The following is a 121896-nucleotide window of genomic DNA, read 5'->3' on the forward strand; positions in this document are numbered from 1 at the left end:
TAAAAGAGTTGGGTAAAAGTTTGTTCCTAACCTGGGATTACCACGCTCCATGCAGACCAGAATCTAGCAGCCAAGTGGAGCGGGTGAACTACGCCCTTCAGCAACAACTAGGAAAAAATTGTCAGGAAACACCTATGACTTGGGTTCAGGCACTACCTCCGGCGTCACTGAGAATCAGGTTCCGGCCTCGAGGGAAGGGCGATTTGAGCCCATACAAGCTGTCGCATGGATCGCCCCATCAGGCTGCACATATACCCTCTGATACCCATCTAACGGGGCAATGAAATGGGAAAACTCAGCTAGTTTCTTTAGGGAATATTTATTTTTAGGGAGTATTTTGCAGGAATTTCAGAAGTACACGACGGCGCGTAGATCCTTGGAACTCGACACACCGGCTCATCCTTTCCAGCCCGGAGACTGGCTGCGTATCGAGTGGTGGAATGCGGAACCTCTAAGGGGGAAGGGGAAAGGACCATATCGCATTGTTTGTAACAACCTCTACAGCCGTCGAGAGTTGGGGCAAAGGACCCTGGACACATTATTCAAGCATGAAACGAGCCCCTTCATCATGGACAGCAGAACAGCTGGCCCCTCTCAAACTTAAAGAAACAGCATTAGTGAATAAAGTTTGATGGGACAGCAGAAAAGGCCAGATAAATAGTTAAATCAATAGCTATAGGCATTTGTAGCGTGGTACAGTGTTTCCCACTGAAGCAGTTAGGAGTAAGTTGCTGTTCATCCTCCTACTGAGCAGCATAAGCCTAAGCGAAACACAGGAGAGTGTGATCGTAAAACTGGTGCGAGAGTTGGGAAGAATGAGAAACCCAAGCAGCATCAGAGCTTGCGTTCCTGTACCTCCGGCTGTGGGAGACCCAGCACCTCGGGGCCTTCTCCCAGTTGATGACAGTTATTTAGAATGGGTAGGTCATGTCACCGGCGAGGCCCACAAAGCTGGGGCGTCCCATTTTCTTGGCAAAAAGGGCCGGTGTCGACAGCGAGGAGGCGAGGGACTTCACGCTCCATTGACCAGAGGGCATAAAACTCTGTTTTCACCAGGAACTGGTGAGTGCCCCCTCAATTCACCAGCCCTAGATTTAGGATTTGCTTACGGAAGCATGGATGCAGTGCCACTTAACATTCCGTATAGGAAAGGCTACCCAGTGAAGTACAAGTAGCCTGCCAGAATGTGAAGACTTGAAGAGGTCCCCAAAACCATGGTTCTAAACGAGTTGAAGGGCAATGGAACTGCACCTTGCGTGTCTGAAGGCGTCCTTGACGGGGACATCAAAAGGCGTGGAATCTGACCCTGTCGAAACGGAACTGCACGAAGGTTGTTGATGGAAGGAAAATGCGGATTTTTAAAGAGGGATTCTGGATAATGAATACCTGTAAGCAAAATCAAAATCAGGGAAAACCTTGTTCCCTAGGCCTCTCTGCTCGGGGCCTCTTAGTATGGGCAAGTGGAGATGGATACTGGACAGTGAAACCAGAGCTTGCAAAAATAACTTGACCAGTCACCCTACTTATGCCCCACATGGAGACAGAAACCAATCGAATGTAAATATTGGGGAAAAATTAGAAGAGTTCAAAATGCAGAAGAGCCCTGGCATGGACCCCCCACTCTGGAACTGGCAAACTGGGGACTTGGCAGCTTTATTCTAGCTGGCCTATTGGCACTAGAGGATGGATAGTTGCTAGAAAGTGTAACACGGCAAAGGGAAACACTAGCCAAAGCAGCGGGAAAGGGATTCAAACTGATGGGTGAACAAGTACAAGCAAATAGCAAGTGTGCTTTACAGAATCGGCTGGTGTTAGCTTTATTACCAGCTGAAGCACATGGAGTATGCGGGTACGTAAAACTAGATGCCGGGCACCGTTGCTTACATGTCCCAAATGCTACCGAGGATCTCCAGAAACAGCTGGATGAGATGCAAAGGGCTGCCTCAAGAGTTAGGCGGGCGGTCAATAACCGGACGGCTAGCGAATCCCTTACAAACTATCCTTGTTATAGGTATCGCTGTCGTAGTTTTGTTGACAACATGTAGCTGTATCAGATGGAACCTCCCTGGAAATCTATGTTGCAACATGAGCAAATATTATAGTTATCTGATCTAAATGAGGCTTTTGATTTTGAAGATTCAAAGCCTCCAGAAAAAAAAAAAAAGTGTGTGCGTGTGTTTGAATGATGCCACAGTATAGAACCCTCTGTATATACATTTATGGCAAACTGGCCCAGGAACTGGATGGGCACCACTGTGAAGAGCCTGGGCATGGGCTGAGGGTCAGGGGCAAGATCTGGGGGTCTCCCCTGCACTCACTGCATCTCCAGCTCAGTGTGGGCTTCTCCACTCAGAAGCAGGCCTGGGGCGAAATGGGCCCTGGATGTTCCCCACATGCTTGCACCCCTCTTACCCACTCGGGTGCAGCCCGAGGGGTTTGAATGTGGATAACTGGCTAGCTGAAATAAGGTCTCATAGACATAGTCCAGCTGGCTGGACAAAGATGCACATGGCTCTCAGCTTATCTGAAGTAAAGCAAAATACACTGTCTTTGGCTGTCCTTGTTACACAATAACAGGAAGATCGCGGTGGGAAAAGAATGTTGCAGGTGGGAACAGATAACTACAGAAGAGAAACTAGGGGCGGGCTTGGTATTTAGGCAACTAACCAATAATGAGCTTAACTTTTGCAATATGTATGAGCTAATTATAACAAGGCATAAAAGGTGACTGTAAGAGACAATAAACGAAGTCTGCTGATCTCTCATATTGAGTGACTCTGTCTTCCCTCCGTCGCGACAAATGGCGCCCAAACAGGGACCCTAGAGAGGGCTGAACCTGCGAGCCACGGTTCGATGGAGATTCGGGTACCGGTCCTGAAAGCAGCACAGGAGGCGGAAGGGCACAGTCCCTACGCCCGGGAGCACCTACAGAGGGTCCCGCCGGCCACGCGTCGCCGAAGTCTCGCAAAGGCTGCAACAGCGCTGACGAAGGTGTGGAGAGACAAGCGACGCACGATTCGCTCATATGCTTTTTAGAAAAGCGGAGCGTTTGGGACATAGATTGTAAAAAGGCATTACCCGGGTTATTAGCGTATGGGACAGCATCCGGGTCCCCCGTGGCAGCGGCGAGCGGCGGCGCGCAGCCCGGCAGGCCCCTTCCCGGCCGCGGTTTCTCTCCAAGGCGGCACCCCCCCCCCCTCCGATCGGCGCCATGGCGATGCAAGCGGCCAAGCGAGCTAACATCTGGCTGCCCCCAGAGGTCAATCGGATCCTCTATATTCGGAACCTGCCGTATAAAATCACAGCGGAGGAAATGTATGATATATTTGGGAAATACGGACCTATTCGACAACTCAGAGTTGGAAACACTCCTGAAACAAGTGGAACAGCTTAAGCTTCTCAAGGAAAAATATGGACTTGATTACAAGCCCCCCCCCCCCCCCCCCAAAAAAAAAAAAAAAAAAAAAATGCTTCAGATGTCCCCTACAAGAAATGGGTTTCTGCCTTGAACTAGCAAACATCTCTGTGCTTAAAGAGAAGCCTTTTTGCCTTGATGGAGATAATTTATTCTGTATTCTGTATTTATGCTGTATTCTGAATGTGGAAATTGGGTGGGACTAGGAGGCTGGCTTAAAGGCATTTTGCAAACGGGATTATTATTTTTGATCATTATTGTAATAATAGTTTTTTGATCAAAACCAGCCAAAATTATTTGTAAGCATTAGGCATATCTGAAGAGAATGCCTTTATTTGAATCAGCAGTTAAGGTGTAGTTTAATCTGATGCTGTGGTTTTATCTGCTCCTGGTGAATTTTTGAAGTGATGAAATCAGAGATACAAGGTATACTAAGAGTTATGAGGTAATAAGGTAATAATCTAAGTAAGGGTGCTGTCTTTTATATCTACAAGTGCAATATGCTTTTATGTAGCAGAGAGAATAACAATAATGTTGCTTGAGCGAGATGTGCATGTGACAACGTGGGAAAAGGGATATCACAACTGGAGTGCAACAGTGTTTCTATGTCTGGCAGAGTGAAATCTTTCAAGACCTGAGTTTAGACAGTCTAAAATAAATGGTTAGTATTCAGAAAACCCATCTTAAGCCTCTTTTGCTTACATAGTGTTATGGAAGTCAACTGCTATTGTAGAGAATTAATGATTTTTTAATACATATTAACAAATACTACTATTTTAACTTGAGGCAGTTGAGTGAGAAATACTCACGTGTAGCATTTGAGGGAATGTCAATTGGCTACAAAATAATATAATTAGGTTGGGGACTAGATCTTGGGAATTTGTCTATTATACTTCTGTTTGTTAAGGAACGTGCATAACATACAGCACCCATGTAGGCTTGGCTTGTGGCATAGTTGTCAAATTTAGCACAGACATTCAGACAGATAAGCAATGTACTCTTCTTGTGTGTATCACCTACAAGCCATTATGGCTTAGTGTGTAAATCTGTATGTAACTATTGAAAAACCCACTTATGAATGTATTATAGCTTAGAACTAATTTTTTCCCTTTGTTAATTCTTTGATATCAATGAGGTATTCTTCAGAAAATGTATGGACTGGTTGGTTGCATAAGGGCAGTTGTTATTTGGACAGAAAATTGTTAATGGTCAGGGATTTTCCACTAAAATATTTGCAAATATTCCTAGTCAAACATCAGTTTGGTTTCTTTTTGGGTTTTGAGCTTGCATTAGTCCATGTTCAGAACTTTAAAATTACCTTTGAATTTTTAAAACTTTTTATATCACTGGAACAGAAAGAGCATCTAAATTAAAGCTTCAAGCTAACTTTATTTTTCAAGTATTTCTGGAATTATACTTCTGAACTGAGATTTTATAAGTTGGCTGTGTATTTTCCTGTGTTAAAACGCTGTTATTGAAAATGGTCAACCAAGCCTATGTCGCCCAAAATAAAAACGGGGGAATTGTGGATAACTGGCTAGCTGAAAAAAGGTCTCATAGACATAGTCCAGCTGGCTGGACAAAAATGCACATGGCTCTCAGCTTATCTGAAGTAAAGCAAAATACACTGTCTTTGGCTGTTTTTGTTACACAATAACAGGAAGATCGTGGTGGGAAAAGAATGTTGCAGGTGGGAACAGATAACTACAGAAGAGAAACTAGGGGCGGGCTTGGTATTTAGGCAACTAACCAATAATGAGCTTAACTTTTGCAATATGTATGAGCTAATTATAACAAGGCATAAAAGGTGACTGTAAGGCACAATAAACGAAGTCTGCTGATCACTCATATTGAGTGACTGTGTATTCCCTCCATCGCGACATTTGAACATCCCGTTTCCCTCGGCTGTCTTTGGGGTCAGCAGAGGCCAATGTTCTAGAGGGGCACGTGGTCGGGGTATCGATAGCACCGCGTAAACACGCTGTTCCATGCACACGCAGGTGCGAGTACATCTCCAGAAAGGACCCGAGGGGCTGGATATTGAAGGGTGGAGGGTGGCGACGGGTCGTAGGTTTTTCCTTTTCCTTCCCACACAAAATTCCACTGTGCTTCGTGGGTAGGCAATACTCTACACTTCAACGCTGTTTCTCGATGGACAGGTTTTCCAAAACATGTGGGATCTCCAGGTTTAAACCCTGATGCCGGAAAACCCCAACAAGTACGTATATGCCAAATAAAGGCTCGCAGCTCTGGGGCACACCAGGTTTCCATCCCTTGGGTCCCACGACCATGTGTCACAGCTCATCGTTTGTGAACAATTCCTTAGGGAAGTGTTCTCATGGGCTCGGGGATTTATTTTCCATGTATCAACTCTGTTACGTGCATTGGACAAAACAATATGGAAGGGACCAAGCCCATACCCCATTCGTTACGAATCTGAACAGGCCAACCCAGGGGTAACAGGACGTTACATTTGTGGTATATGGGCTCACCGTGGGGTCTCGATACATACCGGATCCCACCTTTCCAAGGGGTCCAGACCCCCTGCTCAATGGGCAGCTGGTTGAGGTGCCCACCAGGCCCCTCTCTGCCAAGCTGCTTTCCAGCCGGGCGTCCGCAGCCTGTGCTGGTGCCGGGGCTTGTTCCTCCCCAGGGGCAGGACTCGGCACTTGTTGCACCCGATGAGGTTCCTGGCATCCCCTTTCTCCAGCCCAGCCTGGTCCTCCGAAGGCAGCGCAACCACTGGGGTGCCAGACACGACCACCCCCCATTTTGTGGGTGCCAGCAGTGCCCAGTGCCAGCCCGTCCCCACTGGGGTTGGGCACCAAGGGTGTCACACTCCCACCTGCGGAGATAGATGGATGGAAAAGTCACAGCACCGGGGCAGAGGAAATATTTAACATTCCAGATGGGGGGGCACTGCGGGAGGCTCCCAGCCCTGCCCCCCCAGCCACTCACTGGCAGGGGAACCCATTGCTCTTCTTCACTAACACTGCCACCACGGGGGCTTGTAGAAGCAGATGCGGCGTGGCCAGCAGTGGCATCTTCACCAAACCTTTGGGCAGGCCCCAGCCGGGTACAGCCCTCCCGCAGTCACCATGCTGCCCATGCCACGCACCCTCTCTCCATACACCACAGCCCCGGGCCTCTCCCTGGGTACCAGATGCCGGCAAGGAGATGAGTGGGCGTGGGGACGCTTAGAAACCAGTTAAGCATATGCGGAACCCCGTTTGTGACTGCACACACATGCGGTGCCATGTCATAAAGACCTCGACCTATAAATAGTCACACCCAAAGGCCCCCAGCTCAGTGGTGTGTTTGCCAGGGGTGCTGGCAGATCAGGGTGGTCACTGACTGTCCCGACGTCCCCACGGCCAGCCATCCCCTTTGCTCCAGCTGCACTGATGGAGCTCAGGTCAGGGCGCCGCAAGAGACCCCGGTCCTCAGAGGCCCAGTTTCCCGCAGCGTGGCTAGAGGAAGGGGCCGGAACCTCCTCTGCCCCCCCCCAGCCCAAAAGGTGCTGTCAGGTCCCCAGGATGGACGGTGAGTGCAGAGCATCCCCCGAGGTCCTGCCAGAGGGGCTTCTGGCCAATGCCCACCTCTGGAAGCAGAGGCCACAATGTCCTCCGGCCTCTCCCCCATCCCACTCACGGCCTTAGTGGGGTGCAGCACAGGGGGTGACGCTACGGTGCCGTTGTCCCCTGGCAGTGTGCGGGCTGTGCCAGCGGGCAGACTGCGACCCGGACATCGTTGGGGAGCTGCGCCAAAAGCGTGAACTCTGTGTCCACGAGAACTGCGTGGTGAGTCCCCGGGGCTCGAAATCCCCCGCTCCCCGACAGCCTTGAGTTCCCAGCCCCACACCACCGGCAGCCCCTGGCACATGCCCTCTGTTCCCCTCTTGCAGTACCACGCCAGCAGGCTCAGACAGAGAGGAGCTGATCAACATGGCTTCTATGGTTTTCTCCTCCGCGACGTCAGGCGGGTGATGAAGCAAACAGCACAGCAGGTGAGGCTAGGGGACCACGTGCCCCCACCGCTGTGCCCATGCCTCACGTCCCACACTGCACAGGCCAGCAACCTCTAGGGATGCTCTGGCAGCCGGCTGCAAGCAACCGCCAGGTCCTCCGTGATTCAAAACGACCCATTTCTGTGGGAGTTGGGCACTTGGAGAGGAGCGGTTGCTTTATCAGTGGCCCGGTGTCCTTGGCCTGGTGGCCCCGAAAATGTGGCACGGGTCTTCATGGTGAGGGCAAAGCGGGATCCCCAGGGGCATATTGGTGCTGACGCCATCCACCTCCGTGCCGTTCCCAGAGGTGCTGCATCTGCCGGCTTCCGGGCGCCTCCATCTCCTGCTGCGGCCGGCGCTGCCGCCGGATGTTCCACTTCCCCTGCGGCAGCGAGCGGGGCTGCGTCTCTCAGTTCTTCGGGGAGTACAGGTGAGTGTGGCTGCCCAGCTGGGCCCGCTGTGTGGCTGTGGAAGAGGAGGAGAAGGAGGGGGAGGAAGAGGAGGAAGAGGGCTGGCGCTGAACTGCCACCTCCATCCCGCAGGTCCTTCTGCTGGAGACACCGGCCGGTGCAGCGAGTGAGGGCGATGCAGCGGGACCAGACCCTCTGCCTAATCTGCCGGGACGAGGTGGCGGGGCGGCCCTGTTATACCACCATGGTCTGCCCCAGCTGCGCCAGCGCTTGGTTCCACCGCCGCTGCATCCAGGTAGGCGCCATCGCCCCGGTCCCTGACATGGTCAGCCCGGTGGTCACCCCATCACCCAGCTCTGTGGAGCGAACGGGTCCCTCCCGCCACTGCTGATGCTGATGCCACCTCTGCCCTAGGGCCAGGCGCTGCGCTCGGGCCTGCACCACTTTCGGTGCCCTCTGTGCCGGGACATGACAGCCTTCCAGGCAGAGATGTTCCGCTTGGGCATCAAAATCCCCGACAGGTCGGTCCCCTCCCGGCTGCCTCCCTTGCCCTCCGCAATCCTCCAGCTGATCCCCTCCGGCCCTCCTGGGTGCCGACGGGGTGTCCCCCATGTCCCCGGTGCTGAGTGCTCCCCTCTTCCCACAGGGATCCTGCCTGGGAGGAGGAGGGCTCTTTGCTCGACTTGGTGCTCTGGCAGAGCTCCTGCGACGCCGACCAGTGCCTGTGCCCTCTGGGCCGCGACCAGGAAGAGGAGGCAGGGTGAGTGCCGGTGGTCCCGGTTCCTGCAGCCCCAGTGAGGACACGGTGCCTTCGTCTCCTCTGACGGGCAGGGGGGGAGGTTCCCTGGGATGCTGAGCCAGGCATGGCGCAGGCTGCGTTCTGGCAGCTCAGCCCCGGCTGCCAGGACGGGAGCAGGGTAGAGCAGGGCTCGGCACAGTGCCGGGGCTGTCAGCCCACAGCTCGGGGACCTTTGGTGGCAGTGGGTACCGTTGCTCTCCGCAGGCCGTGGAGACTCCTGGTCTGCAGCTCCTGTGGCTCCCGTGGGACCCACCAGTGCTGCTCTGCCCTGGAAGATGCCACCGAGTCCTGGGAGTGCAGGGACTGCAGCGGCACGTACAGCGGTGAGTGGTGCAGCGGGGGGACAGGGTGCCCAGGGCGTGGTGGCTTCCACAGCCACTGGGGACTTGGGGACAGGCGCTGTGACGCGTGGAGGGAGGGAGCGTGGCAGGGGCTTGTTGTGCTCAACATCTCCCTGCCCCTTGCAGTGCCCAACATTGCAGCTGGACCAGACTCTGGCCTCCCTGGTGCAGGGACCCTGGCACAGAGCTCCCAGTAAGATCACTGGCACAGGCTGCCCAGAGGCTGTGGAGCCTCCTCCTCTGCAGACGTGCCAGCACCACCTGGACACAATTCTGTGCAGCCTGCTCCAGGAGGGCCTGCTTTTGCCGCGGGTTGGACTAGACGATCTCCAGAGGTCCCCTCCAGCCCTGACCATGATGTGGTTCTGTGACCCCTGGCACTTGGGCTGAGGAAGTTGCGCAAGGCTTCTCAAGGGACAAGATGACATGCAACTGCCCTCCCAGCTGCTGTGCAAGAAACCTGCTGTTCCTCACTAACAGAAGCTGGAACTTTGCCCGTGGGCTTGCTGATGTGCATGAGCACCGCAGGGCAAGAGCCTTCGCTCTTCCCCATCCTCCAGTGCCGGGCAAGGGCAGATGCTCTGAGGAGGGAGCACCAGGCCCCACAGGCCCCGCTGCCATCCCTGTCATGCAGCGGCTCCTCTTCCCTGGGCTCCTCTGCTGTGTCCCGGTGCCCTGGCCTGGTGCGATGGCAGAGCCAGCTGCAGTAACGCGCATGGGACTTGCCCGGTCCCCCAGAGCCACCTGGGTGCTGGTGGGGAAGCCGGGGCTCACCCTTGGCCAGGCCATCCCACTGGAGCTGCCAGAGGGGCCAAAGCACAAGGAGTTCCCCACGGATGGCAGGGACGGGCCGCAGAGCCCCGTTGATGTGGAGCCACCCCCTGCAGCCCCTCGGCCACGGTCACGCATAACCTCGCTGAGGAGCTCATCCGCATCGTCCAGGACACCCTCGTGATGGCCATGGGGTACCAAACGTTTCTGCAAGTGCTGATGGCCAAGTGGCGAGGGGCGGCCTGTGCTGGGGCCCTCCCCAGGGTTCCTTCCCCCCTGCTCACCAGGGAAGAGGAGCAGCCCCAGCCAGGGGGTGCCAGGGCTGCTGGGGACCAGAGTGTGGCCCCAGGGCCTTAGAGCCGAGCTGCCGGGGGAAGGTGCGGACACGGACAAGGCTGCGGATGGGGACTAAGACCAACATGAGGACACGGGCCCGGGCAGAAGTAGCCCTGTGCAGCTTCTGTACCAGCATCTGGCAGAATGGCGGCATGGTGTCGGCTTCGGAGAGCCAATTACGGATTCGTTGTGAAGCCGCTGTATGAGCTACTGAAAGCTTCCTGCAGTGGCTGTATTGCCTGGACAGAAGGGGGTAACGCTGCTTTCACGCGCCTGGAGCGAGCTCTGACGGAGGCCCCCGTGCTGGCATTACCCGTGCTTTTAATAAAGACCTTTGATCTTTTCACCCATGAGAGAGAAAGTACTGCCTTAGGAGTTGTGGCACAAGTTTTTAGGGCCTCAGCGGCACGCTGTAACTCACTTCTCCCAACAGCTGGATGAGCTGAGCTCAGGATGGCCTGGATGGCTTCAAGCAGCAGCAGCAACTGGGCTACTGGTTCACGATTCCCCAAGTTCACCGTGGGGCAGAAGGTAACCGTCTAGGTACCACACTTGCTCATGACGGTACTGAAACAAAAAGGAGGACAGCGGCTGGCCACAGACCATCGAGGAAGTCTGCTCCAGCCCCCAGATCTCAAGAAGCAGGCTGGCAGCTGTATGCTGACGGCAGCAGCTGCCCCCGAGAGGGATAACGATTGCCTGGGTGCGCTGGAACTACCATCGACGAGGTTAACAGAATCACAAGCTTTGCCCACAAAGGTCTCTGCTCGGGAAGCCAAACGGAATGCCCTCGCGAGGGCACGGGCCCTGAGCAAAGGGAAATGAGCCCACACACGGGCAGGCTCCAAGTATGCCTTTGGATCGGTTCATGCGCATGGAGCTCTTTGGAAAGAGAGAGGACTATCATCTGCTCGAGGAACTGTGCTCAAACCTGCGCCTCAGATCCAGGAATTATTAAAGAGCATTCAAAAACCAGCGGTGGTCGCAGTTACGCATTGCAAGGCACGTCAAGCTGGTAAGAGCGCTCCGGGATTAGGAAATCAGTGGGCAGGTATGGCTGCAAAGGGGGGTGCAGAGAAAGGTATCCTGACTCTGACCCCTGCAGAGGAGAGTCCCGCCGGAAGCACCGCCAAAACATGATGAAAGAGGATAATAAGTGAATAACTAAGTTGCCGGCCAAAGAACGGCTAAAGGGATGGGCAGTTCCACTGGGGAATTGAAAATTTAGTGAAACTCCTCCGCAAGCCACTTGTAAGTAGGGCCACGCAGAGGTTATCAGATCCATTACAGGGAGGTGTGAAATACGCCTTAGAGACAATCCAAATGCTACTAAGAAGCTGATCATCGGGGTGACTAAGGTAGGAAATTCTCCTGGAGATTATTGGCAAACAGATTTCACCGGGTCACCCAGAAAAGAAGGGTATCGATACATTTTGGCCTTGGTCGGTACCTTCGCTGGATGGCCTGAAGCTGGAAAGCTTGTTGAACCAACAAGGTGGGGGAGGTAGCCCAAATCCTGTTACAAGAGATTACTGCCCGCCTTGGTATGCCTTCAGGAGTGCCATCAGACCATGGGTCCCATGTTACGCCGGAACCGTAAAAGAGTTGGGTAAAAGTTTGTTCCTAACCTGGGATTACCACGCTCCATGCAGACCAGAATCTAGCAGCCAAGTGGAGCGGGTGAACTACGCCCTTCAGCAACAACTAGGAAAAAATTGTCAGGAAACACCTATGACTTGGGTTCAGGCACTACCTCCGGCGTCACTGAGAATCAGGTTCCGGCCTCGAGGGAAGGGCGATTTGAGCCCATACAAGCTGTCGCATGGATCGCCCCATCAGGCTGCACATATACCCTCTGATACCCATCTAACGGGGCAATGAAATGGGAAAACTCAGCTAGTTTCTTTAGGGAATATTTATTTTTAGGGAGTATTTTGCAGGAATTTCAGAAGTACACGACGGCGCGTAGATCCTTGGAACTCGACACACCGGCTCATCCTTTCCAGCCCGGAGACTGGCTGCGTATCGAGTGGTGGAATGCGGAACCTCTAAGGGGGAAGGGGAAAGGACCATATCGCATTGTTTGTAACAACCTCTACAGCCGTCGAGAGTTGGGGCAAAGGACCCTGGACACATTATTCAAGCATGAAACGAGCCCCTTCATCATGGACAGCAGAACAGCTGGCCCCTCTCAAACTTAAAGAAACAGCATTAGTGAATAAAGTTTGATGGGACAGCAGAAAAGGCCAGATAAATAGTTAAATCAATAGCTATAGGCATTTGTAGCGTGGTACAGTGTTTCCCACTGAAGCAGTTAGGAGTAAGTTGCTGTTCATCCTCCTACTGAGCAGCATAAGCCTAAGCGAAACACAGGAGAGTGTGATCGTAAAACTGGTGCGAGAGTTGGGAAGAATGAGAAACCCAAGCGGCATCAGAGCTTGCGTTCCTGTACCTCCGGCTGTGGGAGACCCAGCACCTCGGGGCCTTCTCCCAGTTGATGACAGTTATTTAGAATGGGTAGGTCACGTCACCGGCGAGGCCCACAAAGCTGGGGCGTCCCATTTTCTTGGCAAAAAGGGCCGGTGTCGACAGCGAGGAGGCGAGGGACTTCACGCTCCATTGACCAGAGGGCATAAAACTCTGTTTTCACCAGGAACTGGTGAGTGCCCCCTCAATTCACCAGCCCTAGATTTAGGATTTGCTTACGGAAGCATGGATGCAGTGCCACTTAACATTCCGTATAGGAAAGGCTACCCAGTGAAGTACAAGTAGCCTGCCAGAATGTGAAGACTTGAAGAGGTCCCCAAAACCATGGTTCTAAACGAGTTGAAGGGCAATGGAACTGCACCTTGCGTGTCTGAAGGCGTCCTTGACGGGGACATCAAAAGGCGTGGAATCTGACCCTGTCGAAACGGAACTGCACGAAGGTTGTTGATGGAAGGAAAATGCGGATTTTTAAAGAGGGATTCTGGATAATGAATACCTGTAAGCAAAATCAAAATCAGGGAAAACCTTGTTCCCTAGGCCTCTCTGCTCGGGGCCTCTTAGTATGGGCAAGTGGAGATGGATACTGGACAGTGAAACCAGAGCTTGCAAAAATAACTTGACCAGTCACCCTACTTATGCCCCACATGGAGACAGAAACCAATCGAATGTAAATATTGGGGAAAAATTAGAAGAGTTCAAAATGCAGAAGAGCCCTGGCATGGACCCCCCACTCTGGAACTGGCAAACTGGGGACTTGGCAGCTTTATTCTAGCTGGCCTATTGGCACTAGAGGATGGATAGTTGCTAGAAAGTGTAACACGGCAAAGGGAAACACTAGCCAAAGCAGCGGGAAAGGGATTCAAACTGATGGGTGAACAAGTACAAGCAAATAGCAAGTGTGCTTTACAGAATCGGCTGGTGTTAGCTTTATTACCAGCTGAAGCACATGGAGTATGCGGGTACGTAAAACTAGATGCCGGGCACCGTTGCTTACATGTCCCAAATGCTACCGAGGATCTCCAGAAACAGCTGGATGAGATGCAAAGGGCTGCCTCAAGAGTTAGGCGGGCGGTCAATAACCGGACGGCTAGCGAATCCCTTACAAACTATCCTTGTTATAGGTATCGCTGTCGTAGTTTTGTTGACAACATGTAGCTGTATCAGATGGAACCTCCCTGGAAATCTATGTTGCAACATGAGCAAATATTATAGTTATCTGATCTAAATGAGGCTTTTGATTTTGAAGATTCAAAGCCTCCAGAAAAAAAAAAAAAGTGTGTGCGTGTGTTTGAATGATGCCACAGTATAGAACCCTCTGTATATACATTTATGGCAAACTGGCCCAGGAACTGGATGGGCACCACTGTGAAGAGCCTGGGCATGGGCTGAGGGTCAGGGGCAAGATCTGGGGGTCTCCCCTGCACTCACTGCATCTCCAGCTCAGTGTGGGCTTCTCCACTCAGAAGCAGGCCTGGGGCGAAATGGGCCCTGGATGTTCCCCACATGCTTGCACCCCTCTTACCCACTCGGGTGCAGCCCGAGGGGTTTGAATGTGGATAACTGGCTAGCTGAAATAAGGTCTCATAGACATAGTCCAGCTGGCTGGACAAAGATGCACATGGCTCTCAGCTTATCTGAAGTAAAGCAAAATACACTGTCTTTGGCTGTCCTTGTTACACAATAACAGGAAGATTTTGGTGGGAAAAGAATGTTGCAGGTGGGAACAGATAACTACAGAAGAGAAACTAGGGGCGGGCTTGGTATTTAGGCAACTAACCAATAATGAGCTTAACTTTTGCAATATGTATGAGCTAATTATAACAAGGCATAAAAGGTGACTGTAAGAGACAATAAACGAAGTCTGCTGATCTCTCATATTGAGTGACTCTGTCTTCCCTCCGTCGCGACAAATGGCGCCCAAACAGGGACCCTAGAGAGGGCTGAACCTGCGAGCCACGGTTCGATGGAGATTCGGGTACCGGTCCTGAAAGCAGCACAGGAGGCGGAAGGGCACAGTCCCTACGCCCGGGAGCACCTACAGAGGGTCCCGCCGGCCACGCGTCGCCGAAGTCTCGCAAAGGCTGCAACAGCGCTGACGAAGGTGTGGAGAGACAAGCGACGCACGATTCGCTCATATGCTTTTTAGAAAAGCGGAGCGTTTGGGACATAGATTGTAAAAAGGCATTACCCGGGTTATTAGCGTATGGGACAGCATCCGGGTCCCCCGTGGCAGCGGCGAGCGGCGGCGCGCAGCCCGGCAGGCCCCTTCCCGGCCGCGGTTTCTCTCCAAGGCGGCACCCCCCCCCCCTCCGATCGGCGCCATGGCGATGCAAGCGGCCAAGCGAGCTAACATCTGGCTGCCCCCAGAGGTCAATCGGATCCTCTATATTCGGAACCTGCCGTATAAAATCACAGCGGAGGAAATGTATGATATATTTGGGAAATACGGACCTATTCGACAACTCAGAGTTGGAAACACTCCTGAAACAAGTGGAACAGCTTAAGCTTCTCAAGGAAAAATATGGACTTGATTACAAGCCCCCCCCCCCCCCCAAAAAAAAAAAAAAAAAATAAATGCTTCAGATGTCCCCTACAAGAAATGGGTTTCTGCCTTGAACTAGCAAACATCTCTGTGCTTAAAGAGAAGCCTTTTTGCCTTGATGGAGATAATTTATTCTGTATTCTGTATTTATGCTGTATTCTGAATGTGGAAATTGGGTGGGACTAGGAGGCTGGCTTAAAGGCATTTTGCAAACGGGATTATTATTTTTGATCATTATTGTAATAATAGTTTTTTGATCAAAACCAGCCAAAATTATTTGTAAGCATTAGGCATATCTGAAGAGAATGCCTTTATTTGAATCAGCAGTTAAGGTGTAGTTTAATCTGATGCTGTGGTTTTATCTGCTCCTGGTGAATTTTTGAAGTGATGAAATCAGAGATACAAGGTATACTAAGAGTTATGAGGTAATAAGGTAATAATCTAAGTAAGGGTGCTGTCTTTTATATCTACAAGTGCAATATGCTTTTATGTAGCAGAGAGAATAACAATAATGTTGCTTGAGCGAGATGTGCATGTGACAACGTGGGAAAAGGGATATCACAACTGGAGTGCAACAGTGTTTCTATGTCTGGCAGAGTGAAATCTTTCAAGACCTGAGTTTAGACAGTCTAAAATAAATGGTTAGTATTCAGAAAACCCATCTTAAGCCTCTTTTGCTTACATAGTGTTATGGAAGTCAACTGCTATTGTAGAGAATTAATGATTTTTTAATACATATTAACAAATACTACTATTTTAACTTGAGGCAGTTGAGTGAGAAATACTCACGTGTAGCATTTGAGGGAATGTCAATTGGCTACAAAATAATATAATTAGGTTGGGGACTAGATCTTGGGAATTTGTCTATTATACTTCTGTTTGTTAAGGAACGTGCATAACATACAGCACCCATGTAGGCTTGGCTTGTGGCATAGTTGTCAAATTTAGCACAGACATTCAGACAGATAAGCAATGTACTCTTCTTGTGTGTATCACCTACAAGCCATTATGGCTTAGTGTGTAAATCTGTATGTAACTATTGAAAAACCCACTTATGAATGTATTATAGCTTAGAACTAATTTTTTCCCTTTGTTAATTCTTTGATATCAATGAGGTATTCTTCAGAAAATGTATGGACTGGTTGGTTGCATAAGGGCAGTTGTTATTTGGACAGAAAATTGTTAATGGTCAGGGATTTTCCACTAAAATATTTGCAAATATTCCTAGTCAAACATCAGTTTGGTTTCTTTTTGGGTTTTGAGCTTGCATTAGTCCATGTTCAGAACTTTAAAATTACCTTTGAATTTTTTAAACTTTTTATATCACTGGAACAGAAAGAGCATCTAAATTAAAGCTTCAAGCTAACTTTATTTTTCAAGTATTTCTGGAATTATACTTCTGAACTGAGATTTTATAAGTTGGCTGTGTATTTTCCTGTGTTAAAACGCTGTTATTGAAAATGGTCAACCAAGCCTATGTCGCCCAAAATAAAAACAGGGGAATTGTGGATAACTGGCTAGCTGAAAAAAGGTCTCATAGACATAGTCCAGCTGGCTGGACAAAAATGCACATGGCTCTCAGCTTATCTGAAGTAAAGCAAAATACACTGTCTTTGGCTGTTTTTGTTACACAATAACAGGAAGATCGCGGTGGGAAAAGAATGTTGCAGGTGGGAACAGATAACTACAGAAGAGAAACTAGGGGCGGGCTTGGTATTTAGGCAACTAACCAATAATGAGCTTAACTTTTGCAATATGTATGAGCTAATTATAACAAGGCATAAAAGGTGACTGTAAGGCACAATAAACGAAGTCTGCTGATCACTCATATTGAGTGACTGTGTATTCCCTCCATCGCGACATTTGAACATCCCGTTTCCCTCGGCTGTCTTTGGGGTTAGCAGAGGCCAATGTTCTAGAGGGGCACGTGGTCGGGGTATCGATAGCACCGCGTAAACACGCTGTTCCATGCACACGCAGGTGCGAGTACATCTCCAGAAAGGACCCGAGGGGCTGGATATTGAAGGGTGGAGGGTGGCGACGGGTCGTAGGTTTTTCCTTTTCCTTCCCACACAAAATTCCACTGTGCTTCGTGGGTAGGCAATACTCTACACTTCAACGCTGTTTCTCGATGGACAGGTTTTCCAAAACATGTGGGATCTCCAGGTTTAAACCCTGATGCCGGAAAACCCCAACAAGTACGTATATGCCAAATAAAGGCTCGCAGCTCTGGGGCACACCAGGTTTCCATCCCTTGGGTCCCACGACCATGTGTCACAGCTCATCGTTTGTGAACAATTCCTTAGGGAAGTGTTCTCATGGGCTCGGGGATTTATTTTCCATGTATCAACTCTGTTACGTGCATTGGACAAAACAATATGGAAGGGACCAAGCCCATACCCCATTCGTTACGAATCTGAACAGGCCAACCCAGGGGTAACAGGACGTTACATTTGTGGTATATGGGCTCACCGTGGGGTCTCGATACATACCGGATCCCACCTTTCCAAGGGGTCCAGACCCCCTGCTCAATGGGCAGCTGGTTGAGGTGCCCACCAGGCCCCTCTCTGCCAAGCTGCTTTCCAGTCGAGCGTCCACAGCCTGTGCTGGTGCCGGGGCTTGTTCCTCCCCAGGGGCAGGACTCGGCACTTGTTGCACTCGATGAGGTTCCTGGCATCCCCTTTCTCCAGCCCAGCCTGGTCCTCCGAAGGCAGCGCAACCACTGGGGTGCCAGACACGACCACCCCCCATTTTGTGGGTGCCAGCAGTGCCCAGTGCCAGCCCGTCCCCACTGGGGTTGGGCACCAAGGGTGTCACACTCCCACCTGCGGAGATAGATGGATGGAAAAGTCACAGCACCGGGGCAGAGGAAATATTTAACATTCCAGATGGGGGGGCACTGCGGGAGGCTCCCAGCCCTGCCCCCCCAGCCACTCACTGGCAGGGGAACCCATTGCTCTTCTTCACTAACACTGCCACCACGGGGGCTTGTAGAAGCAGATGCGGCGTGGCCAGCAGTGGCATCTTCACCAAACCTTTGGGCAGGCCCCAGCCGGGTACAGCCCTCCCGCAGTCACCATGCTGCCCATGCCACGCACCCTCTCTCCATACACCACAGCCCCGGGCCTCTCCCTGGGTACCAGATGCCGGCAAGGAGATGAGTGGGCGTGGGGACGCTTAGAAACCAGTTAAGCATATGCGGAACCCCGTTTGTGACTGCACACACATGCGGTGCCATGTCATAAAGACCTCGACCTATAAATAGTCACACCCAAAGGCCCCCAGCTCAGTGGTGTGTTTGCCAGGGGTGCTGGCAGATCAGGGTGGTCACTGACTGTCCCGACGTCCCCACGGCCAGCCATCCCCTTTGCTCCAGCTGCACTGATGGAGCTCAGGTCAGGGCGCCGCAAGAGACCCCGGTCCTCAGAGGCCCAGTTTCCCGCAGCGTGGCTAGAGGAAGGGGCCGGAACCTCCTCTGCCCCCCCCCAGCCCAAAAGGTGCTGTCAGGTCCCCAGGATGGACGGTGAGTGCAGAGCATCCCCCGAGGTCCTGCCAGAGGGGCTTCTGGCCAATGCCCACCTCTGGAAGCAGAGGCCACAATGTCCTCCGGCCTCTCCCCCATCCCACTCACGGCCTTAGTGGGGTGCAGCACAGGGGGTGACGCTACGGTGCCGTTGTCCCCTGGCAGTGTGCGGGCTGTGCCAGCGGGCAGACTGCGACCCGGACATCGTTGGGGAGCTGCGCCAAAAGCGTGAACTCTGTGTCCACGAGAACTGCGTGGTGAGTCCCCGGGGCTCGAAATCCCCCGCTCCCCGACAGCCTTGAGTTCCCAGCCCCACACCACCGGCAGCCCCTGGCACATGCCCTCTGTTCCCCTCTTGCAGTACCACGCCAGCAGGCTCAGACAGAGAGGAGCTGATCAACATGGCTTCTATGGTTTTCTCCTCCGCGACGTCAGGCGGGTGATGAAGCAAACAGCACAGCAGGTGAGGCTAGGGGACCACGTGCCCCCACCGCTGTGCCCATGCCTCACGTCCCACACTGCACAGGCCAGCAACCTCTAGGGATGCTCTGGCAGCCGGCTGCAAGCAACCGCCAGGTCCTCCGTGATTCAAAACGACCCATTTCTGTGGGAGTTGGGCACTTGGAGAGGAGCGGTTGCTTTATCAGTGGCCCGGTGTCCTTGGCCTGGTGGCCCCGAAAATGTGGCACGGGTCTTCATGGTGAGGGCAAAGCGGGATCCCCAGGGGCATATTGGTGCTGACGCCATCCACCTCCGTGCCGTTCCCAGAGGTGCTGCATCTGCCGGCTTCCGGGCGCCTCCATCTCCTGCTGCGGCCGGCGCTGCCGCCGGACGTTCCACTTCCCCTGCGGCAGCGAGCGGGGCTGCGTCTCTCAGTTCTTCGGGGAGTACAGGTGAGTGTGGCTGCCCAGCTGGGCCCGCTGTGTGGCTGTGGAAGAGGAGGAGAAGGAGGGGGAGGAAGAGGAGGAAGAGGGCTGGCGCTGAACTGCCACCTCCATCCCGCAGGTCCTTCTGCTGGAGACACCGGCCGGTGCAGCGAGTGAGGGCGATGCAGCGGGACCAGACCCTCTGCCTAATCTGCCGGGACGAGGTGGCGGGGCGGCCCTGTTATACCACCATGGTCTGCCCCAGCTGCGCCAGCGCTTGGTTCCACCGCCGCTGCATCCAGGTAGGCGCCATCGCCCCGGTCCCTGACATGGTCAGCCCGGTGGTCACCCCATCACCCAGCTCTGTGGAGCGAACGGGTCCCTCCCGCCACTGCTGATGCCGATGCCACCTCTGCCCTAGGGCCAGGCGCTGCGCTCGGGCCTGCACCACTTTCGGTGCCCTCTGTGCCGGGACATGACAGCCTTCCAGGCAGAGATGTTCCGCTTGGGCATCAAAATCCCCGACAGGTCGGTACCCTCCCGGCTGCCTCCCTTGCCCTCTGCAATCCTCCAGCTGATCCCCTCCGGCCCTCCTGGGTGCCGACGGGGTGTCCCCCATGTCCCTGGTGCTGAGTGCTCCCCTCTTCCCACAGGGATCCTGCCTGGGAGGAGGAGGGCTCTTTGCTCGACTTGGTGCTCTGGCAGAGCTCCTGTGACGCCGACCAGTGCCTGTGCCCTCTGGGCCGCGACCAGGAAGAGGAGGCAGGGTGAGTGCCGGTGGTCCCGGTTCCTGCAGCCCCAGTGAGGACACGGTGCCTTCATCTCCTCTGACGGGCAGGGGTGGAGGTTCCCTGGGATGCTGAGCCAGGCATGGCGCAGGCTGCGTTCTGGCAGCTCAGCCCCGGCTGCCAGGACGGGAGCAGGGTAGAGCTGGGCTCGGCACAGTGCCGGGGCTGTCAGCCCACAGCTCGGGGACCTTTGGTGGCAGTGGGTACCGTTGCTCTCCGCAGGCCGTGGAGACTCCTGGTCTGCAGCTCCTGTGGCTCCCGTGGGACCCACCAGTGCTGCTCTGCCCTGGAAGATGCCACCGAGTCCTGGGAGTGCAGGGACTGCAGCGGCACGTACAGCGGTGAGTGGTGCAGCGGGGGGACAGGATGCCCAGGGCGTGGTGGCTTCCACAGCCACTGGGGACTTGGGGACAGGCGCTGTGACGCGTGGAGGGAGGGAGCGTGGCAGGGGCTTGTTGTGCTCAACATCTCCCTGCCCCTTGCAGTGCCCAACATTGCAGCTGGACCAGACTCTGGCCTCCCTGGTGCAGGGACCCTGGCACAGAGCTCCCAGTAAGGTCACTGGCACAGGCTGCCCAGAGGCTGTGGAGCCTCCTCCTCTGCAGACGTGCCAGCACCACCTGGACACAATTCTGTGCAGCCTGCTCCAGGAGGGCCTGCTTTTGCCGCGGGTTGGACTAGACGATCTCCAGAGGTCCCCTCCAGCCCTGACCATGATGTGGTTCTGTGACCCCTGGCACTTGGGCTGAGGAAGTTGCGCAAGGCTTCTCAAGGGACAAGATGACATGCAACTGCCCTCCCAGCTGCTGTGCAAGAAACCTGCTGTTCCTCACTAACAGAAGCTGGAACTTTGCCCGTGGGCTTGCTGATGTGCATGAGCACCGCAGGGCAAGAGCCTTCGCTCTTCCCCATCCTCCAGTGCCGGGCAAGGGCAGATGCTCTGAGGAGGGAGCACCAGGCCCCACAGGCCCCGCTGCCATCCCTGTCATGCAGCGGCTCCTCTTCCCTGGGCTCCTCTGCTGTGTCCCGGTGCCCTGGCCTGGTGCGATGGCAGAGCCAGCTGCAGTAACGCGCATGGGACTTGCCCGGTCCCCCAGAGCCACCTGGGTGCTGGTGGGGAAGCCGGGGCTCACCCTTGGCCAGGCCATCCCACTGGAGCTGCCAGAGGGGCCAAAGCACAAGGAGTTCCCCACGGATGGCAGGGACGGGCCGCAGAGCCCCGTTGATGTGGAGCCACCCCCTGCAGCCCCTCGGCCACGGTCACGCATAACCTCGCTGAGGAGCTCATCCGCATCGTCCAGGACACCCTCGTGATGGCCATGGGGTACCAAACGTTTCTGCAAGTGCTGATGGCCAAGTGGCGAGGGGCGGCCTGTGCTGGGGCCCTCCCCAGGGTTCCTTCCCCCCTGCTCACCAGGGAAGAGGAGCAGCCCCAGCCAGGGGGTGCCAGGGCTGCTGGGGACCAGAGTGTGGCCCCAGGGCCTTAGAGCCGAGCTGCCGGGGGAAGGTGCGGACACGGACAAGGCTGCGGATGGGGACTAAGACCAACATGAGGACACGGGCCCGGGCAGAAGTAGCCCTGTGCAGCTTCCGTACCAGCATCTGGCAGAATGGCGGCATGGTGTCGGCTTCGGAGAGCCAATTACGGATTCGTTGTGAAGCCGCTGTATGAGCTACTGAAAGCTTCCTGCAGTGGCTGTATTGCCTGGACAGAAGGGGGTAACGCTGCTTTCACGCGCCTGGAGCGAGCTCTGACGGAGGCCCCCGTGCTGGCATTACCCGTGCTTTTAATAAAGACCTTTGATCTTTTCACCCATGAGAGAGAAAGTACTGCCTTAGGAGTTGTGGCACAAGTTTTTAGGGCCTCAGCGGCACGCTGTAACTCACTTCTCCCAACAGCTGGATGAGCTGAGCTCAGGATGGCCTGGATGGCTTCAAGCAGCAGCAGCAACTGGGCTACTGGTTCACGATTCCCCAAGTTCACCGTGGGGCAGAAGGTAACCGTCTAGGTACCACACTTGCTCATGACGGTACTGAAACAAAAAGGAGGACAGCGGCTGGCCACAGACCATCGAGGAAGTCTGCTCCAGCCCCCAGATCTCAAGAAGCAGGCTGGCAGCTGTATGCTGACGGCAGCAGCTGCCCCCGAGAGGGATAACGATTGCCTGGGTGCGCTGGAACTACCATCGACGAGGTTAACAGAATCACAAGCTTTGCCCACAAAGGTCTCTGCTCGGGAAGCCAAACGGAATGCCCTTGCGAGGGCACGGGCCCTGAGCAAAGGGAAATGAGCCCACACACGGGCAGGCTCCAAGTATGCCTTTGGATCGGTTCATGCGCATGGAGCTCTTTGGAAAGAGAGAGGACTATCATCTGCTCGAGGAACTGTGCTCAAACCTGCGCCTCAGATCCAGGAATTATTAAAGAGCATTCAAAAACCAGCGGTGGTCGCAGTTACGCATTGCAAGGCACGTCAAGCTGGTAAGAGCGCTCCGGGATTAGGAAATCAGTGGGCAGGTATGGCTGCAAAGGGGGGTGCAGAGAAAGGTATCCTGACTCTGACCCCTGCAGAGGAGAGTCCCGCCGGAAGCACCGCCAAAACATGATGAAAGAGGATAATAAGTGAATAACTAAGTTGCCGGCCAAAGAACGGCTAAAGGGATGGGCAGTTCCACTGGGGAATTGAAAATTTAGTGAAACTCCTCCGCAAGCCACTTGTAAGTAGGGCCACGCAGAGGTTATCAGATCCATTACAGGGAGGTGTGAAATACGCCTTAGAGACAATCCAAATGCTACTAAGAAGCTGATCATCGGGGTGACTAAGGTAGGAAATTCTCCTGGAGATTATTGGCAAACAGATTTCACCGGGTCACCCAGAAAAGAAGGGTATCGATACATTTTGGCCTTGGTCGGTACCTTCGCTGGATGGCCTGAAGCTGGAAAGCTTGTTGAACCAACAAGGTGGGGGAGGTAGCCCAAATCCTGTTACAAGAGATTACTGCCCGCCTTGGTATGCCTTCAGGAGTGCCATCAGACCATGGGTCCCATGTTACGCCGGAACCGTAAAAGAGTTGGGTAAAAGTTTGTTCCTAACCTGGGATTACCACGCTCCATGCAGACCAGAATCTAGCAGCCAAGTGGAGCGGGTGAACTACGCCCTTCAGCAACAACTAGGAAAAAATTGTCAGGAAACACCTATGACTTGGGTTCAGGCACTACCTCCGGCGTCACTGAGAATCAGGTTCCGGCCTCGAGGGAAGGGCGATTTGAGCCCATACAAGCTGTCGCATGGATCGCCCCATCAGGCTGCACATATACCCTCTGATACCCATCTAACGGGGCAATGAAATGGGAAAACTCAGCTAGTTTCTTTAGGGAATATTTATTTTTAGGGAGTATTTTGCAGGAATTTCAGAAGTACACGACGGCGCGTAGATCCTTGGAACTCGACACACCGGCTCATCCTTTCCAGCCCGGAGACTGGCTGCGTATCGAGTGGTGGAATGCGGAACCTCTAAGGGGGAAGGGGAAAGGACCATATCGCATTGTTTGTAACAACCTCTACAGCCGTCGAGAGTTGGGGCAAAGGACCCTGGACACATTATTCAAGCATGAAACGAGCCCCTTCATCATGGACAGCAGAACAGCTGGCCCCTCTCAAACTTAAAGAAACAGCATTAGTGAATAAAGTTTGATGGGACAGCAGAAAAGGCCAGATAAATAGTTAAATCAATAGCTATAGGCATTTGTAGCGTGGTACAGTGTTTCCCACTGAAGCAGTTAGGAGTAAGTTGCTGTTCATCCTCCTACTGAGCAGCATAAGCCTAAGCGAAACACAGGAGAGTGTGATCGTAAAACTGGTGCGAGAGTTGGGAAGAATGAGAAACCCAAGCGGCATCAGAGCTTGCGTTCCTGTACCTCCGGCTGTGGGAGACCCAGCACCTCGGGGCCTTCTCCCAGTTGATGACAGTTATTTAGAATGGGTAGGTCACGTCACCGGCGAGGCCCACAAAGCTGGGGCGTCCCATTTTCTTGGCAAAAAGGGCCGGTGTCGACAGCGAGGAGGCGAGGGACTTCACGCTCCATTGACCAGAGGGCATAAAACTCTGTTTTCACCAGGAACTGGTGAGTGCCCCCTCAATTCACCAGCCCTAGATTTAGGATTTGCTTACGGAAGCATGGATGCAGTGCCACTTAACATTCCGTATAGGAAAGGCTACCCAGTGAAGTACAAGTAGCCTGCCAGAATGTGAAGACTTGAAGAGGTCCCCAAAACCATGGTTCTAAACGAGTTGAAGGGCAATGGAACTGCACCTTGCGTGTCTGAAGGCGTCCTTGACGGGGACATCAAAAGGCGTGGAATCTGACCCTGTCGAAACGGAACTGCACGAAGGTTGTTGATGGAAGGAAAATGCGGATTTTTAAAGAGGGATTCTGGATAATGAATACCTGTAAGCAAAATCAAAATCAGGGAAAACCTTGTTCCCTAGGCCTCTCTGCTCGGGGCCTCTTAGTATGGGCAAGTGGAGATGGATACTGGACAGTGAAACCAGAGCTTGCAAAAATAACTTGACCAGTCACCCTACTTATGCCCCACATGGAGACAGAAACCAATCGAATGTAAATATTGGGGAAAAATTAGAAGAGTTCAAAATGCAGAAGAGCCCTGGCATGGACCCCCCACTCTGGAACTGGCAAACTGGGGACTTGGCAGCTTTATTCTAGCTGGCCTATTGGCACTAGAGGATGGATAGTTGCTAGAAAGTGTAACACGGCAAAGGGAAACACTAGCCAAAGCAGCGGGAAAGGGATTCAAACTGATGGGTGAACAAGTACAAGCAAATAGCAAGTGTGCTTTACAGAATCGGCTGGTGTTAGCTTTATTACCAGCTGAAGCACATGGAGTATGCGGGTACGTAAAACTAGATGCCGGGCACCGTTGCTTACATGTCCCAAATGCTACCGAGGATCTCCAGAAACAGCTGGATGAGATGCAAAGGGCTGCCTCAAGAGTTAGGCGGGCGGTCAATAACCGGACGGCTAGCGAATCCCTTACAAACTATCCTTGTTATAGGTATCGCTGTCGTAGTTTTGTTGACAACATGTAGCTGTATCAGATGGAACCTCCCTGGAAATCTATGTTGCAACATGAGCAAATATTATAGTTATCTGATCTAAATGAGGCTTTTGATTTTGAAGATTCAAAGCCTCCAGAAAAAAAAAAAAAGTGTGTGCGTGTGTTTGAATGATGCCACAGTATAGAACCCTCTGTATATACATTTATGGCAAACTGGCCCAGGAACTGGATGGGCACCACTGTGAAGAGCCTGGGCATGGGCTGAGGGTCAGGGGCAAGATCTGGGGGTCTCCCCTGCACTCACTGCATCTCCAGCTCAGTGTGGGCTTCTCCACTCAGAAGCAGGCCTGGGGCGAAATGGGCCCTGGATGTTCCCCACATGCTTGCACCCCTCTTACCCACTCGGGTGCAGCCCGAGGGGTTTGAATGTGGATAACTGGCTAGCTGAAATAAGGTCTCATAGACATAGTCCAGCTGGCTGGACAAAGATGCACATGGCTCTCAGCTTATCTGAAGTAAAGCAAAATACACTGTCTTTGGCTGTCCTTGTTACACAATAACAGGAAGATTTTGGTGGGAAAAGAATGTTGCAGGTGGGAACAGATAACTACAGAAGAGAAACTAGGGGCGGGCTTGGTATTTAGGCAACTAACCAATAATGAGCTTAACTTTTGCAATATGTATGAGCTAATTATAACAAGGCATAAAAGGTGACTGTAAGAGACAATAAACGAAGTCTGCTGATCTCTCATATTGAGTGACTCTGTCTTCCCTCCGTCGCGACAAATGGCGCCCAAACAGGGACCCTAGAGAGGGCTGAACCTGCGAGCCACGGTTCGATGGAGATTCGGGTACCGGTCCTGAAAGCAGCGCAGGAGGCGGAAGGGCACAGTCCCTACGCCCGGGAGCACCTACAGAGGGTCCCGCCGGCCACGCGTCGCCGAAGTCTCGCAAAGGCTGCAACAGCGCTGACGAAGGTGTGGAGAGACAAGCGACGCACGATTCGCTCATATGCTTTTTAGAAAAGCGGAGCGTTTGGGACATAGATTGTAAAAAGGCATTACCCGGGTTATTAGCGTATGGGACAGCATCCGGGTCCCCCGTGGCAGCGGCGAGCGGCGGCGCGCAGCCCGGCAGGCCCCTTCCCGGCCGCGGTTTCTCTCCAAGGCGGCACCCCCCCCCCCTCCGATCGGCGCCATGGCGATGCAAGCGGCCAAGCGAGCTAACATCTGGCTGCCCCCAGAGGTCAATCGGATCCTCTATATTCGGAACCTGCCGTATAAAATCACAGCGGAGGAAATGTATGATATATTTGGGAAATACGGACCTATTCGACAACTCAGAGTTGGAAACACTCCTGAAACAAGTGGAACAGCTTAAGCTTCTCAAGGAAAAATATGGACTTGATTACAAGCCCCCCCCCCCCCCCCCAAAAAAAAAAAAATGCTTCAGATGTCCCCTACAAGAAATGGGTTTCTGCCTTGAACTAGCAAACATCTCTGTGCTTAAAGAGAAGCCTTTTTGCCTTGATGGAGATAATTTATTCTGTATTCTGTATTTATGCTGTATTCTGAATGTGGAAATTGGGTGGGACTAGGAGGCTGGCTTAAAGGCATTTTGCAAACGGGATTATTATTTTTGATCATTATTGTAATAATAGTTTTTTGATCAAAACCAGCCAAAATTATTTGTAAGCATTAGGCATATCTGAAGAGAATGCCTTTATTTGAATCAGCAGTTAAGGTGTAGTTTAATCTGATGCTGTGGTTTTATCTGCTCCTGGTGAATTTTTGAAGTGATGAAATCAGAGATACAAGGTATACTAAGAGTTATGAGGTAATAAGGTAATAATCTAAGTAAGGGTGCTGTCTTTTATATCTACAAGTGCAATATGCTTTTATGTAGCAGAGAGAATAACAATAATGTTGCTTGAGCGAGATGTGCATGTGACAACGTGGGAAAAGGGATATCACAACTGGAGTGCAACAGTGTTTCTATGTCTGGCAGAGTGAAATCTTTCAAGACCTGAGTTTAGACAGTCTAAAATAAATTGTTAGTATTCAGAAAACCCATCTTAAGCCTCTTTTGCTTACATAGTGTTATGGAAGTCAACTGCTATTGTAGAGAATTAATGATTTTTTAATACATATTAACAAATACTACTATTTTAACTTGAGGCAGTTGAGTGAGAAATACTCACGTGTAGCATTTGAGGGAATGTCAATTGGCTACAAAATAATATAATTAGGTTGGGGACTAGATCTTGGGAATTTGTCTATTATACTTCTGTTTGTTAAGGAACGTGCATAACATACAGCACCCATGTAGGCTTGGCTTGTGGCATAGTTGTCAAATTTAGCACAGACATTCAGACAGATAAGCAATGTACTCTTCTTGTGTGTATCACCTACAAGCCATTATGGCTTAGTGTGTAAATCTGTATGTAACTATTGAAAAACCCACTTATGAATGTATTATAGCTTAGAACTAATTTTTTCCCTTTGTTAATTCTTTGATATCAATGAGGTATTCTTCAGAAAATGTATGGACTGGTTGGTTGCATAAGGGCAGTTGTTATTTGGACAGAAAATTGTTAATGGTCAGGGATTTTCCACTAAAATATTTGCAAATATTCCTAGTCAAACATCAGTTTGGTTTCTTTTTGGGTTTTGAGCTTGCATTAGTCCATGTTCAGAACTTTAAAATTACCTTTGAATTTTTTAAACTTTTTATATCACTGGAACAGAAAGAGCATCTAAATTAAAGCTTCAAGCTAACTTTATTTTTCAAGTATTTCTGGAATTATACTTCTGAACTGAGATTTTATAAGTTGGCTGTGTATTTTCCTGTGTTAAAACGCTGTTATTGAAAATGGTCAACCAAGCCTATGTCGCCCAAAATAAAAACGGGGGAATTGTGGATAACTGGCTAGCTGAAAAAAGGTCTCATAGACATAGTCCAGCTGGCTGGACAAAAATGCACATGGCTCTCAGCTTATCTGAAGTAAAGCAAAATACACTGTCTTTGGCTGTTTTTGTTACACAATAACAGGAAGATCGCGGTGGGAAAAGAATGTTGCAGGTGGGAACAGATAACTACAGAAGAGAAACTAGGGGCGGGCTTGGTATTTAGGCAACTAACCAATAATGAGCTTAACTTTTGCAATATGTATGAGCTAATTATAACAAGGCATAAAAGGTGACTGTAAGGCACAATAAACGAAGTCTGCTGATCACTCATATTGAGTGACTGTGTATTCCCTCCATCGCGACATTTGAACATCCCGTTTCCCTCGGCTGTCTTTGGGGTCAGCAGAGGCCAATGTTCTAGAGGGGCACGTGGTCGGGGTATCGATAGCACCGCGTAAACACGCTGTTCCATGCACACGCAGGTGCGAGTACATCTCCAGAAAGGACCCGAGGGGCTGGATATTGAAGGGTGGAGGGTGGCGACGGGTCGTAGGTTTTTCCTTTTCCTTCCCACACAAAATTCCACTGTGCTTCGTGGGTAGGCAATACTCTACACTTCAACGCTGTTTCTCGATGGACAGGTTTTCCAAAACATGTGGGATCTCCAGGTTTAAACCCTGATGCCGGAAAACCCCAACAAGTACGTATATGCCAAATAAAGGCTCGCAGCTCTGGGGCACACCAGGTTTCCATCCCTTGGGTCCCACGACCATGTGTCACAGCTCATCGTTTGTGAACAATTCCTTAGGGAAGTGTTCTCATGGGCTCGGGGATTTATTTCCCATGTATCAACTCTGTTACGTGCATTGGACAAAACAATATGGAAGGGACCAAGCCCATACCCCATTCGTTACGAATCCGAACAGGCCAACCCAGGGGTAACAGGACGTTACATTTGTGGTATATGGGCTCACCGTGGGGTCTCGATACATACCGGATCCCACCTTTCCAAGGGGTCCAGACCCCCTGCTCAATGGGCAGCTGGTTGAGGTGCCCACCAGGCCCCTCTCTGCCAAGCTGCTTTCCAGCCGAGGGTCCACAGCCTGTGCTGGTGCCGGGGCTTGTTCCTCCCCAGGGGCAGGACTCGGCACTTGTTGCACCCGATGAGGTTCCTGGCATCCCCTTTCTCCAGCCCAGCCTGGTCCTCCGAAGGCAGCGCAACCACTGGGGTGCCAGACACGACCACCCCCCATTTTGTGGGTGCCAGCAGTGCCCAGTGCCAGCCCGTCCCCACTGGGGTTGGGCACCAAGGGTGTCACACTCCCACCTGCGGAGATAGATGGATGGAAAAGTCACAGCACCGGGGCAGAGGAAATATTTAACATTCCAGATGGGGGGGCACTGCGGGAGGCTCCCAGCCCTGCCCCCCCAGCCACTCACTGGCAGGGGAACCCATTGCTCTTCTTCACTAACACTGCCACCACGGGGGCTTGTAGAAGCAGATGCGGCGTGGCCAGCAGTGGCATCTTCACCAAACCTTTGGGCAGGCCCCAGCCGGGTACAGCCCTCCCGCAGTCACCATGCTGCCCATGCCACGCACCCTCTCTCCATACACCACAGCCCCGGGCCTCTCCCTGGGTACCAGATGCCGGCAAGGAGATGAGTGGGCGTGGGGACGCTTAGAAACCAGTTAAGCATATGCGGAACCCCGTTTGTGACTGCACACACATGCGGTGCCGTGTCATAAAGACCTCGACCTATAAATAGTCACACCCAAAGGCCCCCAGCTCAGTGGTGTGTTTGCCAGGGGTGCTGGCAGATCAGGGTGGTCACTGACTGTCCCGACGTCCCCACGGCCAGCCATCCCCTTTGCTCCAGCTGCACTGATGGAGCTCAGGTCAGGGCGCCGCAAGAGACCCCGGTCCTCAGAGGCCCAGTTTCCCGCAGCGTGGCTAGAGGAAGGGGCCGGAACCTCCTCTGCCCCCCCCCAGCCCAAAAGGTGCTGTCAGGTCCCCAGGATGGACGGTGAGTGCAGAGCATCCCCCGAGGTCCTGCCAGAGGGGCTTCTGGCCAATGCCCACCTCTGGAAGCAGAGGCCACAATGTCCTCCGGCCTCTCCCCCATCCCACTCACGGCCTTAGTGGGGTGCAGCACAGGGGGTGACGCTACGGTGCCGTTGTCCCCTGGCAGTGTGCGGGCTGTGCCAGCGGGCAGACTGCGACCCGGACATCGTTGGGGAGCTGCGCCAAAAGCGTGAACTCTGTGTCCACGAGAACTGCGTGGTGAGTCCCCGGGGCTCGAAATCCCCCGCTCCCCGACAGCCTTGAGTTCCCAGCCCCACACCACCGGCAGCCCCTGGCACATGCCCTCTGTTCCCCTCTTGCAGTACCACGCCAGCAGGCTCAGACAGAGAGGAGCTGATCAACATGGCTTCTATGGTTTTCTCCTCCGCGACGTCAGGCGGGTGATGAAGCAAACAGCACAGCAGGTGAGGCTAGGGGACCACGTGCCCCCACCGCTGTGCCCATGCCTCACGTCCCACACTGCACGGGCCAGCAACCTCTAGGGATGCTCTGGCAGCCGGCTGCAAGCAACCGCCAGGTCCTCCGTGATTCAAAACGACCCATTTCTGTGGGAGTTGGGCACTTGGAGAGGAGCGGTTGCTTTATCAGTGGCCCGGTGTCCTTGGCCTGGTGGCCCCGAAAATGTGGCACGGGTCTTCATGGTGAGGGCAAAGCGGGATCCCCAGGGGCATATTGGTGCTGACGCCATCCACCTCCGTGCCGTTCCCAGAGGTGCTGCATCTGCCGGCTTCCGGGCGCCTCCATCTCCTGCTGCGGCCGGCGCTGCCGCCGGATGTTCCACTTCCCCTGCGGCAGCGAGCGGGGCTGCGTCTCTCAGTTCTTCGGGGAGTACAGGTGAGTGTGGCTGCCCAGCTGGGCCCGCTGTGTGGCTGTGGAAGAGGAGGAGAAGGAGGGGGAGGAAGAGGAGGAAGAGGGCTGGCGCTGAACTGCCACCTCCATCCCGCAGGTCCTTCTGCTGGAGACACCGGCCGGTGCAGCGAGTGAGGGCGATGCAGCGGGACCAGACCCTCTGCCTAATCTGCCGGGACGAGGTGGCGGGGCGGCCCTGTTATACCACCATGGTCTGCCCCAGCTGCGCCAGCGCTTGGTTCCACCGCCGCTGCATCCAGGTAGGCGCCATCGCCCCGGTCCCTGACATGGTCAGCCCGGTGGTCACCCCATCACCCAGCTCTGTGGAGCGAACGGGTCCCTCCCGCCACTGCTGATGCTGATGCCACCTCTGCCCTAGGGCCAGGCGCTGCGCTCGGGCCTGCACCACTTTCGGTGCCCTCTGTGCCGGGACATGACAGCCTTCCAGGCAGAGATGTTCCGCTTGGGCATCAAAATCCCCGACAGGTCGGTCCCCTCCCGGCTGCCTCCCTTGCCCTCCGCAATCCTCCAGCTGATCCCCTCCGGCCCTCCTGGGTGCCGACGGGGTGTCCCCCATGTCCCTGGTGCTGAGTGCTCCCCTCTTCCCACAGGGATCCTGCCTGGGAGGAGGAGGGCTCTTTGCTCGACTTGGTGCTCTGGCAGAGCTCCTGCGACGCCGACCAGTGCCTGTGCCCTCTGGGCCGCGACCAGGAAGAGGAGGCAGGGTGAGTGCCGGTGGTCCCGGTTCCTGCAGCCCCAGTGAGGACACGGTGCCTTCGTCTCCTCTGACGGGCAGGGGGGGAGGTTCCCTGGGATGCTGAGCCAGGCATGGCGCAGGCTGCGTTCTGGCAGCTCAGCCCCGGCTGCCAGGACGGGAGCAGGGTAGAGCTGGGCTCGGCACAGTGCCGGGGCTGTCAGCCCACAGCTCGGGGACCTTTGGTGGCAGTGGGTACCGTTGCTCTCCGCAGGCCGTGGAGACTCCTGGTCTGCAGCTCCTGTGGCTCCCGTGGGACCCACCAGTGCTGCTCCGCCCTGGAAGATGCCACCGAGTCCTGGGAGTGCAGGGACTGCAGCGGCACGTACAGCGGTGAGTGGTGCAGTGGGGGGACAGGATGCCCAGGGCGTGGTGGCTTCCACAGCCACTGGGGACTTGGGGACAGGCGCTGTGACGCGTGGAGGGAGGGAGCGTGGCAGGGGCTTGTTGTGCTCAACATCTCCCTGCCCCTTGCAGTGCCCAACATTGCAGCTGGACCAGACTCTGGCCTCCCTGGTGCAGGGACCCTGGCACAGAGCTCCCAGTAAGATCACTGGCACAGGCTGCCCAGAGGCTGTGGAGCCTCCTCCTCTGCAGACGTGCCAGCACCACCTGGACACAATTCTGTGCAGCCTGCTCCAGGAGGGCCTGCTTTTGCCGCGGGTTGGACTAGACGATCTCCAGAGGTCCCCTCCAGCCCTGACCATGATGTGGTTCTGTGACCCCTGGCACTTGGGCTGAGGAAGTTGCGCAAGGCTTCTCAAGGGACAAGATGACATGCAACTGCCCTCCCAGCTGCTGTGCAAGAAACCTGCTGTTCCTCACTAACAGAAGCTGGAACTTTGCCCGTGGGCTTGCTGATGTGCATGAGCACCGCAGGGCAAGAGCCTTCGCTCTTCCCCATCCTCCAGTGCCGGGCAAGGGCAGATGCTCTGAGGAGGGAGCACCAGGCCCCACAGGCCCCGCTGCCATCCCTGTCATGCAGCGGCTCCTCTTCCCTGGGCTCCTCTGCTGTGTCCCGGTGCCCTGGCCTGGTGCGATGGCAGAGCCAGCTGCAGTAACGCGCATGGGACTTGCCCGGTCCCCCAGAGCCACCTGGGTGCTGGTGGGGAAGCCGGGGCTCACCCTTGGCCAGGCCATCCCACTGGAGCTGCCAGAGGGGCCAAAGCACAAGGAGTTCCCCACGGATGGCAGGGACGGGCCGCAGAGCCCCGTTGATGTGGAGCCACCCCCTGCAGCCCCTCGGCCACGGTCACGCATAACCTCGCTGAGGAGCTCATCCGCATCGTCCAGGACACCCTCGTGATGGCCATGGGGTACCAAACGTTTCTGCAAGTGCTGATGGCCAAGTGGCGAGGGGCGGCCTGTGCTGGGGCCCTCCCCAGGGTTCCTTCCCCCCTGCTCACCAGGGAAGAGGAGCAGCCCCAGCCAGGGGGTGCCAGGGCTGCTGGGGACCAGAGTGTGGCCCCAGGGCCTTAGAGCCGAGCTGCCGGGGGAAGGTGCGGACACGGACAAGGCTGCGGATGGGGACTAAGACCAACATGAGGACACGGGCCCGGGCAGAAGTAGCCCTGTGCAGCTTCCGTACCAGCATCTGGCAGAATGGCGGCATGGTGTCGGCTTCGGAGAGCCAATTACGGATTCGTTGTGAAGCCGCTGTATGAGCTACTGAAAGCTTCCTGCAGTGGCTGTATTGCCTGGACAGAAGGGGGTAACGCTGCTTTCACGCGCCTGGAGCGAGCTCTGACGGAGGCCCCCGTGCTGGCATTACCCGTGCTTTTAATAAAGACCTTTGATCTTTTCACCCATGAGAGAGAAAGTACTGCCTTAGGAGTTGTGGCACAAGTTTTTAGGGCCTCAGCGGCACGCTGTAACTCACTTCTCCCAACAGCTGGATGAGCTGAGCTCAGGATGGCCTGGATGGCTTCAAGCAGCAGCAGCAACTGGGCTACTGGTTCACGATTCCCCAAGTTCACCGTGGGGCAGAAGGTAACCGTCTAGGTACCACACTTGCTCATGACGGTACTGAAACAAAAAGGAGGACAGCGGCTGGCCACAGACCATCGAGGAAGTCTGCTCCAGCCCCCAGATCTCAAGAAGCAGGCTGGCAGCTGTATGCTGACGGCAGCAGCTGCCCCCGAGAGGGATAACGATTGCCTGGGTGCGCTGGAACTACCATCGACGAGGTTAACAGAATCACAAGCTTTGCCCACAAAGGTCTCTGCTCGGGAAGCCAAACGGAATGCCCTCGCGAGGGCACGGGCCCTGAGCAAAGGGAAATGAGCCCACACACGGGCAGGCTCCAAGTATGCCTTTGGATCGGTTCATGCGCATGGAGCTCTTTGGAAAGAGAGAGGACTATCATCTGCTCGAGGAACTGTGCTCAAACCTGCGCCTCAGATCCAGGAATTATTAAAGAGCATTCAAAAACCAGCGGTGGTCGCAGTTACGCATTGCAAGGCACGTCAAGCTGGTAAGAGCGCTCCGGGATTAGGAAATCAGTGGGCAGGTATGGCTGCAAAGGGGGGTGCAGAGAAAGGTATCCTGACTCTGACCCCTGCAGAGGAGAGTCCCGCCGGAAGCACCGCCAAAACATGATGAAAGAGGATAATAAGTGAATAACTAAGTTGCCGGCCAAAGAACGGCTAAAGGGATGGGCAGTTCCACTGGGGAATTGAAAATTTAGTGAAACTCCTCCGCAAGCCACTTGTAAGTAGGGCCACGCAGAGGTTATCAGATCCATTACAGGGAGGTGTGAAATACGCCTTAGAGACAATCCAAATGCTACTAAGAAGCTGATCATCGGGGTGACTAAGGTAGGAAATTCTCCTGGAGATTATTGGCAAACAGATTTCACCGGGTCACCCAGAAAAGAAGGGTATCGATACATTTTGGCCTTGGTCGGTACCTTCGCTGGATGGCCTGAAGCTGGAAAGCTTGTTGAACCAACAAGGTGGGGGAGGTAGCCCAAATCCTGTTACAAGAGATTACTGCCCGCCTTGGTATGCCTTCAGGAGTGCCATCAGACCATGGGTCCCATGTTACGCCGGAACCGTAAAAGAGTTGGGTAAAAGTTTGTTCCTAACCTGGGATTACCACGCTCCATGCAGACCAGAATCTAGCAGCCAAGTGGAGCGGGTGAACTACGCCCTTCAGCAACAACTAGGAAAAAATTGTCAGGAAACACCTATGACTTGGGTTCAGGCACTACCTCCGGCGTCACTGAGAATCAGGTTCCGGCCTCGAGGGAAGGGCGATTTGAGCCCATACAAGCTGTCGCATGGATCGCCCCATCAGGCTGCACATATACCCTCTGATACCCATCTAACGGGGCAATGAAATGGGAAAACTCAGCTAGTTTCTTTAGGGAATATTTATTTTTAGGGAGTATTTTGCAGGAATTTCAGAAGTACACGACGGCGCGTAGATCCTTGGAACTCGACACACCGGCTCATCCTTTCCAGCCCGGAGACTGGCTGCGTATCGAGTGGTGGAATGCGGAACCTCTAAGGGGGAAGGGGAAAGGACCATATCGCATTGTTTGTAACAACCTCTACAGCCGTCGAGAGTTGGGGCAAAGGACCCTGGACACATTATTCAAGCATGAAACGAGCCCCTTCATCATGGACAGCAGAACAGCTGGCCCCTCTCAAACTTAAAGAAACAGCATTAGTGAATAAAGTTTGATGGGACAGCAGAAAAGGCCAGATAAATAGTTAAATCAATAGCTATAGGCATTTGTAGCGTGGTACAGTGTTTCCCACTGAAGCAGTTAGGAGTAAGTTGCTGTTCATCCTCCTACTGAGCAGCATAAGCCTAAGCGAAACACAGGAGAGTGTGATCGTAAAACTGGTGCGAGAGTTGGGAAGAATGAGAAACCCAAGCGGCATCAGAGCTTGCGTTCCTGTACCTCCGGCTGTGGGAGACCCAGCACCTCGGGGCCTTCTCCCAGTTGATGACAGTTATTTAGAATGGGTAGGTCACGTCACCGGCGAGGCCCACAAAGCTGGGGCGTCCCATTTTCTTGGCAAAAAGGGCCGGTGTCGACAGCGAGGAGGCGAGGGACTTCACGCTCCATTGACCAGAGGGCATAAAACTCTGTTTTCACCAGGAACTGGTGAGTGCCCCCTCAATTCACCAGCCCTAGATTTAGGATTTGCTTACGGAAGCATGGATGCAGTGCCACTTAACATTCCGTATAGGAAAGGCTACCCAGTGAAGTACAAGTAGCCTGCCAGAATGTGAAGACTTGAAGAGGTCCCCAAAACCATGGTTCTAAACGAGTTGAAGGGCAATGGAACTGCACCTTGCGTGTCTGAAGGCGTCCTTGACGGGGACATCAAAAGGCGTGGAATCTGACCCTGTCGAAACGGAACTGCACGAAGGTTGTTGATGGAAGGAAAATGCGGATTTTTAAAGAGGGATTCTGGATAATGAATACCTGTAAGCAAAATCAAAATCAGGGAAAACCTTGTTCCCTAGGCCTCTCTGCTCGGGGCCTCTTAGTATGGGCAAGTGGAGATGGATACTGGACAGTGAAACCAGAGCTTGCAAAAATAACTTGACCAGTCACCCTACTTATGCCCCACATGGAGACAGAAACCAATCGAATGTAAATATTGGGGAAAAATTAGAAGAGTTCAAAATGCAGAAGAGCCCTGGCATGGACCCCCCACTCTGGAACTGGCAAACTGGGGACTTGGCAGCTTTATTCTAGCTGGCCTATTGGCACTAGAGGATGGATAGTTGCTAGAAAGTGTAACACGGCAAAGGGAAACACTAGCCAAAGCAGCGGGAAAGGGATTCAAACTGATGGGTGAACAAGTACAAGCAAATAGCAAGTGTGCTTTACAGAATCGGCTGGTGTTAGCTTTATTACCAGCTGAAGCACATGGAGTATGCGGGTACGTAAAACTAGATGCCGGGCACCGTTGCTTACATGTCCCAAATGCTACCGAGGATCTCCAGAAACAGCTGGATGAGATGCAAAGGGCTGCCTCAAGAGTTAGGCGGGCGGTCAATAACCGGACGGCTAGCGAATCCCTTACAAACTATCCTTGTTATAGGTATCGCTGTCGTAGTTATGTTGACAACATGTAGCTGTATCAGATGGAACCTCCCTGGAAATCTATGTTGCAACATGAGCAAATATTATAGTTATCTGATCTAAATGAGGCTTTTGATTTTGAAGATTCAAAGCCTCCAGAAAAAAAAAAAAAGTGTGTGCGTGTGTTTGAATGATGCCACAGTATAGAACCCTCTGTATATACATTTATGGCAAACTGGCCCAGGAACTGGATGGGCACCACTGTGAAGAGCCTGGGCATGGGCTGAGGGTCAGGGGCAATATCTGGGGGTCTCCCCTGCACTCACTGCATCTCCAGCTCAGTGTGGGCTTCTCCACTCAGAAGCACGCCTGGGGCAAAATGGGCCCTGGATGTTCCCCACATGCTTGCACCCCTCTTACCCACTCGGGTGCAGCCCGAGGGGTTTGAACATCCCGTTTCCCTCGGCTGTCTTTGGGGTCAGCAGAGGCCAATGTTCTAGAGGGGCACGTGGTCGGGGTATCGATAGCACCGCGTAAACACGCTGTTCCATGCACACGCAGGTGCGAGTACATCTCCAGAAAGGACCCGAGGGGCTGGATATTGAAGGGTGGAGGGTGGCGACGGGTCGTAGGTTTTTCCTTTTCCTTCCCACACAAAATTCCACTGTGCTTCGTGGGTAGGCAATACTCTACACTTCAACGCTGTTTCTCGATGGACAGGTTTTCCAAAACATGTGGGATCTCCAGGTTTAAACCCTGATGCCGGAAAACCCCAACAAGTACGTATATGCCAAATAAAGGCTCGCAGCTCTGGGGCACACCAGGTTTCCATCCCTTGGGTCCCACGACCATGTGTCACAGCTCATCGTTTGTGAACAATTCCTTAGGGAAGTGTTCTCATGGGCTCGGGGATTTATTTCCCATGTATCAACTCTGTTACGTGCATTGGACAAAACAATATGGAAGGGACCAAGCCCATACCCCATTTGTTACGAATCTGAACAGGCCAACCCAGGGGTAACAGGACGTTACATTTGTGGTATATGGGCTCACCGTGGGGTCTCGATACATACCGGATCCCACCTTTCCAAGGGGTCCAGACCCCCTGCTCAATGGGCAGCTGGTTGAGGTGCCCACCAGGCCCCTCTCTGCCAAGCTGCTTTCCAGTCGAGCGTCCACAGCCTGTGCTGGTGCCGGGGCTTGTTCCTCCCCAGGGGCAGGACTCGGCACTTGTTGCACCCGATGAGGTTCCTGGCATCCCCTTTCTCCAGCCCAGCCTGGTCCTCCGTAGGCAGCGCAACCACTGGGGTGCCAGACACGACCACCCCCCATTTTGTGGGTGCCAGCAGTGCCCAGTGCCAGCCCGTCCCCACTGGGGTTGGGCACCAAGGGTGTCACACTCCCACCTGTGGAGATAGATGGATGGAAAAGTCACAGCACCGGGGCAGAGGAAATATTTAACATTCCAGATGGGGGGGCACTGCGGGAGGCTCCCAGCCCTGCACTCCTGCAGCCGCTCACTGGCAGGGGAACCTGTTCCTCTTCTGGCACCAGCGCTGCCACCACAGGGGCTTGTAGAAGCGGATGCGGTGGGGCCAGCAGTGGCGTCTCCACCAAACCTTTGGGCAGCCCCAAGATGGGTGCAGCCCTCCCTCATGCACCGTCCTGCCCATGCCACACTCCCTCTCTCCACGCACCACAGCCCCGGGCCTCTCCCCGGGTCCCAGATGCAGGCAGGGGGATCAGTGGGCATGGGAGGCTTAAGACCCGGTTAAGCAAATGCGAAACCCCATCGGTGACTATACACGCTTGCAGTGCTGTGTCATAAAGAGCCAGGGCTCTTGAATAGATGCACGCAACTGCCCTCAGCTCAGGGGTGTGTTTACCAGTGGTGCTGGAGAATAACTGATGTCCCCATGCCCTGCCACCCCCTATTCTACAGCTGTGCTGATGGACCTGAGGTCAAGGCACCGAGATACGCCCCGGTCCCACACGACCCAGTGCCCCACAGCATGGCCGGAGCAGGGGGCCCGACACTGCAGCCGGACCAGACTCTGGTCCCCCTGGCGCAGGGACCCTGGCACAGCGCTCCCAGTAAGGTCACTGGCACAGGCTGCCCAGAGGCTGTGGAGCCTCCTCCTCTGCAGACGTGCCAGCACCACCTGGACACAATTCTGTGCAGCCTGCTCCAGGAGGGCCTGCTTTTGCCGCGGGTTGGACTAGACGATCTCCAGAGGTCCCCTCCAGCCCTGACCATGGTGTGGTTCTGTGACCCCTGGCACTTGGGCTGAGGAAGAAGAGGGTGCCGCAATAGGCCCCGGTCCCTCACGGCCCAGTGTGCCACAGCATGGCGGGAGCAGGGGGCCAGACCCTCCTGTGCGTCCCCCCTGCTCAAAAGGCGGTGTCAGGTCCCCAGGGTGGACAGTGAGAGCAATGCATCCCCCGGGGACCTGCCAGAGGGGCTTCTGGCCAATGCCCACCTCTGGAAGCAGAGGCCACAATGTCCTCCGGCCTCTCCCCATCCACTCGCGGCCTTAGTGGGGTGCAGCACAGGGGGTGACGCTACGGTGCCGTTGTCCCCTGGCAGTGTGCGGGCTGTGCCAGCGGGCAGACTGCGGCCCGGACGTCGTTGGGGAGCTGCGCCAAAAGCGTGAGCTCTGTGTCCACGGGAAGTGCCTGGTGAGTCCCCGGGGCTCGAAATCCCCCGCTCCCCGACAGCCTTGAGTTCCCAGCCCCACACCGCCGGCAGCCCCTGGCACATGCCCTCTGTTCCCCTCTTGCAGCACCACGCCAGCAGGCTCAGACAGAGAGGGGCCGATCAACATGGCTTCTACGGCTTTCTCAAGTCTCCGCGGCGCAGGCGGGCGATGAAGCGGGCGGCACAGCAGGTGAGGCCAGGGGGCACGTGCCCCCAGCGCTGTGCCCATGCCTCACGTCCCACGCTGCACAGGCCAGCAACCTCTAGGGATGCTCTGGCAGCCGGCTGCAAGCAACCGCCAGGTCCTCCGTGATTCAAAACGACCCATTTCTGTGGGAGTTGGGCACTTGGAGAGGAGCGGTTGCTTTATCAGTGGCCCGGTGTCCTTGGCCTGGTGGCCCCCCAAAACGTGGCACGGGTCTTCATGGTGAGGGCAAACCGGGATCCCCAGGGACATGCGGTGCTGACGCCATCCACCTCCGTGCCGTTCCCAGAGGTGCTGCATCTGCCAGCTACTGGGAGCCTCCATCTCCTGCCGCGGCTGGCGCTGCCGCCGGACGTTCCACTTGCCCTGTGGCAGCGAGCGTGCCGGCGTCTCCCAGTTCTTTGAAGAGTAGAGGTGAGTGTGGCTGCCCCGCTGGGCCCGCTGTGTGGCAGTGGAGGAGGAAGAGGACGAGGATGAGGGCTGCGGATGAAGTGCCACCTCCATCCCGCAGGTCCTTCTGCTGGAGACACCGGCCGGTGCAGCGAGTGAGGGCGATGCAGCGGGACCAGACCCTCTGCCTAATCTGCTGGGATGAGGTGGCGGGGCGGCCCTGTTATACCACCATGGTCTGCCCCGGCTGCGCCAGCGCCTGGTTCCACCGCCGCTGCATCCAGGTAGGCGTCATCGCCCCGGTCCCTGACATGGTCAGCCCGGTGGTCACCCCATCACCCAGCTCTGGGGAGGGAACGGGTCCCTCCCGCCACTGCTGATGCCGATGCCACCTCTGCCCTAGGGCCAGGCGCTGTGCTCGCGCCTGCACAGCTTTCGGTGCCCTCTGTGCTGGGACATGACAAATATTATAGTTATCTGATCTAAATGAGGCTTTTCATTTTGAAGAGATTCAAAGCCTCTAGAAGAAAAATAAAAGGGAGGGGGGTGGTTTTGAGTGATGCTGTTGAAGATTATCTTAAAGATTTTAGTGAATCCTTCTATATTTCGTGTTTATGTAGCAGTTATAAGAGCATTTTGATTTGAACGAGTTAACCTCCACATTAGAATTATGTTAGCACTTATTAGCCAATGAAGTATAAATCGTTGTACTGATGTCGTCCGAGACTGTCACTTGAAGTCCCTATGCTATAGACCATAGTACTGTTAGTCTTCACTCTCTAGACCATAACCAGAGCACCTAGGTTCTATTGTTGTAGGATGAGTTTTTGGACAGATTGGCAAGGTCGATATCTAGCCTTCCAACCTGGCAACAAAACTAACTTTTAAGGTGTCCTGAAGTGAACTACCTTCATTATAACATTGAAAATCATGCCCACAGGTCATAAGACCCTTGCCCAGGTGAAGACCCTTCTCTTGCGCAAGCGTAGTAACAGAAAGGGATGACACAGCAAACATTGCAATTATATGCAAATGTCTAAGCGATCATTGTAATTGGGAGTGCACGACTTTCTAATTTTGTGTATAAATGTAACGGTAAAATCTACACAGGTGTGCTTGATTTGTGGAGATGCCACCGAGCACCCAGCGCTGCAATAAAGGAGTAGCCTGCTTCTTAATGCTACATTGGTGTTAAGAGGTTTGATTCCTGATTTTGGTGACAATGCCACCACATAGATACAGCTCTATACACATATATGGCACACGATTCTGTCATCGTTGTCGCAGTATTGTTGACAACATGTAGCTGTATCAAATGGAACCTCCCCGGAAATCTATGTTGCAACGCGAGCAAATATTATAACTATCCTATCTAAATGAGGCTTTTGATTTTGGAAAGATTCAAAGCCTCCAGAAAAAAAAAATAAAAGGGCGTGGGGGTGGTGTTGAACGATGCCAGTACATAGATAGGGCTCTATACACATTTGTGGCACACTGTTCTGTCAAGGGGGGGTTGCTGGCTGAGCAAAGGGACAAGACGACCACGCTCTGCTGCAGTGAGTGGCTGTAAGTTACAGAAACCGGGGCACAAAGCTGAGGCCGCGCAGGCTCAGGCCTTCAGCCGGCAAAGCGCCCACGCGGCTCGCAGCCGTGCCTGCTGCGGGGCTGGCACACGGCAGCCGCTACAGGGGCCCCGCCACGGAGCCCCCCCGGCAGCGGGAGGGCGGGCTAGACCCCGGCGGCCCGCACAGCCGAGCCCCCGCCGGCGCCGGGCCCCCGCCGGGCTGGGCAAGCACCGGGCCAGTCGGGGACGGACCCGCCGCCCGCCCGCGCTGCCCGGCGAGCCCCGCCCCGCCCTGTGCCCCGGCCAATGACGCTGCGGTAGGAACGCCAGGGCCCGCCCCCGCCGCCTCACCATTGGCTGTTGCCGGGGGGGAGCGCGCCGCGGGTGCGAGAGTGACGGGGGGGACTACAAATCCCAACGGCCGCTGTGCGCGGGCCGAGTCTCGCTTTAGCCGCTTGGAATGCCGGGAGCGCGTTGCATGGCAACGGCTGTGTGCGGGAGGGGGGGCGCTCCCGCGGCGGGTTCGGGGACACCCGCGGGGCTCCCTGGAGCACGACTGGGGCCGGCGTGAAGCCGCGGGGAGGGGGGGCCCTGTGAGGGTACGGGGACACGTGGGGGGGGCTCCAGGCCGATACGGGACCGGGCGTGAGGCGGAGGGGCCGGGGCTCCCATCGGGGTCAGGGGACACGCGTAGGAACGGGCTCCTGGCGGGGGCCCAGGGCTGGCAGGCCGCCAGGAGGGGGTTTCTTGGGGGCAGGGGGCTCCCGGGGGGCCGGCGGCTCCCGGAGCAGATGGCAGTCGGGGGAGCTCTGGCCTGGGAGCCACGCTCAGGGGGCTGGGACGCACAAGGGACCGGGGCAGGGCACACGCCGGCTCTCAACTCCAGATGCCCACGCTCTGCTGCAGCGTGTAGCTGTGCCTTACAGAGACCGGGGTACAAAGCTGAGGCCGAGCTGACTCTCTAAAGCTGTTGGAAGCGGCAAAAGAAGGGGCTTCTAATCGAGGGAGGCAGCCTTGGGAAGGGGGGAGCCAGGAAGGGACGGGGAAAGGAACTCGGTTGTCCCAAGTTACGCAGGAAGAAGCCTCCGAGTGAGGAAGCTCTGGCCCCGAGGGGAGAGCAGCCGATAAGGCCTTGCAACCCACAGAAAGTTGGTCGAAAGTAGGGCGAAGGTGACTGTGGCAGTGGGAGATCGCGACCTCGGACTCACATGGCCCCCCGAGAGAGGGCAGCCCCCGCTTGGGGAGATGCGCCCTCAATAAAAACCTTCAGTAGCGCTACCTGAGGGTGCGCGCTAGTTTGCACGACAAGTGAGAAACTTGTGAGCAGTCCTGTGCGTGAATGGAAAGGAATGTGTAATGCACGCTGAATGTGCAAGTGCTCTGCGTGTAGCATGTGTACCCTCGAGTAACCTGGTGAGCGTGTTAGAGGGAAACATTCCCCCGTGCTGCCAGCGCTGTAAGGAAGAATGCCTGCCTTCTAAAACTCCAAATCCAGTCTTAGAGCGATTTTCTCCGTGACCGACTTTACAGTATCACATAAAGTGGGCAACTGCTGCCAGGGCTCCCTGCTGCACGGGGAGCAGCCTTTCCTGATGGTCAGAGGGACCCTCCTGCGTTCCAGGGTGTGCCCATGGCCTCTGGGCCGGGCACTGGGCGGGCACCGCTGTGAAGAGCCTGGGCACGGCTGAGGGGCAGGGGCAGGATCTGGGGGTCTCCCCTGCCCTCCCCGCATCTCCAGCTCAGCGTGGGCTTCTCCACCCAGAAGCATGCTGGTGGCAAAACGGGCCCTGGATGCCAGGGCCACTTGTGTTCCCCAGGCATAATAATCGCGTGCTCGCATCGTTCTTACACATTTGAGTTCGGCCCCAGGGCTTTGAACATCCCATTTCCCCCGGCTCTCTTCGGGGTCAGCAGAGGCCAATGTTCTAGAGAGGCACGTGGTCGGGGTTTCGATGGCACCACGTAAACCTGCCGTTCTGTGCACATGCAGGTGCGAGTTCATCTCCAGAAAGGACCCGAGGGGCTGGATATTAAACGGTGGAGGGTGGCGACGGGTCGTAGGTTTTTCCTTTTCCTTCCCACACAAAATTCCACTGTGCTTCGTGGGTAGGCAATACTCTACACTTCAACGCTGTTTCTCGATGGACAGGTTTTCCAAAACATGTGGGATCTCCAGGTTTAAACCCTGATGCCGGAAAACCCCAACAAGTACGTATATGCCAAATAAAGGCTCGCAGCTCTGGGGCACACCAGGTTTCCGTCCCTTGGGTCCCACGACCATGTGTCACAGCTCATCGTTTGTGAACAATTCCTTAGGGAAGTGTTCTCATGGGCTCGGGGATTTATTTCCCATGTATCAACTCTGTTACGTGCATTGGACAAAACAATATGGAAGGGACCAAGCCCATACCCCATTCGTTACGAATCTGAACAGGCCAACCCAGGGGTAACAGGACGTTACATTTGTGGTATATGGGCTCACCGTGGGGTCTCGATACATACCGGATCCCACCTTTCCAAGGGGTCCAGACCCCCTGCTCAATGGGCAGCTGGTTGAGGTGCCCACCAGGCCCCTCTCTGCCAAGCTGCTTTCCAGCCGGGCGTCCGCAGCCTGTGCTGGTGCCGGGGCTTGTTCCTCCCCAGGGGCAGGACTCGGCACTTGTTGCACCCGATGAGGTTCCTGGCATCCCCTTTCTCCAGCCCAGCCTGGTCCTCCGAAGGCAGCGCAACCACTGGGGTGCCAGACACGACCACCCCCCATTTTGTGGGTGCCAGCAGTGCCCAGTGCCAGCCCGTCCCCACTGGGGTTGGGCACCAAGGGTGTCACACTCCCACCTGCGGAGATAGATGGATGGAAAAGTCACAGCACCGGGGCAGAGGAAATATTTAACATTCCAGATGGGGGGGCACTGCGGGAGGCTCCCAGCCCTGCACTCCTGCAGCCGCTCACTGGCAGGGGAACCTGTTCCTCTTCTGGCACCAGCGCTGCCACCACAGGGGCTTGTAGAAGCCGATGCGGTGGGGCCAGCAGTGGCGTCTCCACCAAACCTTTGGGCAGCCCCAAGATGGGTGCAGCCCTCCCTCATGCACCGTCCTGCCCATGCCACACTCCCTCTCTCCACGCACCACAGCCCCGGGCCTCTCCCCGGGTCCCAGATGCAGGCAGGGGGATCAGTGGGCATGGGAGGCTTAAGACCCGGTTAAGCAAATGCGAAACCCCATCGGTGACTATACACGCTTGCAGTGCTGTGTCATAAAGAGCCAGGGCTCTTGAATAGATGCACGCAACTGCCCCCAGCTCAGGGGTGTGTTTACCAGTGGTGCTGGAGAATAACCATCCTGATGTCCCCATGCCCTGCCACCCCCTATTCTGCAGCTGTGCTGATGGACCTGAGGTCAAGGCACTGAGATACGCCCCGGTCCCTCACGACCCAGTGCCCCACAGCATGGCCGGAGCAGGGGGCCCGACACTGCAGCCGGACCAGACTCTGGCCCCCCTGGCGCAGGGACCCTGGCACAGCGCTCCCAGTAAGATCACTGGCACAGGCTGCCCACTGGCATTGGCAGCCCCAGGTGAGATTCTAGTGTCACCCCATGGGGCTGTCTTGGGTGGCACTGGATCTGAACTTGGGCTGGGGAGGACGAAGTACCGTGGGACCTGCCTTGGGTCGAAGGACAACCCGCTCTGACGGAAGCAGTGATCCCATCGTGTTGGAAGGTCAAGGTGGTCCCTGTGGGTCCCTTCTTTCACATTGTGGCCCCAGCAGGGGCTTCAGAGACACCCAAGGTGATCGATAGCATTCTGTATTGCAGCACCAAAACTCCTGACTCTTCATTAACAGGCATATCGATATAGTTAAATTATTTCTGGGTTAGGTTATTAATTGGACATAGTTCAAAATATGTTTATATTTTACTTTTTTGCAGCAATTAATATTTAGTTTAACTGAAGTAAGTTGAAGAGATCCCACTGGCAGCAACCTGGGTGGGCCTGGCCATGTCCCTGTCCCACCACCTGGCAACCCTTGGGGCAGTACTCCAGTCGTTGCACCCCAAGCCGCCAACAACGGTGGGTACTCACATCACCCCCAGCTGGGTGCACCTGCTGCTGGTGATGTGGGCAGAGGATGAGGCCCCATGGGATAGGGTGTTGCTGGTAGCTGAGGCAGCAGGCGGTGGGGACGTCATCTGTGAGTGCAGGAAGAGAAACGGACAGCTCTGGTGAGACCCCAGGCTACAGTACAGGCCCTGGCCCCACCGGTGCTTGGGTTTGCCCAACGTTTTTGCCATCTCTCGTCTCGTCGCTTGTTTCATACTCCCTGGTGGTGGCCTCCCAGGAGACCCCTGGCCCCACGTTTGAGTCTCAGAGTTGTTGGCGGTCTCCTGCTCCCAGCACGTCGGCACTGCCCTGGTACTGGGATGCTGCACAGGGCACGGTCACACTTGTTACGGTGCTGCAGAGCAGAAGGTGCAGCCCCAACCATCTGGGGACATGTTTGTTGAGCCCTGTCCAAGGCAAAGAGGCTGGGATACTGCTGCCAGCTGCGGAGGAGCCATGTTTGTAGCGCAGCTCCTGCTCCCCTGGGGATGCCAGCTCGTCCCTGAGCCCAGAAGGCCCATGGTGATGAGTAACGGATGTCCGTGCCCTCCCCTGCAGATGCACATCCAGGCTGAGCCAGGATGGAGCCACCATGGGACTGGGCGGATGGCTGTCTTCTGCTGGGTCTAGAGGACGTGGGGTCACGGCAGCATGGCACGCCCCCAAAAGAGCCCCCAGCACTTGCCTATCCACACCCCGGTCCTGGGAGCCTAGAGGAGCATGCGAGTCCCTTTCTCAGCTAGGGCAGGGAGGGGGTGGCAGCCAACACGATTTTGGGTTGAGCTGTGAAAGATTTGAGGTTTCACCAAGAAGTTTTCTGAGAGTCGCTTTTTCTCCCTGGCAGGAGGAAACCCTCGCTCAATCACTGCAGATGGGGAATCACAGACGGAGACGTCTCCAGGGTCTGGTCATCACCTGAAGCACCAGGAAAGACCCAAAGAAGCAAACGGGGGATGCGTGCACGCATGTGTGTGTGTGTGCCATGGGCTCCCCAGTACTCCCACCAGTGGGAGATTTACTGGCCCAAGTTTGCCACAACTTCCAGGCAGTTTCCCGTCACTCTGATGGTGGCTAATGGCAAGTCTAGGAGATGCCTGGGCAGGACGGCTTCGGCTGTGATTTTGAGAGCCGACACGTTCCTGGGCAAAACAATTGCAATGTGTGTGAGTATGAATCTGTTCAGTGGATAAAGACCTAATGTGGATCTTTAATACTATTATTGCTAACAATAAATATCACAGTGCTATGGAGTGATGTTTGTACTTGTTAGCTGGCAGCATGCTAGCCATAGTTCATGATCTTTAGGGTTAAAAAGTTGTTTCACCATGGTGATGTCTTCACAATAACAGTTCTTGGCATTTATGGTTATTCTCTTCTTTTTTTTTTTCTTCTCCTCTTTTGGGCTTTCTTGCTTTAAAACCTGTCGAAGCTCCCCTTGTCCTGTAGCCCGACCCAGCGCTCTGCAGTACAAGGTGGGGCTCGGCTTGTGAGAGGACAGACACCTTTGGGGTTCTTCTCCCTGCCCCTGCAGAATTTGGGATGGCTGGCCTGTAGCAGGGGACAGACCACCAGAGGGAGGAAACAAACATGCTGGCCCAGTGTCCCTTTGGAGGGGCCCCTACAGGCTGTGCTGGCTGCTTTCAGCTCAGGAAAAGTTTTTCCTCCTGGCTCAGTAGACCTGGATCTCAGAAACCTGGCAGCTCCATCCGCGGTGGGGTGCATGGACCACGGGCGAGGCTGCCCGACATGGCCCGCAGCCAATGCCCAGCTGCAGCCAGCCGGTGCCAGTGGGCTCAGACATCAGGAGCAGCCGCTCAGGGACTGAAATACTGCAGAGAGACCCCCGGCTCAGCACAGCGGTGGCTGAGTAAGAAGATCTCCTGTTCCTACTGGTCTTAACTCTCATGGCATGAGGAGGGGCACGGGTCAGCATCTGCCACCCACAGCAATCCTGCAGGGTGACATTGACGCTGGATGGGCAGGGATCGTCACAGCACTCTCCAAACTATCAAGCTGCAGCAAGGTCTTTTACCATCCCATACCAACACACTCTTCATGCCAGTCCCTCTGCTGCCTTCTCCTTGTCGAGCCCGAGCCCGAGCCCGAGCCCGAGCCCTCTCTCTACTTCTTCCTCCTCTCTTCCTTGGCTGCTCTCTCTTCACTGGCTCTCAACCACTTAACAGAACCAGCCACAGCTGCACCTTATCTACATCAGCCAGCCTGCTGCCGCTGAAGCCAGCCCACAGCTGTATATTATCAATGCTAATTAACCCAGCTGCATTCCTCTACAGGGATCACTTGTGCTCAGGCAATTAAGGAAAGGATGGACTTTGGTGGGGCAGGTGGGTGGATAAAAAACACTGTAGTGCAGAGTGGGAACATGCTGAGATCAGAGGACACTTGTTCCAGGTGGGGCAGGGGAGTGGAGAGCTGGATACCCAGTGGTGAGGCATGACAGAGGTGGGAACGGGGAACGAGAACTGGGCAGCTCTGCCCAGCCTGGTCGTGCTGCACAGGAGAGCATGGTGAAAGGCCTTTGCTTTGCCCGTACTCCTTGGGATCCTCACAGCCATTGCCCCTCTGCACCCAGGGGACAGCAGGGACTGCCTTGGTGGGATGAGAGCTGGGGCAGCCTGGGGCATGCAGGCAGGAGGCTCCTCCTTGAGGTGTCTGCACAGAGACCCTGCAGCTCAGGGTGTGTGATGGGGGCTCTTTGCTAGGCTTCAGCTCAGCCACTCCGGTGGCCTGGCACGGGGACTGCTCTCCAGACCGGCATTCCCACCAGCAGCTTTGGTGCTGGGATGCTGCCTGGCTTCTGCTCCAGCAGTAAAATCTCTGTGGATGTCTTGATGGCGAGGGGCGGCTGTGTTCTCACCTTGGCTTTCAGCTGGGGACTTCCCAGTTCCTTCCTTGGAGCTATTTCAAGGAGGTGTGAGAGAGAATATTTGGGGGTGACAGCGTGTGAGGGCTGTGCAGGGCTTGTGGGTGCAGGAAAGGAGGAAAACTCTGGGTGGGAAGCGAGGACGTGCATGTGTTGGGGGGTGCAGCTGAGGAGACTATCTGCATGCTGGGGAAACCCATGCACGTGACCTTACAGATTACCATCCGCGTGCTGGGATGACTGCCATGCTTCTGCTGTGTCTTTTGGGTGGCCATGTAAGGTACGGCTGAAAAAATATATACATTTTTCTATGAATATAATTGCCTACAGATATTTAGTGAAGATTCTAAAAGAAGGTGAGACAAAAAAGTGTATTCTCCCAGCTATTCCTTGTCAATAATCTACATCTGCCAGAACTGGTGGCTGAACACCGAACACGCCATTTGCAAACCATCAGTTGGGCTTGCTACTCCCTTTTGTAATTATTTATGCTTTTGGCTTTCACAGGTGCCTGACACAATGCACCATTCATTATTGGCCTCCAAAAGAAGCTTCCAGATTTCAATATTCTGTTGCCTCTTGTGTCTTTATTCAGGAAACATGGTGGGCAGATGAGGATTTCCCTTCAGCCAGAGCTGCTGGCAATGGGCACTGTGCTCCGAGGGAGCTGTGGTGAGGTCCAGCCATGTTGGGAAGTGTTTGCTGCCTTCATCCTAGATGGGATCCTGGTGTGGAATTGGCTCAGCGTGGGCAGTTCTTCCCTCCTGCTCCAGGCCCTCGTGCCGTGGGAGTGTCCAGCTGCACCCACATCTCCTCCAGACCGAAGGCATGCCAGCTGGCACTGCTGGGAACCCCTTGGGAATGCCCTCCTGCACTGGCTGATGCTGCCTGCCCAGCCCAGATATTCACCACCCATGCAGCCACCGTGGTGGCCTCAGGTCCATCACCCTTGACCAGATCCTTGCAGCCTCCAGCCCCCCACCGTAGCTATAGACAGCAAAACGGGCTAAGCAGCACATCACTGCTTCTAGAGTTGGCTGCTGATTTCCCCCACTATTTTGGCAGGCTTTCTGTGATCCCACTGGGGCTTGGGTTATCCTCTGGTACCTGGGATGCTGAAATTGCAGGTAAAGTCCTGCCATTGCCCTCTGCAACAGCTCCAATGCTTGCCTTCAGCGAGTACAAGATCTTTTGCGCTAGGCACCCTGGAGAAACTGTTGCCCTCCTTTTGCAGCTGTATTGCACACCTCTAGCTCCTAGCAGACAAGATCCTGATATACCAAAAAGCCTCTTTTTTAAGTCTGCAGAGCATGGCCTTGTTCCACATACAGTTAAATTTAATCTCAGTTCAATTAATCCAGCCTCCAGCATCCCTTGGGTACTTCTGAGCAATACTCAGCCCTTTGTCTATGTTGGCGGCATCTCCTGTCTTCGCCTCTTCCCCCTCCAGAGCTTGCAAACGCGTTGCCAACCACACCTGCTCGACACGCAGCCGGCGGAGCCGGCACAGAAGCATTTATTTTCCTAATTCGTAAATAACAACTGCTAAATATAAAATGTTCTTCACTCCCCCTTTCCAAAATGCCACGGCAAAATGCTCTCGCAGCCCCCGATCAGGCTCACGCCGGCAGGCAGCAGATGTGCCTCCATTAAACGGGGAACCTTGGAATAAATTTTGCATGGTTTTATAAATCCCTGCCGGTCCTAGGTGGGGGCGTGTGGTTTTTTTCCCATGCCGTCTGCATGAGCTGTCAGGCTGAGCGCTGGCCTCCCTCCGGGCTGCAGGGAAACAGTTTATTATTTGCAAATATCTCAAAGCTGTTTCTGAAAAGATGGAAAGGATTAGGGACATGTCTGGTAACAAAGCAGAGCAGCAGAGAGCTCTGGCTCACAACGTTCCCCGTGTGCATGACAGGGAAGGGAACAAGTGTTTTGGGGACAGTGTTTGTGCCATTTACTCCCCACCTGAGCTGGCTGGATGCTCCTGCACGGCAGCTGCTTGACTTAGCAGAGGAGATGAGGTCAGGCTGGTGAGAGCGTCTCCATCGCACCCCTCTTGCAGGGATGCTAGGCAGGATGGTCATATCGGGAGGGCAGAGATGAGCCACCCCTGTCCCGTGCAGATCCAATTCCCCAGGTCTGGCAGGAACGAGGCAGCCGCAGGAACCGAGCCCTGGCCTTCTGTGTCATTGGGGTTTCTGAAGGCGTACCTGGAAGTCCTTGCAGTGTGCAGTGAGATGTGAGAAAGCTCCAAGACATTGTCTCTGGCTTTGTCTCCATGTGGGCAAAACACCTTGTCCTTATCTTTGTGGCTTCGACATCTGTTTTCCTGTCTGCTTGGTTTTATTAAGTACCAGTTCAGTCTCCCTGAGGGGATGCTGCCTTGAAGATGTGAGCCAGCAGGCTGAGTCCATGAGTTTGAAAACCACGAGTACCTTTGCTGTGATCATATCTGGGTGAAGGAAATGTTGTGATCCTCCAGCTGCTGGGGAAGGATCCCTCTGAGGCCATTTTCAGCCCGTCACACGCTGCTTCCAGGGAGTGTGTGTGTGTGGGGGGGTGTACACGGATGCCAGGCAGCCCCCAGGAGCAGCTCGTGGGTCTTGTGCCCGGGCTGAGCCAGAGGGAGTCTTGGCTTGCGGGCTGGAAGCAGAGTTAAAATAGTTTGTGTGACAAGAGGCTGCCCCTGAGGGAAACTTTTCCAACAGTCTTTTGATTTCCCCATCTTCAGTTTCTCACAATCCGCTTTTCCTTATTTTCCAGGTGAAGGCACGCGACTGCAGTGCCAGGTATGCTCTCCCCGTGTACAAACACGAAGAATCATCCTGTTTTCAGCTGCCTCATGTTTAAGCTAAGCAGTCTGGCTCCTCAGCTCCAACTCCAAGACGATTTCCATTCCAACCCACTTCTGCAGGTTTCCCCTGAACCCGCACCAGGTTTTCAAAGCACTTTGGGGCATTTCCACCTGTGATGCTCTCACCCTGCCATGCACGCTCTGTAGAGCCGCCCTGCTGCACCCAAAGACTGGGACGCCAAGAGCCCAGGGCTGCGACTTCCCCGGATCTCCTCACAAGGGTGCAACGCAGCAGTGGGTTTCAGGAGCTTGATCTTGGTGGAGGAGACAAGTTGTCTGCCTGGGGAAAATACACAACTTTTGTCGTGGGTGATTTCAGATTCCTGGTAACCTTCACCCAGCAGCATGGCTTCTGTTAGGATCTGGACAGACCCTTAGTTTGGAACTATTTAATACTTTAAATCAATTAACAGATATGTTTTGAAATCTATTCACTTTGTAGTGTACTTACTCTGTGATTTGCTGATACGCTCTCAATTGCAGTAACATTCTCATTAAAAATGTAATTGCAATATGGGACTGTTAGGCAATTGCTAAAGAAAACTCCTTCCAGAAGTTAATTGGCCATGATCTATTTTCCATTAAAACCAGGCTGATGCATTAATTTCTCTTACCAAGTTTTACAGCTTCGTTGACTGAGCTGTATATGAGAAGTTTTTTTGGTTTTTTTCTGTGTCCCTACGTGGGATCAGAACAAAATCAGCTCACCCCTAACAACCTGGGTCATCTCTCGGTGGCTTGAACGCAGGCTGTGGCTGGTCGCTGCCCCCCAGCTCTGCCCTGAGGTCCATCCCTGTGCCCTGACACAGGTGGGAAGGGCTCCTGGTCTGCTCCAGCCTCTTGCTGCCCGTACTGGGGGACCTGAACAGCAAGCACCCAGGGCCCTCACTAGCAGCACAGGGCTGCTTTTGAGGCACCACCAAAAATACTTGTGCCTGTCTGTGGAGTGGCGACAACGGAGGATTTCTGTCCTCACACCAGACCAACGCCACATGCCGTCGCTCCAGCTAATGACAACGTTTATTGGAGATGCCATTGGTGCAATTCTCAAATGTTCATGATTTCTGAAAGCAAAAGGAGCCACCTATTTTAAACTGCCAAAGACAACAAGGTTCCTCACGCAGAGTGCGGCTAAGCTAAGCTCTCATTTAAAGCCTTTAACCATGTTCCCTGTAGCTCTGGTGAAATTTTGCCAGTGAAAATGGGCAAATTTTCCAAAATTTTGCCAATTTTACAGTGAATGCAGTGAAACATCCTCCCTGTGAGCCTTTCTGCTAATTTGAAGACACCTCTGAGCAGACACCAGCCCCAGTGAAAACGTTCAATACTGGATGCCCTGCCCAGCTACTGGGGACTGATTAGAAGGTGTAATAGGATTTCCAGAAGAGGTTTGGGAATATTGAAAGTGTACTTTTATCTCTTCAAAGGTAAGTGCATGGTTCCCACTCAGCAGCTGAGACAAACGCCTTTGGCATGATGACCTACATGGAGAGCTGGATGAGCGGAGGCTCCTTGCAGCCACTGATGGGTGCACAAAATGAGGGTAAAGCAGGTTTCTGGATGGGGGAGCTGCCGGCTGAGTGGCCAAGCTGCATCCTTGTCAGAGACAGTGACACTAAGGAAGGTGGGGGGTGCAGATTTGACAGTGAGGCCACTTATCCCCCCTCCTCCCAGCTCGCCTCTCTGTGAGATTGTTCAGCTCACCAAACCAGCAGAAAATGACCTGGAGAGAAGAAAAGCTGGCTGTTTTCTGACTGGTTAATGAGCAAAACCTGCTGGGAGGGAGAAGGAGGAAGGACAGTGAGACCCCCTCCATTGGGCAGCAGCAAGCTACCAGATAAGCCTTACTGGGTCACACAGCCACCCTCAGATGCTGCAGTCTTGCTGCTCCTTCAGCTTCTGAGCAAGCTGGAAGTGGCCTGATCTCTCTTCTCTGAGAGTTTCTAAGGGACAGATGACATACTTCTGCAGCCACAGAAGCTGACATGCTTTTGCTAAGAGGCAGCAAGCAGAACCACACTGAATGCTGTATCCACAGGGAGTGCTTGCGCTGGGGAAGCTGCTACATCATAGCAGCGGGACACAGACCTTCCAGCAGTGGTCTTGCTGTATGTGGAAGTGGTAAATAATTAGTATTTTATCTGCTTGGTGTGAAGCCAGTGAGGCATCCCTAATCCCTCAGCCTACTGCTGCAACAGGCCCAGTGCCTTCTCAGCACAGCCACAGTGTGACAATGCCATCCCCAAGGAGATGCCCAGGCATGGCAAGCCCTCTGGAAACCATCACCTTTCCAGGTGCCTTCCCATATATGAGCTCCCATCTGACTCCTTGACACCCAGGGATGGACCTCCAGAGGTGCTCCTCCCACTTGCTCTATGGCCAACCTGTTTCAGCCCTGGTCTCAGCAACTTTCGGAAAGTGCCAGCCACCTCTTCAATGCTCTGGCCTGACCCGCTGCCTCCTACCCCCTCTGCTCCAGGCAGACGGCACATCCAAGCTCTGGGCAGCAGAGCAGAGGAGCTGATGCACGTGCTGGCTGCTCCAGCAGTAACATGCCATGGAGGCTGCAACATCCCCCAGCCTGGGTGGGAATGTCATTCTGGAGCTCTGCGTGGATCCCATACCACCAGCTGTGCCTCCACTCCTCCTCTCTCCCAGCTCTGACCTCAGTTTCCCTCAAGGCTCACAGATTTCAGCGGAGAAACCTCAGGGCACCACAAACCCACGCAGCTGGCTCCCCAGCATCCTCATCCAAGGGTCCCCACAGGTAACAGCCATGGCATGACTGTGTGCAACCACCCAGACTGGGCTGGTTCAGTTTGTTACATCCCTGTCACAATAGAGTTCAGGTAGAGTCCCATGGAAGGAGGGACAGGCTGCTGTGAAGCCTGGCAGGAAGGACCCTTCCCGCTCAGAAGCGGGGAAAAGCAGTCTGACCCGGCAGCTGCTGGAAACAATCATTCATATACTAGTGAAAGCTGACCCTAAGCTTAAAAGCTTTCTGCTCAGTAGGCACCAAAATACCGAGGTATAGAGACCAATGCAAAGATATAAAGACTGATACAATTCTGGGTCCTACCTTCGCTCTATGGGACTGACTAGAGATCAGCTTTATTCAACAGCTCCAACCTGCCACACAGCAAGCACTGCTCCCAAATCCCACAGAATCACTCCCTAGATGCAAGGGGACATCCCCACCACAAAGGCACAAGGCAGCTCTCACAAAAATGCTACTGAACTTTTGCAAGCCAGGTGCCTGTTAATGTAGAAGTCACCACAATTCAGTCTTCTATAAGCTGTGGGGCACAGAATTGCTCTTGCAGCCCTTCCTAGCACCAACTCAACAGGCAACACTGCCAGAGTCAGCCTGGGGTTAAGGTAACTGCCAGCTGAGCTACATGCATTTAAAACACTGGATTTTGTTTCCTTGTTCCACATCTGGTTATCATACACACCTCCTGTCACCTGTACCATGTCATACCATTGCTCCCTTCTGGCTTCTCCCCCCTGAACACAGGATCGGTTTCCTACAGAAGGGCTTACTCAGATCCCAGAAAAACATTTTTCCTATGACTGTTGGAACCACAAGCAACTATCACCTCTAAAAAAAAATCTGCAGGAAAAGCAGTTTCTTTGGCATTAACTCCCATACCCTTCAGCTGCCGATACACCACAGCCTTGTAAAAATGTGCTCGGACACCTCCAAGTGTGAAAATGCCACATGGCATCTCTCTTTAAATACATACTTAAGCTTTCTGAGAAATGATCTTTTAAAATCACAACTGCCTTTGTTATCACTAAGAGGCTTTATATTCGAAACCAAATTATTACATAATCTCCCATCTGTTACCATCTGCAGCAATGCTGGGAAGGGGTGAAATGGCAACACCAGACATCAGTATTGAACCGGAAAGCCACAAGAACTCTCCAGAAAGTAACTAAAAACAATTAGAGCATGTCCCCTTTTGCTTTTTTTCTGTGCCCTGCTTTTCAACTCAATAAAAATTTGAGCCTTGGTAAGCCTGTCTGGGATAGAGGCCAGGAGAAGAGATATGCCAAGGCACCTTTCTTTCAGACAGGCTGTGCCACACCTCAGACCAAGCGCTTGCTGATGGTTCCAGTTGGATTGTGAGTCACTGCCATTGAAAAATACTGCAGTCCCTATTTATCAACAAAGGCACAACACTCACTCCTTGTCTGTCACCCAAACTATCATCATTTCTGAATAGAAAACCTCGAATATCTTAACATAGCTGCATAACACTCTCATGTTTTCCTCCAGAGATGCACTCATTTCGCCTGTTTCTGCAGTCCGATGCGTGCCATGTGGCTTTGCGTCCCCATGCTGTTTATTTCAGGTTACACACACAGGGTACATTTTTACAAGTTTTATTTGTCCTGTGTATCTTCCATAAGCTGTTTTTAAAACTTCTGGAATTGCTTCTTGGTACCAGCAGCCTTTGTGACTTTGAGGACATTGAACCGGACAGTCTTGCTGAGGGGACGACACTCTCCCACGGTGACAATATCTCCAATCTGGACATCCCTGCAAAGACATTGCTGCTATTTCAGTAGTTCTGAATTTCCCACATATGCAGTTGGTTTGCTCTGCAGTGCAGGCACTTGCATTGCATAACGCTACTGAGTAATGCAGTGCTGAAAGCGACCTTGGATAAGCTGTGAAGCAAGGCAGTTTAATTTTAAGCAAAGATGAATGTGCCTGATAAACAGCAGTCACCCTGCAGCAGCTGACACAAAGCCTTCCGAGTCTGACCACACTAAGTTCAGACTCAAAAGACAAGGCTAAACACGAGCTTTTCAAGAACAGGATGAGTGCTGAGCACAGAAGGGAAACCCTTCAGAGGTGGGGAGTTTCCCTTCCAGTCACACACAGGCTTGAAGCCCTTCTTAAGCCAAATCAGCTGGACTGCAACGCTAGTCCAGGTTTTTCTGGAAATGCTGCACTCCAAAGACAGGCTTAGGAAACATGCAAGTAGAAAAAAAAAAAAAGAGCCAGCCTCTGAACCTGTCCCCTCTGACCTCAGCACTTACTTCAGAAACATACGTATTTGTTATGCTTTCTCAAGGACAGCAATGCTGTAACAGTGGATGGTTTCAGAAGGCAGCAGGCAGACTGACTGGAACCTCCCTTACGGTTCAGCAATTGCCACTGGCGTTGTCAGCAGCCCCCTCTCACCAGCAGGGACTCTGAAGACCATCGTGAGTTTAGACATCACCACCAGTAAGCAGATTCCAGGTCAGAAGCAGCAATAAAACCACGTGTCACCTTAAGTGCACACTTGCAGTTTCTACGTGAAAGCCGAGTTCAGCATTATAAGCAATACATATAAACACACATATGAGATGTTCTGAGCATGTATGGCACTCCCACACATCTCTTCTCCTGGGGTTAACACTCCCCTACCGTCACTGCCGGAACTTGCACGCACCTGAAGCAGGGGGAGAGATGCACAGACATGTTCTTGTGGCGCTTCTCGAAGCGGTTGTACTTGCGGATGTAATGCAGGTAGTCCCGACGGATGACAATGGTGCGCTGCATCTTCATCTTAGTAACCACACCTGGGCAAGAGAAGTCGGGGGGAATGTGATGAGCATGACCATAAGCACGGATGCACTGACCACTGGCAAACTGGCTGGAGACTCGGGTTATAACTTGACACATAAAAGATTTCTCGAAGAGTTACCCAAGAGGATCAGCAGAGATGAGTGGCATCTGACACCTGAAGGCAGTACCTATCAATTCCAGCAATTTCTCCTTGCCTACTTTAATAGTAAACGACAACACATCCTTTGGAGACTGCTGTGGTGTTCTACCAGGCGGAAATGGCTTTCCACTTTTCTGCCAGGTTACAGCTTTCAAATTTGTATTTTAAAACAAGTTTCTCTTGTCTTTTTTAAGACTTTCTAAGCATACTGTGCCCTGCTGCCTAGAACCAATGCTCCCTACCTTATCTGCTACTGCATTACATCAGCATCTGCACTATAGAACAGCACATCTGGAAGGGTAACTGCCAGCAACTGGTCCTTTCACTGGGCATCAGCAAAGCCGTGCAGCATTGTCATCAAAGCCCCTTCAAGGTGAGACTCAGAAGACCATCATGAGAGAATGGCATCACATGCAGCTCAAGGACCACAGCAGAGTTTCCAGGCAACTTCAGACTGCTGCTCACAGGCTTTGCTTAGAATCACAGAACACTCTGGGTTGGAAGGGACCTTCAAGACCATCTAGTTCCAACTCCCCCACCATGGGCAGGGCCCCCTCCCCCCAGCCCAGGCTGCTCCCAGCCCCATCCAGCCTGGCCTTGAGCCCTGCCAGGGATGGGGCACCCACAGCTGCTCTGGGCAGCCTGGGCCAGCGCCTCGCCGCCCTCACAAAAAAGAATTTGTTCTTTATGTGTACCCACTTCCAGGCAGTCCGGGGATTATGTCTATATCGTTACTCCTTAAGGTGCCTACACAACCCACCTGACAGGATTCGGCCACGGATAGAGACATTACCAGTGAAGGGACACTTCTTGTCGATGTAAGTGCCCTCAATCGCCTATAAAGAGAAACAATTGTCAGCATCTGGATAGACCAACAGGTCAGGCAGCACCGAAGCCTAGTGACCGTGCTCAGAGGAGTCACAGCTACATCGCCTTAATAGTCGGCGGGACCATCACGGCCTTTGGGGTGCAGTGGGAGGAGATGCCGGGCTCGGGGAGCACGGCCGGGAGGTAGGGCAGCCCTGCCCACCTGCATCCTGCAGATAGCCAGGCCCTACCTCCTTGGGAGTCTTGAAGCCGAGGCCGATGTTTTTGTAGTATCGGGGCAGCTTTTCCTTGCCACCTTCGCCCAGCAGCACCCGCTTCTTGTTCTGGAAGATGGTGGGCTGCTTCTGGTAGGCCCGTTCGGTCTGAGGTAGGGGGAGGCGAGGAGAGAATCACCAGCAGCCCTGGGGCACGGTACCTCCTCAGCACCGGGCACAAGTCAGGCCTCACACCGACACCAATCCCCGCCCCCCAGGGCACAGTACCTCACCCAGTACGCCCGGCCTGGCCCGCCCGCCCACCCCACAGGCCGCCCGCCGTCACCCCTCGCAGGGCCGGGCCGCATCCTCCCCGCCCTCCAGCAGCGCCGGGGCGAGCAGCGACCCCAGAAGGGCCCGTCCCGAGGCCGTCCGGGGCCCAGTCACAAGCAGCACCCACCTGCGTGTCCGCCATCTTGCACCGCGCGGCTGGAAAGAGGAAACCCCTGCGCACGCGGCACTATTTATCTCAGGGGCGGGGCGAGGGAGCCGGAAGCTACATCACGGGGAGGCCGACCGAGTGACGTCATTTCCTCCCGCCGCGCTGAAGCGAAGGCACAGCAGCCGCACGGGTGGCTGCCCCCGCCCCGCTTTGCTGGTTCGGGGGGGCGCGGTGTTGGCTCGCCCCCCCCCCACCTCACCCCCCCCCCCCCCCCGCCTCCGTCACTGTGTGTCCCTACCCCCCACCCCACCTCGCCCCCGTCACCGTTTGTCCCCCCCCGCCGCCCTCGGCCTAGGCGCAGGCCGGGACGCGCTGGCCGCCTGTGGTGCTGCCGGGCTTGGCTGCTGCTGGGGAGAGAAGGGCAGAAGCTGGCTGGATGCCTAGCGCTTTGGTGAACCGCACCGCCAGCCCAAGAGATTCTTGTCCCAAGCATGGTGGATTAGATCAGGGGATGGGCGGCCATGCAGGATGCGGAGGGAGGATTCCTGCCGCAGCGTGACTGCTATGTTGGGTACTGGAGTTTTAAGAGGAAAAGATGCAAACAACGTGACGGAGGTAGGAGAAGTGAAGGATTTCTGGAGGACCTTTTCCAAGAGCAGGTGCAGGGCAGCATGGACGGTTAAGAAATAAAGGGAGTACGACACAGCCCAGGCTGACTCACAGTGGTTCAGCAGTTCAGTTATGTGCCACTGGTTCAGACACCCCGTGGAACGGCTTTGCTAGTGCCTCTTTGCTTTGCTGGCTGGCTTTGTGGGCTGCAGCTCCTGAGATGCTGAGCTCTGTAAAGCCTACGTATGAATCGGGGTGAGACCTTTTCTGTGTTGATTCCCTATCTGGACAGCAGAGAGGGAAATTCTCAGGAAAAGCACATTATGTATTGATACCGAGACCTAGGGTTTGTAGTGTTCCTTTGAGTGAGGGAAAATTTAACTACCGCAGGGTTTTGGTGGGAATTTCTTCCTGGTCTCAGGCTGAGGGACAAAAATACCCACCTGTGAGGGCATATGCTGTCAAGGGGTCTCTAGATGTGCTGGTGCTGCCTGATGTCCAGAAAATGGGGGACCTTTTGGGTGGATACCTCTGTGTCCGGACAAGTGCTTCTGTTTCTTCAAGGTCTTTTTCAGAACCTGTTAGCAATATTACTGGAGTTGGACCTAAATTACAGTTTATGGCTTCCTGCTAACAGATATATTACATGCGGCAGTGTACCTCAGAAAAGGCAGTAAATCTGCTTTTACTTAGTTTTACAAAAAGACATCAGTATAATTTAACGTCATTTGTGATGCAAATAAAGTTATATTAAACCAACAGAATATAGTTCCCTGTTTACTGCGTATCGCATTATTAATCAGTTGTTTGAAGACTAAAGGGAGATTTTAGGGCTTTTTAGAGCCCTTGTGCTAAAAGGCATTTTGTTCTCTGTTAATCATTGTCTGCCTCCTTAGCGGCTGAGTGCAGGGAGAACTTCAGTAGCTGAAAGCAAAGTCATTTCTAGCCATGAAGAGCTACATTGTGTGGATGCTGATTTGACTCTTGCAGCATGAGAAATGAGGGCTGATGTGGAACAGTTTCAAAATAAAAAGCAGTTTGTTCTTTGTACAGGAGTAAGCCATAGCAGAACTCCTCAATGAGCAACTGGGGATGTTGAAAGTTTACAGGGGCTTGTGGAGGGACTAGACAGGTTCATGGAGGAAAAATCCATTTGTGTTTGCTGAATATGTAGCAAAAACGTGCAGCTCAGAAAGTCTGGGCTGAAAATCCTCAGCACTAGGATGTGGATGAGGCAAAGCAAACCTTGATTCAGAAGAGACTTCAGATCTGCAACCCAGATGGGGCAGTGGGACGATCCTGTCCAGTGGGCTGAAGTAAGGCAGAAATATTTTTAAATTTTGGTTGCTGGGACACTGGTGGTTTTGTGATTAGTAAGTGCCTAGATGGGCCCTTGCACTGGTCACTACAACGTTGTGGTCTTGGACAGGTGGTAGGAAGACCTCAAGGATTTTTGTGTTTGTTTTCAAAGGCCTTTCAAACTCTCAGGGGAAAAGCAGCTTGAAATTGAGATATGTAACTAAATTCTCTTGAAAAACACTGTTCTGCTCTGCAAATTATCCATAAGCTGATGAATAAATAAAATACCATTTCTTTACTAATCTGTTTGACACTAAAAATGAAACTCAGTCATCTGCTGCCTTTAACTCATGATGAATTGTGAAGAATAGGGGAATAAAGAAATAATAGCAATCTTTTTCTCATTTAGGTGAGCACATTCTGTAGGTGTTTGCATCTGCTCAGATGAACCTGCCGCCAGTCAAGAGTCTTGTCTTTGAGTTCAGCATCTGCAGCGGCAGTTGGAGAATAGCTGCCACTTTGTGGTATGGAACTGTGTTCAAAACGAGGGAGGAAGGTGGGGGAGTCAAACTACTGAGCTTGATCCTGATGATGCAAAACAGAGCAAAAGGGAATTTCAGACAGTGGCTTAATCAGAGACCCCTGATTAACCCCTGATTAATCAGCAGCAGAGTGCTGCGGCTTTAGGAGAGAATATGAATATTGGTAGGCTGCTAGAATGCAAAGAAAGAGGTTCTTCCACCAGAACATGTTGTCCAGACTGAGGTGAGGAGTCTTCTCTCCAAGAGTTACTAGTGCCCCTGAGTTGTGTCATGAGGGTGTTTCCCCTGATCCTGCTAGCAGCCCTCTGTGTAAGGCTGTGTTTCTTCTGATGGCCCGCAGCAGGAAACAGCTTCAGAACATTGTGTGGGTCCAAGGAGGAAATAGAGGTAAATCATAGACATAGTGTGGCGAGAGAGGGGGTTTTCCTCTGAGCATTGTCTGGCTGTAGGAGGTACCATCAAGCCTTTGCCATAAGGAAATATGCAGAAGCCATATTGCCTTTTCAGAGGAAGCTCAAGGAAGCTTCAGCACCTTCAGAGACTGAGCTGAGGAAACCAGTGACTGCCTGGAGGTGTGTTTCTTCTGGCAGCGAGAGAAGGTTCTAAAGCACTTTGAAGTGACACAGGAAGAAACCAGAAAATTGTGCTCTTGTTTTATGACCTGCAGCATTAGGTTATGATGAGAGATTATGGAACTGCTTTCACTGATTTTTTTAAAATAGACTTAACAGCTACTGAATGTGCTCTGTTCGGGCAGCCTGATCCTTTCCTGGTGTGCATGTTTGGCTTCGGTGCCATCTTGAAGTCCCTCCCAGATAAGCATTTCTGCCCTTTCTACTGTGCTGTCATGCGTGGCTCAATAAAACAGAAGCATGAAGGTGTGGTGTGACGTGGCAGAGAGGAGATACTCGCTGGGGTCTGAAGGTGGGTGTCCTCTCCCTGCTGAGTGCAGTCAGCTTTCCATGGACATGGATCCTATAGACACTCCAGGGGGCTGGTTCTTGGCCTCTGGCTGCAAGCAGATCCACTCTGGGAGCAGACTGGCTCTTGGCCTCGCTCACCTGATGGTACAGTCAGTGCTGAATTTGTTAGTCTGCTTTCTTAATCCCCGCAGTATTGATTGTAGACAGTAGAGATTATAATGTATGGATGGTTATACACACTAGGGTCTAAATGCATGACAGAAATTAATTCAAACCGTGGTTTCATTTTTACCTTAGCTCAATTAGATCCTTGTTCTATGTCTTCTGAGGGTGGCATTCCTATCACCTGTCTGTCCTGTGTCAGGTGGTCAGTTACTTTATCTGTACACAGCACTCCCACCAAACACAGCACCAAACATTTACAGCATTGTGGGCTCAATGCATATTTTAATTGTTTAGGTAGACATTGAACTATCTGCACATCCTCTTCCTCACAGTGCCACAGAGGGCGCATTTAGGCCTTTGTTAGGATGTTGATAGTTACTCAGTATTTATTTAGTATTAACTGTCCCATTATCTTTGTCAGCTCATTATTTCACTTGTAATATGTTTTTCTGCAGTCAGTCCTGTGTTCTATAAGAAGCGGCCCCACAGAAGAACAAGGAATGCCCTGCCAGTCTGCTCAGGATAGTACTTGAGTTTGCAGCCTACCTGGGTCCAGCTATGGCAACACCTTTTGGCTACCCAGTGTGCCGAGGGGCCAACCAACACAGATTCCTTTGTGCCTCATTAAGAGGGTGCAGCCTGTGCAGCATTTCTGATGATGGGCTTTGCTGACGCTCACTGTGGGCAGGTGGAATTGGTGCACAGAATTAATTGTCTGAATCCATTGCAAGAAGAGAGAAACGTTTCAGAAGTGACATTTGTGCCCTAGTGTTTTGATGTGATAGCAGCAAGCTTCAGACGGGGATACATGCAAAGCATCTGTGCCAGATCACCGTACTCACTGGCTCGTCTGTCACCCTGCTGAGTCCAGTCGTTATGTTTTATAGCTGATATAGGTAAGGTGCAAAGACTGTGGTAACACATCTGGGCCCATCTGTATTTCCGGGTGCATGTTGCATCCCGGTGAAGTTTGGGAATTGCAGCTGCCAATGTGCCCTTTGTGACTAGCACCTGGCTAATTTCAAGCCTGTGCTGGTGTTCAGCAGTCTCTACTCTTGCTGCTTCTCAAAACCTGAGTACTGAGCAGGGCTCAGTAGCTGTCCTGTTCCCTGGAAGCTGGAATGGTCCCTATTTAAGTCCTTTTTTTAACTTGATGAATTCCTCCCAGGCCAGGTGAGCAATGGTGCTCTGAAAAAGCAAACCCCTCTGGGTTTCTATAAGGGAGCTCTGGACAAACCAACGAGAGTTGCGTCTCCTCCTGCAGATCCAAACCAGTATGTGGACAAGCAGGGCAGAGCTGCGTGCTGGGACCGTACCTCTCTGTGGCCATGCACCCTGCTCACCAAGCAGAGCAGCCAGGGTGCCTCTGGAAGCTTGCAGGCACCACTATGGCACCCACTCTGCTCACAGGAGCCTTGCCAGCCAGCAAGCAGAAACGGGCCATCAGCCAGCCCTGTTCAGGGTTACCAGGAGTACTGTGTGAGGTAGAAAAATCAAGGACATGATGGGCTTGGAGGGAGACAACCCGTAGACTTCATCCTGTACCATGCGTGCCCAGTGGTGCTAACTGAATTCAGCTTCTGCAGAAAGCAGGGTGCAGATTACTGCACCTTAAGAAGGACACGGAGCTGTTGGAGTGAATCCAGAGAAGGCTGCAAAGCTCATCAGAGGGCTGGAGCACCTCTCCTGTGAAGAGAGCCTGAGAGAGTTGGAGTTGTTCAGCCTGGAGAAGAGAAGGCTCCAGGGAGATTTTAGAGCAGCTCCCAGTACCTAAAGGGGCTGACAAGAAAGCTGGGGAGGGCCTTTTTACAAAGGCATATAGTGATAGGACAAGATGGAATGGCTTTAAACTGAAAGAGGGGATATTTAGATTAGATACTAGGAAGAATTTTTTTCTGTGAGGGTGGTGAGACATACGAACAGGCTGCCCAGAGCAGCTGTGGGTGCCCCATCCCTGGCAGGGCTCAAGGCCAGGCTGGACGGGGCTGGGAGCAGCCTGGGCTGGGGGGAGGGGGCCCTGCCCATGGTGGGGGGATTAGAACTGGATGGTCTTTAAGGTCCTTTCCATGATTCTATGAAGTGCAGTGCAGAGTGGGTTGAGCCATGGCAATCTGACCCCCTTGACACCCATTTTCCTGACCCTGGTCTGCAGCTTAACTCTTGAATAGTTGGGGGGTTTTTCCCCCTGGTTCTCAAGTCTGGTGTGATTTTAAGGCTCCTGTCTATCCTCTGTGGAGAATTGGGGTGACTGAAGGAATTCTCTTGATAACTGGAAAAGAGCTAATGCAACTCTAATCTTTCAGAAGGAAAAGGAGAGTCCAGACCGTTATGGACTGGTCAGCCTCAGCCTGGAAAGAACATAGAGCATATCCTCTTGTGATCCCTGTCTCCAAACAAATGAAGCACAGGAAGGTAATCGAGCAGCTGACATGGATTTGACCAACAGCAAATTGTGCTTGACCAAGCACAAAGTTAAGGCTTTAAGTGTTTTAAAGCAGCCGTCCATTAAATATTTTGTTTGTTATCTTCTTGACATCCATCCTGTTAACGTCTCATTAGATCTTTCAGTGATTGTTAACAGCTGTGGTGGTCAGGTTTTCTGAAGCAGTGGCTTAACATGTTCCTGGCACAGCTCAGTATTCGCACAGGCTCACCTCAGCTCCACAGAGGCACAAGGTGGGGTGTCGGGAGCATGAGCACTGCCAGAAATCTCTCCCATCTGTATTCCCCAGAGCACTAGGAGCTCCCCACACTACTTGTTGAGGGATAGCAGGGGTTTATGCCACTCCATGGCAAGGAGCAGTTGTCCTGGGGTAAGGCAGCGCAGAGTCAGCGGCACAAGAAACCTCTCTTCCTCAAAATACCACAGGATGGCCATCTGTACTGCCACAGGGATGGCAAAGAGGGACCATCCCTTGTGGGTGTGTGAAGACCATAAACATCTGCCAGGTGGCTGGAGGGTGAAGCTTGGTTGGGGGTCCCAGGAGCTTGAGAGAGTCGATGTAAGTTGCTGAGAGCAACTCAGTTGCTGAGAGCTAGGATGACTGCAGTGACATTTTAGGCAAATGAACTGTCTGACCCCTCAGTGTCTTTCTATAGTGAGGGTCCCCAAACTGAACACAGTATTTGAGGTGTGGCCTTTCATTCCCAGAGAAGTGAAATTGCCTGTGGGTGGCAAAGGGTTGAGAAATGCTTTTCTGAGTCCAGTACTGACTTCCGATTAGCTAGCTGACCGAGGGAATCCCAGTTTGCTCATTATACCAGCTTTCACAGGGAAATCAGTAAGGACCTCCAAACAAGCTAGGGAACCTTCTGCACCATGGCTCATGGTCCCTGTACATGAGGTCCTGTGTCCTCTTCTGCTGTTGCTGAAGTGCTTTGTTCTCTCTTTTTTGGTGTAAATGTGCGACTGTTCCTGTGGCTCTTGCAGCTCTGCATGACTCTAGTTGTGAAGTTACAGGTTGTCATTAAGTACTGAAAACCTGGTGAAGTTAATAGCAATTGCATGAACTTAGACTAAACTTTGAGGCTTGTTCAAATAGTCCAAGCATATAGTACAGCTAAAGGCTCAAACCCCGTCAGCTCCAGTCTATCTGTGAAGGTCTGTGGGTCACATAGAGTCCTGAGCAGGTGGAGACAGCCAGAGTTCTTGTAGCCAAATTGCAAACTGTTTTCCCATCTTAGGCAATTTTTTATTTGCCCGAAGTCCAGTATATTGACCTCATATAGACTCTCAAGTCCTTCCTCTACTCATTACTATTTGAGATATTGAAACCTAGCAGGTTTAAAAGTTAATTTGCAATTGCACTTACTCCACAATATACTGAAGGCCTGCAGAGAGAAGGCACAATGCATTCTCTTCAGATGATTTGCAGCCCAGGCACAAAGATGCAGTTAAGTAGGGCAACAGCGACTGAGCAATCAGCAAAACATGTTTCAGAGAATCACAGAATAGTGTGGGTTGAAGGGAGCTTTAAAGGTCACTTAGTCCAAGCCCCTGTCATGAGCAGGGTCATCTTCAACTAGATCATGATGCTCAGAGCCCTGTCCAACCTGGCCTTGAATGTTTCCAGGGATGGGGCATCTACCACCTCTCGGAGCAACCTGTGCCAGTGTCTCACTGCCCTCAGTGTGAAACATTTATTCCTTATATCTAGTCTAAATCTCCCCTCTTTTAGTTTAAAATCATTGCCCCTTGTCCTTTTGCTACAGGCCCTACTAAAAAGTCTGTCTCCATCTTTCTTATAGCCCCCTGTAAGTACTGAAAGGCTGCTCTAAGGTTTCCCCAGAGCCTTCTCTTCCCCAGGCTGAACAGCCCCAACTCTCTCAGCCTGTCTTCACAGGAGAGGTGCTCCAAGCTTCTGATCATCTTTGTGGTCTCCTCCATGTCTTTCCTGTGCTGAGGATTCGAGAGCTGGACACAGTACTCCAGGTGGGGTCTCACCAGAGTGGAGTTGAAGGGGGAGAATCACCTCCTTCAACCTGCTGTCCACTTCTTTTTATGCAGCCCAGGATTTGGTTGGGTTTCTGGGCTGCGAGTGCACATTGTTGGCTCATGTCCAGCTTTTCGTCCACCAGTATCCACAAGTCCTTCTCCGCAGGGCTGCTCTCAAACCCTTCATCCTCCAGCCTGTATTGATACCTGGGGTTGCCCTGACCAAAGTGCAGGTTGTTGCACTTGGCATTGCTGAACCTCACAAGGTTCACAGGGCCCCACTTCTCAAGCTTGTCCAGGTCCCTCTGAACAGTACCCTGTCCCTCAGGCATGTCAACCACACCATTCAGCTTGGTGTCATCTGCAGACTTGCTGAGGGTGCACTTGATCCCACTGGCTGTGTCACTGATGAAGATGTTAAACTGTATTATAAACGTAGTATTACAGAAAGCTTTTTAGGGTAAAATACAGCTATCGCCTTCAGGACGGTTGGCATGCATGGAACTGACATCACCACAGGTCCCTAAGCCACACAACCTGCTATCCTAGAGGAACAGGGGAGGATGGAGTGAAGTGGGGACACCGCGGCCAGGCTCTGCTGTGCTCCCTGCAGGATTGGGAACCTGATGGTACCATATAGCCAATAAGCTACATAGAGGCTGTCAAATGGAAAATATATGAGATGTCTGTTGATGGGCCAGCAACTGTGGTGAAGATGCAAACAGGAGCCTCATTATCTGTGAGAGAAGGTCGGGAGCTCAGTCCGCTCAGCACTTCAAGAAGGGACAGTTAGTACAGATGTAGATGAGCTCAAGAATGTAAATAAGGAGCCTTCTGATGAGGACATGCTAACTGCTAAAAGAAAACAAACTGCTGAAGAGATAAGACTCAAGGATGTTAGGGTAAAGTAATTGTGGTAGTGGGAGATCGAGATCGCAACCTCCTACTCAAATGGCCCTCCCGAAGAGAGTGAATCCCCCGCTCTGGGAGCATGCCCAGTAAATTTAAAATGAACTGTATATTTAACTGACAGTGAGAGAACTTTGCACCAATCACAATCAAAGAATGTATGACTAGAGTCACCCAAGCTCCACCTGAGAGTAATGAGAAGTAAAAAAGTGAATAAATGAGGGGAAAAGTGGGAAAGACACCACCAAGAACAGGTTAAGGGAAGATGCACCAAGACTGACTCCTGGGACCGGCCAATGGGCTAAGCCTTTCTTCTCCCCAGCTTGGGACACCTTGGGTGAGACTTAAACTAAGTGCTAAACTCTAGAGAGTTACTCTTTAACAGTTATAGCCAGGCTGTATTGTTCATAACTTTTCCATGCATTTTATACTTTATAACATTTTATAACATCATAACATTGCATGTGCCTTTTTGCAGACAGTCACTATCACCAGCGATCCAAAACCCTGTCTATCTGTTGCACAAATAAAACTGCACTGTTAAGTAGCTGGTTGTCGCAGTTTCTCATTGAACGCGGCCAAACCCTACAGTGTGGCTGTGCTAGTTCATGAGCACGGCTGGACTGGCAGTGCAGACTGCTATCTGTGTATCCAGAACCGTGGTCGTTTAATAGACACATTAAATGCGACTGGACTGATAGTGGTATATTCCATCCCCTTTAACACAACAATCATGCCACATCAAGGCTGGGGATGCCGGGTGGGATGAATGCAGCAGGATCAGGAAGGGTGCCATTAAAAGCAAATATCACACGCTAATGGCAGAGCAGGTTGAGAAAACATCTTGTCACGTCAAGTAAACAAGAGCCCCTTGCTCTGAGATGGTTAACACTTCTGTGTTTCAGTGCACATGGTTTATGTTCCTGGCTGTTGCTGCTGTGGCTTACAGACATTGAGTGTAAAGGGACAGATTTTAGAGGCCATGTGAGGCGAGGCAAGTATGAAATGAGCAGAAGGTGAGGAAAACAGGAATTCACTCAAGTGTTTACAGGGTTTGATATTGGTATGTGCCCTTGCCAGCTGTTTCCCTGTCACTGTCTCTCATAGCTTGTCTTCTATACCAGAAGAAATAACATGCTCATCCTTCAGTTATCTCCTTATTCTAGGCTAAAAAGTCAGACTCTGTGAGAGACCTCTGAAAAGACAGCATGTGCCAAAACGGGGCTGCCTAAGAGCAAGACTTTGGCCAAAGATGCAGCTCAATGACCACCTTCTTTGCAAAGTTGTTGTCAGAGTGTAGCACCTCTCCATGATGAGGCACCTGTGAAAGACACTTGGTTGGATGAAGTCGGGTGTTGGCAGAAATGTCCTGCACTTGGATTACCAGAGCCAGGGCCAGTGCAGCCTCAGCACTGATGTTCCTCTTGGAGGTGACAGCATATCAGAGAGGTGTTGGGTCTGGCTTGGTCCTGCTGAAAGATCTGCCCTTCTTTCCAGTTTGCACCATCCGTCAGCACTGATAGGGATTGGGAGCATAAGAGCATTGACTGCAAAGAAGGTGGAAAGTGGGTGGATGTGCTTGCACAGGCTTTCACATGTGGGTTGAGAGGGGGATGGCTCTCAGAGACTGCTGCCTACTGCCAAGCCTGGAAGTCTCAGAATCACAGCATGGTCGGGGTCAGAAGGGATCTCTGGTGATCTAATCCAACCCTCTGCTGAAGCAGCTTTCCTTGAGCAGGTTGCACAGAGCCACGTCCAGGCGGGTTTGAATGTCTCCAGAGCAGGAGACCCCACAGCCTCTCTGGGCAGCCTGTCCCAGCGCTCTGTCACCCTCAAGGTAAAGAAGTTTTCCCCCATACTCAGATGGAGTTTCCTGTGTTGCAGTTTGTGCCCACTGCCCCTTGTCCTGTTGCTGTGCACTGCTGAAAAGAGCCTGGCCCCATCCTCTTGGTACCTGCCCCTAAGATATTTGTAGGCATTGATGAGGTCCCCTCTCAGTCTTCTCCAGGCTGAACAGCCCCAGCTCCCTCAGCCTTTCCTCATCAGGGAGATGCTCCACCCCCTCATCATCTTGATAGCCCTAAGTCTCAGCTGAGTTAAGCCCAGAAAGCTGGACCTTGAGAGGGTGATGCCCTGGGGTGGTCCTGGCCAGGCCAGCTGGGGACTGTGTTTTACAGATTTCACCCATGCAATGAGGAGGGTCTGGGGGGAGCCTAGAGGTCTCTGAATGGGTGAACTCTGGTTTTGCTTTAAACATTGCAGCGTGGTGCAGGTATCTTCTGGATGGGGTCGTCACACAGAACCAGTAGCTGAGCTGTGGTCTGCTCACAGCTCTTTGCATTTCAGCAAGTGACTCTCACTGGTAGTTGTCATGGTCCACCAGCTGCGATTCATTTACCATTTGCTTAGTGACACCTCCTTTCAGCGTGCCCTCGAAGCAAAATCCTTCAGTTTCCTATTGATGCGCTTCAGGCAAACTCACTGTGGCTCTTAACCCGGCAAAGGGAACCTGCTGAGCATTGGCGGAGGTGCGGCAGCTACATGATCATTATCTGTTTGTCTGCTGAATGGTTCACTCAACAGTGAACACATGCAGGCAAAGGGACATTTATCTGGAAGGTTTAGGAAATTAGAGACTGTCTAGAGATCTTTACAGAAAAAGATTGCATCTCCCTGAAAATTTCTTGAAAATCTTAAAAAAGAAGCACTGCTGCTATTTATGCCAGTGACCCAACAATCCAATTTCAAATTCATATATAAAGCTTTGCTGAAAAGTTATTTGCACTTACCATGTACCCACGTATCAAATACTGCAGAAACACCATATTGCACGTTTATCATTCTTCCCTAATGTGTGTCTGCAAGGAAGCCCCGGGCAGACTTGATGTCTGAAGTCAGGGGTAGCACAGAGAAGAAAGTGCCGTGGATGTGCACTGAATATAAATGTGAGGGAAATTAACAACCTCTGTTGTAAGGAAAGCTCAGAGTTTCAGACCCTTTCCAGTACATAACTTGGCTTATGTCTTACAGTTGTACACAATCACCTCCCTCAACCTGCTGGCCACGCTGCTGGTGGTGCAGCCCAGGACACAGTTGGCTTTCTGGGCTGTGAACACACATTGTTAGGCCATGTTGAGCTTCATGTCAGCCAACACCTCCAAGTCCTTCTCCTTAGGGCTACTTCTAATCCATTCTCCACCCAGCCTGTATTTGTGCTTGGGATTGCCCCAACCTAGGTGCTGGACCTTTGTTGAACTTCATGAAGTTTACTCGGGCCCACCTCTCAAGCCTGCCAAGGTCCCTCTGGATGGCATCCCTTCCCTCCAGCATGTCAACCGCACCACTCAGCTTGGTGTCATCAACAAACATGCTGAGGGTGCGCTCGATCCCACTGTCTGTGTCGCTAACATCATTATTGGATGTTGTCCTCAGAGAAGACATTGAGGTTTGCCAGGACTGAGCAAGTGTGGAGCTGGAGGTAGTCTGACTACTTGATGATTATACCACTAGTCATGGGTACCAGTTGTGGTAGCTTTTGATATATTGTTTTCACCAGTAGACATTTCTCTCACTGCTGTGCAAATCATGGCACTGCAAGTCTGGTTGTGCAGCAATGAGTGCTCGCTCACAGGTCTCAGTGAGCTGTGGAAGATGCAGGAGTACTACATTGACACCTTAACACTTTTGATGACAGCTTTGGTCATCTTTGGTTGCCCACTGGGTTGACAGCTTGGTTTGCCCAGAGAGGTTGTGATGTCTCCATCCTTGGGGATATTCAGTGTTGGGACATGGTCCTGGGCAACTGGCTCTAGGTGGCCCAGCCTGAGCAGGAGGCTGGACCACATGGACCCCAGAGGTCCCTGGCAGCCTCAGCCATTCTGTGTATCTGTGAACTTTGCAGTTCTCCTCAGCAAAGGTTATTTTGGAATTGCCAAACCTTGTTCCTGTCCTCCTAGGGACTGACATCTCATCCTGCATGCCTCCTTCAGAGCTGTCTGCCAACATGCTGACTCATGGGCCTCTCCTAAAGTCCTTTCTCCAGCCTTCAGCCAGGGGCCCAGCCAGCTGCATGGGCTGGGATGGAGGGGGGCGGGCAGACCCTCCTGATGCTGACTGTGGATGGGCACCAGGGCATGGGAACAGCTGTGTGAGGCAGCAGCTTAGCAGCTGGGACTGTAGAAGTGGGTGCGGTGAGCAGTGGGAGCATGAGAGGTCTTACACCACGCCTGCCTTAGCACTGCCTTCCCAGCTGCTCTGACCACCTCCCCAGCCGCTCCAACTGCCTCCCCAGCTGCTCCTACGATCTTCCCAAGCACTTCAACCATCTCCCAGCTGCTCTGGCCACCTCCCCAGCTGCTGCGACTATCATCCCAGCTGCCTCCACCGAGTGCCCAGCTGCTCCTCAGCTCACCAGCTGCTCTGACTGCCTTCCCAGATGCTCCCACTGTTTGCCCAGCCAGTCCAACTGCCTCAGCCACTCCAACCTCCCCAGCCTCCTCCTCAGCTGCTCCCACTGCCTCCCCAGCTGCTGCTACTACCTCCCAGCTGCTCTGACCACCTCCTAGCCACTGGACCACCTCCCCAGCCACTCCCACCACCTCCCAGCCAGTCCTTCACCAGTAATGCTACCCAGAGAGCAGCCCATGGTGTTTCCTCTGTGAATAGCTCTAGAGCTCAGCAGAGCCAGGCAGCACAGGCACTCCAGGCACTGGGGGGCTGCAAGGACAGTGTGTGGCTGTTCAGCGTGAGGATTTATCAGATCAGATACTAGACTGTCTCTTGGATCCATCCAGCTATACTGAGTGTGGGGATTAAGCCAAAGGAGAAACAAGAAATGAATGTAGCAGGCACAGACAGAGCAGCCGGCCAGGGATCACCTGAGGATGACAGTTGCTCTTTGGCTGGAGTGGTGTTGCCCAAAGCACGAGCCAGCAGCAAGGACTGGCCCAGTGGCTTTGTGCTGCTTCTGTTGCTTTGAATAAAAGATGTTTTTCTCTGAATAAGGAGTAAAAGGTTACCCCTTGCAGGCTGTTCCTTCAGAGGTCCTCTAGCAGTGACACAGCTGTAGGGAGGAGCTTGGGGGTGCTTTATGAAAAAAGACATTATTTATGTGAAAAAGCACTTGCCTCCTTGCTGCAACTAGTCTTGAGTTGGCCCAGATGTAACCTCAAGCCATTTGAAACTGCACTGATTTGGCTTTTGAATGCTGCTTTGTGTTCCACTGGAAGGTAAGCACTGATTCCAGCGTTATGGCTGGGGAGCATCTTTACCTATTAAACCCAGGTGAGTAGTGCTCAAACTGCTTTATGCAACCTTCTCTGAAAGAGATTCTTTGATAGAGGAACCCTCATTGTCCTCGGTGTTCTCATATGTGACAGTGTCTCCTTTTCCTCATTTTCCCAGGAGACCCATCTCAGGTACAGCAGGTTGCACTGGTGGTACTGGGGGCCCCAGGAGACCACTTCTCATGGCAGGACCTGAGTGTGGTTGGAGGTTAAGGGAGCAGAGATGACCAGTGGTGGTAAACAGCAGGCTGCACCACAGGCAGGTAGGAGGATGGTGGTAGGACTGGCAAGCAATGGCAGTTGAAGTTTGATGATGAAATGAGATTTTCTGAATCTCATTTTGCACTGTCCTGATAGCCACAATAGCAATGCTTCTTTTATCCATCTGCTTCTCAGCTCCCAGTGTTTATCCTGCATGTCTCCATCCTCTCTCTCCATCTTCCCTCTCCATCCTCCCTCCCTCCCTCTGTCCCAGGAATTAAGAACCATGTTTCAAGGTGACTCCCTGGAGCTGTGATTCGCATTCCTGGATGGGTCCAGGACTCTCCAGGGGACACTCAGGAGGTCAAGCCTCTCTGACTTTTCTGGGCTGTCACCAGCGTGGCACCAGGGTTTGTGAGCATTTTCCCCACACTTTCCTAACTGCCCGGATGTGGAACTGATGCCTGAAGCTCCAGGGCCTGCAGTGATTGAGAAGCCTCGGTCCCCTCCCATGCCTTAAGGCCCTAATTATTTTCTCTTTGGGAGATTAACCGGAGCCTTTATTCCCCAGAGCAATTAGTCCTCCTTCACTCTTGTGCTTTCTTTAGGAAGATTTATTGGGCTAATGTGCTGGTGTTGTGAATTAGCCCAACAAGCCTGTTCTTAACAACCAAATCATAAATTTATCAGAGAATAAGGGCATCTAAGACATGAGGTGGCCTGACCAATCTCTGAGCCCTGCTGGGAGCTTCTGCTCCCTGTGACACTCCTGCTGAGTGATTGCCCATCAGCAATGGCACAGTGAACAGCTTGTGTTTAAAAGCCTTCCCTCTTAATCCCTTCCTTAAGCCCTTCTGATGACAGCAGACAAGCTGTCTCAGTACTCAATCTGTACTCAGATGTGCTATGATTTGGGTTTTTGGGGGGAAGGAGCTCCCCAGCAGCGGTGCGGGGAGCAATCCGTGTCCCCTTGGTCAACAGGAGCTGGTGCTCCCTCGTCCTGTGCTGCATCCCCTGCCACACTGGGGATGGGTACCCCAGCATTTCAGAGCCGTACCAAGACTCCTGATTTTTTTCCTCCTGATGAAAGTTCACAGAAACTGCAGCGTCAGAGGCCAGCTGACCAAACTCATCTTGAAAGCAGGATCAGGGCTTTTTGTCCTTTTACCTCATCCCCGCAATTCCAAGAAGGAATCCCCTGGTCTCAGGCTGCAGGGATGGAGAGTTGCATCTCCTGGCAATGAGACTGCTGCAGCAAGGTAAGAGCAGCCATTAATCACCGCAGAGGTGTCCATGACCAGAGCTATTATTGCTGCTGTGGTCTGAGTGCAGCGAGACAGCATGGCTACTGCCTGGCAGGGGAGAACCTGCCTGGCACAAGCAGTGGTGCCGGCAGAGCCGGTGGTTATCCTATGGCCCTGGGTGGATTCCTCAGTCAAGCCAGTCGCTCTGCAGCACAAAATATATGATGCTTCCCAGCATCAAAATATATATGCACCCCAGATACATGCTAGTGGCAATTTCATTAATTACTTCAGTTTCAGGGTGCACTTGATCAGCTTTATCTCTTCATCCAACTTCTCAAGGTCAGTGCTTTTCAGATAAATCTTGGAATTACTGCTCCCATCAGGAAGCTCAATTATTCTACATTGCTGCAGCTGACTAAGAAAACTCCTCATACCCTCCCCGCCGCTTGCAGCCCTTGTGTCATGGAAAGTTAACTTGCCAGCCTTCAGATTGACCATGACACCTCAATTTCCAAGTGCAAAGTTTCCAAATGCATAAGCATTTATAGGTCTGACAGGTTGCTTGATTTCAAGGTGGGGAGCTGTCCCTGGGACATGTCTGCTGAAGGCACCCATGTGTGTGTAAGAGGGGGAGAAACCTGTTTTCATCACCTGTGCAGATAGGCAAGGCAGCACGACCTTTTCTAGAGAGGCAAAACCCAATCTCAGCATCTCTTTGCTGGTTTGTTTTGAATAAATAAACTGAATTTGCAGGGGAGGACCCTGATGCCTTCATTCAGCTTTTCAAGCTGAAGCTGTGGCTCTCCTGTGCAGCTAGCTCAGTGTTGCAGTTTCCCTGGCTGCTTTGGATGTGGCCAAAGTGCAGCATGTGCCTGTGCTTGGCTGCAAGGATGGGGGGATCCCACGGTCCTTCAGCTTTTTGGGGCACCCCCACCAGTGACCCTAACCCAGAGGAGGTGTTTGTTGCATGCTACTCAAATGTGGGTGGCTCAGCGTGAAACACAGAATGGCAGCTTGTCATCTGCTGTGGGAGGTTGTTGGTGATGGTAATATCAAGGTGCACATATATATATATATATTACTTTTTTTTAATGAGGTATGATGCCTAATGAAGGAGGTGTTTTATCAGCTGAAGGGTCAATTAACATACTGGGCTAGTGCATACATTGATATTTTATCAGGCTTTAAAAGCAGAGCTTGTACCAGAATAGAAATATAAACCACAACTGAAGAGTGAAAAACCCCAACAAATCAAAGTAATAAACTGCAGAGTAATGAAAGATATTGCCTTTGGCAGCGAGTGTGATTTAATAAACTTGGAGGACAGAGCAGATTGCTGTGATTGCAGCCAGGGAGACGGTGCCCTGCACCCACTGTTGCTGCCTCACAGAGCACCTTTAGCAATTTCCCAGCTCCATCCTTAAGTGTTGCACGTGTTCCTCCTCGTGTGTGCCCCTCCTTGCCACTCCCATGGCTGAAAAACTCCCACCAGGATTAGCTGTCTCTATCTGTGTGATAAATTGCAGGACAAGCAACTTCAACACAGTGTCCCATTGCACTGTCCCCTTCCGCCTGGTGTCTCTGCCTGCAGAGGGTCTGTGGGCAACACGGGGGACTTCGGGCTCTTTGGGGTTTTTCTGGCAGGGGCTGGGTAGAGGGGGGGGAAGGAGATGATGAGAGTTCCCTGAATTTGCATTTGCCATGGACAGGGGGCTGGAGAAATGATGCTCCTGTAGACAGCGCGAGCCATCATTTCATTATTGCTTCTGCTTTAGAATGTATTTGGCCAACTTCTTATCTTCTGCCTCCAAGTTTCTGAAGGTCAGTGCTTGTCAGAAGCAGCACTGGGAAGACACACTCATGCACACCTGCTGCCTGGCTGCACACACACACACACACACACCCGCCCCCCTGCCCTGCTGAATTATTAACCTCAGCTCGAGTGCTTTTGCTGGCTCTCCACCCCCACACACCAAATGTAAACACACACTAAAAACTGAGATGGAGAGAAACAGAGGTACAAAGCACCACTGAGGCACTGTCTCATCTATTCGGGGGGCTAGCACTCTTGCCGAACCAAGCCAGTGACACTTCTGTTTTCCTAGCCCTCCCTGCCCCAAGCCCAAGCAGTTTGACTAGGGCTGCATTTCAGAGACTTTGAGATATGCACGGTGGCTATAAAGCAGAGGTGACTTTCCTGCTATGTTTTGTCACGATCCTTCCCATCTCCTCCTGGTCCTTGGCTGCATTTCAGGGTGGTGGGAGGATTTCTGTGGTCTTGGGGGCGATACCGCCACACAGATGTACTTGGAAATCTGAATTTCAGAGAAGAGGGAAAAGCATCACTTGTACCGGAGCAGCATGTGGCAGTGGTGCAGCCAGCCAACATGGGGCTGTGCACAGGGTCACGCACGGCTGCTGAGCACCCAGGGCTGGCATGGCTGCAGCCCCAGCTCTGCCATCCTGGGATGTCCTCTGCTGCGCCACGGTCCCATGCCAGCTGCCCATACCCCAGCTCCTCTGGAGATGACATTGGCCATGGAGCTGCTCCCTATGTCAGTGCTCTCCTGGCTGGCACCCATTGGTGTCCCCACTGTGACAGGCTCTGCTGTGCCAGCAGTCAGCTCCAGCTCCAGCCCCGATATGGTGTGTGGAAAGGCCACAATCTGCATGGAGCGCCGCTGTTGCTTGCTTTAGACTCAGGAGGTGACCATCACCATAGTCAGCATGGGAAGCATCTCCAGTGGTTTGGAATTTCCTTTCAGACGAGTGTTAGTGCTGACCAGAAGAATGCTGGACCTGCAGAGCCAGAGGCGCTGGTGAGATCCAGCTTCTCCAAGCTGTCTCAGCCCCATCCTGGCAAGAGGCAGGTGGGAACAGCCTGGGATTTGGGGACGAATTCCCAGGGAGGTATGGACCTGGTCCGACATGGTGGGCATGTTGTACGGGGACAGCTCTGCTGGCTTGCTGCAATTACTTCTGATTTGCAGATGTGTGAGCTCCCTCTTCTGCATCCTCTTGGTATTTATGCGGAGTCCACGGTTCAAATTAGCATGACTTGTCAGTTGTAAATTTTGGTAAACAGGAGTCTGGCTTAAATTTTGTAATCCTGGCAGAGATTGCAAGATCAGCAGAAAGAGAACGGGGGAAATGCCCAACTTCAGAGGAATTTGAATGTGGGGTATCTGTTTCTTATTTGGTGTAAATCTGGGGAGGTTTACTTGAAGGCTGAATAATATAAATGAAAACGTACATCAGAGATGATTTCTTTACCGGTACTGCTCCAAAGAAAAGGCCAAACTTCAGCTGATGATTCTGCCCTGCTAAAGTTTCCTCCCTTTCCTGTAATGACATGGAATAGAGAAAACTCAGGGGAACCATTTCACACAAGGAGCATTAAAACACGAGGAGTCGTAACAGGATTGAGTCTGAAATCAACGTGTGAGAGTGACTTTGAAGATCAGATGGTCCCTGAGCAGAGCTGGCAGCACCTAGCTCTCTCCCCAGAAGCCCATGCAGACTTTGGGGTGACAAACCGGGCATTTCATCTGCTGGATTGACTCAGCCTCCCATCTATGTAATTGATCTACGGTGGGTTTGCTCTTTTCTCTGGGAGGAACTATGTACCAAATGCATTTAAGAAGATTAGGAATTAATTAATAAATTATTAAAAGTATGCTTTCTTGCCATGATGCAAGAATAGATGCATTTTTGTCATGAAAAATACACTTCTGCTGAGATTATCAGCACACAGCTTCCACCTGAAAGATCCTGCAGATGCTTTTGATTGAATTATTGGTTTGTGATGCTGACCTCCTCTACAATAGCAAGGTGGGATGGGTGTGCTTCTCCTGGTGTCTGCTGCAACGTCTTCCCTCAAAGAGCAAGTTAAATACGAACTTTGAAAAACAGCAGCATAAAAGGTCAAAATGATGTTATCAGGCAGTTTAAATTCGTTAAGTGCAGTTCTTGTCTTTTACCAAGAAAATGTTGTCGGTAACAGAATGGCGTTATTTAGAAAACAGATATGATGAAACTGTTTTGCAGATGACACAATAAAACACATATCCAGGCAGAAATGACAGGAGTGTGACAGAGGCTCACGTATGACTTGGACACCGTCAGGTGAGATTAAGCACTGAAATTTGAGGCAGCAAGTGTGCTGGGCTCAGGTGAGCCTTCCCCTTCATTTGGAGGTAAGCAGTGAATGTGATAGAAGGAGAGGACCTGCTGAATTGAGGCAGTGCCCTCCTACTGCGTTCCAGTCTGGCTGCTGGGGCTGGGAGTGTATCTCACATCATGGCGCCACGCTTGTGGGGCTTTCACCTTCATCAGGAGGGTCATGATGATGACCCTTAAGATGAGATCATGACAAAGACCCACGATGAAGATGCTGCCTGAGGGCCTCCTAAAGTCGATGAGATCTACCAGGATCCGGGTGGACATGGTTTTGAAGAGAAGAGAGAATAGGAACAAGCCTTTCCATTCCAGGCACAGGCTGGCGGATGGGCTGGAGAAGCTGCTCCTGCTGGGGTGTGCTCTGTGATGGTGGGGGGCAGCCAGGGGACTCTATTGGTTACTCTCGGGGAAGCTATGAACTATCAACAATAAATGCAAATAATTTACCCATCTTCTCTTCAAAGGCTCCATGTGCTCCAGGGGCTCCTTTTGGCCAGGACCACCCCTTGGTCCTGCAAGCTCTCTGCTGTGCTCCCTGCTCTAGAGGTGTTTGAAGAAGGGTCTAAGGCTGGTTTGGAACCCCTGTACAAGTGGCTTTCAGCCTGCCTTGCGTTTGCCAGAGTTTGCACCTGCTTTCTTCTCTTGGAGGTGCCTGCAGCATTTTTGTCCATCCAGCCCCTCTGTTTAGCTGGACTGGCTCCCCTCTTCCCTGCCTTTGGCCCTCTGAGTTGGAGGTACACCTTGGCCGCAGTCTTCCAGCACCATGTCCTTGTGTAGTCTCCAGCCTGCCAGCGAGGATTTCCTTCTGCTGTGATGGAGAGCCCAGCTCTACACATTGCTGCTACATTTGCTCTTCCCTCCAGCAGCTCCTGGTGGCCAAATCCAGGTTGGATTTCCAGTTTTGAGCTTCTGAAGAGCTGCTCTGTGAGACACCGAGCATGCCTATAGCCTTGTGCTGTGTGAGCTCTTCCTGGTACCCCCATCCCCCCAGGCTGGGCAGCTGCTATGGCAGATGTAGCATAAACTCTTCAGGTCTGAATATCAGCCTGTGTGTATTTCATTATTTGTTGAGGAATTTAATTTACTAACTCAATTTAATCTGAAGATCTCCTAGACATGGAGATGTGCTACGCTGCCAGCATGGGCTCCTTCCTCTTTCTGTAGATTTCCTGGTATCGGTGTCCTCCTGGCTGTCTTTGTTTTGTTGAGTTTCTAGGAGACTTATTACAGTGGTGCTCTCAATTAAGGCCCAGCACTGAAGCTCTCATCTTGTTTCTTAGCCCAATAGCAGTGCTGCTGACGCACCACTGATTTGGTTCCCCTCTCTGCACCTCTATTAAGCAACACTATTATTTTCATTTTTGACCATTTCTAGTCCTTCACTTGGGAACACTCAGTTTCCACGGTTTTGCTCCTAAACCCAGTCATTTCTTCTGCCAGCACTGGTGTTGCTCCACACTTCAGTGTAAAGCTCCCCCCTCATGACCTTGTACTTTGACGGCTTATGTGAAGTCTGCACTGAAGGCTTCCTTCCTCCCTCATCCCAGTGACAGGGGAGATGGCACCAGGTTGTCCATGTGACTGCCCAGTGGGCAGAGACCTGTGCCACCGTTTCAGGGATGTGTGGGATGTGTTGGCAGGTCTTGCTGCCCACAGGACTCAATGTTATGGAAAGGGAAGAGGAAGGCTGGATGGACTGCAACAAAATGCAGATACTTATTTTGGAAATGTCCAACCGATATTAGTAGGTGTATATTTTCATACAGGATTTGCCCCCAGAGTATGTTTTCATATGTCAAAATTTTCCTATTGAGATGCCTAAAATGAGACAACTAATGAGCCTCGAGGCACTGACATGGAGTGAGCTCATTGCTGAGTTCATCGAGGCTCCCAGTGACTCAGGGTGCAATGGAAAGTTTCTAGACATAGTTTGGCTGATGCCTCCTCCTCCTGCCCAGCAGGGACCACAAGAGCAGGGTCCAGGCACAAGCAGTGGTTGGGAACATCATCACTGCTCATCATCTGTATGTGGAAACCTTCTCATGAGGCTGCCGCCCTTCACTTGCAGAGCACGGGTGATGAGTCTGGACAACTGAACCACAATCTGGGGTTTCTGTTCTCATAAAGACAAGAGCAAAACAAGCCATTTCTGTGGTTAATTATTCACCTCTTGAAGCAATTCCTGCAGAGAGCGAATGCCACCGAGGAGCCTATGAACCGCCAAGCTCTCTGTCCACAGTCTTGAATTGCATTTTATGTGCTCACTCTCTCTTTCCCTGGGGAGTGGTATGGACAGACAGATGGAGACGGCAGTCGCAGGACGATGGCTGCTTGGGCAGTGTTCACTGCCGGGGAAAGTTTCCTTTTGGTTGCACAGCAAGATTGAGCAATCACCCTCTACCCTTATCATCCCAGGTCTGTCCCCAGAGACACAGCTTCCACTGCAAAGGGATTTTAGATACTACTTCTGGACTAATTCAAATTTGCTGAAGTAATTAGGAGATAACAACCTCAGCACTTATTCAGATATGAGCCTTAAAAGCCTGATTATGGCATGATTAAATCTGTACTGGCTATACGAAATTTCGAGCATCATGTAAATTATGATACCTTCAGCTTTGCATAATAGAAAATTGTTAGAAGACCTGGATTCACCACATACTCCCTCCATGGAGGAGAGGGAGCATGTGTGTGCAGGCACCAGGGCCAGACACTCCCCCCAGCACCGTCCCCATCCTTGTCCTTCGCAGGGAGCTAGGGGCACTCACCAAGGCTCTGCCTTCAGTTGGTGTGGTGCTGCCAGCTGGGATGGAGGCCAAATGGGTTGGAAACCTGCAGCATTAGAGCACTTCAGGTCCCAGCATAGGAATTGCTAAATGCTTCCTATGGCAAACAGGGGACAACAGCCATCACCTCTTGGGGATTGCTCAAGGCAGTGCAAGGTCAGGTCCTAGAGGAGTTTTTCCATCAGCCCACAACACCTGACTCCATCCCACAGCTGCCACGGGGACAGACACACGTGTGACTCCTGTGGAACCACAGGGCAGCCACCACAGTGCGTGCCACCAGCTCTCCGGGTGTCTGGCGCTGCTGATGCACCAGAGCTCTTGCCCTTTCAAGGGTGGTGCCCTGAGAAGCCCCGCTGGGCTCTGCCACCCTGATATATACATGGGAGAGCCATTGCTGCTGCTGGTACCCTCCTGTACCTCACAGCTGCCGCCGTGCCCGGGAGCAGTGACTCAACATGGTGCTTCAGGATGGGGACAAGGTTTACAGAGGTCCCTATGAACTCCTCCACTTCTTATTATCAGATCATAAAATGGAGCATGTTGGCTCAGGCCAAGGGTCTTTCCAGCCCTGTGCTCTGCCAGACATGGGCCCCAAGGGAAGAGCATGAACATGGCAAATGCATGATGCTGCTCCTAGGCTGCTCCCAGCTCTGGGTGTTTCCTGAGCTGCTGCAGCCCTTGCATTCACCAAGGTGCAGGGTTGCCAGTGGAGACCACGGTCTCAAGCCCATGCTCCAGGCTTCTCGCTCACAGTGTGTGTCAGGGGCAATTTGCTCTCTGCAGGTTTCCAGGTTATTCTGGTCTCACTGGTAAAAGCTGCTTTCCTACTGGAAATCCCAGCCCAGGTCTGGGATTACGTTAACTGCAGGGGTTACTGCTTGACCACCCTCATGGTGAAAATATTCTCCCCAGTATCTCATGGAAATTTCCCCTGCTGCCGCTCACTGCCTCGTGTCCTGTTCCTGTACCCCTCCATAAGAGCCTCAGCATCCCTGGGCCCCCGGGAGAGGAGTGCTGCAGGGCTGGGGGCCGGCTGCCTTGCAGGACATGCCATGCAAGCCCCTGTGCCATCGTCCACGGGGCCATATCCAGCTATTGATGGAGTCCACGTCAGAGAAACCATGCCTTTACCCTGCGTGGGGCAGGAGGGGTTTGGTCCTTCTTTGCTGGGTGAGACCCTGCCCCATAACTTGGTTCGCATCTCTCAATACTGGTGCGGGGCCAGTGCCTGCTCCCTGAGGATCCAGGATTGGCCCCACATCCCTACGGCAACAACCAGGATGCAGCACTTTCCATTTCCACACCCCACACCCCCCCACACCCCACCCACACCCCCCGAGGACACCACACAAGGAGTGCGTGGACCTGTACAAAGGGATGGGGAGCCTGAGTGGGGGTAAAGCCCCAGGCTGGATGGGTAGAGCTCAGTTTCGCCCATGAAGTTGGATCTGGTTTCCCTCACATGTATCACACCACATTGATGCAGATCGACTTTCATCTGCAGTTTCAGAGATTGCTGTTTTGCAGGATCCCTCTGCAGCTCCTCAGGATTGTTCCTCCTCTGTGCCACCCTCAGCTACTCTGACTGTAAATTAGCAGGGATAATGAAGTAGAAAAGAACAGTAAGTGTTGGGAGGGAAAAATCAGATGACACAAGATAATGCAAAATGCGAAAATAAAAACAAACTTCAGAACAATAATGTGCTGTGATTAAGCTGCTTAAAGAAGCGCAAACAAGTTCCAGTGAAAATGAAAACAAGTGGTGCTTACAGACAGCACCAGAAATAATTACAGCAAAAGCACTTAAAACCAGTGATATTTTTAACTCTTAGAGCAACCTGATAAAATGCCATTTGAAACAAAAAACAAGCGAATGTTGTGTTTGAATAAACAAGTTTTAACATTATGAATTAACTAATGGAAAAGCTCGACTATTAAAAATGCTTATTTAAAGCACGGTCCTGGCAGCGCCTGCACTTACAGGGCTGGTGCAAGTGTTGGCTATGGCAGTTTGAAATCGGCAGTGGCCCTCAGGAGGGGAGATGGATTTTTCCAGCCGGAGCAGCCACAGGGATAGGTCTACTGTAGATGCTGGTGGTGCTGGCATCACTCCCCACTATAGGCACTCTGCGTGCTGGGCTGGAAATTGCCTGGAGAAGGTGGTTGGGGCTGAACTGCTGTGTGCAGTGCTGGAGCTGTGCCATGGCTCTACGCAGATGTTACCAAAGGCTGGACACTGGGTCCACTGGGATGTATGAGCAATGAAAACTTTCTGAGTTAGAGTTTTAGCACGGCATTTACCAGAGGCAAAGAGGAGAAAAAGCCAGCCTGCAGCTAGAATTAAATTTTAAATTAAATAATGGCAGGTGAAAAGCAGTTAAGAAGCTATAGTAGGTTCCTGGGAAGGAGACTTTCGCTTCTTGTGCTGCATTTCAGACCCCATAGCCCAGCAGCCCCATGGGCACAGGGAGATTTGAAGTTGCCATGCCATAGGGAGAGATGTCACTTGGGGATGTACCTGTGGGAAATGTGGCCGGGACACTGCTGTATGCCAGTGACAGGTGCACAGCCCGGATGGACAGAGAGGTTGTTTCTGAGGCTGTCGATCTGCCAGTGCTGCAGTTGGAGCCTCTGGGGTTGGTGGGATTTGGTGCTCTCCTCCTCCTGTGCAGAGCAGCCATGGGCTGGGTTTGGTGGCAAAGTGAGGGGTCTGCCAGGGGCTGTCCCACCAAGCAGGCAAAGTGGTCGAGCCTGTAAGCCCCAGCCAGGCACTGACACAGCCCAAGCAGTTCCCCAGGCCAGTGCCATTTTCTGTACCTATCTGAAGATTTGTTCAGACAGGGCTCTGGGCAGCTACGCAGCTGGGCTGTCACCGCATGCTGGCCTGGGCTGTTGTTTTCCAGTCCTGTCCCATGGTGTGGCACCACCTCACGGTCAACAAAAGTCTCTCTCATTCCGTTTTCCCCCATAATTTTGCTAGACTCTCTGTCTTGCACCATCTGGCTTACATGTTGGCGGCCTCGCACGGATGGTTCGTCTCCTGCTTTGGGAGGGCAGGGACTGATGCATTTGCAGGGTCCTTATAGGATCACACGCAGAGTAATGGGTGTACCAGCACAACCTGCAAGAGAAACAGGCATTTTGGTCTTAGGGCAGGCAGGATCCTCGGACCCTCAGGCACAGCCGGCTGTGGGGACAGAAGAGGTGAGATGAGCTGGCTGGAGAGGGGTGCTAGGAGGGCACTGCAAGGGTGGCACAGGGGACCAGGGACACCAGGAGCTGTTGCCAAAACGTTCTGGCAAATGATACCTGGTGGGAAGGTAGCCGGGGCTTTTAGAGGTCATGGAAGATGAACACTCTTAAAACAAAAATTTACAGCTCTAATAACATCAGCCCCAGCACTGTGGCCTCTGCTGCTCTGGGAAGGATGCTGTTAGGACTGCCTGCAAGTGCTCTCCCACTCCGAGGAGCAGGGCACATGAAAGGAACTTCTTAAAATGCAGATGTCTTCAGAAAATTACCTCTGCTCAGCACACATTGTGGGGGGTGCTGCACTGCACAGCGGGGAGCAGCAAATATATTCAGCTTGTAAGTAATAATTGAAAATGGCTCACTCATCTTTACTGAATGCTCTGCATATGGCCAGTGTCAAGCTGAGACTGTCCCCCTGGGCTGTTTCTCCTTCTTGCAATGGAGCAAAGCAGCCCTGATCCCATGTTCACCTTCCTCTCCATGCTGCTGCAGTGCCTAGGCTGTGGGGCACCTTCTGCTTCAGCCCCAGGAGCCCCATCCCTGCCTGTCTCACCTGGGTGGTCTCCACATGGGGCAGGGAGCTCCCACCTTCAGCAAGGAGCGGCCAGGAGCTCAGGGGCCTTCAGAAATGGGCTGAGGGGGTTTCAGTAGTGGAATTGCTGTTTATCTGACTTCTAGGAAGCCACTGCCCTTTGTCTGCTTCTGGCAGATAAGAAGGGCCTTCACTTTAGTGTGAATCATATGCATGTAATTATACATAATCTTTGCCATTTTATGTATGCTGTGAAAATATTTGCTGTGGTTAATTCAGCACAAGCTGAGGTAGCATTTCACATATGGCTGCATGCCATGAGACTTGCCCTGTGGGAATTTCTCTTCATCACCCTCATCTTGCTGTGACCGTATGTATTGACCTCTGCAGCCCCTCAGGGTGGTGCTTTCAGATTTCAGGGGTGCTGAGTAAGGCAACAGCTCAGTGGGGAGGCAGTTGCCTGGACCTCTCTTTAAATGAGGCTGTGTCTTTCTGCCAGAAGCTGGACTGAATCATGTCTTATCCTGGAACTGCATGGGAAGGAGCAGTTGGGGGACTGAGAAGTCTTTTCTCCACTTAATCTGTGAATCAATTAATTCAAGCTGCATCCATTCCAGGGAAGCTGCCAATGGTCACAAACCCACAGGGCAGAAGATCCGGTTCCTCAGCAGCAAAGTCTTTGAATACTCCTGACTCTCCCAAGTGGACTCTGGAGCTGGAATGTGTTAATGTATCACAGCAGCTGGGACTGGGTACTGCTGGTATCCTGGTGGAGACACACCGGCTGTGTGGTGAATGCTGGCAGGTGCTGAAGCAATTGGGTACCCCTCGGGGGGGAGATGGATCTGCCTTGCTCATGTTCCTGACTGCATGCACGGATCGCAGGGGTGTGGGTAGGCCTGTTCTCTGCCCTTAGTGGTCCCCTCCTGCCATCATTGTGGTGTTCAGACCCCACTGTCACCACTGCTGTGGCACGTTGTGCTCTCATGTGTTGGCCTGTGCTCTGGGAGAGCTTGGGAGATGCTTGACTCATTTAACCAAAATGAGTGACTCAGCTCCCAGTTCCACCTGGGGTGTCTGCTGGGAGGGACTGGGTTGGCTCCTTTTTTAGGACACAGCCAGATAAGTTGGGAGCGTGTTAGTAGATCTGATGGGTCTACTGAAGTCAGCCCATTAGCAGCAGGACTATTTTATAAGAGGATTGTTGAGGATCAAGAACAAGATACTAACTTTAGGGCTACTTGTAGGTCATTGTGTATGCCTGAGGCTTGATTTCACACCAGAGTCCAAACTCCACACAGGTCCTTGCTGGTTTGTGGTGTGTCAGGGCAAGCAAGGTGGTGGAGGGGTGGTCCATTGAGCTCTGCGCACCCAGGAGGTGTGACAGCAGCTGGCCGCAGTAGTGGAGCTTTGGTGTTGCTGTTGGTACACAATCTGTGCAGATAAAGGCTCTACTTGGAGAAGTGATGCTTCACCCCTTGAATTATGCTGCAGGCAGGCACTGTGCTGGGTGAGGGAGAGCTCAGACTCTGGCTGTCCATCCTGATACCTGTCTGGATGAGGGCTCACCTTCAAATAGCTCTGCAGCCACCTTGATACCTTGTGGTCATGCAGATCTGCAGTTCATTGTCCTACCCCACCATGGTGCCTGGACACTGCTTCCACTTTGCTCCATTCCCCCATGAAAGGGCATGACAAACCCTCTGGTTTGCGCAGCACAGAGAACTGGGGTGGGGATCTGCCAAAGTGAGAGGGACTGATCAGTCAGGCTGAGTGAGGGAGAGGCTCTGTGTGAGCTGGGAACCAAAAAAACTGCATCCCAGAAAACACTGGCAAAAAGCAAAACAGCTTAAAATGCAAGGCAAATACACACTCGAGATCAAAAATGGAAGGGTAGAGAAAAAGTATTTTTCTCAGCAGCCACAAGGTCTAAACACTCCTACATCTTGCATATTAATGCAACCATGATAACTGCATAATGCAAAATACCAGATGGCATTAGATTTGTAAAGTTCACAGGGTTTGATGACCCTCCCACCTCACCCCAAATGGGCTTCCTCAGCTGTTATGAGTGATGGATGGAGAAGGACAGCTACAGCTTGCAGACAAGCAACTATTTCTGATGTGATGAAAGCAAAGCAAAAGGTCTCATTTCTACTGTGCTCTGTCTGACCCACTAATTTCTGCCAGCTCCTGACTGCAGGATGCTGCCTTTCTTCCGCACGGCAAGCAGTTACTACTCCAAAATTTTTCTTTATAGTTTGTACTGGTTTTCTCCTCTCTGTGCTCTCCCCTGCTTGTTCAGATTTGCAAATGGATTTGCTTCCACCACCTATAGTGTTAATTGGCAGATTTGCATTTAATTGCCTGCATCTGGAAGCACCAGAAGATCAGAGTCCTGCATCTCCCCTTGACCCTACAGCATCCTTCTGGGACTTGCAGCATATATGTGCTGAGCTCTAAGACATCACTACTGCAAATCTTCCACCGTGATCACCCACAGCAGCTGCTTGCTCCTGGTCCAGGCAAGGGCTGCTGAGTCCCCTTGTTCAGTCCTTGGCTCCAGGGCTGCTCCTTATTGCCATGGCACAATGACCCCTGAGTTGTCTCCCCCAGAACTGGGGGCCTGTGAATCCACGAGGCTATGGGGATGCAGCTGTGCTCTGTACCAGAATGGGGAGTGAGTGGTGGGGTCTGGCAGAGGTGGAAGATACAGCATGAGGTTGGAGAATTGTGCTGCATGTTTGAGCAACACGAAGGTGCGTGTTTTAGGCAGGTCCCAGCTCCCAAAGTGGACATGAGATGTCCTGCAGGGCATGATGTAACCTGCATCAGGCTTGGCTGGTTGCAGCTTTTTGGGGATGCAGGACATGGCTGAGGGATGGATACAGTCAGGTGAAAGTGTTCTGGTCAATGAGCTGGTCCCAGGGTTTGCTCCCAGCCCAGTCTGGAAGGGGACCAGCAGTGGTGAGTACTAGTTGCATCCCCAAGCTCAGCAAGATGGACCCCCCTGCCCCAGAGCTGGAGGCCTCCAGCTTCTGCTGAGCTGGGGACATGGAAGCATGAGGAGGTCTGAGAGATTTGACTGTGGCAAGCCACTGAATTTCATCAGCGGGCTTGAACGGGGGCCAATCTCTACTCACCTGCACCCAGGCAGGCTCTGTCTAAAGGCAGGCTTAAACGTCTCCTTCCCATTTGTGTTTGTTGCCCTGAACTTTGCTGCCGCAGTGCTGACATCCACGCCATAGGCTGGGCTGTCGCCAAGCTTCCTCCCCCTCTTTCCTCTTGCCTAGTCTAAGTGCCTGTGCAAGCATCACTGCATGTCCTCCCTTCCTGGAGTCACAGGAGCCCAGAGGCATCTGCTCCTTCTCCTCCTGGAGGATCAAACCTGGTTGCCTTTCCTCTGCTCCCAGTATCCCAGCTGGGCTTGGTCCCAGGTGATTCTTTGGATGGGGGTGGTTGGGTGCCCACCTGCCAGCAGCCCTTGGTGCCACCTAACTCTCGCCTTCAGGGCTGGAGGAACCCTGCTGAGGACTGTCCATGCAGCCCAACTCCTTGCCGATGTTGCTTCTCCTGGAGTTAATCCACTTGGGCAAACAAAAGACTAACCCTCAAGTTTCTGTTTTTCTTTACCAGAAACCAATGACCTGGAATGGGTTCGGCAGCTTCCAGCTTCCCTGTCCATCATCAACATGAGGACTGAAGGGCAGAAAAGCTGCCACACAAAATCAGTCCAGGGTCCAGCTCTGCGCAGTCCCTCTTGATGCTTTACATCACGACAGGCTTCTGGTGTGAACACTAAAACTCACACTGGGTCCAGCAGAGACAGAAGCTCACCCCTGGCGAGTTCTGCTGGGCTCTGCTGGGATTTGTGGTTTCTCTTATGCTGTACTTTATTTTTCAGATGCTTTAAATAAAATATCAAAGACCCCTATGGCAGCTGTCAGTCGTGCTGGCTTCAGATGCAGAACCTTCATTCCTGTTTGACTCCCAGGCATGGAGAGGTCTCAGCTCTGGACTTCTATCCCCTTCTTTTCCATGTATATTATTGCACTTCCAGGCAGCTTCATCTTGCTTTTTATTGTATCAAGATAGCGAAGCCTCCCCAAGCCAATTTCTTTTTTCTTTCTGCATTAGCAGTAGCAGAGTTGCTGTTCTCAACCTCTGCAGTGCCCAGGACATTAGCTGTTTCCTGGGTCAGGGTGAGGGAGGTTTCTTTCAGTGTCTGCCTTGCCCAGGTGCTTCTTCAATTTACGTTTGTTGCTGAGTAAGTGATTCCGCTGCCTGTGGCATTTGATCGGGACATTGCCATCTGCAGTCCCAGGAGATACACGACTTTATTGACCCACTCAGTCCCACAGAGATGGAGCTGGCAGCTTTGCCAGCAGCCTCTGCATCATCCTCCCCTTCATTTTTCTGCTTCAGAGGCAGCTGCTGTGCTGCAGAAGCCGCATTATCCCTCATTCCTGGGTGTCGCTGGGCTGGCCCACGTGAGCAGAGAAGTCAATGTCAAGAAAGCTGGGGAGGGGCCTTTTACAAGGGCGTCTGGTGTGATGACAGGACAAGGGGGAATGGCTTGAAGCTGAGAGAGGGGAGATTTCGGTTGGACGTGAGGAAGAAACCCTTCCCCGTGAGGGCGGCGAGGCGCTGGCCCAGGCTGCCCAGAGCAGCTGTGGGTGCCCCATCCCTGGCAGGGCTCAAGGCCAGGCTGGACGGGGCTGGGAGCAGCCTGGGCTGGGGGGAGGGGGCCCTGCCCCTGGCAGGGGTGGGACTGGCTGGTCTTGAAGGTCCCTTCCAAGCCAAACCCTTCTGTGATTCTATGTGGTTGAACAGTCAGGCTGCTGCCAGTGGGGATTGTTGCTGTCTCTTGCAGACTGATTCTCAGGGTCTTCCATCCCCCTCCCCCACCAGGTGCCTGTCTCCAGGCGATCAGCACCAGGGCTTCCACCACAGCATCATTTTGATGTTCTACACATTGTTGTAGAAAAGCCAGTGTTTTCTCCTTCACCCACCAGTTTGGTGGTCACAGCATCCCCACCACACACAGACTCTCCCGGACAGTGTCGATGTGGCTGCTGCCCCGTGCTAAACCCCATCACTCACGGAGCGAAAGCCAAAGAGATTGGTGAAACAGTGATGTGTGCAGTCTGGGCCCTGTGGGGCACCAAGGCCAAGGATCACCCACATTTTCCTTGGCGTTAAGGGTCTCCAGGGCAGGGATGAGGCTCCTGATGGTGGGCAGAGAAGAACAATTCCAGCAAGCAATGACTGCAGAGAAACATGAGCTGCAGCTCTCTGGGTCTGCAGGGCGAAGGAGTGAGCATCTTTCCTACCTCCCAGCCTGTCCTGCTGGCACATTTTCTATCCCCAGCCCTTGCTGTTCTAGGTGATCCTGGCTCTGTGACTGCGTCATATGTAGCATGACTGACTCAAGTCTCCTGCAATATGGAAATGCCCTGCTTTTTCAGAGGATTTCCCTCTGCCTTGGGGGCAGCATCTCTGTGCCTGTCCTGTCATGCCCCAGCAAGCACTTCAGAAACCCTGGGACTGGGAAGCAGCAGCCAAATGAACTGCTGGATGGTGTTGGGCCATCCATCCTTTGGATAATGCTAGACTGAGCCTGCGCCTGTGTGGGCAAGGTTGCCAGTGCAGAGTGTGAGTGTGGCACTTGCCCAGCCCTGTGGAGAACAGCAGGATGCCAGAATGTGACATCCTTGTTGCGGAGGGATGTTTTTGCCATTTTAATGGAATCAGTTTGGGCAGCGACGATGGAAAACGGGTTGCTAAAATTAACTGTGTGGAAGGAATGCTTTGTCCATGTAAATGGATTCAAACCTTTGTATTGCCAGATATCGTAACAAAGAACAAGGAGGCTCAATCTGCAAAAAGCGATGAGCTGTGGCTGGAGATTTCAGCTGCTGGTATTATCTAAAAGGCTGGTAAATCCCTGTTGCTTTTGAAGGTGTTGGTGCCTGTGTGCTTTTATTGAACTCAAGCTTTGCTGAGGGATAGCTCAGCAGTGATAATGATGTTGTTAATGGTAATTGCTTCCTATCTTAGAATACATATTTCATTAAGTATTTTTTATCTTTTGGTCAGAAAAGAAATTCTTAGTATAAGGAAGTGAAACCTATCCTTGACTGAATGCACTCCAAAAAGAACATGTGACGCCTCTTCTGAACCCTTGTTTTTGTGGGGGTCTGATGTGCTGGTGTCGTGCCTGCCCGTGGAGCTGGGGCCAAGGCTGTGCTGGCAATTCGGCACAGGATTTCCCCTGCAGGACCCTCCACACCCTGGGCTCTGCACCAGCACAGCCTGGAGAGTCCCCGGCCCTGGAAAGGCCACCAGTCAGATGGCATGCAAAGCAAATGCAAAATGCACAGAAGAGCCCTCATGTCAGCCTGCCCTGCAACCTGCCTGGGCACTGGGGGAGCACAGCCGTGGTGCTGGATCCGTGATGTCCTTCAGCATGTGGCGCAGGGCAAAAGGCATCCTGCTTCTGCACAAAGCAGCTATTTATTTATTTGTTTGTTTGTTTATTTATTTATTTATATGCAACACAACCTCCTCCATCAGGCTGGCATGGCCCTCCCAGCGCCCTTCTCCCCTTATTTCCCTGCCTCTGTGATGTGCCTGCCCAGGGGTGAGAAAGCCTTCATAGGAAGCTTCTGTTCCTCTCTCTTCCCTGAGAGAGGCTAGATGTCCCATTTCTGTGCTGGAGCCAAGGCTGAGCAGCTTCATTGGTTGGCATTGCCACTGGATTCTGAGGTCTGTGCAGGACGGGGCTTGGGAGCTGTGTGGTCCAGGCCCCTGGGTTTATGTGCTCTGGGCTTTGCTGTTTTCAAGACCTTCATTTTCTGTCAGTTTTAGGCTTGAACAAGTAGCCTGACTGCATTTCATTGTCATGGGCAATGTGCAGCACCTCTCGTTTTTCAGCTGAATCCTCCTCGGCTTCCTTGTGTCTCTGGTGATGGAAATGCCTGGCCATGAAGTGGGTCAGGATCGGCAAGTGGATTATTTCTGATGCCCATCTTCCTCTTCCCAGTATTTCCAACAGAAACAGCCACCTGGGCTGTGTTATCTGAGCAATGTGAGCCCTACGCTGCTGCTTTTCTTCTGATAAAAGATCCATTTTGTCCCAGGTGTGGGTGACCCATTAGAAGCCTTTCTCTGTAGCATTAAAAAATGATTCCCAGCCTGTGCTTACCTTGCTTGTTCAGTGCAAACATTTCCACTGTGAACACAACATGCTGTGTGTGACGAGTTGGGAGGAGTGTCTCATCCTTGTCCCGTGCTCTTGTCACCATCCAGGTGCCAGAGGGGAAAGGAGAGGACATCAGGGCAACTCACAAAAGCATCTCCCGTCTTGATGTGATGTGGATTGCCACTTGTTCTTCTATTGTTAGGTGACTTATGCATGTCCTCAGTGTTCATTAGAAAAGGCACCTGCTGTGCCTGCATCCCTGTGCTCCGTGGATGTCAGTGTGTTGCTTCAGCCACAGCAAAGAGCCTGCATCCTGCAGCACAAAAACTTCAGTAGTGAAGACACTACTTTATTGACCCACTCAGTCCCACAGAGATGGAGCTGGCAGCTTTGCCAGCAGCCTCTGCATCATCCTCCCCTTCATTTTTCATTTTTCATAATTCATTTTTCAAGAAGAGTGACACAGGTGTGAATTCCAACAGGCCAAATATCATGATTTTCACCTGATTTTCAGTTTTTGTCAAGCCAATTTTCAGTTTTGTGAAATTCTTTTCAGGGAAGGGATGCTCTGCAGAAGCACCCAAGTCTGATGCCAGTTCTGCTGCCCCTTACCACTGCTCAGGGTCACCCAAATGCCATGCACAGCAGTGCCTGTGGTAACAGCCCATCCCCAACACTGCCACCATGAAAAAGAAAACACTGAGGCAGCAATCAAGGAAATTCCTGCAGATTTATGGACCCCCATATGGGGAGTTTCAGCCTCAACCAACTTTTTGTCTCAGCTTTTTGACTTCACCATCCTGTTCCTTCTCATCTGAGAATTCCTTCTTGGGCTCCAGTCAAGTTCAGCTCCTGGAGCGATGGGAAGACACAAGGATTTCGAGGGTACTTGAAGTGGGGAGCTGGGTACATTCACAGCCAGAAACCCAGGTTTTCCCAAGTGCTTTTCACCCAGGCAGGGAGGAGGGGAAGGCAGCAGTGCTGGGGCCAGGCTGGACTCAGGCTGCTCGGCATATGTGGGGAAACTGAGGCACAGGGCTGCACAGTGCTGCTTTGCAAAAATCACTGAGGCCTTGGCTGTAACTCCAGGCCAGGCAGGAGCAGGGAATACTGTTGGGAAAGCCAGTGCAGGTGGCCAGGAGGAGAACCCCTGCAGCCCAAGCCCTTAGAATCATAGAATCATTTAGGCTGGAAAAGACCTTTAAGACTGTCAAGTCCAACCATTAATCCAGGACTGCCAAGTCCATCCCTAAACCATGTCCCTAAGCACAGGGCTCCCCGCACACCCTGTCCCCATGAACTCCATCCCCAGGCACCCTGTCCTGGGCACACTGACCTGGATACCCTTCCCTGTGCACCCCGTTCTATGCATCTATCCCCGTGCACCCTTTCCTGGGTGCACCCCCGGCACCCATCCCCAGATACACCCACCCCATTTACCCCATTCCCACGCACCCACCCCCATGTGCCTGGGTCCCAGCCCCCTGTGGCATGACCAGCAGAGACCCCCTCCTGTTCCCCAGTGCCTGGTTCCCTGTGCCAGCAAAGCTCCCCCACCCAGTGCCCTGTTATCAGCGCCAGTTCCCATTCCCCCGTTCCCTTCCGCAGTTCTCATTCCTGTTCCCAGGAGTAGCAGCACCCCAGCTCCCGTTCCTGTTCCCAGTAGCCCCTCGGTTCCTGGTGGCTGTTTCCGGTGCCAGCAGCCCCCCCATTCCGGTTGCTGTTCCCAGTGCTCGATCCCGTTCCCGGCAGCCCCCCCCCCCCCCCCCCGTTCCCATTCCTATTCCCACTCCCATTCCCATTCCCGGCAGCCCTCCATCCCCGTCCCCGTCTCTGTCCCCGTCCTGCCGCCACCGCCCCGCCGCTCTCCCGGACGATGCGCGGGGCCGCCGCGATCCCGGCCCAGCCGAGCAGGTACCGCGGCCCGGCCCGGGCGGGGCTGTGCGTGGCTGCGGGCGCTGCATGGCCGGAGGGTGTGTGCGTGGCTGGGGGCTGTGCAGGGGTTTGCGGGGCATGTGCATGGCTGGGGGTCTGTGCAGGATCAGGGGGTTCTGCAGGATCAGGGGCTGTGCATGGCTGGGGGGGCTGTGCAGGATCAGGGGGTTCTGCAGGATCCAGGTGCTGTGCATGGCTGGGCTGTGAAGGGTTGGGGGGGGCTGTGCATGGCTGGGGGCGGCTGTGCAGGGTTGGCAGGGGCTGTGCGGGATCTGGGGGCTCTGCATGGTTGGAGGAGCTGTGCAGCTTCGAGGGGGCTGTGCAGGGCTGGAGGGCTGTGTGGGGCTGGGGGGCTCTGCATGGTTGAGGGCCTGGGGGTGACTGAGCAGGCCTGAGGGTGCTGTGTCCGGGCTGGGGGTGCTCTGCCATGCTGGGGTGGGGAGTGCTGTGGTGGGCTGGGTGAGGGGGTCCGCAGGGCCCGGCAGGATTGCAGTGCAGAGCTGGGGGGGCACGTTCAGTGCAGGACTTGAGGCTAAGATGGTCTCCAGGGCTGGGAGGTGCTGTGTAGGGCCAGATCAGGGGTGCAACACAAGGCTGGGGCAGATGCTATTCAGGGCTGGGGGGGGGGGCGTGCAGGGCCTGGCAGGCCCCCCCAGTAGCCTGGGTGGGGGGAGCACAGTGCTGTATCTGTCCAGTGCCCAGCAGAAGAGCCATGGGCATGGGCTGGGGTCTCAGCTGTGGGGTGCTCTGAGGTGCCTTCCCTGGATGCTGGCTCTGCTGGGGTGTGAGAGCCCAGCTAAAGGACTGTGCGGTGGATTTTCCTCTGGTGGACCGACCCTGAGCCTGGGCTGTGGCTACTGCACCAGGGTTTCTGGACCTTCGTGCTCAATGGCAGCCTCACCCCAGGGACGCCATGCGCTGGCTGCCCTGCACAGCACTGACACTGTACATACCGTTAGCAGTGGCCTGGATGTCATGCTGCATTCATTGCTTTCCCCTGTGGTGGTGGTGTAGCATGTGTGAAGGGCACAAGATTGCAAATACCTGTTATTAATAATTATTTATTGGGCTGCTGGTTTGCCAGACGGAGGTGTTGACGCTAAATTAACCTCCCTGTTGCTAAAGCTTTCAGAAAAATTACTTGGTTAGGAAACAGAGAAGTCTTCTTAACACTGCTAGGATGCACGTGGGTGTGAGTTCAACCCTCCTGCCACTGTAAGTGAGCTGCTGGTGAAGTGTGATAACCACGTTTCTCTCCCTGCTCCCCAGGTCTCTTCCTGTGTTCCAGAGCTGGGCATGTCGCATGGACCCGTGGGACGCCGGGGCCGGGGGCACCTTGCCTGCAGCTCTGCCACTGGATGATGGTACCCGGGCTCCCGGGATGATGATGGTTTGCAATAAGGCAGGAGCTTGTGGGATGCTGAGGCAAAGACATGACTTGCTGAGTACAAGGAAAGGCATCACCACCTTCCCTGCCTGGGCGACCCCTTCTAGATCCTGGCTGATCCTGTCCCAGGAGCAGGGAAGTGGGTCTAGTGTAGAAAAGAAGAGGCTGAGTATTGCTTCATCTTTCATGCACATGAACAAAAAGGTGTGACACCACCTACTGGGATGTGGTGACAGGACATGAGCAGGGCCGCAGGGATCGGCTCGTTGGTAGCTGACAAACTCTGGACTGTTGGCACTGGGCTGTCAGACTGGTGGGGAATGGGAAGATGGTTCAGAAGATGGTGAAGGGGAAAAGATGTGTGCCAGTCTTCCAGAAGCAGGGGAAAACAGGGAAAAATAAGAGCATAGCCAACCTGCCTCAAGATTGTAGAAAATAACTGGGAGGGATCTGCAATTAGTGCAGTTGCGGAGTAAAACCACCCAGCCTGAATTCCTGTTGTGATAGGTGTTGGGCTTCATACACTGGTTTCATTTACAAATACCTTTTAATCACTCCTCATACAGTCACAAAGCCAGTGGAACGCAGGCTGCGGAGAGCACTGTGAGGTGGCTGCAGTGAAGCTGTTTGGACCGGTGCATGCAGGGGACAATTACCAGTGACTCCTGCACTTCCATGGGCCGGGGCACAGCCACTCGCCGTTGGTTTCATTGCTGGCCTCTGGAGATGGAGATGGGTGTGTGCTTGGAGCCCTGAGCTGCGGGTGAGCAAGTTTGAGCTAATATTGACGAACTGTGGAAGGGACGGGACGTACGGGCAGGTGTGGAGGGCAGGGTGTCAGCTGCACAAACACGGGAGCTCAGCTGGGCTGAGAACTGGAGGGGGTGTAGATTGCAGGTGGATGTGTATTGGCAGGGTCGATGGATGGACAGCGATCTCATCCCACAGAGGGGTGAGATGAAGCTCCTCTCCCCTGCGGTAGAGGCTGCTGCACAGCAAAGGGCAGCTAACCCTAACCCACTGTTGGGGGGGGGCAGAGGAGAGTAATGGAAGTGGGCAAAGAGCTGGAAATCCTACAGGCAGGAGATGATGTTGCTGGGCTGGGGAAGGACAGACATTGGGCTTGGCGGGTGCCTGAGGAAAGGAAGGAGATGAGCTGCTCTCCTGGTAGGCGGAACAAGGAGGAAGGTGATAAACTGCAAGACAAATCAGGAGTGAACATCAGCAAAGATAATGTGAGAGAGAGTGCGACAGTAAGAGGAAACTCACTCAACCACAGGTTTAGAGCACAGGAGGGGATGTTTTTACACAACAGGGAAACATTGGTCCCAGCTGTGGGGAGAGGTGCCTGCAGGCGCAGGCGCAGGGCTGGCAGAGCGCGTGGCCAGGACATGGAGGCTGGGGCAGGGCGGGCTTGGTCATGAGGCCAGTGCTGGCTGTGCTGCAGAGCCTGGCGACGGGCAAGGAGCTGCTGCGGGCCAGGGGCTCCCAGCGTTGCCTTCTGCATGGGGACAGGGGACAAACAGCTCTCGGCAAAGGCACCAACCCCATGGAGTGTACTCACTGCTCGAGTGCCCTGCGGGCAGCAAGGGTGGGTGTGCTCCCACGCTCTCTCCTGCCAGGGTATCATCCCTCCCACTGGGACATTTTGGTAAAGGTTGGAGGAGGATGAGCCCCCTTCGTGGATCCCCCAGGCTCTGCGGAGGATTTGTCCCTGCGGGACCCTGTGGCAGGTGACTGGGAGAAGCTGAGGCTCCGTTCTGGCCCTGGACAAACCCTTTCCAGGCGCAGAGCCTGTGCTGGTAGGCTGCTGTGCCACGCTTGCAGGGTGCTCCTCACCCAGAAGCAGCTCCACACATCTCGGCACTGGGAGGAAAAGCTGTCCCAGCCCGCAGAGCTGCCTGGTGCCTGTGGGCTCCCAGTGATGCCCCAGCCCTCGCAAGCTGCGGATGGGCCGGGGGATGTTTTACTCTTTTACCTGCAGCTGGGCTGAGTCAGCTCTGGTCTGAAAGCGGGGCAGGGCTGTAGCCTTACCAGCCTGAGGATGGTGCAGTGCCTTGCTGGGTCTGTGGGACCCGTCAGACCTGTGCCTGCTCTGGTCTTTCTCTATGGGCACCTGTCGCCTGATGGGCTGGCAGTGCAGAAAACTGAAGGCAAGTCTTGGTGCTGCGTGTGGGAAGGGGTCTCTTGCAGGGAGCCCTCCCTGGGGTCTCTGCTGCTCTTCCTGGGCCAGCTCAGGCCGCCTGTGGGGGGCTTTGTGGGGACAGTGGGGAGGAGAGCGGCTCACACCTCCTTTATCTGCAGAGGGTCCCAGAGCACACCTGGCTGTGATGGCAGAAGGGGAGGATGAGGTGGACACACAGCCATGGCAGGAAGGGAAGCTCGCCCAGTGCCCATGCAGGCAGGGGACAGTGTCACTGTGTGATGCTTCAGAGGTGCTGCATGAATAACAAGGGCTTGTCCTCAGCCTTTGGCACAGCCGCTGTCAGCACACAGCAGCTCTTTCATACCTGATGCAGCTCGTGGTACGTGGGGGTGATAAATTGTGTTGTGGCACTTTGTGAGTGGAGAGGTCGGGAAATAAAGCTGAACATTTGCTGGTGGCGGTCGTGTCCTCCAGCCCAACATCTCCTGGCTTTGCCATGTAATGTCTACCTCGTGCAGGTGAAACCCTCTTAGAGGGAAGATGGTCTGGGAGCAAAAATAACAACACTTGAGCATCAGTGCTGCTGTTTGTCCATATCTTTGTTCTCTTGACCTCAGGGTTGTGCAGTGTTTGCCACTGAGCTATTATAAACTGTGAGCATCATGTTCTGCAGCCCCATGCTCACTGTGCTCTTCTTCCTGGGAGAAAACACTTAAATATATACTGGCCATCGCTCGATGAGGTTCTGTAGCTGAAAGGCAAACACAAACGAAGCATTGTGCATTTGGACAAGAACTAAGGGAGGATTTCAGTTTTGCTCGCTGGGATGGCAGAACCTGGCCTTGGCCTTGGAGCAAGAGGCAGGAGAGATCCTCCTGAGACTGTTTGCTGTGTGAGCTGCCCTCCCTGCCCTCCCCCACCGCAAAACAGCAGCAGAAGAAAACCAAGTAAACCCAACCTGGCTGATACAGAGCTCAGCTCTGTGTGCCTCTGATCTCTTTATGGGGATGTTCAGTGTTCTGGTTTTGAAGGTGAAATGAAAAAAAGAACAAAACCCAGTGCTGAATTAGAGGAGCTGATCTGCAAAGGCAACTTTTGGGAGAGCTGCTGTAGACGATTTCTGCTGAAATCTGCTTTGACAGCATTTCTGTGGAAAACAAAAAACTCCTGCCCCACTCACTTCTGAGCTCTGCACGGCCTCAATACCCCATCTCAGTGTGGTTTTTACAGTTTCTCCTTTCAGCATCCTGATGGGAATGCAGGTGGGGGCTGCCTGGGGGAGATTTCCAAACGCAGTGTCAGCAGGACACTGAGTTCACATGGAAAGCTGATGTGAACCAGACCACAGCTGGGGTGTCTTTGATGCTCTCTCAAGCTGGTGCTGGTCTCATGGTGGTGGGGACCTCAGCTCCGGCTGTCTCTCCTGCTCTGACGTGGCCATGATGTAGCATCAGAGCTGGGCCTGATCTGCCACCACTTTGCAAAATAAGTGGGAATATGGGCTTTCAGCAGTGGTCTGGCATGTGACCTGCAAGGCTGGGAGCCTCCTGGAGGGGAAGGAGAGCTGGGGCTGGGTGCCTGCTGCTGTTGGCAGGGTGAGCCCAGGCAGGACCTGCTCTGGCTCCCCTGGAGCAGGCAGACTCATGGGGCAGTGCCTGTGCCAGAGGGAGAAGGGGCTGCTCCTCTGCCGCCCTGGCAGCATCTGGCCTTTCCTCTCCTCCTGTGGCGTAAGGGCTATCAGAGAAGAAGGGGCTGGAGAAGGCAGCACGGAGGAGCTGCTGCCTGCTGTGCAGCAGGGATGCCCTGTATGGAGCCTGGCATGGCCCCGAGTGAGACCTGCTGGAGGGAGGCAGCTGGAGAGGGGGCAGGATGAGTCCCCTGATGACCCTGGGAAGGGCTGTGCTGGGGGTTGGGCTGGGGTGCCGGTGCTGGCTTGCACTGACTGTGAGCTGCAGTCTGGGGATGCGGCATCCCTGCGGGAGCAGGCAGAGTGGTCCTTCATCTGCACCAGCTGTGCGGAAAGGTTTGGGTGTCACTGCACCCCCAGAGCACCAGCGCCATTGCTCCACCACCCTCATCCTCTGCACCCTCTGTGGCAGAAACTGCTTGCACAAGGCAGTACTTGCTGTGCAGCAGCATACACTACCACTCCTCCCCCACCCCCCAGACCCCCCCTCCACTGGCCCCGCAGCCCTGGGCTGGGATTAGGGTTCCCTACAGTCCCTGCTGTGGCCAGTGGACAAGTCCTTTCCCTGTGTGGACTGCACAGGGGGCTTTTGTTTGCACCCCTTCCTGCAGAGCCACCAGCACACCCCCACCAAGGAGCATCCCCACCAGTGTTCCCAGTTCAGGAGGACTGTCTGCTGCCACTTGGAGCTGGTGTTGTACTGGCTGTGCCACCCAAGGAGTGCCAGTTCCCCTGCCACATGTTCAGCTTCCAGGCAGGCCTTATCCTGCACGAATGCAGCCGCCCTGGGTCCCAGAAGTGCCTCCATGCTGACAGTGGGAAGACCACGGTGGGGCTAGCTGACCCAAGCCAGCAGCAGGCTGGATAAGGTACATGGCTACAGCTGCTGTGGGAAGGGCTTCAGATGCCTGTCCTACCTCCTCATGCACTGGTGTGCCCACGCGGGGAAGCTGCACCCCTGTGGGCAGTGCCACAATGGTTTTGGGTCCTGCGCTGACCTGCTGACCCATTCTTTGAACATGGCAAGCAGCCAGGGCTGCCTGGCCATAGCGGGGACGTGTCGTGGGCTGGCTGGTGGCATGTGCCTGGTTGCCTTGCTGCTGTGAGGAGCTCCATCCATGGGATGCAGGGAGCATCCTCCATCAGTGCAAAGGTTCCTCTGCCTGCGCTACCAGTGCAGCCCCGAGTTAAGGATGTGCTTGGCTTGCCGTGTGCATGGGGAAGAGAGATTTCAAAAGCATGAGCATCAGCCCAGAGGAGCTCTCCTTAGATGGGGCTGAGCCACAGCAGAGGGGGGCAAGTCTAATCCAGACCAGATGTCAGGTTTTCTGTACTCAGATGTACCGATGAGGGAGGAGAAAAGTTGCTTCCTTGCACGTGGCAGGTGCTGTGTGGAAAAAGGCCTGTGCAATAAATGAAAATGATAAAAAACCCCTTGGAAACAATGGTACAGCAGCTGTTAGTGTGACTGCCTGGGCTGTGGCAGGAGCCAGCTGAGCTCAGCCTGGGAAAGCCAGCAGGTGAGGCTGCCCTGCTCGGGGCAGGGGGCACAGACCGTGCCGAGCCCAGCCTGTCCTCGCTTGCTCTCAGTCTGCCAGGCTCGCTCCTGTCACTGCTGTCCCTGGGGTGAAGAGCAGCTCAGCTGCTCTTTGCACTGAGATGGGGCAGAGTGAAGATGGTGACAGTGTGCTTTAGCCAACTGTGCTCATCACTGCTCCCACAAGACCCAATGCTGCTTTCTTAACTCCTTTCAAACCTTTTTTTCACAGTGTCTCTGCTTTGCCTTTACGTGGAGACCACACTGATGTACTGGTGCTCCTGTGCGGGTTTTGTCCCCCCTTGGGTGGCTGCAGCCCTGGGAGCAGACTGAGAGGCTGCAGAGATGGGCAGGTTTTGCACAGACTGTCCCCCGGGGGAGGGGGAGCGGGTGGCAGTCTGAACCATTTTTAGTTAAACTGTATGCAGGCCTTCTATGTTGAATACACGCACACACACACGTATGAGCCACTCCATTTAGTAGTAGTGCATGGTAAAGCAGCATGGATGGAAGCCAAAGGGCTTTGTCGGTGTTTGAGTACTTCTCCTTAAATCTCTGATAAAGTCAGAGCTCACTTCAGATGTGGTGTAAATGCAACTTATCTGGAGAGGATGGCGAGGCGCTGGCCCAGGCTGCCCAGAGCAGCTGTGGGTGCCCCATCCCTGGCAGGGCTCAAGGCCAGGCTGGACGGGGCTGGGAGCAGCCTGGGCTGGGGGGAGGGGGCCCTGCCCCTGGCAGGGGGTGGGACTGGGTGGTCTTTCAGGACTCTTCCAACCCAAACCGTTCTGCAATTCTGTGGTTTTATGATGTTGGGGGACTCAGTGAGGGGCCGTGTCAGGACATGCCTGGCAACCCCTCATGTCCTGGATGACAGACCGGTTGACTGAGCCCACATCCCTGCTCTATGCCAGGCTGCAGACCATCTCTCTCCCTCTCCTCACTCGCTCCTCCTCCCGGCTGGAGCATCCTGGCGCCTCCACCACCCGCTGCCCTGTGCCCGTGGGGTCTGGCTCCTGGGTGAGGGCTACCAGCAGTGTGGCCACTGCAAGCCCCGCAGAGCCCAGCTTCGGGTCCGCAGGACTGCAGGATTTCTTGCAGCGCAGAGACCTCTAGAGTTCACTCCTGAACGCTCAGTGCTTCTCTGCTCTCAGATGAAGGTTGCCACCCATGCCTCACTATTCCTTGCAGGCTGGAGCACCATCATGAGCTTTTCAGGCTTGTTGTTCATTGAACAGCACACTCCCCTACCTCAGAGCAGCCCCTGAGAAGTCCCCTGTTGTGTGACTCAGCTGCCTGGGAAAGCAGGGACCACCTCTGCATGCTGCCCCTCCTGGTGACACCCTCTGTTTCTGGGACTTTGTCCTTGTTCCTGGGGCTCTGCTCAGCCCAGCAACCCTAGTGATGGATGCTGGGGCATCCCCCAAGGATGGATGCTGCACCCCCCATAGAGGGCATCTGCCCACCAAAGCCTCCTGGCACCTGGGCTGGCATGGGATGGCATGTGGCACATGGCTGGGGGATGCTCTGGCTCGCTCTGGGGTGTCCATGGCACTGGGTGCGGGGAGGCAGTGGCCACAGAGGGGGCAGCTGGAAACTGGCCCATAGTAGGAAGGCTCCCTGGAAAGCCAGAGTTCCTTGTTTAAGCCCTGCGTTTGCAGGGTAGCAGTGGCACATCCTCCATGTCCTGTACAGCTCCTGCTCTCTGCTGGGACATGGTTGCTCAGTGCTGGCAGAGCGGGCAGTGAGGATGCGATATCATTACTGGCTGCAGAAGGAATTGCTTCCGACCCTGGAAGAAACCCAGCTTGGATTGCTCACCATAATTCAAATTCCTTCCTGAAGTGGGAAGTGAGTGGAATCATCAAAATGATGCATTTTGAAATGCACAATGCATAAGAAGAGAGACAAAACAATTTTTTCTAATTCTTTCCATGGCTCCCATTGAAGATTTCCATGACTACTGTGAGCATTATGATACTTTGTTGTAGAGCTATTGCCTTTCCAGGTTTCTAGATCTTTCTGCAAGACCAGGGCCTCCCTTTCCCGCTGCCTTCTTACCCCAGGAGCCATGGAGAGGCATTCCCTGGCTCTAGGGGAGGAGAGAGAGGTGGCCCGTGGAAAAGGGCCCTGGAAGGATGGTGATGGAGGGGCTGGGGCAGGAGATCAGTGCCCCTGGGTGTTGCGGAGCGCTGGTCAAGTATTGCCTTTTCTGACACTAACCCATGTCAGACCGGGGGTGTTGAACAGGGTGCATTCATTTCCTGCATGGAAGATCCTACCTACCAAAGAGAAGGGGATTTTAAAGGCAAAACTTTTGTTTTCTGTTGTCATAGTGCCACAGAGAATGTCAGCTCTGCTAGATCCTTCTTCTATGGGTGTTTTGCAAGGCTGAATGGGTTGCCACTCACCCCAAGGCTGAAACCAGCTGTTTGCCATACTGGGCTGGTGCAAAGCTCTGTGTGCCAGGGGAGTGGTGAGAGGCATGGAAGATAACAACATCCTCGCACTTTTAGTCAGTCTAGAGTCTCAGACACTCCTCTTTGTGTCTGCAGGGTGAAGCCTGGCTCTGGCCATACCAGCCTGGGGAGGTGATGAGCTGGAAGGTTGCTCAGACCCTCTCCAAATTTGGGAGGGATGGGGGGGGAGACTTCACCCTAGACCAAGCAGCAACTCAGAAGCAGTAATCACAGCCTTTGTACTCGGCAGGAGCATCATCTCTCAGTTCACGTATCTCACCATCTGCATGTTGCTCTTTAGGTAAAGGGTGTCAGGAAATATTCACAGTGCGTTCCCACCGAACACTATAGTTAGCAGGGTTTCCAGCTGGCCGCAGCGTTACTCTGCACCCACTTCCAAAAGGCGAGAAGCAAGCACAGAGCTTTCTCCATTGACCTGAATAGAAACGGTCTACACCAGGCGTGCAGCTGCTGGCAGACCAGCTTGCGAGGGTGCAGGCCTGCGGTGGGTGAGGAAACCGGGCCCCCCAGGTTAGCTTCTCTGTCAGGAACATTGCTATCCATGCCCTGCCACCCAGCTGCATCTGCCTGCGCACCTCTGGCCCTCACCTTGGGCAGAGCAAGAGCACATTCAGAGTCGTGATGAGACCTTTATTTTGCACAGATGGCAACGCCGACCCCTGCCCAGCCCCTCCCTTTGATTTGCCCGTATTCCCACTGAGTGTGTATAGCCTGCTTCTGCATCATTTTGGCCAAGAAGATGTGTCTGATCCCCTCCGGGACTAAAGAGCTGGGCATCCCTGCAGAAAAGCCTTCTGTTCCACCCCACAGTGAGAGTTGGGACCTTGTGGAGGCACCGACCAGAGGTGGGGAAAGGGACAGGACCAAGGCGCTTGAATGCTGATGGGGAAGCAGCACTGAGCCCCAGGCTGGCCAGGCTTGGGGTGGGGGATGCTCAGCGGGATGGATGATGGGCTTAGGCTCTGTGATGGCACATGTGCGTCCCGTGAGCTCCTCTCCACTATCACCTCACTGGCTGCAGGGGTCGTTGGAGCCTCATGGACCCTGTAGCTGTGCATATCCATCCAGAGAGCACCTACAAGGGCAGGGGAGGACAGAGCCTCCACAAAATAAATCCTGGGCTTTGCTGCTGAGATCTCAGCATGCTGGGAATGTGTTCAGAGCGTGCTGTGTCAGGCAGGTGGCCAAAGCTCATCCTGAATTAAAGGGCTGTGAACTAAAATAATATTGATCTGGAAGATATTCCCTGCAGCAGGTGTGGTAGAAATGGAGCTGGTTTCTGTACTGCAGCTGCATCCATCAGCTAACAGCCCTCGACACAGCCATGGCAGATGCTGGCTGAGCCTGCCAGGCTTGTATAAGGAGCTGTAGCTGCCTGTGACAGCTCACCTGGATCTTTGTTCACAACAGGAATGGGACCCTGGCCACAACCAGGGCTCACCAGCAGGTTTTGAATGTGTTCCAGGGAAGGAGACGGTTGTGTTTGTTTTGCCTGGGTGTTTCCCAGAGCTGCCTTTGGAGAGTGAATTGCTGGAGATGTTGCTTTGCTTTGCATCGTGTCTTGGTGTCCTCTGGCCCCATGTCCAGCTAAGACCAGACTCCAGTGTTCCATAGCAGATGCTGGATGAAGACAGCTCGTGCTGACAGCCGAGCTGCTGAGGGATGCTGGCCAATGCAGTGAACGAAGCCTGGGCTTGGCAGTGCTTCACACCCCTGCACAGGTCTGGTGACAGCAAGAGGTGCAGAGCAAGGAAGAGGTTGTTTTGTCTCCAGGTTTCTGGAAATGCTTAAAAATGGGGAGCCAGGAGCTGGATTCCTCAGGCACGTTTTCTCCTGCTTGCAGATTTGCACCACCAGTTTGCCAGGGACACAGAAATATCTTTAAATGCCAGAGCAGGTGCTGTGGGAGTGGGTTGGGGCCCAGGACTCCTCCTGAAGACACTGCCCCCTGCCCCTTGAGTCCAGAGGGGTGAGGAGTTTGGGGTGCAGCATCCACAGCAAGGCCTCCCCCCACACAGCCTCTGGTCTCCCATGCCTTCTGTGCAGGATAACTCTCTCTGTCTTTGCCTCCAGGTCACTGGGCTTTGATCAGGAACCAGTTCCTGGGAGACGACTACGTTTTGTAGCTCTTTTTTTGAATTTTTGTGTTGCTGTAGACTCTGTTGTTCCTGCTGGGCAAGAAATTTAACAATTTATCAAGAAGGTGAAAAACTCCATTGATTCACTGTTATCAGGGCTGAAGCTAGCTTCAGTGAAGCATCGCAGCTGAGGGAGCAGGTCAGCCAGCAAAGCTAAGGCTGGGAGGAGAACCTTCCTGCTGGGGCTGCTGCGTGTGCAGTGCAGCCCTGCACCACCCTAGCAACACACCATTGTAGGAAAAAAAAACCAAAACAAAGCAAATTTAAGGGAGAGAGAAGAGGATGTGTACTCCTTTGTTCCATAATTTGCCATAGCAGAGTTCAGAGGAAAAAGTGGGAACACAAAAAACTCCAGTGTTTCACATGAAGTAATTTTACACGGCAGGGAAAAGGTATCCAGATTACTCTGTAAAATGAGGTTATTGTTGTGCTTGATTAGAAATACTTCAGCTACTAAAACGTTTTGAAGACCTGAAATAACTGACTGCCTAGTAGTTTCTGGAATAAATATAATTCCCATTTACTTCTGGCAAGATTACCCTTTGGTCTCTAAAAATGTGGTTTGTTTGAATATGTGACAGAGGATATAATTCAGGTGTCATTTTTCTAGGGAAAAGCTTGGAAAGTAAACACAACCTTCTTCCATAGATGCATGTGAATGTTTGAGACAGATTAAACTCACTTAACTTAAAATATCCTTAAAATATCTTTTCCTGAAGTAGTAATTTCAGGCACCGGCGGATGGAAATGAGCACGTCCAGGAGCTATTCATCTTCCCCTACTGCAGACAGCGGCTACTTTCCTGACTGTGCCCTATTTCTCTGTTGGGGGATGAGGTGGTTCAGATAATGCTGTCTGCAGCTTGCTGGGTGGATCTGCTGCATTTACAGGCTGACAGTCACAATGATTTCTGTTTGCTTTCTCACAGTCCTGTCAGTACAGTGGGAGAACCAGAAAAACACACGATGTGCATCCCTGCTCCATCACTTGTGCAGGAGGTGTGGATGCTGGTGGACCTGCCCTGCTGCAGCCCCTGACAGGCCTGGAGCCCCTGCAGCCAGGTGCATGGGGGCAATGGCTGTGTCACCCCAGACCCCTGCCATGCGTAGCTTGTGGCTTTCAAGCGACCAATGTGGGATGCTCCACTTGGGGTGTCAGCCCCTGCTTCCACCGGTCTCCAATGTGTTGTTGGAAGCCCAGCTGGTTCCTAGGGATCATGCTGGACTCTGTCCAGTTTTGGCGTTGTGCTGGTGCTTTCTGCTGCTGTTTCCCAGATGTTTACACTGTTGCTGTCATCGCTGTAGGTGGGGGAAAGGCTCTGTTGTCCAAGGTGATGCTCTTTGAGTCTTGGACCCTGCAGCCTGTGTTGTCGTGGTGCTACCTCAAAGGTCACCTGCGTGCTTTTGGTGAGTCAGTTCATCAGGCAGTGTCGTGCAAGTGCCACGACAGAACTGGACAATATTGATGAAGAAATATGGCAAGGGGCTTGGACGGAGAACTTACATCTCTGCCCCTCCCATGCCTGGCTTGCTTGGCAGCCAAAACACAAGTTTCCAAGGTGGAGACCTCCAATCTGTGCTTGTCCCCACTTTTAATTTTATCATGAAATCACAGAATCATTTAGATTGAAAAAGACATTTGAGATCATCAAGTCCAACCACTGACCCAGCACTGCCAACTCCACCACTAAACCATGCCTCTAAGCACTGCATCTACACGTTTTTATGATGTTCCTGATCAGCGTTTGCCTAACCTAATTTTAGATCCCCAGAAAGGCATAGTCTGGTCCCTCTGGAAGTTATTCACCTCTGATTTAACTTCCTAGTGTGTTCCCAGTGTCTGATCCCAGCAATGAAGACTGTTCTTTGTTTCTGGTTTGCCCCAGGGATGGTAGCACCCCTGCCTGTTCACAGTTATCTGTCACATATTTGCGGGCTGTTATCATGTCTCCTCCTTTCTGGAAAACAAATAATTGCAGTATAAAGATGGTATAAAGAAGGTACCCCACCTTTTCTTAAAAATACTCTCTGATGTGAAATCTATGAAATCCAAATTCCTCCCCATTTCCAACAGCTGAGAAGTGGAACAGCTTTTCCTCAGTCTGAAAGGCTTTGGGACAGCTTTGTTCCCTAGAATCCACAGGCAGAGAAACACAAAGGAAATTAAAAGCTGTACACTGATAAGATGAACTTGACACATGGGTTGGAAAGATCTCTGGCACCTGCAAGGTGCCAAGACACAAGGTGTTGTCTGATGGGAGAATGATTATTGGACTGTCTGATGGAAAACAGGTGGGGTTTCTCCTGCACAAGCCCTTCTCAAGATTTGTCCCAGGTCCTGCAAACACTGAGATATTCAGGAGTGTTGGACCATTCCCACAGAAACTGAGTGTCCTTGTGATGCTCTCAAATGCCTTGCACTGTGCCCCATCATACGGCAGAACACCAGCATTCATGTACAGGGAAGGCCCAGGTCAGCCTCTGCCAGGAATGGTGCTTCCTGCTCCCAGGATCATAGAATCGTTTAGGTTGGAAAAGACCTTTTCTTAAAGGTTCAACTGTACACCTAATACTGCCAAGTCCACCACTAAACCATGTCCCTAAGCACCACATCTACACATCTTTTAAATGCCTCCAGGGATGGGGACTCAACCACATCCCTGGGCAGCCTGTTCCAATGTTTGACAGCTCTTTTGGGGAAGAAATTTTTCCCAATATCCAACCTAAACCTCCCCTGGTGCAACCTGAGGCCCTTTCCTTTCATTCTACCACTTGTTACCTGGGAAAAGGGACCGACCCCCACCTGCCTACAGCCTCCTGTCAGGTAGTTGTAGGGAGTGATAAGGTTCCCCTGAGCCTCCTTTTCTCCAAGTTAAACACCCTCAGCTTCCCCAGCTGCTCCTCATCAGACTTGTGCTCCAGCCCCTCCCCCAGCTCCGTTGCCCTTCTCTGGGAAGGACAGGCATGTCCCATCCTCATCTCCAGCACCCCTCTCCGAGGGCCAGAGCTGCCACAGGAGGGCCCAGCAGAGCAGAAGCACAAATCCTGCCTGGGCAAGGCTTATCCCTCCGCGCTGCACCTCCACACTGAATTCTCTGGGGATATCTTGTCCTCTCTTGCAGGCTTCCTGCCCTTTACACCACAGGAGCAGAAAGGACTGCTCAAACCCCAATGAGGCGCTGGGGTCCATCCTCTGGGCTGGCATCGACACCCCAGCTGCATGGGCAGCCCCCAGCCCCGGGGGTATTTGTGTGCCCCCCCTGCTCATCCCAGCAGGCACTGCAGGGATCTGCCCTCTCTCTGGCAGCAGATGTTAAATTGGGAATTACTGGGATATTTCAGAAGCAAATCTACCCTCCTGAGCAAATACACGAACGGAGACCTGGGCAGGACCAAGCGTGATGACTGTCAGTAATGGCACAAGCAGCATCCCCCAAAACTCACTGAGTATTTTCCAGGTAGATAAAACCTGGTGCTCCAGCAGCAAGGGCTCAGCACATGGTGGGCAGGGCAATATGGTGGAGGGAAATGATCCACACTTACATATGACCGCTAAAAACCCAGGCAGGCATCTGTTTTCTGTCTGCCTGCCTTGGTTACGTGTTATTTCTGAACCTGAGGCGCTACAGCACTGAATCAAAACAAGAAATCACTGGATGATGAACAATTCACTGCAGGCCAAGTTATAGATTTCATAAAATCACAGAATCATTTAGGGTGGGGAAGACCTTTGAGATCATCGAATCCAACCATACACTGTGAAAATGTCAGAGTTCCCAGGTGAATGTGGTTTATGGGATGTTTTGCCCAATTTCTCTCTACATGGCCATTTTCTGAGCATATGGGTTTGTGCAGCTTTTAATGCAATACAATGAAACTCAAGTACTTTCAGTCCTACAATGTTACTAAATACAGTCACAGCATTGTTTCTATTATCCAAAAGTAATTTCAAACAGCATTTCATCATCATTATGATTAATTGTAGACAGCAGAAAAGTAAATATTTGATATTTGAAACTTGCATTCTACAGAAGCAGACTTTGCAAAAGGAACTGTGCCTGGATGCAGAAAAGTGCATAAATACCCTTTCTTTCATTAAAACAAAAATCACATTTACTTTCAATCATTTTGATTTGGTCCTGGGATGGAAATTTTTTTTTTAAATTCATACAGTCCTATGTATTCGGGCACTTTTTTCTGCTGCATTAATGGATCTTCAACGTGTTGGTTGTAGGCAAAATATTTTCAGATCATCTTTTAATTAATTTTTTGCATCCTTTGAACAGACAGAGCTATTGTTTTAGATTGGTGTGGGGTTTTTTGCCACCATCATGTACTTTGTTTTGCAATAACAGTATGTTATAAATTATGCAATTGTGGTGTTTCTGTTTTTCCAGTTGATGCCAGTTCAGACTAGCAGCTTGGTCTGGGTAGAAATCTCTGCAGCCTTCTCTGTTTTGCAAGAACCAAGGCAGCTTTGTGCTCGCAGCCACTCATAGGCTTCGGTACTTGTAGATCATTGACATGGGCTGGAGACGGGCTGGCAGAGGAACCCCTCCCACAGAGGCACTGGGCAGCAGGGCCAAAACAGGGAGGCTGTTTTCGGAGGTTTCACTAGTATAACAAGGCAATTTTCACCCTGTGGGGGATAAAACACTGCTGAACATCAGAGATGCTCCTCTGGAGCCTGGGGACGCAGCTTGGGCAGGGTGCTGTGCCGGTCTCCTGCTGCAGTCCTCACTGCAGTCAGGAGATGTGGCCGGTGCCGAGTGAAAACACTTGCAATGCAAATGATGGAAAAGCAGGAAATATCTTGACTCACTTGGGAGTGTTAACTGCTGTTAATCTTTAATGCACTAGCAGTGTAAACTTCCACAAGTCAACGGGCTGATGTTCCTTCTGAGATTCAGGAGAGGGAAGGATTAATATCATCAGCCCTTGGCAGCACAGACAGGGATTTGCACTCCCCTGCAGCTCGGCGCTGAGCAGGGCTGATTCCTCATTCCTCATTCCTCTTTGGGGCTGGCCCTTGGTGAGTCATTTTATATTGAACACTGGTGTTTGGGGCAATGCTTGCTTCTTTGAAAAGAACGAAAGGAAGTGAAGCAGCATGTGAGAAAATTGTATTTCCATATCACTAAGAACTGGAGGTGTAAAGTCTTGCTGAACTGCTTTGTAAACCGTATGCAATCAGGCATCGGCTGGCATTGGTGCCTGGGAATGTTCCCAGGCTGATTTAATTTACAATTATAGATATAGCCTAGCTTTATTTGCCTCTGTTGAATTACGTGGTTTTAAAAGTGGAAGAGGCAATTGGATAAATATTTGTGATGAGATGAAGCTCTTTTCTATACTGATTGATGTTTTCAGTGGACTTTCGGTTCACAGAGGACAAGAATCCTTTTTAATGGAAACGCTTAGAAATGAAAACAAACCTTGGGCTTAGACTTCTGCCATCTGCAATGAAAATAAAAGAGGTGCAAGCAGGTCTGAAGAACAAAAGTTTAGCTTTGGTCCAAATCAGACTAATTTTCCTGCATCCCAGCCGTGGCCTAGGCTTTTCCTGGTGTATGATACGTGGGGGATTGGGTGGGGCTACTGACAGGGGTAAAATGGGGAGAAGCACATAAACCCAGCAGTTCTGCAGCCTTCCTCTTCCTCAAAGCCCTTCTCATGGCAAAGAGCACTCTGCAGGCTGGGCTTGTTTGCATTATTCAAATCTGCAAAAATACCCTCAGGCTGATCAGCCCTTCATGGGACAGGGCTCCCAGCTCAGGCTACCCTGGCACTTAGGGAACTGGGAAACTGCTCAGAGGTCCCGTGTTGGCTGAGCATCAATCTGTGCAGAAATCTGCACTCAGGGTATCTCTCCAGAGCATTACTATGGCTTGGCTGCCCTGGTAGCGCTTGTTGCCTTGCATCTTGGGCCAGGATTTCTTTGTCCAAAGATCATGCTGTTCAGCTCACCACGTCTTTTCCCCTCTTTACAAAGGAGAGGAAAAGGAATGGAGGAAAAGGCAGGGAATCTGCCAGGTAAGAATGTTGCTCCAGGTCATTCAGAAAACCTGGGTATGGGCTGAACGTCCAGCCTAGTTCTCCCTGTTCTCCCTTAGTGTTTGATACCCCTGTGGGATGGGGGAGAGGCACAAAAAGCACTTTGTGGTGTGTGCAAGCAGCTGAACATGTTTATACAGGTGGAAACACGGGGAGTAGCGTGTCTGGCAGAAGTTTCAGGAGTAGTCACAACCTTCAGAGCTGGTAGTTGAATGTCAGCCCCATACATGACATCTAGTAGTGTTGGTACTGGTACAGTTTTTATTCCTATCTTAATAGTTTGTACAAGCAGCTCTCAGAAATGAATTGGTCACTGATTGGAAGAGTGATGTGTATTATTTCACCTCCCTGAAGAAACACAGAATCCTGACAAAGACACCCACCTTTCCAGGTGCACACAGCTAGAGAGCCCACCGACAGCAACAAGGCAAGTAATTAAGACTTTTTACCAGACTTTTTGCCACATTGGATAAAACAGAGATAGAAAAAGACCCAGTCTGTTTTGTGGTGCAAATGGAGGTACAGAGAAGATGTTTTTCTTACAGACACAGTTTCTAGGGTTGATAGGAAAGGGTGAATAGGTTCCTATTCAGCAAAACAGAGCCAGTCAACCCCTTGGCCTTCAGAAATGTCTGGGGTTGGAAGGCAGTTGCAAATAGGACATTGTAGGCACTGATTTGTACAGATTTGTAGGTGGTTGTGGGCTAACGCCAGGCTCTCCAGGCCTTTTATCCCTTCTCTTTCTTGCACAGAGCAGAGTCAGGCTGACACTGAGCACTGAAACACCATGTATGAACTCAACGAAAGCAGCTTTGATCCCATCACCTTCGTCCTAACGGGCATCCCGGGTATGGAGGAGTCCCACATCTGGATCTCTGTCCCCTTTTGTCTGATGTACATCACTGCAGTGTTTGGCAACTCTGTCCTTCTCTTTGTAATAATCACGGACAGGAGCTTCCACGAACCCATGTACCTCTTCCTTGCTATGCTGGCTGTTGCTGACCTCATGCTTTCAACCACAACAGTGCCCAAAATGCTGGCGATCTTCTGGTTCAGTGCCAGGGAAATTTCCTTTGATGCCTGCATTACACAGATGTTCTTCACCCATTTCAGCTTCATCGTGGAATCGTCCGTTCTGCTGGCAATGGCGTTTGACCGGTACATAGCTGTCTGCGACCCGCTGCGGTACTCTTCAATCTTAACCCCCTCAGTGATTGGGAAAATAGCCGTGACTGCTGTTGTCCGAGGATTCTGCATCATGTTCCCACCCATCTTCCTCCTCAAGCGGCTGCCATACTGTGGACACAACATCATGCCCCACACCTACTGTGAGCACATGGGCATTGCCCGCCTGGCCTGTGCTGACATAAAAGCCAACGTCTGGTATGGGCTGACAACGGCTCTTCTCTCCTCTGGCCTGGATGTCGTGCTCATCGCTGTCTCTTATGCTCTGATCCTCAGGACAGTCTTTCGGCTCCCGTCCCCAGAGGCTCGTCTCAAAACCCTGAGCACCTGTGGCTCCCACCTCTGTGTGATCCTCATGTTCTATGTGCCTGCCTTTTTCTCCTTTCTCACACATCGGTTTGGGCACCACATCCCAAGTCACATTCACATCCTCCTGGCCAACCTCTATGTTGTGGTCCCGCCGATGCTCAACCCCATCGTGTATGGGGTGAGGACAAGGCAGATCCGGGAGCGCGTCATCCGCCTCTTGTGCCCCGTGGGGGAGTGCCCCTGCCCTGGCTTGGTGAGCAGGTGCTGAGTGCTGCTGGAGGGAAGGGGGATGTGGGACAGGGTCTGGAAAGCAGCACTGAGTGCCACAGCATGCTGTTCTCACCCTGGAGAAACAGATTTGCCCAAGAAGTTCAAGAGAAGCTGAGAGTGGTGGGATTTCTGGAAACATGGGCTTGAGTCATCAGCTCCTTCATTGCTACTGGTTTCTCCTAGAGATGCTTCCCCTGAATGGTCCGTTAGAGACTGGGCAGAGTTCTGCTGAGGAGTATCAAGTCTCTTATATCTCCTGATTTGCCATCACCTACTGCTGCTGATTTTGTTTGCTGTCCTACAACTTCGTTTCTGTTTGTTCCCTCACCTGTTATCTCAGTGCCTAGACCATGAATGCCTTGTTGGTCATCAGACCAGAGCTGGGTATATGAACCATAGCTGGGTGGGCAAAGTGCTGTTTACCATGGCACAGATAATGGTCTGTCCTTCTGTCTTCAAGGGTACAGCTTGCGTTGCTGAGGGACTCTGGCACCTCTTGGTGCTGAAGGTGCTTACATGCTAAGAGCCAAGTGTGAGCATGGCCTATGGGAAAGGTTTTATTGTCTTGTGTTTAAGGGAAACATATCCCTTAAACCATGCTGTCCAAAACAGAATTCAAGCCTCTAGACTGGAGTGCAAAGGGACAACGGTCTCCTACATCCTACGCATCCCATAGGGATATTTTCTGTCTTTGCAAGAACACTGCACTGCTAAGCAGTGCTCAGCATGGAGTACATTGCACCTCAAAATCCTTGTCTGACCATACGGCTGGCTGATTGCCCATCACTTTGTTGCAGTTCATTTGATTAATCCTTCAACACCAAAATAGTTTTGTTGAACTTTTTCTTGTTCCTCTCATTGGTGTGTGTATCAGTTGTATCAATAATACCTTAATCTACCTGAAGTCAGTGGCAACCTGTCTTAGACAGTTGTGAAAAGCAGTGCAAACATGAAGAGTGAGCATTAGATATTGCTGGAGGAGCAGCAAGGACAGTTCTGTACATCTGTGAACAGTCTGAGTTTAACTTCTTGTCAATCTGACTAGCAAGGAGAGCCCTTTTCCTCACCTCTCCCTTCCTCAGTAAAGACAGCAATACAGACTGTCAGAGTAAACTCATCTGCTCTCTCTGCTTCAGTGGATCTCATGAGTGGCAAGGTCAGAAAGAAAGGAGATTCTCATCTCAGCCCAGTGAACACCAGTGCTGCTGGTGTCCCCGGTGTACATAAAGACCTATGGGGAGAATCACAGAAGGGTTTGGGTTGGAAGGGACCTTCAAGACCAGCCAGTTCCCACCCCCTGCCATGGGCAGGGCCCCCTCCCCCCAGCCCAGGCTGCTCCCAGCCCCGTCCAGCCTGGCCTTGAGCCCTGCCAGGGATGGGGCACCCACAGCTGCTCTGGGCAGCCTGGGCCAGCGCCTCGCCGCCCTCACGGGGAAGGGTTTCCTTCTGGTACCTAGTCCAAATCTCCCCTCTTATAGTTTAAAACCATTCCTACTTGTCCTATCACTACAGGCCCTTGTAAAAGGTCCTTCTCCGGCTTCCTTACAAGCCCCCTTTAACTACTGAGAAGCGGGTGAAGGCAGCACTGGAGAGCTCAGGGGGAACCTTGCCAGAATTTCACATCTGCGCTGGAAGGTCAGCGTGCCCTGCACTGCTTTTGACGTGCATTCTTGTCATATCATTATAACATCCACAGTCCTGTCAGGACTCTTCTGGTTCCTGCAGCCTGGATTACAGCAGGAATGGGGCTGTTCCCATATGGCTGGAGCCTCTCAGTCCCACAGAGAAGTCACAGCAACACTCCCATTTGCATAGCTCTCATCACCAGAGCACAAAGGTCCTTTTGTCCAGTGTTTTGCATAGCATTGACTTGGTGGGCAGCACATGCTCCGATGGGACCTGTCTGTCTTCTCGTCCTGACAGCCGAGTCCTGATGGCCATTCTAACTCGGCTGTAAATGCCGAGGCTTATGTAACCCATTACAAAAACTGCAGTGTGAGTTGCTGTTGACTCTGAGTAGGCAATGCTCTTGGTGCTTGCTCAGGGCTCCAGAGAGCAGAGAAGGATTCAGCAGGCCCTCCTCTAGGAAGGTCAGGCAGGATGGTCCTGGCAGCTGCTGAGCCTGCTCCCTGCACAGCCTAAGCTTGGTCAACATGCAGGATTGAAGAGGCCCCACTGCTGTCCCTCCATGAGCTCCTCTGGCTCTGGTGGCTCCCAGGGGATGTTAAGCACTAACCACCAGTATCCTTCAAAGCTGTGGCAGCAGGTTCCTTTCCACTGTGGCAAGGAACTCTGGGATGAGGAAGAGGAGGGAATGCACAAGAGCCCAGAGACCTTTCCTTCATGTCCTACTGGGTGGGATGTGCTGAGACAAATGCTTGCTTCTCCTCTCTGCATCATACCTACTGTCAGCTGCACTTCTCTTTTATGCACCACTGAGACATGGGGGACTGGGCACTTTTTAGTTCCCTCCTGAGCTCAAGGGCTTCCTCGGGTCTAGCCAGTATAACTCACAGCTGAATGACGAAGGAGATGACACCAATACAGCAACGAAAACCCTGCTCCATTCTAGTCATCCCAGTAATGCTGCTATGACTTCAAAAGAAAAGGGAAAGTGTTTCATGATTTCAGATTAAAAAAAACCCACAAAGTTCCTCAGTCTTTCAACTAATTTCTTTTTTTTTTTTTTTTTTTTTGTTGTTGTTGGTTTTTTTTTTTCCCTGATCTCATCAAAGGTGGGAACCTTGTGACAGGCACAGGGGAAATGAAAGTCTGCTCATTAAAAGCTGTTTGCTTAACAGTGAAGATAACAGAACTGGTTACAAAAGCTGCTCATATTGTTGGTTTTTTTTAATGTCCTCAAAACATTTGTCTTTGTGTTAGCTTTCTTAGCAAAAAGAAAGAGTATTTACACAGAGCAGTCCATGTGATTTCTGGTAGGTGATGGAGCTGTAAGAAAGAAAAAGTGTCAGGAGAGCAAGTTGTTATAGGCAACACATGAATAGATTTAGACTGAAATAGATGCTTTGAGGTCTTTAGGGCATGGAGGACCTGGGGTAGCTGCACAGCAGCTGTCACAGGGGATACAGCAGATTTGGAGGTAGGGGTGAGATGCGAGACAGCTCATGACTGCAAGAGACTTGTTTGCTGATTCAGAAGGTCTCCTTTGGCCTGCCTTCCTACCTGAAAACAAGAACAAAGTCACCCTCTGCTGAAGAGTTTTCTCCTGAAAGCCTTTTGGCCAGCTATAATAACAACTGAGCTGCCATCTAAAGTTGTCAATATTAAAGAACAATATTGGTTACTGGTGTCTCTGTTACACGCTTTAACTCACACGATTATTTCTGCCCCCTTCTTCACTGCTTCCCTCTGGCTTCTCCTCAGTGATGAACAGTTAGGCACACACTTAACTCTGAGCACAACAGCAGTGCAGGCAAAACGAGGGTGTGTGCTCACAGGTGGCATGAGTCTGAGCATGGTCCTGAGATGGGACCCTTTTATAAATGCTCAGGAGTCTAGTCTTGTGCCATCATCATCTTCATCATGGAGGTAGTGGGAGGTAGAATCTCCCTGGGCAGGTGTTGCACAAAAGCAAAACGAAAGACCTGCCTCCTAATTGCTTCCAAACAAAGTATATATAATGAAAAATGAGTAAGGAATGGCAATGACATTACAGTGCTAGCCTGCATGCTACGCTACTGTACTCTCCCACTGGCACTTGGGGTGAAGTTACTCCAGCAAGTGGTCCTCTGTACTCAGGGGATCCTCTCTCAGGGGCGATGCGTTCCTGCAGGCATCCACATTTTCACCTGCATTTTAGCAACCAGTTTGGTTGGGATGGGCTGTGTGTGTTGTGGTACCAGACAAGTGCATTTCAGGGATTCTTCTGCTCCTCTGGGTTTCCAAGAACAGTTTTATACAACTGAGGAGGCAGTTTTAAACTCATGGCCCTTGTGCTGCTCTGCTCCTTGGATGGATGTAGCAGCCAACTGCACAGGCAAATATCCTTGAGTCAATGAATCACTAGCTTAGCAATTAGTGCCCAAAGGGGCATGCATAATGGGGTATTAGCCAGCTGATCAAGAAGATTTATATTTCTAACGTGGTTAAAATGTTAGCTTAATAACTCATACAAGATGTGGAACCAGAACTTCTGCACTTTGTATTTAATTTCCCACTTGAAAGACCTGGGGTTTTTTTAGCTCAGTTGATGTGGTAGGCTATTTGTAAGCATGTTGGGATTGCAAGGACCCTTTCCTGAGGAGGAGGAGGAAGGGTTTTTGACTGTAGTTTTTTCACAGCATCCACGTATACAAAAAGTAAATGAAATCTCAAAAATTTTGGGAGAAAAGTAGAAGTCAAATGGAGTAACTGTAAGAAACGCTCCTTTGTCCCTGGTGAATGCGTAGGCAGGCTTTTCATGCTTACATGCACTGAGAAGGAGTCAAGCCTGCGCCTGAAGTGGAGATCATGCTTCAGGTCTGTGCTGAGTCAATCTCTATGCATATGCTTAAAGGAAAATGCTCTTCAGCTGTATTTGAATGCTTTGCTGGATAGAGAGACACAAGCGTGGCTTTCATCATGAACAAAGTCTTGAGTGTTCTGAGTTAAAGTACCACATTTCCATTCATTTTTATTGCTGTTTACAAACAGTGGTGCTTTATTAATTGTTCTTCATCTGCAGAGCTCTGTGAGTAATAAATTAGAGTAGCATAGCTTAACAATTTTATTTCATCTCACCTCCATGACCATGATGTCTTAGCAAATGTTGGTTTAATAAAAATCCCCACTACACAGACAGGCAGATGATAAATAGCACATCCTTGTAAGCTGACCTGCCTAAAATGAGCTGGTAACTCAGAAGCCAGGTTGACCGGTTTGCTCTCATGCATTAGAGGTCCCTGACAGCTCCCCAGAGTGTTGTGGCAGTCAGGAAGCTGCTGGTTGCAGTTCCCCTGACCCCACCAAACAGTCTGCTCAGGGTCTCTGCAGGTTTCTAGGGGACAAGCAGTAGTCCAATAAATCCATTGCTCTCTTCTAAAATCAGAAATGAGGAGAAAATCATCTAAAAGGTTTATAGCGGGAATTTCTGCTGCTCTCTTTCTCAGAGCTCCCAAATGCCTCTCCATCATGGTTCAAAAAAGCTGAAATAGGTCCTGGTCCCAGAGCACTTTCTATCTAGGGCAAGGACAAGGATAAAACTCACATCTGATTGACATGTCCCTGCTTGCCCCAGGGTGGCTCATGCATAGTCCTGGGTACCCCAGTGGGATCCAGGACCAGGCAATGAATTTTGCAGAAGTTGCTGTGGTTGGGGTGGTAGTGAGTGAAGGGGCAGTGAGGATTCACCGAGGCTGCTTTGGGGACAGCCTGAAGGCCTTCAGGGCTTGTACAATCCCCATCCAATTAGCCTGGTAGTAGGAAATACCCAGGGAAAATGAACTGGTGATATCCCTGGTGCTCTTCAACACCTCCATCAGGGTATGAGTGCAAGCATGCATGCCCCACAGTGCCCCAGGGCACTCTCTGGGTGCAGTATAAACACCCAGGCTCAGCCTCCATCCAAGCAGGATCCCATTGCTGGCACAGGAGGTGAGTGAGTTGGCTGGGTCACCACACTGTTCTTTCAACTGGGTTTGGTGAAGCAGAGATGGATTGGAGAGATGGGGAGATGGTTGGGGTCCATGTAGGATATATTGTGTGATACCACTGCCAGAGATACGTAAACATTTCCTGGCAGCAGTTCTGGCTGCATTGTCCCAAACTCCCTGCATGAGTGTGGCAGGGAGGGCACTGGGCAACTTGTTTCTCAAGGGGATGGAAGCAGCATGCTCCTCCTGCTCAGTTCTGCCTGACATAGTGGATATAAAGGATTTTCATGTGGAGTGAGAATGGACTTGTGTTTTTCTAATACTTAAAGTGCACTGGGTGGGACTAGCATAGAGGTTTGCCTGTACATTTTCAGTGTTCTCTAAAACAGTAGTCCCCAGTGCCAGGGAGTTCTGAGGGTTTCATTATTTATTTTGTACTGGCTCAATAGCACCTGGAATTCCCACAGCAACTCAGAGCCCTGGCTTATGCTCTGTGGACATAATACATAAGATGGCAGCTCCTGACACACAGCTGGTTACTCCTATGGCACTGTAAATCCCCTTTTAGATCCTGGACATTTTGATAACACCTTGCTGCTGGTGGCTTTTAATTTTGTCTCTTTGCATATCTGACAAGATGATTTCTCCAGATACCTGGGTGATTGGACACTGCTGTCTGGGGCTCTTTTATGAAGCAGAGCTGTTGGGATGAAAGGGGCTCTCCCCTGCCTTTCACCCACTTTGTTCTTGGTGGACTGAGCTCACACAGTTACAGAGACAGACCTTTTGTAGGAGCTGATACAAGCAGGTGAAGTCCCAAGAAGGACAGGACTGAACTAAGCTCCTTGTGTCCTGATTTCATAGGTAGCTTTCAAACAGCTCTGAGTCACTAAACTGGGTGTCCCAGAGGAGGATTAGCAATGCACATGCCTTCTTTGTGGAAGTCATGGGAGAGCAGAGAATTTTCCTTAATATATTTCCAATGCTAGAGATTTCTCAACTGCAGCATAAATGGTGGTCACATCCAAGTCTATCTGCTAGAGAAGCACTTGTGATCACTAATTCAAGAGTGAATCTCCTGTATATTTTGCTCCAGCAGCTGCAAGTGGATGCAGGCAGAAGACTCCTTATTTCAAAGACTCAAACAGCAGAGACAAAGGGACCTGAATAGTGGAGGGGAACCCTGATGGAGCAAATTGTCCAATATTTAACACTTCTGGATAAAATGTGGTTTAGAAGTTTAAGTGTCTGTGCCATGAGTGATGCTTATCATGAGTTCAGCTCCCCTTTATATCCTGGGTATAGTTCAGCTGCTCTTAGAGCCTTTCTTTCTACCGTTATACAGCTCCTGCAAGTGAGAAATGACATGAGATATTGCATTGAGTCATGTCAGCACCCAACATGTCGGGATCCCACCCCACATTCTTCATCTTGGTGGGTATACCTGGGATGGAGAAGTCTCACACCTGGATCTCCATCCCAGTCTGCATGATGTACTGTGCTGCTCTTCTTGGGAACTTGGTCCTGCTGGTCACCGTTGCGAAGGAGCGCAGCCTCCACGAGCCGATGTACATCTTCCTGTGCTTGCTGGCAGTGTGCGACCTGCTGTTGTCCACTGCCACTGTCCCCAAAATCCTTGGTGTCCTTTGGTCTCTGTCCACCCAAATCTCTTTCAGTGGCTTCCTGGCACAAATGTTCTCCATCTATTTCATTTTTGTGGTGGAGTCAGCCATTTTACTGGCGATGGCCTTTGATTGGTACATCGCTATTTGCAAACCCCTGCGGTACACAGCCGTCCTGACACACTCTGTCATGGGAAAAGCTGGCATGGCAGCCTTAATCAGGAGCTTCTGCATCATGTTGCCTGCCATCTTCCTCCTCAAGCGGCTGCCTTACTGTGGGCACAATGTCATGCCCCACACCTACTGTGAGCACATTGGTGCGGGCCGCCTGGCCTGCACCGACATCTCCATCAACATTTGGTATGGGGTTGCTGCTGGCTTCCTTTCAGCTGGCTTGGATGTCATCTCCATTGCTGTCTCCTGTGTGCTGATCCTCAGGTGCCTCTGGGGGCTGCCCTCCCCACGCGCCTCCCCCAGGGCTCTGCACACCTGCGGCTCCCACCTCTGCGTCATCACCATGTTTTACACACCAGCCCTCTTCTCCTTCCTAGCGCACCGGTTCGGCCAGCACGTTCCTCAGCATATCCTCATTTCCTTTGCCAACCTCTACATCGTGGTGCTGCCCATGCTTAACCCTATCGTCTGTGGGGTGGAGAACTGAGCATGTGGCTCACCTGCTCAGGCTGAGGGGCTTGAGTGGCAGGACATAGCTGGGCAGGCAGGAATGGGCAACTGCGCTGGTCTACTGGTGAGAGGGGTGAAATGAAGCTTTGAAAAGAAGGAAATGAATGAAAGACAGCAGGGACCTGGCAAATGTGGACCAGATGGGAACATTTTCTAGATGCGATGGTCAACAGCCAGCTGAACATGAGCCAGCAGTGTGCCAAGATGGCCAAGAAGGCCAACAGCATCATGGCTTGTATAAGAAACAGTGTGGCCAGCAGGACTAGGGAAGTGATTATCCTCCTGTACTCGGCACTGGTGAGGCTGCGCCTCAAATACTGTGTTCAGTTTTGGGCCCCTCACTTCAAGAAAGGCACTGGAGTGTGTCCAGAGAAGAGCAACGAAGCTGGTGAAGGGTCTGGAGCACAAGTCTGATGAGG

General features: G+C 52.5%; 4 protein-coding genes and 1 long non-coding RNA gene across 7 annotated transcripts; 4 read left to right on the forward strand and 1 right to left on the reverse strand.

The window, feature by feature from the left end:
* Positions 1-30288: 30288 nt before the first annotated feature.
* Positions 30289-40319, forward strand: LOC308059132 (PHD finger protein 7-like; the record flags this gene model as incomplete). The annotated part of the gene is made up of 11 exons (XM_080376070.1): positions 30289-30295; positions 30461-30552; positions 30657-30758; positions 31064-31188; positions 31301-31463; positions 31583-31689; positions 31815-31928; positions 32172-32290; positions 39592-39683; positions 39788-39892; positions 40197-40319. The coding sequence occupies 11 exons, from the start codon at positions 30289-30291 to the stop codon at positions 40317-40319; spliced, it is 1149 nt and encodes a 382-aa protein (XP_080232196.1).
* Positions 40320-56068: 15749 nt separating this feature from the next.
* On the reverse strand, positions 56069-59049 carry RPS11 (ribosomal protein S11). Its single transcript, XM_080374891.1, has 5 exons — positions 58904-59049; positions 58480-58611; positions 58182-58257; positions 57146-57275; positions 56069-56241 (listed from the first exon to the last, which is right to left on the reverse strand). Exons 1-5 carry the CDS (start codon positions 58916-58918, stop codon positions 56118-56120), a joined length of 477 nt encoding a protein of 158 aa, XP_080231017.1. The 5' UTR covers positions 58919-59049; the 3' UTR covers positions 56069-56117.
* Positions 59050-59164: 115 nt separating this feature from the next.
* LOC308058695 lies at positions 59165-97227 on the forward strand. 3 transcript variants are annotated; one of them, XR_013925934.1, is made up of 5 exons: positions 59165-59500; positions 61203-61317; positions 61843-74512; positions 88889-94370; positions 95661-97227. It is a non-coding gene; the product is annotated as an uncharacterized lncRNA (long non-coding RNA). The 3 variants fall into 3 exon arrangements; XR_013925933.1 differs by having other exon boundaries at positions 61203-74512; XR_013925932.1 differs by having other exon boundaries at positions 59165-74512.
* An 11687-nt stretch (positions 97228-108914) lies between these two features.
* On the forward strand, positions 108915-115010 carry LOC308058710 (olfactory receptor 52B2-like). Its single transcript, XM_080374969.1, has 2 exons — positions 108915-110794; positions 112109-115010. Exon 2 carries the CDS (start codon positions 112604-112606, stop codon positions 113576-113578), a length of 975 nt encoding a protein of 324 aa, XP_080231095.1. The 5' UTR covers positions 108915-110794; positions 112109-112603; the 3' UTR covers positions 113579-115010.
* On the forward strand, positions 112581-121459 carry LOC308058718 (olfactory receptor 52B2-like). Its single transcript, XM_080374978.1, has 3 exons — positions 112581-112664; positions 112930-112974; positions 116316-121459. Exon 3 carries the CDS (start codon positions 120558-120560, stop codon positions 121452-121454), a length of 897 nt encoding a protein of 298 aa, XP_080231104.1. The 5' UTR covers positions 112581-112664; positions 112930-112974; positions 116316-120557; the 3' UTR covers positions 121455-121459.
* Positions 121460-121896: the final 437 nt, after the last annotated feature.

The sequence above is a fragment of the Falco punctatus genome (genome assembly GCF_963210335.1).
Source record: "Falco punctatus genome assembly, chromosome: 2".
In the NCBI taxonomy this organism is placed as follows: Eukaryota; Metazoa; Chordata; class Aves; order Falconiformes; family Falconidae; genus Falco; species Falco punctatus.

What these genes read in the sequence shown, in the direction of transcription:
- LOC308058718 (XM_080374978.1), top strand. Translation starts at nt 120,558, where the DNA reads ATGTCAGCACCCAACATGTCGGGATCCCACCCCACATTCTTCATCTTG.
- RPS11 (XM_080374891.1), bottom strand. An exon ending in CCGTGGCCGAATCCTGTCAG is followed by an intron (nt 57,276 to 58,181) that starts GTGGGTTGTGTA and finishes TCTCTTGCCCAG; the next exon opens with GTGTGGTTACTAAGATGAAG. An exon ending in CATCTCTCCCCCTGCTTCAG is followed by an intron (nt 56,242 to 57,145) that starts GTGCGTGCAAGT and finishes ATGTCTTTGCAG; the next exon opens with GGATGTCCAGATTGGAGATA.
- LOC308058710 (XM_080374969.1), top strand. Translation starts at nt 112,604, where the DNA reads ATGTATGAACTCAACGAAAGCAGCTTTGATCCCATCACCTTCGTCCTA.